Source organism: Misgurnus anguillicaudatus, unplaced genomic scaffold (assembly GCF_027580225.2).
Source record: "Misgurnus anguillicaudatus unplaced genomic scaffold, ASM2758022v2 HiC_scaffold_27, whole genome shotgun sequence".
Lineage (NCBI taxonomy): Eukaryota > Metazoa > Chordata > Actinopteri > Cypriniformes > Cobitidae > Misgurnus > Misgurnus anguillicaudatus.
In genome coordinates this window covers 1,097,626-1,213,659 of record NW_027395277.1, presented here as the reverse complement: position 1 = coordinate 1,213,659, position 116,034 = coordinate 1,097,626, and the positions used below count along the sequence as shown (strand labels likewise).

The following is a 116,034-nucleotide window of genomic DNA, read 5'->3' as shown; positions in this document are numbered from 1 at the left end:
TTTTTCCTCTCCGCCCTCCCTTCCTCTCTCTCTCTCTCCGTCTCAGGCCTGAGGGATATTTACAGCAGAACTGGCTCGGCGTACCTTATTAGGAGCGGTGCTTGTTGTCAGTGTATATGTGGATGAGACGGACAGATCCCAGGATGGGGGTTGGCATTTGTATCTCATGGGGTCATTCAGTTTTTACAGAAGGTAACAAGAGTCTGATCTCTGTTGCATGTGTAGGAATCTCCCAAGGGATCCTACAGAACGGACGTGAACTTTTCTCACCCACGTTTTCTCCAATTTCTGACAATCTAAACAAGGTGTCAGTCTACGTCACCATACAGTATAAATTAGTTTGCCAAAGTCCAGGTTTACTGTAACTTCCTCTCCGGCTGTGTGGGAATGTTGGATCCATTATTACAGCTGTTCTTCGGTTGTTGTCGTTTCGGATGATGTAGGACATCTGCTAGACAGCAGTACATGGGCATTAGGGAGCAATAATGAGTGATGAGAAAGAGATGACGTCTCAAAACATTGTGAGCTACCCACACCAATTAAAGGTGCAGTGTGTAACTTTTAGAAGAATCTCTTGACAGAAATGCAATATAATACACATAACTATTATCGGGGGTGTATAAAGACATCAAATAATGAACAATTATGTTTTTAATTACCTTAGCATAACACGTTTTTATCTACATACACTGCAGGTCCCCTTACATGGAAGCCACCATTTTGTGTCACCACGTTTCTACAGAAGCCCTTAAAGGACAAACTTTGTTTAATAAGTTGCCTCTGATGTAGACATGTTTGTCCTGTGGCATCTACCGTAGCTTCTCTATGCGTTTCAAAAGCGAGGGGTCAGCAGTGGATGAGCCGTTGGTTGCAATTTGCAACCTCACGAATAGATACCGCTAAAATTTACACACTGCACCTTTAAATTAAATTAGATTACATTTAGCTTTTATCCAAACTGACTTGCAGTGCATTTAAGAAATACATTTTTTATTAGTTTTAAACCCAAAACCTTTGCATTGCTAACGTGATGTTACAATAACAGGCCATGATGCAAAAATGCATCAGATGGGCAATATTTTGCAAAAAAAGATTTTTTTATAATATAAAAAGGTGCCTCGTTTGTGTAATAAAATTAATTTTTTTTTAAAAAACAATGCATTGTCTACAACGGCAATGAAACAGGCACTGCGCTACAAATACACATCTTTTATTAAGTGCCAACATTCATTCAATATATTAGAAAAACAACACGTGAAGAAAATAAAACTGATATCATGTTACAGTTTATGGCGTTTATGATTTCAAACGAATAATATTTGTACATTTACACAATAAACAAAAGCCATCCACACTTACGAAGACAACGGTAGCAAGGATGGATTCACACAACAGTATAAAATACGAAAATAGAAACTTCCGCATTGCTCGTCATAAGTGCGCAAAGTGGGAAAAGATGCCAAAAAAATGTGTTTTTTCCGACATGCACAGGAGTTTGCACCGACTGTCGCCTTTGTTGTATTGGTCAATAAATCTGGAGTCAATAACTCCGGTGACACCTTAATATTCAGACCACCTCCAGGTGAATTTTATGGGTAAAACCTCTCAATTGTGTGTTTGCGTGTTGTGCAGACGTAGCGTGCAAAGATGCAACAAAACAAAAAATACTGCCCAAGACATGGAATGTGTGTCGAGTGTGTGTGGTCACGCTTATGAAAATGTGCATGGTGCATGCATGCGTCCTTACACAAGTGTGTGTGTGTGTGTGTGTGTGTGTGCGTGTATGTGAAAGGAAAACAGAAAGTTGAAGCTTTGTCTCATCGTTGGTCTCCTGAAAACAAGCATGAAGTTCAAAACACGCACACACGAGTCTCGTATAGCAGAAAGGTAAAAGATCAAGTCGAGTCAAATTGTGACCCATCCGAACGGTCCACATAAAACAGTGACATTCTTTTCTGGAAGTTCTTCGTGTCTGACGTTCACCCCTCCTTTCTTGCCTTCCTCGGAAGGATGTTGGGGGAGGGTTGGGCCATTTCTCTCGCTCTTCTCCAGTCTCTATTTGGAGAGTTTGCTTATGACTCGAATCAAAGCTCCGTTCTCGTCCTTTAGCCTCTGGTTGTCCGCTTTCAAGTCCCCAAAATCCTGCACGACACACAAACACAAGAGTTACTTTTTGTACAGAAGTTGTTGCAACGTTATCATTGTTTGTTTGTTTATTTGTAAGCTCTTTTACGTTTGTGAAACACAAATTAGATTTTCGATGAATCCCACAGCTGCTGTTTTCCACGCAATGAGCCGAGAAGCTCCAAAAAGCAAAACATGCACCATGAAAGTGGACTTTTTTAACTTTTTACTTTTGCATTTCTTCAGATGGTACACAAATTGTATGGACTGATTTTTTATGGAAAACAGAACAGTCCAAAAAAATTATTTACTGTAGGAACAGTTTTAACTCTTCCCAGGTGAAAAAGTAGTACACTTTCATAGTGCTTTATTTTCGCACACTAATTTTGTGCTTAATATACTAAGAATTCATCTTTAGTACTTCTTAAGATGTTCTTAAAGGAATATCCCATTTTCTTAAAAGAAAAATCCAGATAATTTACTCACCACCATGTCAACCAAAAATGTTGATGTCTTTCTTTATTCAGTCGAGAAGAAATTATGTTTTTTGAGGAAAACATTGCAGCATTTTTCTCATTTAAATGGACTTTAATGGACACCAACACTTAATACTTAACTCAACACGTAACAGTTTTTTTCAACGGAGTTTCAAAGGACTATAAACGATCCCAAACGAGGCATAAGGGTCTTATCTAGCGAAACGATTGTCATTTTTGACAAGAAAAAAAAATGCACTTTTAAACCACAACTTTTCGTCTAGGTCCAGTCCAGCGCGACCTAACGTAAACGCGTAGTGGCGTAGGGAGGTCACGTGTTACATTTATAAAACGCACATTTGCGGACCATTGTAAACAATAAACTGACACAAATACATTAATTAGTATCATTCCACATACAACAACATAGGAACGGTCCTCCTTCAACACACTTGTAAACACTGGGGCGGAGTTTCACGTTCGTCCTCTGTGACCTCTTGACGTCATGACGTATTGCGTGAGGTCACGCTGACGCTTTCAGGACCGGAGGAATATGAGAAGTTGTAGTTTAAAAGTGCATATTTTTTATTTTTCTTGTCAAAAATGACAATTATGCCTCATTTGAGATCGTTTAGAGTCCTTTGAAACTCTGTTGAAAAAAAATGTTACGTTTTGAGTTAAGTGTTGGTGTCCATTAAAGTCCATTAAAATGAGAAAAATCCTGCAATGTTTTCTTCAAAAAACATAATTTCTTCTGGACTGAACAAAGACAGACATCAACATTTTGGATGACATGGTGGTGAGTAAATTATCTGGATTTTTCTTTTAAGAAAATGGACTATTCCTTTAAGAACATCTAAAGATAAATTTTTAGTATATTAAGTACAAAATTAGTGTGCGAAAGCACTTTAAGTACCCCATGGAAGTGTACTACTTTTTCACCTGGGTTGTCTAAGAACCGGTTATTGGTTCCCAGCCCTGACAGAAACTCAAAATTACTTGTCATTTCATTGCATTTGAACGTGAAGTGACACAAATGTCTTACGCAAAACAGGTTTTACTTGTGTCGGCTGTAATTTACAACAGTATTGCTCTTAGGGATAAAGTATTAAGCAACAGATGCATTCAAATCAATCCCCAAACTGCTGCTGAGCCAGCATTCAAAGCTGATGAAAAGAGCAAATGTCAGACGATCACGTGCATGAAGGATTTCGCTCTTACCTTGAACTCCTCTTCCAACTCGGCAGCACGCCTCTCTAACCTTTTTCTTTCCTGAGAGAGAGAGAGAGAGAGAGAGAGAGAGAGAGAGAGAGAGTGAGACAGAGAGAGAGCGAGAGACAGAGAGAGAGCGAGAGACAGAGAGAGAGAGAGAGAGCGAGAGAGAGAGAGCGAGAGAGAGAGAGAGAGCGAGAGAGAGAGAGAGAGAGAGACAGGTGTGTGGTGTGTGACTTCATAAACTTGGAATCACTTTAGCTTCTCAATGGTTTTAATACTCACCTTCTTTTCCATCTCTGTGAATCTCTCCTGCCTCTGTTAAACACACACATGCACACACAGTTAATTGTTTCACATTGCCTACTTTTAAGTATGTACACTAAAAATGCAATATAACAATACCAATCATTCTACGGTATCAATCGTACGACTGAGTTTGGTTTACTTCAGGGCTACAACAACTAATCGTTTAAAAATAGATAATAATCAATTAGGAAAACAGTTCGACATGAGTCTGTTTCATACAGCACAAGCTGCGTGATAATGAAGTCAGGTGCTGCTTCTTTTCATAGCGCTTTGTACTTTTTGGGGCTGTTTACACCTGGTATTAAAAGAGATGCACTACTTTTTTTGAAAATATGCTAATTTTCCAGCTCCCCTACAGTAAACATTTGATTTTTAAAGTTTTGGAATCCATTCAGCCGATCTCCGGGTCTGGCGCTACCACTTTTAGCATTAGCTTAGCATAATCCATTGAATCTGATTAGACCATTAGCATCGCGCTAAAAAAATAACCAAAGTGTTTCGATATTTTTCCTATTTAAAACATGACTCTTCTGTAGTTACATCGTGTACTAAGACTGACGGAAAATTAAAAGTTACGATTTCTAGAATTAAAAGTTACGATTTCTAGGCCGATATGGGTAGGAACTATACTCTTATTCTGACGTAATAATCAAGGACTTTGCTGCCATAACATGGCTGTAGGAGGTGCAATGATATTACGCAGCGCCTGAAATAGCACTTTCAATAGCAGGAGACATATGCTGCGTTCACACCAGTCGCCGTAAAGGCATCAAGCACAAGTGATTTCAATGTTAAGTCAATGAAAAAAAGCACTGACGCGCATCCGGAGGTCTCGCTGCACGAATGAGGCGTTTAGCACTGTAGGGTAGAAATGATTCCGCCTCGTTCACGCGAATGACGCGAATTGAGCATTGCCGCGGGAAACGCGCAAGTAAAAACATCTGAACTTTGGCAAGCGTTAACCAATCAGGAGCTTATGGGGTCAGATTTGTTTCGTATTTCTGAATAAATATACTATGATCCACAAATAAATATAGAGAGTTTCATAAATATTTTTTAAATCCACAAATGCACAATAAGTGAACCATAAATATATGTTAGACATTTCATAAAAAGGAAGGAAATTCACAAATAAATAAAATGCGATTTGCAAATGAAAAAATATTTATAAATATATATTTTTATTTTATTTATATGTGAATGGCTTCCTGCGCATTTGTGGATTGCTTTCTGTGCATTTGTGAATTGCTGCACTCATTTGTGGATCGCGTTCTGTGCATTTGTGGATTTGAAACATTTCTAACGTCAAGACGTGCACAAGAATCCACAAATAGGTGGACTCCGCCCACCGTCTACTCCAGCCAATCAGACAACAAGCACACTGTGCTTACCAATCGTGGCACGATTTCCCTTCAACCAATCACAGAGTCTTTTCTAGAAACATTGTGCAAAAGACCCAGACGGAGGAGGATAAACCCACGAAAGAAGAACAGACGGAGGAGGACTTTTATTTTGACAGCGAGTATCGCTCACTCAAAGCAATGGCGGAAGAGCGCTAGTTTTGTACAAGTGTCTCGCTGTGTGAGGCATGAATCGTGTTGTTGTGGAGACAATAGCACCAGATTGTTACGTGGTGTGTTCATGTGCGTCATTAGAGTGAGTACAGTTAGATTTGCATGTTTTTTTTGTTAAAATTTCCGTTATTAATAGCGCTAACATGTTATTAGCTAAACTGTGAATCTACTACGCTGTAACGTTATATAAATCACTTTCTTTTGCTGTTCATCAATGTGTTTATCCTGTAATAATGTCAGTTATATTACATACGTTGTGTAAACACTGCTAATGGTGTAAAATGTGTCATTTGAGACACGTCTGTTTATGTTATTTTGATGATGTATGAGGGGAGAAGCTGTAAAGTTAGCTAATTTGTCAATGTTATGTATGTTTATTAGCATTAGTGTTACTTTGGGAATCCTGTTGTTATCTGTTGCAGGGAAACCACATCTCCACCTGCCTATGATCTGGCTAAGCTCTCAAATATAGCCAGGCACTCATGCATCTCCATTCACATGCCATGCAACCAAGCTCATAAATACAGCTCTGGCCTATCTCTCTTAAAGGAGCATACCCTCATCCTGTGCAGAGCTTCATTAAAGGACTACTACCAATATTCACCATTACCTTCATCAACGACTGCTCTGCTATCTAAGTTGTGCCTCTCATTCAGAGTTCTGTGCGGTGTGTGCTACCTCATAAATACTGAATGCTGGCTCTCTCCTATCTAATGTATGTTCTCTTGTGTGCCTAATAAACAGCTCAAGTTGGTTCAACGCTCTCTATTGTGTTCTGACAGACACCCTGGTACATTGCTATATTCATTCATAACTAGCCCCCTACACTTCAGAGTAGTCTTCGCTACCATTATAGTTATGTAGTGACATTTGCTTACAGATAGTTTGTATCTAACGTGGTACATTTTATTATGACATGACAAAACAAATGTGTTTTACCTCGTCTCCTACTACAGAACTGATCATTTAATTACACATTATGCATTATGGTATCTTTTAAATGAACAAGAAATTCCTGTGGTGTCTACATCTTAATGTTAAGAAGGTTTAATATGTCAAAGCTGTTAGATAGTCTTACAGTGTTGTTTTTATTTTCCCTTTATGCTCTGAACAAGCTTATGCTCTTACTGTCATTAACGGTACAATTCATAGAAGTAAGATGGATTTTTACACAAGTATGCAATCAAACAACTGGTATGTTATTTGTTTTTTATTGTGTGTGTTTTTTAGGAGTGGGGGTGCATTCAGCTGATGTAGATGTTTGCCTAAAAGGGATATGTCAGACGCTACATATCATTTCATGTGATTTTTATATGTTTTACGACTTGCATCTTTACTTGACCAGGTGTTACAGATGATCAACAAAATGCCCTCTGGAAGGTCCTGAGCGGGGAATTCTCTGAAGTAAAGGATGAATTTGTGTTCATATTTCAAGTTCAAGAGGATATTGATTTTTTTTGTCATACTGTGTTAATGAACCTGAAGGTCAATGCCATGTTTCTCAATCAGCAATTGCAGTAGACAGGAGTGAATGAATGAAATGTGTAATGAACTCATTTATTTATGAATCAATAATTTGAAGGAATAAATAAATAAGCTAATCCTTTGTGTAAGCTTAGATGCAGACATTTGTTAGAGTTTGCTGAAATAAGTAGTACAGATTTATATAGAACACAATATCTTCTTAAGTAAATTAAATATTAAATGTAAACAAACAAACACATCTGTAAATGCTAAATGGGGTGTAAATTTAATTTTAAATTAAGCCAAGCCAGATTTATTTATATAGTGTTTTTTTTTACAAAGTTGCATTGCTTCAAAACAGCTTTACAAGAAAGAAGAAAAACCAGGGAAATTACTAAATTAATAGTAAATATAATGGGTTATATAGTATTATTCCAAACTATAGATTATAATCTAATAAAACAGTATTTTGTTCTTCAACTATTGATAATTTAGTCAAATAATATAAATAATCAGGAACAGACCAAACTATACAAGCCTTTCCAATTTCCACCTCACATTAAAATGGAACATTTCCTGAGAACAGGAGTTTGATATTACATAAGGGATTAGCAAAATTGAAACCAAGACGTCTTTAAGATTGTAGCCGGATTATTTCAAGAAAGGCTATATGCTATATTAACAGAATTTACAAAATGCTAAACTTAGTTACTGTGAGCCAGGAAACAAACCAACACGGCAACAGAAGGAACCAAAAAGCCCCGTGTGGAGTAAACTACTGCTAAAAACCGGTTTTAATCAATTTAATTTGACAAATATTAACCTTGACATACCTTACCACAAAGTGTATTAAGAGAATCCCTAGTAAAGAATTATTGACAACTGTCAACAGTGCCCGTTCCTCAATCGGAAGGCTGCAGCCTCCGGAGGTCGCATATGCAGGCTGCATAAGTCATCACGTCTGGTTAATTCAAGTTAACTGAGCATTACATCCGCAAATCATAAGCATTTTACAACAATTAACGACTAACTGAGAATAATAGTCAACTTTATAATAGTTAATTTTCTAAAATAAGACAGTCTTGATGATGTATGCAGCCTACAAAAGATTGCCTGATGAAATTCAACTGTGTTCCCGACCTAACAGTAAAACAAAATGTGATTGGTTGGAGGGAAATCTTGCCACGATTGGTCAGCACAGTGTGCTTGTTGTCTGATTGGCTGGAGTAGGCGGTGGGCGGAGTCCACCTATTTGTGGATTCTTGTGCACGTCTTGACGTTAGAAATGTTTCAAATCCACAAATGCACAGAACGCGATCCACAAATGAGTGCAGCAATTCACAAATGCACAGAAAGCGATCCACAAATGCGCAGGAAGCCATTCACATATAAATAAAATAAAAATATATATTTATAAATATTTTTTCATTTGCAAATCCCATTTTATTTATTTGTGAATTTCCTTCCTTTTTATGAAATGTCTAACATATATTTATGGTTCGCTTATTGTGCATTTGTGGATTTAAAAAATATTTATGAAACTCTCTATATTTATTTGTGGATCATAGTATATTTATTCAGAAATACGAAACAAATCTGACCCCATAGGAGCTTGCTCTAGTAGTGACATGATTACAGGAAGCGAATGACGCAAATTTCCGTGTGAATGTCTCGATGACTAGAATTTCACACGCGGCTTTCACACACAAATAAAGCGAGTACACTCAAAATGTTCAAGCGTCCAACTATGCAAATTTGACATCTCAAACGCATCTGGTTTGAACCCACAGTTAGGGTAGCCATACATGCCATTTTCGCCAGATGCGTCCTGGGCAGGATTTTGGGTGCGGCCTCCGGAAGTCGCATTGGTCGACCGCATACGTCATCGAGGTTCTCACATTTCAGTTAAACACATTTATAAAATTAAGATTTATTTCTGTTAAGACATACAATCATTATAGTTTTATTTTTACCTTGAAATGTAATGGTTGCTTTTTTGAAATAGAACCTGAAATATTAAACCTTGATGACGTATGCGGCCAACCAATTCGATTTCCGTAGGAGGCACCTGAAATACTGCCAGGAAGCGTCCGGCGAAAATGGCACGTATGGCCACCCTAAGGGCACTGCGTAATATCATTGCACAAGATGATATCAACGTAATATCATATCAACACAAGATGCGTTTTCGCCAAAAGGATCACAAGTGGACGACCATAAAGACAGGTGTAAAACATTTCGACCAGATTGCTTTTGTGGTGCATGTGGTCGAATGTGTTTGAACAGCCACAAGAGACTGCCTACTCTCCGTCTCTTGATCTAATGTGATGTACCGAGCACAATGTTTTATATCGTTTTTTACTTTTAGCGCGAACACACAGTGTACAGCGCTATCCTTAGGCTTTCATTGATAAAACCAAAGTGGCTGTTCTCAACGTCTTTCAATAGTTTAATTTTGCGAGCATGTGAAAGTTGCACAAGCTTATTTCATCAATTGCTCTGAAATATCAAAGAAAGCTCTAATGCTGCGTTTACACCAGCCGCGGTGGACGCGTCAAGCGCGAGTGATTTCAATGTAAAGTCAATGTGAAGTCTCGCGGCGCGGATGAGGCGTTTGGCACGGCTAGACGCAATTCCGTCTAGTTCGCGCGAATGGTGCTTTTTGTGCATTTTGCGTTTGACGCGAATTTGTGGCTGACGCCCGAGTTGAAAAATGTGAACTTTGGCGAATTTATTTTACCCCTATAGTAAGGTGACTAAATACAAACCGGTAACTCTCTCGATAAATGCACAATCAGCCATCTTGCAAACAGACAACCGCATAGCACTTGCCCCTCCCACAAGAAGCGGATTTTGCCTCTGACGCGCGTCAAATGCTTGCTTTTTCCGCGCGTCTACTTCATTCTAGACGCGCGAATGCATTCAAACTGTTCAAGCGGCAAACTAGGCGTGGTACATGCGATTTTGACGCCTCGAACGCAGTTGGTGTAAACGCAGCATAACATATACATGTACAAAACAATGTGCAGCATGTTTACTTTATCTAATTGAGTAGATATTTAGGTTACTATCCGATTAAACGATTAATCGGAGAAAATGGTCAGATTAATCGATTATGAGAATAATCGATTAAACGATTAATCTGAGAAAATTGTCAGATTAATCGATTATGAGAATATCATCGTTATTTGCAGCACTAGTTTACTTGCGTTTAAATATAAATATTAACAAATTATATGAAAATTGTTACATTAAATATTCCAATGTTGGTATCATGACAACCCTTCATCCATCCATTCGTACAGCAGTGATATGCTTTAATATGCATGCACACACCTGGGTGGCCTTTTCCAACTCCATTCGTGTCAGTGAAATGGTTCTCTGCATGTCCGATAGCTGCGTCTGCAGACGACGGTTTTCCCTGGAAACCTCCTCGAACATCTGAGACACACACAGACACGCAAATACAGGCACGTTACACACGCATGCTTCCTTGTAACACAATCAGTTTATCTGCAAATTCCTCCGCACCTTTTTGAAGTCCCTGGAATCTGATCCTCTCGTGTGAATGTAATCATTCAAGACCGAATCAGAGCTAAAGGGGGGCAACAGAGAGACGAAATGAGAACACCGCACGCCACAATCACAAACAAAACAAAAGATCTGAGGTCAAACGCGTACCTGCTGCTCACATGCCTGTCTGTCTGCGTGAGAGAGACAGAAAACAATTCACACTTCAGGAAGAAAACGTAAACACGAGCAAACATAAACAAACTCTAAAGGGTTGTGCAATGCTTAAAAACATATGCATGCTTTAAATATTAAAATAAACAACTTTAATAAAGTGCAAAGTTCCCTTCTTATGTGGGAACTTTAAACTGTGTTGACTACAACTTTTTGTATGGTGCACAAGTCACGTGGGCAATGGTGTTTTTCTTTTCAGGAGTCGACGTCTGCTCTTTGTAAAGCAAACACCAGCATGACAAGGAACTCTCAAACAAGTTTTGTTCCGGTTTGGAAAAACAAATCAAGTAAATGATGAGTTTTTATTTTTGGGGGAACCATTACCTTAAATGTACCGTAAATTTCCCTAGAGGTTGTAAAATATGACTAATTTATGATCTAAACCTTGAATAACAAAGGAAACATTTCAACGCCCATTCAGACAAAAGCAATTGCATGGAAAAACACGTCAATGAAACAAAATAGCATGCTTATTGTTCAAACCTGTGGGTCCCGCCCACCGCTACTTTCATCCTCTACACCCGGGTCATTATCATCGCCCTAAAAAACATAAAGAGGTCAAAGTTCAAACACAGAAGCTGAACACTTGTGCTTTTTTATACGTGTCCTCCATGTACTCACCTCGCCGGTTCTCGCTCTCCTCCGAGCCCTCCTGCGCTCTCTCGTCAACTCCTCGCTGTCTCCGACAGTGGTGTCCGCATCTAACACAATCCAAAAACAAAGTTAAACTATGAAAATGAAAATTTAAATGCATTAAATTAAAAATTTTAAAGACAAAAGTTCACCCTGTTTATCAGGACGTGGCGCACCTGGTGGGTGCGTGAGTCCCAACAAATCCGACTTCTGCAGGTTAGCGATACGAGAGCGCCAGCTTACCTCCTGCATGCAAATCGGTGACAAAAATTAAACCAAAAGTGATCTGCGGTTATTTCAACGGCAACAAACAAATGGCCATCAGAAAACAAACACCGATATCTAGATTACGCTTAACCTTTCTCACCCCTTCATCTGCTTTCTTTTGCTTCGCTTCTTTCTCTTCGTCGTCTTTCTTCTCTGTGCCCCTGTTTTCCGTCTTTATTGTCTTCTCTGCTTCCTGCAGGTCTGTGAGAGTTACACCCTGAAGACCAAACACAACAGTCACTCAGAGATGTCTGAACGCCACAAAATCATTCCACATAAATGTTTTGCTTGTGTTAGGGTCAAAGGTCCGGTTCAAAGGTCAGTCTTGGTTTCAGACAGACTTAATTCTATACTTACTACTATCAGTCTGTCAGTATTGCCTGTACAAGTGTTTGTGGTACAAATATCCTTACAAATGTCACACATCTAACAAAATTTATTTAGATCAATGGTTAAAACAAGGGCCTGAAATTAACACTCGCCAAATGGAAGTAAATATTGGACAGGGGAGTATATAAAAGGGTGTCAATTTTTATAAATTCTAGGCATGGCGCTAACGGGTGCTGTCGACTTTATGCAGCGCTGCACAGACCAATCGATAATTATGACATCATCAAGGTAGGAGAACGGGTCGAAAACAGTGCTTATGAATCGCTCTCGCGGTACTTCGGCATCATAATCCGGTCGTTTTGCGTTTCATGAAGTCCACCAAAAAATAAACGCAATACGCAAACATTACAAACTCACGACAGTTCTCTGCATTTTTAATGATGATAAATTAGAGAGACTGGCTTGTGTGTGAATATGACGAGGTGAAATAGCAATGGGTGTTAAAAAAAAATAAACCTAGCTAGCTAACGAACAATATAACAAAATGTATCATTGTTTATGCCAGTTGATCGTTGTCTGTTCAAGGTAGTTTATGGGCATTTGAAATTGAAAATGTTTAGGTTAATGAATAAATCCCGTAGAAGTATTATTTATTGTCAGTTTAGGTTAACTAGTGTAGCTAACTAATGTTATTACATAGTATCTTATAGTTATATTAATCACTTGATTAAAACAAAAAGTTTGACCGCTGGCTTAAAGGTGCAGTGTGTAAAATTTAGCGACATCTAGTGGTGAGGTTGTAAATTGCAACCGATGGCTCAGTCCACTGCTCTTCCCTCGCTTTTGAAACGCAAAGAGAAGCTACGGTAGCCACCACCAAAAAATGTCATTGACGGAGACAACTTAGTAAAAAAAGTTTGTCCGTTAAGGGCTTCTGTAGAAACATGGCGGCACAAAATGGCGACTTCCACGTAAGGGGACCATCTGTGTATGTAGATAAAAACGTCTCATTCTAAGGTAATAAAAACATAACGGTTCATTATAAAAAGGTCTTTATACACCCCTGATAATATAGTTTTGTATATTACTTTGCATTTCTGTCAGGAGATCTTTTTAAAATTACACACTGCACCTTTAATTGACCAAATATTAATAAAAACAATTTTCTTTAAAGCTTAAATCTGTAACTTTTTTGGTTAAAAACAAAAAAGTAGGTCTGTCAAAAGATTAATCGCGATTGTGTGTGCATAGTATATTTGCGTGTTTATTGTGTGTAATTATTATGTATGTATTAACACACACATACATTTAAAATAAAGTATACTAGTCAACAGATCAAAAAATTTCATCAAATTTGTCCTAAGACAAGAACAGGTATTGGGTATTGGTTTTAAGACAACTTTTATGAAAGGTTTTGATCCACTTCAAATGTTGACTAGTGTGAATAAATAAATAAATAAATAAATAAATAAATAAATATGTAAATGTTTCCTAAATATGTACATGCATGTGTGTGTATTTATCTATACACAATAATTACACACAGTGCACACATATATTATGGAAAAACAACCTTTTATTTTGTATGCTAATCGCGATTAATCTTTTGACAGCCCTAGAAAAGAAGACATCAGTGATAATAATTGTCTCCTTACTTTACCCGTTTTGCAAAGGTAAGTTATAACAATAATTTATAAACTGAGCTGTCAGGAGCCGGTTTCACCGGAAAATATATTTTGACATCACTTGTAGTGCTGCCTCACGATTAGTCGCGACTAATCGTTTGCAGAATAAAAGTTTTTGTTTACATAAAAAATGTGTGTGTACTGTGTATAATAATTATGTTTATATAAATACACACACATAAATGTATAATTTTAAGAAAAAAATATATTTATATAATACATATTTATATATAATATAGATTATATATAAATATAAACATGTATATACACATGCAAATGTTTCTTAATTATTTACATGCATGTGTGTATGTGTATTTATACATAATAATTATACACAGTACACCCACATATATTATGTAAACAAAAACTTTTATTCTGCAAACGATTAGTCGCGACTAATCGTGAGGCAGCACTAATCACTTGACGTCACTGCAAGTAAAGCATGGAAAACAACCAAAAGTTTTAGGTTTCAACCAGAAATAGAGTTTTATATTGCAGCTTTAAGGACCTATACTTCACAAACAAATATAATTATTATCTAGTGTGCAAAACAAATATTATCATATTAAACAGATTTGTAGATGTTATAACCAGAAAATAAATATACTGATTAAGAAAATATTTTATTTGCAGTGTAAATGTCATGCAAAGCCAAACAAACTGCGGTTGGTCTACATCACCCTGACAGAAATATTCGACTAGAATGATACGCAAAGTAGACCTACAGACGTATGTCTACGTAAGACTATAGGTTGTAAAGTCAGACAGACCTGTGTGGAGCGTCTGGACTGGCGGACATGTCTGGATCGAGCTCTTCTCTGAGCCTCAGCCTCCTCATCACGCACGGGAGTCAGATAAGATCTACATACACAAAAACTGAAAGTTAGAAAAATAAAAAAGAAAGCTGCTACCCTGCTAACATTTTTTGGTCGACTAGCTGGACCACCATCTGTTCAGTGAGGTAAATACACACATTACTGTACTCACCTGCGTCTCTGTTTGGCATCTGAATCTCCGATTGTGGATGTCGAGGTGACAGAGTTGGAGGTTGTCACAGAAACAGGTTCCTTCTTATCTGCATCTTCTTGAGCTGGTCTGTAAGAGAGAGTCCTGCATATATAAACCCCGAAAATACAAATCCCAACACAGAGAATCGGATAGACGCACACACCTCAGATAGCTTTGGCGACTGAATCCCGAGATTCCGGTGGTTAAAGAGTTCATTGAAGGGTCATCAAGCTTCCTTCCATAAGATGAGCTGCGAGATAACAGACCTGACACGTCGTTCCCAGGTTGGCTGTTCGTTCGGCGTGTGTACGAAGAGCTCCGGCTCAACCAGCTACACACAATAATGGATAAAGTTTGAAGATGTTCAAACAGGTGATATTCCCTTGGGTTTAAAATTATTTTTTTTACGTGTCTCACCTGCTGGGGTTGTCCGTATTGGTGGTGGTGGTGGTGTCCGAAATGCTGAACAATCGTCTGGACGGAGTTGGTTGCACGCGGGCCAGCCTTGGCTCCTGAACGTAGGAAGTGACATCATAAGGACACAAAATCATCACTCATCACCTCAGCATGTGCATTTTGAAGCGTGGTTACCTTATTATCAGACTCTGAACTTAGTTTAGGACTAGATGCCGAGCGTGTCATGCCCAGTTTAGATTCTGGGCCCTTGAGGGCCTCACTGGTTGAGTCGGAGGCCCCAGAAGAGCCCAGTGTTACAGAGCTGTCTGCTTTACGCAAAGACGTTCTCCAGGAAACCGGAGCCTCCGTCGATGACGTCCGAACGGGTTCACCCTAAAAACAAAGAATGTGCGAAAATAAACGAAGCTGTATTTATAAACTTTACAATTGCTGTAAAATCCAAAAGAAGCTACAAAAGGAAGTTTTCCTAAAAAAAGCTTTTTGTCTTAACCGCTTATGAAACGGCTGAAATTCCACAAGAGGGTGTGTTTTAACCGTAAGACTTTGCTCCACAAACGTGACACCCAAATTTAGCATTATAAGTCTTGAATGAGAAGTGATGGTCAAACGAATTTCCGGTAGTGAACCAATTGTTTACATCGTAATTCGGTAAGAACCATCAAGATCGTGAGGCGAACAAATCGTTATGGATTAAAAGGCTTAGATATTCCATTTCCTTAGATTTATGATCATCTAATGCTTTGTGTGCGCTTAATGGAATCCTGAGAATCTAAGCTTTCAAACAATGTGCCACATGACCGTATATTTTGAAGATTTAATGCATCAAAGTTACAATGAAGTTTATGCAGTCTCGCTTCTGAAGGGGGGGTGTGACGTGTACGTTTAAACATTTAATTTGAAAATGTTGGCCAGAATAGTTTAAATAATAGCTAAAATAATAACTTTAGTAAGCATAGCCGAATTCATTACGGCAGTACGTTTTCACAAAACTGTGTATGAGGCCTCGAGCTTTTTTTATACTCGCGCTTTGGTCCGCAACACAAGCCTCTGCTGATCGTGCGCGCGTCTTAACAAACGGACGAGGCGTTTATAGTTGACGCGCTCACTGTTGCACTATTCTTTGAATTTGTGTTTTAAATGGTATGGTTTTCATACTTTACTTTAAGAGTGTCAGATGAATAGTATATGCATTGATTAAAGAGATACGTCACAAGATTGCCTGTTCGGCCAGAATCGCCTCAAGGTCGGTCATTTTCAGATGCGGACCCGCCGGCGCAGTTACAAAAATTGCCGCGCACACCTCCACGCGAAATGGGGTCTCGCATGACCACCCACTATGCTGGAAGTCATTTTTGCTGCTCGCACCAACGCGCTCATGCGGACGAGTAAAAAACAAAGCTTAAAGAGACATCAGCATCTATACAAACTATGTCTATGTTTACACTGTCAGTCAAAATCTGATTTTTGTGCATATCAGCACTTGTGCAAGTGTGAATGGCTAAAATAAATAAATAAATATAAATATATATATATAAATATAAATATATAAATATAAATATAAATATAAATATAAATATAAATATAAATATAAATATATATATATATATATATATATATATATATATATATATATATATATATATATATATATATATATATATATATATATATATATATTAGGGCTGTCAATAGATTAAAAAAATTAATCTAGATTAATCGCATGATTTCATGAGTTAACTGCGATTAATCGCAAATTAATCGCACATTTTTATCCATTCTAAATTTACCCTAATTTAACACTTTTCAGGTTTTTAATATTCTAATCATATATACATATATAGATGCTTTATGGAAATGTATGTTAACAACAGCCTGTTTACATTTTAACAGATTCACCAGCCATTGTTTTGTATATGAATTTTCCTTTCAGAAGATTTTTCTTTCTCCATTTTTGTTTGCTGCTGCATCATTTGTGACCTGTGCTGGCAAGTTGAGTCGGAATTAGCAAATTTTAAAAAAAAGTTGTTCATATTTTGACATTCTCTATTAAAACATAGAACAATGCATGATTTGTTGAAATATAACAAAATATGACAGAACTACACTTGTTTGAAGTTGAAAGAGTCAAATTACCACAAACATTTCCACATCCATATTATATTACCACATCAATACCTTAAAATCACTGGTAAAACTAATAGATTTAGCACACACAAAGCAAAAACATCATCAATGTATGTTCAACTTTTTTTCCTTTTGTTTGATTGACATTGAGACAGACTGCTTAAAATCTAAGTGATCTAATATAATGTTACACATCAGATAGTTTTACCCAACAGTTAACCAAACATTTACTTAAAACATAACAGATTATAGAGCCTACCTGCGTGAATTCTTATCAAAACAGATATTTGTAAAACTGTAATTTTGTGTAGATGTCTATATATCCGGGTCGCGCACTCGCGCGTCTGTGTGCACGCGCTTCAGATATCAGTCAGTCAGCGTGAGGGGATCGCTTTTGAGTCTTGTCGCTCTTAATAACTCTTTAACATTAATCAGGTACCGAACTTTATCTCTCTTAATGACTTTTTAACATCAAGCAAGTCCTGCAGTCTATTTTATAAGTCATGCATAAAAGCGAAACCAAAATGAATTGAGACGCATTTTTGTATTAGATTAAGCATTAGGAGGACGGTACGTTACACCTCTCAGACGTATAAATAAAGATCATTTCAGATGTCCAACGAGCATTTAGAGCAGGGGTTCTCAAAGTTTACATTCAAAGGTCCAAATCTGAATTCTCATCATTTTCATAGGTCCGGAAAAACTTTATGTAAATCATTTGTTTATAAAACAAATCAACACAACGATTTGGGGAAAACATAAGTGTATTTTGCATTTAAAGTAAAAAAAAAATTAAAACATAAACACAAGAAATATGCCAAAAGTAACCAGGTGCAAAATACAGAGCAACTTAATTAGAGAAATGGCATAGTTTGTTCTCCATCAGATGCATAAACCGTGGCAAAAAAAGATGTGGTTGGTAGGCAGAGACACAGACCAAAATTAGGGGTGCACCTATAAATTGGCTGATGATGCTTGCTATGCTTCTCAATGAATTACAGTGAATGACGCTATATCCAAAAGCCAGGGGGCGCTCTTGTGCAGAAACTCAATATGCGCTGCAGACGAAGAACCAGAAACACGCAGCTCCAGGAAATGTCTTAAGGATATATTTATATTGCTGTTCTTCAAACCTTTTCAGGTATTTTCATGATAATAAAGAATATGTATAGAGATTATGTTTGACGAGTGTTGCTTTTTCAAATGCATGTTTTAAATGACTCAAACCAACAGTGATTTCAGATCGATAAGGATTTACTGATCAAAAGCCGTAGTACATGGTAGCTGTGCATAATATCTGGGTGTGATGGCTACAGCGTCCCACAGGACATTTTTAAATAACTCGTTTTATTTTCGGACCAGGAATACTCTTAAATCTAAAAAGAAAAAAAAACTTAACGAATGGTTTACAAGTTGAATATGCATTTGTAAAGTAGCAAATCCACACCCAATCACATAAATTAATGCACTTGTAATATGAAGTGGACGCGGGTCCGGATCAAGTTCCCGTCGGGTCCGGATCCGGACCGGAGTCCGGACTTTGAGAACCCCTGATTTAGAGCATTGGATTTGGTAGACGATTTGCTTAATGTTCTTATTTCTATGAAAACCTTTTACTCATTTAGAGAGAGTCACATTTGTCTGCGTCTCTGTTCATTCAACTATGGGCTGGACCAAGGGTCAAACAGAAATTGCGCGTTGCGTTAATCTCCGTTAATAAAATTAGTGGCGTTAAAATGAATTTGCGTTAACGCGTTATTAACGCGTTAATTTTGACAGCCCTAATATATATATATATATATATATATATATATATATATATATATATATATATATATATATATATATATATATATATATATATATATATATATATATATAAATATAAATATATATATATATATATATATATATATATATATATATAAATATATATATATAAATATATATATATATATATAAATATATATATATAAATATATATATATATATATATATATATATATATATATATATATATATATATATATATATATATATAAATATATATATATATATATATATATATATATATATAAATATATATATATATAAATATATATAAATATATATATATAAATATAAATATATATATATATATATATAAATATATATATATAATAAATAAAAAACCACAAAATCACATTTTTACAAATCTGTTTCAGTCTACATTCATATGCGTTTTGAAATGCTATTCAAATTGCTTTTTGAAAATTTTTAGGTCTAAATGCTCTGATTAGATCGTAGCATAGTTTTTTGATTACATCAAATCGTAATTAAAACACAATCAGCCATTCATAACTAATTTATTAGCTGCTGAATTTTCTATGGCTGTCGATAGCGAATTCACCTGCATAACGAAACGATTTTATGCTATCTGATTAACAACCTAACGTCATTTTAAACTCGTCATATTATCAAACGTATAAAAATCACAGTTCTCTCTTCACCTTTTTAGCCTGGTTTCCGACAGTACTGGTCACCATACCGCTCACAACGGAAGCAGAATTGTTGAGTTTGTTGTTCAGGTTGTTGATCCTTTCTCGCGTTTTTGCTTTCTCTAAAAACACAAGCAGAGACATTCAGCTGATGTCATTTCCAAATTCCAGAATACAAATGGGCGTTGCTTTTTATTTATCTGGGGTCACCTGACTCAGCGTCACTCTCTGATTCGCTCTCTTCCTCTGAACTGGAGCTGCTAGAGGCTTTGGGTGCGTGCACCGTGTGCGTCGTATCCTCTTCCTCCTCTTCGGTGGGCGGAGTTTGGAGCGTGGGCAGGGCGTGCTTCTCTCTCTCGTGAAGAGTAATTTTTTCTTTGCTGCTCATACGAGAGATTGATGTCCTGGAGGGTCGGGACCAGCCGGAAAACAGGTAACAATTGGCAAGTTAGTGAGATGGCAATAAGGAGGCACCAGGGGCAACGACAAAGCTACAACTATTTTATTTTGCGTCATTAAATACTTGGAATTACACTAACCACAGTACAATTGCTGTTGTGCAAATAAAATATTGTAATGTCGACCAATACCCAACAGCACACCTAACTTCATTTTAGTTAAAGACAAGTAAGTAACATTAAAAAAATCATATTTCTATATAAAAGAAAGATAAGTAGGTTATTTCTAATAGCACTGAATTGCAATATATAAACAATTCATAAAAGCGTTCACCTTTCATTTTCCTTTTCCAATCATTTACATTTACAAGAGTCATGCTGGGTTTCATCAAACAAGAAGTGATGCGATTATGGTTTTACCTGCGAGGTCGAGCGGGTGCCGAAGAAACAGGTGGGCTGGTCTCGATGACGGGCGTCTGGATCTTCTGTTTCTCTGAACGCATCTTTAGAAAAACAACAGCAGCTATTGTTATAATAATTATACTTTTTTTTGTCCCAGTTGTGTTATTATTGTAATGATTACTTTATATTAAACACATTTTTACTACATTACAATAATCCAAATCTAATAATAAGAATCATCGCCAGAATAACGAGAAATAAAGAGAAAAATTAAATATCCCAAAATAAATATAAGAATAAAAAATCTATTTAGCTTTTCGAATAAACCTGTGGACGATTTTTGAATCGATTCACAAATGTCAAAAATCGATTTTAAACAGTTGGTTAACAAAATAATAACGTGACGTTATCGGAACCAAATATCGGAAGTTAACTGCGGGGCCGGTGTAGCACACGGACAGTTTACACGAGTTTACATACATATGTAATTTACATATGTATGTAAATTTCATATGTAAATGAGAATGATTATATTGGGCACTTAGTTGCGTTAAAATACAGTATATGACAAATATAGCGCAAATGCGACAATAAAATCACAAATATGTTAATTAGTGTGTTGCGAATCGATTCTGAATCGAATCATGAGGGTCCAAACGATTCCCATCACTACTAAATACACAGTTGTGTAGAAAAAGGCGGTTTTTGTGTTTATGTCAGCTCTGTACATCCACAAAAAACATTGATTTTTTAACATTCTTGTGTCGAAGATAACTACTCATTTGCCGGCAGTGAAAGCGCTCTTTGAACATAACCAGAGAGACGATAAGATAGCGTACATATAAACACACACATATATACACAGACTTACAGCGTTCTGCTTCTTCTGAAGTTCCTCCAAGATATCAATGAGGTTCTCATCGGCTACGTCAAATGGAGTTTGGCCCTATAAGATACGAAGGCACAGCTCTTTGGAAAACTTGATTGTGACTGGTCAATACAGCCAACACTCGCATAGTAAAATAATAAGATAGTCATATTGTATTTCATAAATATTCAATATTAGATAATGACACTAATGTTAAAAATGTGTTCTTTAAGATGTGTTTGTGTGTCAGCACCCCCTTACCACGTTATTAAGCGCGCTCATGTCACACATGTGTTCCACGAGCAGATTACAGGCCTCTTCCTGACCCCAGTGAGCCGCCGCGTGAAGCGCGGTCCAGCCGTCGCTGTCCCGACTGTCCACGTCCACCGTACACTGCAGCAGTACCCTGATACACATTTACAATTACATTTAATCATTTAGCAGACGCTTTTATCGAAGAAGCAATCGAATAAGCAAATGGGCAAGTAATGCATAAGTGCATAAGTCTCAAGTAGTATAGCATAGTTTGCGAAACTTTCTTTTCGCAATGGTTTCTGAGTTAAGTTAATTCATGAAAACATATGCAACATTTTTTCAAAGCCCAACATAAACACCTTGGGTCGAAAAATGAGCGGATGTGGTTTGCTGGATTTTTTTCTTATCAAAGCAGAATCAACTTAAAATACTCCATCATTTATGATCATACACTTACGATTGAGACATGTTTTTTTTATTTGTGTACATTTATAATAACAAAAAACTTTTGCCAAATAAACAAAATAAACGGTGCGCTTTTAGACTCCTCTGTCTCCGTGAACATCGTTCTGAAACACGTTACAAAAATCGATTGAATTTGCTTCAATGGTAGTGTGATTTCTTGTTTTCTAGAAATAAAACTAAAATGTCAAAATAAAAATAGATTCAATAACAGGGTTGAAAATTTAGTCTAGGTTAAGCTCTCAGTTGATGTTAGCTAGTTTGGGACCAAATGTTGGTTCGTAGTTATTGATATACAAGTTAAGGTTATAAACTGTTATGCTCTGTAGTACAATGACATTTTTTGCAGAATTGGGCATGTCTGAATTTAAGAGAGACATCTACTTTGGAGTAAATTAGATGTGCTCCACAACTACATTTTTTTTTATTTGATGATGCAGTTTTGGACCAGCAGGCATATTTATTATAAACCTTTTTATTATTTTTAAACTAACTTTAATACAACCCATTCTCATGAAATGCGTATAAATAGCACACAGTTGAAAAGTTGTGCAATACATATGCCCAATTCTAATTTTGCGTGCATATGATACGCCAGTTCGCTTAGGATGTCATTTAAAATAGGTTTCTTAATGGGTTTTTTTCTATTTTTAAAGGGATAGTTCACCCAAAAAAAAAAAGTCAATAATGACTCAACCTCATGTCGTTCAAAAATCGTAAGACCTCCGTTCATCTTCATATTTAGTCCGAGAGCTTGTTGACCCTTCATTAAAAATCTATGTACGGTACTATACTGTCCATGTCCAGAAAGGTAATAAAAACATCATCAAAGTAGTCCATGTGACATCAGTGGGTCAGTTAGAATGTGTTGAAGCATCCAAAATACATTTTGGTCCAAAAATAACAACTTTATTCAGCATTGTCTTCTCTTCCTTGACGTATGACACGACTGACGTGTTATCTGGTGCGCCCCAGCTGTTTTTTTTTGTGCGCCCAGGCTTCGTTTACAGTCTGAGGAAGACGCACGCTGTAAATTTAAAAAATAAAAATAAAACGTAGCAAATAACAGATAACATGTCGGCTGCGTCACTGCAGTCACGTGACTTTAGTCTCGCGCATGCGCTTTACAACAAACGTGGAAGAGAAGACAATGCTGAATAAAGTCGTAATTTTTTTATTTTTGGACCAAAATGTATTTTCGATGCTCAATGAAGGTTTTCAATGAAGGGTCAACAAACTCTCGAACTAAATATAAAACATCTTAAACTGTGTTTTGAAGATGAACGGAGGTCTTACGAGATTGGAACGACATGAGGGTGAGTCATTAATGACATTATTTTCATTTTTAAGTGAACTATCCCTTTAAACCATGGTTGCTTGAAGTTGGACTTGGGGTTTGGGTTAGGATGTCATTTTAAGTAACAAAACTTGCTCTAACCCCAAACCCAAGCAACAATGGTAAAAAAAAGAAAGAGAAACCAATAAATCAAACGACACGAAAAGATGTGCCGTATAAGTGAACGGGAAGGACTGGCGTATCATATGCATGCAAAATTGGAACTGCGTGCTTTATATGCGCATTTCATGGGAATGGGTTGCTTTAATATCAGGATTGAATGAGAAGTCAAACAAAAACTTTCACTCACAGTTTGCAATCTTAGTCAAAAAGTTTAAACTCACTTTAACACCTCAATGTATCCTTTAGCAGCAGATACATGCAACGCTGTGGCCTGCGTGTTTGGATGCGAAATTAGAGCGCCGGTTCCTCCCACCATGGCCATGGCGTCCCGAAGCATTACTCTCTCTTCTTCTCTTCTGGCCTGCTCCACATCAATACCTGAAAATGTATTATAAACAACGATTATACAGGCCATTCACGGTCACACTGCACACAAAAACGGCAAGAGCTTTTGAAACTGCTAATTGGTTGGCATAATTTTTGTGGGAGTCTGAATGTGCGGACGTCTTTATCAGTCCACAAAGAAACAAAGTCGTATTCACAAGGTACTGGCTGCTACAATGAATGCTTTTATGAAAGCAGAAACTAGTTTCTAGTTCCTGATGGCTTTGAATCTTTAAACGCTAACAAGCCCCTTTAAAAAGTTGGTTTAAGATAATTAATTCACACACACAACTAACAATAGATGGAGGATGTTTATAAAAGCTAAGGGGTGTCTGCACTGTTTTAATAAGAACTTTGATGTGGCAAACTCAAGTTATTGTTACTCTCAAACCCAACACATCCCATAAACACACAAACACACCCATGACCGCTAGCTTTACTGAGAGGAGCATGTGTTTAGTTTTAATTGGATCACAGAGATCAGACACATGGAGTGTTTAAGACTGCGACTCTTTGTTAAGTGTTTAAATGAGAATCTCGCAAAAAATATTCAGGTCATATAACCAAAATAGACAGATAAAAGATTTCTCACCCAGTTTTTTAATCTCGGCTTTCAGCAGTCTCTCCATAGCATCCTCGGTGGCGACGTCGAGTGGAAGTTCACCCTCGCTGTTAACAGCTCCCACATTTGCCCCGTGTTCGAGCAAATACCTGCGATGCGAATGAAGACGGAAACATTTAAATCAGTAAACTTAAATACAGTCATTACTCGTAGCGCTACTAAATTTAAAGAGATAGTTCACCTCAAAATTTTGTCATCATTTTTTCAATTTCATGTTGCTACAAATCTGTATAGATTTCTTTGTTCTGATGAACACAAATGAAGATATTCTGAGAAATGTTTGTAATCGTTCATGAGCCCTATTCACTTCCATAGTATTCTTTTTTCCTACTATGGAAGTGAATGGGAGTCATGATCGGTTTGCTTACGAAATATCTTCCTATGTGTTCATTAGAACAACAACAAAAAAATGTATACAGGTTTGTAACAACATAAGAGTGAGTAAATTATGACAGGATTGTCATTTTCAGGTGAACTATCCCTTTAAATCGATTTCTACGACCTAAACAGTATATTTTCGTTAGGGGATATATCATGAAAATCTGACATTTTCCACGTTTAAGTGCTATAATTGGATCCCCAGTGCTTGTATCAACCTAGAAAATATGAAAATAATCAACCAAGTAACTTCATGTTGGTAAACCATTTTCTGCAAGCATGTGAAAAATTAGGTCATTGAAATTTGGCTCCCCTTGTGATGTCAGAAGGGGATATAACGCTCCTTAATCTGGACTATCCAACCACAGCACTGCCATTTAGTACAGAAATCAGCTTATTTGCATTTAAAGGGAAACACACAAAACAGCACATTTTTGCTCACATTTACAAAGTGGCAATTTTAACATGTTATAATAAATTATCTATATGGTATTTTGGGCTAAAACTTCAAGGATTAGTCAATTTCCTTAAAAAAATCCATATAATTTACTCACCACCATGTCATCCAAAATGTTGATATCTTTATTTGTTCAGTTGAGAAGAAATTATGTTTTTTGAGGAAAACATTCCAGGATGTTTTTCATTTTAATAGACTTTAATGGACCCCAATACTTTACAGTTTTAATGCAGTTTAAAATTGCAGTTTCAAAGGACTCTAAACGTTCCCAAACGAGGCATAAGGGTCTTATCTAGCGAAACGATTGTCATTTTTGGCAAGAAAAATAAAAAATATGGACTTTTAAACCACAACTTCTCTTCTTCCTCTGGCTGTGTGACGACGAGCCAGCGCGACCTCACGTAATGCGTAATGATGTCGAAAGGTCACGCGTTACATATATGAAACGCACATTTGCGGACCATTTTTAACAATAAACTGACACAAATACATTCATTAGTATCATTACACATACAACAACGTCGGAACGGTCCTCTTGTAAACACTGGGATGTGACCTCTTGACGTGATGACGTTTTACGTGAGGTCGAGCTGGCTCGTCACAGGACCGGAGGAAGATGAGAAGTTGTGGTTTAAAAGTAAATATTTTTTATTTTTCTTGCCAAAAATGACAATCGCTTCGCTAGATAAGACCCTTATGCCTCGTTTGAGATCGTTTAGAGTATTTTGAAACTGCATTAAAACTATTAAGTATTGGGGTCCATTAAAGTCCATTAAAATAAGAAAAATCCTGGAATGTTTTCCTCAAAAAACACAATTTCTTCTCGACTGAACAAAGAAAGACATCAACATTTTGGATGACATGGTGGTGAGTAAATTATCTGGATTTTTTAAAGAAAATGGACTAATCCTTTTTACATACATACTCTGGGGACACAAAAATAGTGCATTTTTAATTTTACTGTGTTGTTGGACGTTTTGCTGTATTAATACAAAAAACACAATATTTATAACCACTAGCTTCTTAAGTTTTCCACTGAATGCAATGCAGCTCACTAAGTTTTAGGACAGATATACTAACTTTGCGATCTGGACGAAACCGCAGGAGGCGGCGGCGTGGAGGGGCGTCCAACCCTCATTGTCTCCTCGGTTTACATCACTGCCGCTTTCCACCAGAAACTCAACCATTTCTGCATTCTCATCAATACAGGCCTGGAGAGAAAGCGAGAGAGAGACAGAAAATTACCATTACTGAAATTTTATGCTTACAATTTTCGGCAGCAAAAAGAGGAGAGGACATAAAAGGAGTATATTTAAAATTTGTTTATTCAAAATGTTTGTACAGCTTTTATATTTTATTGTTTTCTATTCGTACCAAAACCTAAATCAAGTGAAATCTTTTATGTCATAAAAATAGTAAGAGTATGCCAAGAGTACATTGTTTGAATTGAAAAACTAAGCAGTACTATTATGGCGCTTTTCCATTGCATAGTACCCCACGGTTTGGTTTAGTTTGGGTCGGGTCAGTTTACTTTTGGGAGCTTTTCCATTAGGTGCAGTACGTGGTACCCGATACTTTTTTTCGTACCACCTCGGTTGGGGTTCCAAGCGACCCGAGCTGATACCAAACGTGACGCGAAAACACTGTAGATCACTGATTGGTCTGAAAGAAACGTCACTATCAGCGTCATTGCTAGAATGTAAATTAGCTTTACCTGTGCTAGGCTAGCTTGCGCTGTCTGGAGCAAACATGTTGTCATCTGCTCTGCTATAAGTTCCAAAACTCCCTTTTAGCGATGAAAAACATCCACATGTTGAGAATCAGGGACACCTTAACAGTTTTTTCCAGACTTGCAGTTTGTGGCGGAACATTCGCGACGAGCACGTCAGCATTATGTGCTTAAATGCAACTTCAGTGAGGCTCAGCGGAGCGCCGTCAGCTGACGCCGCGGGTGTTTGAACGAAACTGTCATGAGAGACAGAGGTAGTGATAAACGCGATGTGTAAACATCTATTTGTGGTGGCCAATTTTAATTTTGTGGCGGACTAAGAAATAAATAAATGAATGGGAATGTAGAACAACGTTCTCCTCTCACTTGTATGACGTCACAGCCGTATGCAGCGCAAATTTAACGACACGCCTAAAATCCCTCCTACTGCGAAGTGATACTAAACTCAATGGAAAAGCTAACCACGCCAAAGTGAGGTGAGCTGACCCGACCCAAACTAAACTAAACCGTGGGGTACTATGCAATGGAAAAGCGCCATTATTAACCCAGTTTTAGTGTTACACACAGAGTGTAATGGATTTTCCTGTGACATCACACGTGACTGTAACAGATTGCATCATGGGAAATCCATGCTTTCATCTCCCTGGAGTTTTAGTGGGAAATAGCTGCCATTAGCCCAAGGCAAAATAATGTCAATTAGTCATCACAGGGCTGCACACATACACAGTACACCAAAATGTGCACATTGCAACATACACAAATAAAAAACCTGTTTTTGTTACTTTAAAGTTATGTATAGTCAGATTTTACAAACCTAAAGCATTATCTATTGCATATCAAATACTGCATTATAAGTTATTGCACAGTAAACATATTGTCTCTTAAAATACTTTTCATTAGTAGTTTGTAGTGCAGGTAAATAATTTATTAACATCAGCTTAGCTGTAGTCTACATGAAGACTGTGCAAATAGAAAGTGCAGCTATTCATCATTTTAAGTAGCTCGGGGTGGTTGGGGAACAGCAGTAACCCACGACGTGCCGTGCTTTGACAGGGTTATGGGGGAAAGACCCGACATCCTGCAGACCCGAACAGAACGATCATCTCTCAGAGGACTCGAGCAGCTTATAGAAAACTAAACATACACTGCTTTCATTTCTGTCTCTCTCTCTCCATGGACAGAAAGCATTTCCAACCATTGTGTGTGTGTGTGTGTGTGTGTGTTTGTGTGGGTTTGTGTAGAACAGTGGGAACCTTCATTACAGAGGTGTGAAGTTCTTGACTGGGTCACTGTGTTTGTGTGTATGATTCAGTGCGACTGGCCTTTGCTTTTGACAACAGCCGCTTGTGCTGCGTGAAGAATGTTTTCCATGCCCTCACTTGTAAGAGAGCCAGCGAGCGAGAGAGAGAAAGAGACTTTGGATGGAGGGGACGGAAAAACTTAAAGAGCAATGACTATATTTAATTCCCGTCACTGAGCAACGGGAGAACAACAGGACCGTAATCGGGATGAGCAACGGCAGAGCATTGTCGTACATGTGCACACCTCTTCAATAATATAAACAACTCCAAACACAGACTCTCATAACCTTTTGCATGAGACACACACACACAAATCACTTAATAAAATCAAATACAGGACTAAGACAATATTAAATTGTAGAGCATTGCGTTGGCTAGCGGCACAAAAGGTCAAGGGTTCGAATCCAGGGAAACACACTGATAAAAATGTATACCTTGTAATGCACTGTGTAAGTCACTTTGCATAAAAGCTAGGGCTGTTACAATGATTAAATAATCGTCTCATCGCGATTGTTCGACCTCATCGCAATGATTTCAGATCACCGCAATGATTGCACATCTCTCAAAAAACACAAGGGGGAGCTGCAGCATCTGTATAAACGAGACAGTATCAGATAGCGTTCCTTAACTGACAGTGTAACGCAATACATTGCAAAGCCATTAAATACAGTGGAAAAACCGCATTTAAAGGTGCAGTGTGTAAATTTTTAGCGCCATCTAGTGGTGAGGTTGTGAATTGCAACCAACGGCTCAGTCCACTGCTCACCTCTTGCTTTTGAAACACAGAGAAGGTACGGTAGCCTCCATTGGACAAACATGTCATCGTTGGAGACAACTTAGTAAAAAAGTTTGTCTGTTAAGAGCTTCTGTAGAAACATGGCTGCACAAAATGGGGGCTTCCATGTAAGGGGACCCTCTGTCTATCTAGATAAAACGTCTCATTCTAAGGCAATAAACACATAACGGTTCAATATAAAAAGGTCTTTATACACCCCTAATAATATAGTTTTGTATATTATTTTGCATTTCTGTCAAGAGATCCTTCTAAAAATTACACACTGCACCTTTAAAGAAATGCTGCAAAACTTTGATAAGCAGTATGAACTGCCAGGTAAAACATACGTTTCCAAAACAACGATTACAAATTTAGGGAAGCGAAGGATGCTATTCTTAAGGATCTATAAGGAATTTATTTTTTTGCAGGCACTACAGACATGTGGCCCGGTACTAATATGACCTTAGTAGGATTGGCTACTATTTAAGGCCTGTTCTGGTATAGTTAGTTTATTTTGAATGCGTTTTTATTTTCTGTTATTTTTTAGACACTTTATTGTGTTTATTTCTTATGAAGAATTTTCAGGTTTTTAAAGATATTTTCATTAAATAATAATAATGTGTGTTGTGTATTGATATTTCCTGCCAGGTAAACCTTGCAAAATATATTATTATTTATTTATAAATAATTATTATTTATTTTTTATTGCAAAATAAATATTTAATTTAAATAATTACAACAATGTGTGGGAATTTTTTTATGAACAAAAAAAGAATTAAAGGTGCAGTGTGTAAATTTTAGTACATCTAGTGGAAAGGTTGCAAATTGCAACCAACGTTTCAGTCCACCGTTCACAGAAACGCATAGAGAAGCTACGGTAGCCGCCACCGGACAACCATGTCATCGTTGGAGACAACTTAGTAAAAGGGCTTCTGTAGAAACAAAATGGCGACTTCCATGTGAGGGGACCCTCTGTGTATGTAGATAAAAATGTCTCATTCTAAGGTAATAAAAACATAACGGTTCATTATGAAAGGTCTTTATACACCCCTGATAATATAGTTATGTATTTTATATTGCAATTCTGTCAAGAGATCATTACAAAAGTTACACACTGCACCTTTAAGAGTCAAAGCAATAAAACAAGCAATTAATCATCATAACTGCCAAAGCCCTAAAACAGGCAATTAATGGTCATAATCGCCACAATTTATTCGACGATTTACCCTCAGGAAAATTTCGTAATCGTGCCAGCCCTAATAAAAGCTTCTGCCAAATGCATGAATGTAAATTAAATTAGGTATGCATATACAATTTTTAAATATAGATAAAAATATTAAAGGAGTCATAGCATGAAAATCTGAAAAGTGCTATAATTAGGTCCACAGTGCTTCTATCAACCCAGTAACTTAGTTTTGGTAAACCATTTTCTGCAAGCATGTGAAAAAATGGGTCATTGAAATTTAGCTTCCCTTGTGATGTCAGAAGGGGATAATAGCACCCCTTAATTTGCACTAACCAACCACAGCTCTGCCATTTAGTGCAGATATCAGCTCATTTGCATTTTAAAGGACACACCCCAAAACGGCACATTTTTGGTCACACTTACAAAGTGTCAATTTCAACGCATTATAATAAATTATCTTTATGGTATTTTGAGCTAAAACTTCACATATGTACTCTGCGGACACCAAAGACTTATTTGACATCTTAAAAAAGTTCTTGTGAAATGTCCTCTATTAAGCTAAAAGTTGGCGAGACAATGCTATATTGTGAATACAGTTCTGATAAAGGGGTTTCATGGCACACAAAATCATCACAAAATATAGCACAGTTCTAAGTGCTTTCCTGCTATTTTAAAATGGCAGTGTAATAAATATATGCAGATTTTATTCAGCAAATTCGTCAAGTGCCATTGCTGGTAGACGATATCGTTCACAACAACACAAAATGTTACTTTGCAAAAAAAAGTATCAATCAGTAAAGGCTGATATTGTGTTTTGTGGATTTTTGGACAGCTGTAAAGCTCTATTGACCAATCAACATCCAGCATCTGTTTGATAAATATTATAACAAATATGGGCTCGTCGTGTAACAGGTGTAATTTACGGATACTTTCAGTTGTTCTACTAAACAGTGTGAGGTGTTTTATATACATGAAAATATATGATCTAAAAACAACTAATATGCTTAGAGCAATATACAAACATTTTCACACACAAAGAAATACTCGACTCGCTCCGAAACAAGTTTCAAACTTCTATTAGTTCTTTAAGTTTCAAGAACCAGCAGTTCAGGTTGTGTTTGAGCGAATCATTTGGTTTGAGTTTTCTCCTGAGCAAGCCTGCAAAGGCATGGGAAGATCTGGTCACAATTCTCTTTCCTCGTCCATCTGCGTGCCGAAACGTCTGTTTACTTTAGGACGATTAGGTGATAAAGCATGTTTGTAACTCTATCTGTGACAGAGGGGAGCATATGTGTTGATGTTTGTCTGTCTGTATGTGTATGTGCGTCTTTAACAGGATGTGACACTGATTCTGTCCAGAGCTAAACACACACACAGACACACACACACACCACAACAGAGAGCCGCGTGTTCCCAGGCTAACTTAACTGTGACTAATAATCAGTATTCGTCAAACTATGATTTCATTCGGGTTTTATTCTCTCATATAATTCAGCTTATGTCATGAACTTGAAGCCCCACCCCTAAAGTCACTCGCCACGCAAACAGTGCATCGCCGTGCTGCACAAATCCAACCAAAACATTCAATAACAAACCCAGTTTCTTTTTCTAAAAAGAGATGCAAATGCAAAACTTTAGTTGCTGTTCAAAAATGGCAAACAATCAAGTCATCAAGTTGGAGAATGCATGACAAAAGGGACGACTTAAGACTCAAAGCTTTTGTGACATCACAATGACTACTGTCAACACCTGTGCTCACCTGTCCAATCAACAACAACACAGTATGTAACACCACTGTCCTCCCTTAAAAGTGTTATTAATAATATCACTTATATTATTAATAATAGTTGCTATGCGTCAATTTTTTTATTATTTTATCAGCTGGAGAGTCTGTAAAACTTTACTTCGCCAATCCCAGAAACATCACCCCTCCTGACTGTCCAATTTAAACAAACATTCAAGAGTACGAAGACAAGAAAACAATAACAAACAATACATCAAAAGGAACAGTGAATTCCAACCATTCTTCGAAGTAGCTCAAAGATATGAGGAAAGTCTTGCTATGCCAGTTAAACCTGGATGCTGGTCGGTTAAAATCAGAAGTAGGTAGGTAGCAACATTAAACATGACAGCTACGGGACAGGCCCAAGACACTCCCAAAACTTAATTCGATTAAAAAAACACATACACACAAGACAAGTGCCAAGACAACAACCTTTCTGCAAACAGTAGTGTACACTAATTTTAAAAGTAAGGAAAGTTGTCTAGCCTAGATGGAGACAGAAACTTCTCTGGTCCAGATCCAGAACTTTGCCAGCAAGCCAACCAAAGACTAGAGAAAAGTTCAAGCTGGTTTTTGTATGTTTATAAACGTTTTATTATTTTAAGACGGGAACAAATTTTGCTAAATTTTTTTTAGTTGTGCAAAAATCTCTATGCATGCAGTCCAAATGACCAAACTTTAAGTAACGGGACATACAGACCAGAAGTGGGCAATGCACTTAAATAATTTAAGTTTATATAACATATACAACAAGTTTAACGTCACCACCACTTACAATTTGTTACAATGTAACGCGCGCGCGCGCACTCACTGGCGCGTTTCATACATGGCACAAGTTCAGGAAGGCGCATAAAGAAGTTTTAAAACTCTGCCAGCGGGTGTGAAATTAAGTGTAAACGCATCAGAAATGGTTCGGATACCTGATGCAGTGCCGTCAATCCGTCTACATTGGCGTGGTTGATATCTGCTCCCTGTCGCAGGAGCTCCGACACCTCCTCCTTGTCCCCAGCGGAACAGGCGGCCATGAACACGGCGCCCTGGGCGAAGCGCACTCGGCCTCGTCGGCTTCCGGGAGCCGAGGAATGGCTCCTCGACTCCGACCCGGTCCGGTCCGTCTCCGATCCCTGCCACCGTTGGAGCTGATCCTGGCGCCGCTGCTTCGCAGCTTCGGACCGGGAACGGTCAGTGGCCGCCATCTTCCTCCCTCAGTCTCACCCGGGGAGTTTCAGTTTATCAGTGAAGGGATGTCCGATTCGCGAACGAATGATTCTTTTTTTTAAGATTCAGTCGAATCGATTCATAAAGCGCTCTGTTCGGGATCCTCGCTTAAAAACAACATCAATTCTAATGGTTTTTACCACAAACCACAAATGTTGTTATGAACCATTTAAGCCATTTACAATTAAAAAAACATTACAAAAGTAGTTTATGTAGCGTCCACTAGGATTTAACTTAATGGTTTTCAGATAAATCCCATCAAATGAATCCAACGCATTACCACAATAGGCAAGAAGTTTTCACTAAAACCAACATACCGGTAGGCAAATTCTGAATATAACCTTTAAATCCAGTAGAATTACGTTTAGAGACCCATTTATTCCATTATATGTTCCATTTAACTCCCATCATAACCATTCAATCTATTAAAATGTCTCGTGTTTATTTTTAGCACGGATATCAGGAGCGTTAAGTCGTCAGTAAATCATCTTGAACCGCTTGACTGCAGAGATCTGTTCGGATGAACCGATTCACAAAAATATTCGGATCTCTCGGCTCTTTTAGTCCGGGTAGAGAGAAGAGGAGAGGGGTGCGGAGAGACGCAACAGGCGGAAGAAAACGCGCCCTCTGCCGGATGCGATCACCGAGGGCACCGTGGAGCCAAACGCAAAGCTCACCAGCCAATAGCAGCGCGGCATCAGAATGACGCAGCACACTCCCACGCACTTGAACTTGACTCGTACTTACAACGCGTTTAGTGCGACTATTTTATGTCATTTTCCTGTAAATTATAAATAAAATAAAAAGATTAAACTGTAATGTTTATAGGAGAGGTAAAAACAGCATTTTTTACTGTAAAAGCAAACCAATACAAGTCAGATTTGGAAACAGCACCTCACAGCTGTGACTATTTGGGAAAGTCATGGAAAACATATACAAAATGCTTTTTTAAAATAATAGCTATATAATGGATTTAAAGTTTTTGTTATTATGCAAAAAAGTGACAATTTAGGGCCCTTGTTCAGCAAAACAAAGAAATAAATACAGGAAAAACAACATGATGTAATGTGAGGATATTTATTTTTGGGTTTTATTGGGTTAACAATTACAATTTAACATTAAAACTCTTTAAATTGATATATTTCCTATAGAAATACCAGCAAATTATGTGTCAATAAACTTTATTATGTATTTTAACCACCTTTAAAAGTTGATTACATTAGAATACTGACTTTAACACAAAGCAGAAATTATCTTGGATTTGCACGATTAGCAGATTAGGTGTTCTTCATTGTATGGCTTGTACCAGAAATCCGGTCCTAGATTATAAAGCATTTACATGGATTACCAGATTAGATCAGTCTCTTTAATCTCTGTCTGGCAACCTTTTCAAACAAATAACCGTTGGTGACATAACAAGAAAAAGTTAGATAAAACACAACTATACAAAAACAGTGAAATGTGCTGTGCACATAAACCCATATTCTTTACTGTACAGTGTAGGTGAAGCCATGATGGTTGCTTTGCAGTGGCGTGTGGTCACATGGTGTTTTTTAATCATAGCCTTGGTGCAAAAATAAAACTTCTAGTCTAGAAATACTGAGCACGTTTGGCACTCCTTTTACACATCCTTTAAAATATAAATACTGCTGACCAGAGCATCCAAAACACATACAATAACATTCTGAAAGAAAATACATTTCTTACCGATACGACACATTCAAGAACCCTCTGAAAGAAATTACATTTAAAGGAACAGTATGTAAGAAATTAATATCAATTAATCATAAAATGGCCCTGATATGTCCCTAGACATTAAGAAATCATTTTCATTTCAAATACTTATATCACTGACAACAGTGGTCTGGCCTGGATATTGTCATTTAAAAAGTGGAGTTGCAGCCCTCAACTGATGTTTATGTTGTCATTTTGTGTATTAGCCACCAGTTGTTTGATTGCAGTACCAGTTTTAGCCACAAGTTTTGTGATTGCAATACCAGTTTTGGCCACAATCCTACATACTGTTCCTTTAAAGAGATCAGATGCAAAACCCTCTAAGTGCGTCAGATATGTTTTCTTATAAATAAGCATTTTTTGACTCAGATTCTGCCACCAAACAGTGTTTCTAAATGACGTGAGCCTGAAATTAAGCGAAACTATTTGATGAATGTATAATAAGTGCATTCAAAATTCGGAGTTGTCGTTTACCGGCTTTTGCATCTGATCTCCTCATTTCTTACTAATGCGACATGCGAGACACATTCAGGAACATTCTGAGATATTTTACATTTCTTTTTTGATAGTCATAAAGGAATGTTAAGTGTTTGGCACACATTAACAGTGTTGGGGGTACATTACAAGTAACGTGCATTATGTAATAATATTACTTTTCTGGAGTAATAAGTAAAGTAACGCATTACTTTATAAATGTACACATTAATATTTGAGTTACTTTTTTAAAAAAGCAATGCAAGTTACTTTTCGGTTTAATTAATTTGATAAAAAAAACATAACGTACTGAATTAAACTGGACGTAGTCACATAGAATTACGCACTATATGCGTGCGCACCTTAGCGGAAACAGTTTTGAGTCCGAAACGGAGATGGCAGGCCAGAGCTTGATATTTTTGTGATGGAAATGTGCAATATCTGAACGAGATCAAGCAAAAGTAACTTAAAGGTAACGAAAGCATTACTTTTCATGAAAAGTAACTAAGTAACGCAATTAGTTACTTTTTTGGGAAGTAACTTAAAGGCACACCAGGCAAGTCTGAGTATTATTTCTCTACTAGCTCCCCCTAGTGGCTGGGAGTAAATGCTTTCTATATCTGAGACTTTACGAGACTGAAGGACACCGGGTCGGATACAGCGAACTTGCAAGTGAGGTATTCTTCCTACAGACGGTAGGGGCGGGCGAGAGGGTCTTCATTCGTCATGTAATGAGTCATTTAACCATATACCGACTTACGAAGATGATTTATTAACATAAAAATGCTGCCTTGTGTCCCTTTAAAGCAACACTAAAGAGTTTTTGCTCTTTGATCCCCCTATAGGTGGGAAGCGGAATTGTCCATTACCACTCTCGTAAATAATTTAGCCTACTGCAGCAAAGCTGGCTCTGATTAGATTGTAGGTCTGCCAAAAAGCAAGTTTTTGTAGTTTTCACTCGAACTACAGAACCGCGACCCGACTGTTGGAAACTTTTTTAGTGCGGTTTTGGCCGATAGAGGGCTGCAAAGCGAATGTGAAAGTGCCGTTCACCCTGTTTCGAGTGGATGAACGACTGAAACTTTTTTGGAAACGTTATTTTAAGGTAAAAATATTTTGTGTTGCTTTAATATTGTAATGTATTACTTTTAAAAGTAACTTTCCCCAACACTGCACGTTAATCACAATCAACACAATCCCAAAAAAAAAAAACATTTTGCGTATCCTTACTCTTTTTTTGTGTGATTGTTTTCATAGTGGTTACATCAAGGGCACTTACGACAGATGTAAAACGGGACAGCGTTCTTGATGGTTTTAAAGCAGAAACATAAATATAAAGTCATGAGTCAGAAATTCCTCTTGGAATTAAACAAAGCGAATAGATCTCAGAGCATTTGATGAAATGTCATTCGGATGATGCAAACCATCAGGCCCTGAAATCAAAGTTCAAAGTTCAGCACATTCAGATGTCACTCCATTGTGGGATATAATATCGCTATTGTTAAGGAAGCAAGCTGGTGTTAGGAGGTTCGAGTGGACGCATGTTAAGACCCTCATCTGTGTCTTGGAGCCTCATTGAGCTGGTGGATAAAGAGCCTCTGATGTCCAGATTGACACAGAAGAAACCTGGCAGGAGTTGACGCTGGTACTGATCCAATCGCAGCATGGCGTCCAGCACGGTCGAGCTGCCACCACGGATCCAACCCGGGAGCAGGTGTGCCGCGCTGAAGCTGGCCGGGAGGGACTGGGAATGTTTCAATTGCAGCTGATATAAAAAGCTGTACGGGACAGAGAACACAACGGATGTTTTTTTACAACCTTTCTGATTGTCAAAGTTTGTTTGTGAAATCAAAAGAATGGTTTGTGTGTGTGTGTGTTATTGTTGAACAGAAACAACCACTCAAGTTCAGTGGAAAGAGTGCCATGTCTTAGTGTGTGAAAGGTTTTTGCGTGTGCGTTTGTATGCCCACATGCATGTTGTCTCACCGTGCAGACACCTGCTGCGACATGCTCTTTCCTGCATGTGTAAACAAACTCTGCAGCAGTTTCGCTGTTTGCTCTTTCATCCAGCCCACATCCTCTTGAATATCTGGCAACCACTCTAACAGTCTGAGAGAGAAAATACATACAAAATATATTGTACTTTACTGTCCAGTAAAACTACAATTTTATATTTTTGCATTTTGCCAGATGATCTTTCACACTGCAAAAAATGACTTTCTTACTTAGTATTTATGTCTTGTTTTCAGTACAAATATCTATAAATTCTTACATTAAGATTTATTTTCTTGATGAGCGAAATTACCTAAGAAAATAAGTCTAGTTTTAAGACAAAAACACATAAAATTTAAGTGAATTTGTGCAAAATAATCTGCCAATGGGGTAACATTTTTAAACCAATATTCAAGAAAAAATTTCAGGAAAAAATGCTTATCCCATTGACAGATTTTTGTGTTGTTTTAAGCACAAATCCACTAAAGTTGTATGGGTTTTTTTTCTCTAAAAAAATACTTATTTTACTTTTGATCATTAAGAAAATACATATTTTTGTACTTGTACTGAAAACAAGACAAAAATACTACGTAAGAAAGTCATTTTTGCAGTGCAAAGCAACTTCAAGTGTATAACAAAGTATACATCTTATTAGTATGTGTGTTCCCTGAGGATCAAACCCATAACCTTTGCGTTGTAATGCAATGATCAACAAATTGAGCTAATTTTGAAACTTTGTCATGCTCAGTGTTGGGGAAAGTTACGTTTAATAAAGTTAACCTGATAAGGAACACTGTGCCGTACACGGCACACCCCCTCCCTTGCACGTGAGGCTGCATTACGTCATTGTAACTTTGAAGCATTAAATCTTTAAAATATACGGTCATGCGGCACATCGTTGTAAAGCTTAGACTTTCGGGATTCCATTAAGCGCACACACAAAGCATAATATGATTTTTAGCAGTCATAAAACTGTAATCTAGTTGTTAGTTACCTGAACCGGGCGGCGCCGATTTAGGATATTTACTTGCCTTCAAAATCTTCCCTTTATCCGCTTCGGTGAAATTGTCCAAAACAAATTGTTCATAAATCCCCAAAAGTCCAAGGAAATGGAATATCCAAGCCTTTTAATCCAAAATGATTTGTTCATCTCACAAGCTTGACGTTTCTGACCGAATTACGATATAAATACTGTATACAATTAGTTCACTAACAGACATTCCTTCGAATCTCACTTTTCATTCACGATTTATAATGAATATATTCGGATGTCACGTTTATTGTGCAACGTCTGAGGAACAAATACGCCCCTTGTGGAATTTCAGCCGTTCCATAAGAGGCTACGTTACTCCCCAAAAAGGTAACTAATTGCGTTACTTAGTTACTTTTCATGGAAAGTAATGCTTATGTTACTTTTAAGTTACTTTTGCGTTACTTTTTCTTACTTGGCTGAGGCTTGATCTCTTTCAGGCTTTGCCTACCCGTTCTCACCAAGATGCGTACAAATGACACGCAGTGTGATTATCTTGCAATAGATACGCCAAATTCCGATTTTGCGTGCATATGATACGCCAGTCCTTCCCATTCACTTATATGGCGAATCGTTTCGTGACGTTTTATTTATTGTTTTCTCATTTGTTTTCTGTTTTTTAAACCATTTTCGCTTGGGTTTAGGGTTAGATTTCACATTTGTTTAAGCAGGTTATTTAATATACAGGTTTCTTTATGTTTTATCTATATTTAAGCCATGGTCGCTTGGGTTAGAGTTGGGGTTTGGGTTAGGATGTCATTTTTATATAATAAAAAGTTGTTCTAACCCTAAACCCAAGCGAAAATGGTAAAAAACAGAAAACAAATGAGAAAACAATAAATAAAACGTCACGAAACGATTCGCCATATAAGTGAATGGGAAGGACTGGCGTATCATACGCACGCAAAATCGGAATTTGGCGTATCTATTGCAAGATAATCACACTGCGTGTCATTTGTACGCTTTTTGGTGAGAATCGGTTGGCTTTGCAGATGTTTATGACTGAGAAGTTCTGTATTCAGAAATTGCATATTTCCGTCGCAAAAAATGTCAAGTTCTTTCCTGCCATCTCCGCCTCTGACTTAAACTGTTCCTGCTCAGCCGCGAGTTAATATGTAAGGAATAATTGACGACGGGCCGTTGAATTATTAGAAAATAATTCACACCCAGCATCGTTGGTGTGATTTCTTATAATTCAAAGAACCATAGTCAATTATTCCTCTTATACCACGGTTACCACAAGCATCGCTCTGGTGCCTATTTTAAGACATTTCACAGGTTAGGTGTGTGGTTTACAGATAAATAATCAACACCCATGCAACATTTCTAAGCCAATCACAATAAAGCAGTCAACAGGCCTTAATTCAGTACATTATTTTTTTATCAAATTAAATAAACTGAAAAGTAACTCGCACTACTTTTTTAAAAAAGTAACTCAAACAGTAATGTGTACATTTATAAAGTAATGAATTACTTTACTCGTTACTTCAGAAAAGTAATATTATTACGTAATGCAAGTTACTTGTAATGCGTTACCCCCGACACTCATGCTTATTGATTATGTGATCAACATAATATTTGGTGAAGGACACAATATGTGAAATCCAGGTTAAAGTCTCATAATCTAATGATGAGATTTGGTGCATTAAAGTTTGATTTCAATCTTTGACAAAATCGTACTCAGTCAAAATTAAAGATATCAAGGTTATATTCTTACAGAATTGTGTAGGAAGAGTTTAAACTGTTAAGCGTCGCCGTCCCAAATACGGGACACCTAAGTTTGCATTAATATTGTTGATGTCAATTTTAATCTATCACTACAAGCTATATATCGTTGGAAAGGTCTAAGCCTCCAGAATAGACATTTCAACAGTGTTTTATAAAATAAATTATATAGAGAGAGTAATTGATTCATTTATGTGCCTCAAAACATTTATTTTCTGCTAAATGTCACTGTCCCACCAGCAGGACGCCTACATTTACTTAAATGTTTGCATATGAATTCTTATCTAATCATGACAAACTGTATATTGTTTGAAAGCTTCAAGAGAGTAGATTTAACTGAATAGGGTGGGGTGACGCTTAAAAGGTTAAGCTGGGTTTTCACAGGCAGGGTCACATCCAAATACATGCAGAGATCAAATGTAAACTTTTGCACACCTAGTGAATTGCTTAATAAACAACAGCTTTATTTTTTATTCAATTATAAATGAAATTGTATTTTGCCCTCATTCATTAAAATATTTTAGCTGTTTTATTTTTTATATGACAAAGGAATAATTGTTTTTTAGTTATGTTACACTGTCAGAAAAAACGATGAGCTGTCACTGGGTCAAAAGTAGGGCTGGGTATTGTCAAGTGCATCACGATACAATATGTATCACAATACATATACGATACAATACGTTGCATGTGGCACTACATTTTCTTTCTTTTTTTTATCAAAAATGAAAAAAAAAATAGATCTAAATTTTTTCTTTTCTTTTTTTAAGCCAAAATGCTTCCTTGCGTCGTTAGGGTCGTAAGCAGCAGGTGTTTTTACATTTTCTGCCATTTTCTCACTCCTGCTAACTGTCCGTATATGCCACTGGACAGCGACAACTACAGCAGCAGCAGCAGCGGATGAGGTTGTTTGACACACACAGAGGGATTTGATGGGTTTTTAAAAATTTCGATAGTAGAGACTTAAAAAATATTTTTGCACAGCCCTAGTCAAAAGTTCCTAATTATGTACATTTAGGAACAAATTTGTACCTTTTACACAAATATCCGTTTATATGTGTGTATATACATATATATCTCCCAAGGGTTTTTCCCTCCTAGGACTTTTTTTTATTTCCTCGGCTAAACAGCCCGGGGGTTTTTTCTCCTAGGGGGTTTTTTACCCCGGGGAGGCAGCCTTCTTGGGCTTAACTTAGCTTCCTCTTCTAGACGTTACATTAGTAATACGCTCGCTTATAATGTCGAGTCATAGCCGCAGCAAATTTGACTGCTTATGCTATCGTGTATTATGTTATGCTATCTGTCGTTTTACTGTGCTTTTACTGCTTCTATTAATGTAAAGCTGCTTTAAAACAATTAAGTATTGTGAAAAGCGCTATATAAATAAAATTGAATTGAAATTGAATTTGAGGTACTAATATGCACTTTTTTGTACAAATGTGTACTTTTTGTGACAGCTTTTGTAAACATGCAGAAATGCTTAAACTAAACACTTCATGAAATACTAGTTAGCGTCAGTCAGTACTGAATTACCTGATGCTCAAAGAAACGGCTGATTCTAGAGGAAGTGTGTAGGGTAACAAGATGGCCGACACCATCCTGACTGGCAGCAGGTTGCTTAGTGACTGCGACAGGCTCCACCTATCCTTACACGCCTCGACCAATGCTTTAGAGAGACCACATACATTTCAGTCACAGCACCATTTGGTTTATTTTAAAGCATAAATACTTTATATTAAAATATGAAAAAAGGCTGCTCTTATGCAAGTACTTAAATAACATGGTATTACGATGGTGCATGTCCAAAACATACCCATCATTTCATGATACTTTCTGTGCTTGTGCATAGATTGTTATTTATACAAAAGAATTATGGTAGTGCTTAAATACTGTAGTATAAATTGCTAAATGTTATACTGTATAAATAAACTACAGTATAAGCATGCTATAACAATATTTTATAATGAAAAGTCACCTTTGTGTACTTGAGGAGGCAGATGTTCAAAGATGTGTTCCTCAATGCTTGCGTGAATGCTGGCCTCTCTTCCTCTGTCATCTCTTCTCTGTGACTCTTCATCATCATCATCATGGTCAAAGTCTTCCTCAGGTCCCCCAACAGCAACGGCAAGCATACGGTGTGGGCTGCGATACTGTAACAAACCTAAATATGCACACAAATAATATAGTCTGTACGAAATAGCAACAATCAAACACAAATGAATTATAAAGCTTGTGTAAGGAAACATTAATTTTAGATGATATTTTGTTAGGTATTGAGAAATAGCACAGTTAGCGATATTTGTTCAAATATAGTATCTATCTTAAACATTATACAAAAACAGATGGTTGTGCTCCCTTATTATTTACACAATGGGGTCACCATAAATGTAGGATTTTGGATGTCATTGCCAGTACCGGCCACTAAGGGTCTCTCTAACACAACCAGTCATCCACCTCACTTCAACAGTGACTAAATGAATCTTCAGCCACACAGGTGTGAGGCAGCGAGCGGATGAGAAATGCTATTCCATAAACATTTCATGATAACAGTGACACTTGGTCATATTCAGGAGTAAATGAAGCGTTCTGATTGGGTGAAATATGCTGATGTAGGAAATAACTGCAGTCTGAAAGCATGCATAAATAAGTTTGACTCACCATTAGTCTTCAGGAAGTGTAAAGCATCTCTGTATCCCTGCTTACACATATTCTTCATGATCTGAGAAAGAGGAAAACGCTGACATGAGCCAGAAGAAATGGAAATGTAATCCGCTTGACAACCGATGAATTTTAAGCCATTTTAACAGACAAAAGTGTTCGTAGAACACCAATGTGTGTGTGGGGGGGGTATATGTGGAAGTGTGTGTATGTTTGTTTGTGTGTGTGCATGTATATGTGCTTATGAATGAGAGTTTATATATATTTGTGTGTTTGTATATGAGTCTGTATATGTTTGTGTGTTTGTATATGAGTTTGTATATTTTTGTTTATGAGTCTTTATATGTTTGTGTGTTTGTTTCTATGTGTGTGTTTGTATATGTTTGTTTGTGTGTTTGTATGAGAGTTTGTGTATGTGTGTTTGTGTGTTTGTATATGAGTCTGTATATGTTTGTGTGTTTGTTTATGAGTCTTTATATGTTTGTGTGTTTGTTTCTATGTGTCTGTTTGTATATGTTTGTATATGAGTTTGTATATGAGGTGTATATGTGTGCAAGTTTGTATATGAGTTTGTATATGTTTGTCTGTTTGTATATGAGTCTGTATATGTTTGTCTGTTTGTATATGAGTCTGTATATGTTTGTGTGTTTGTATATGAGTCTGTATATGTTTGTGTGTTTGTATATGAGTCTGTATATGTTTGTGTGTTTGTATATGAGTCTGTATATGTTTGTGTGTTTGTCGGTGTGTTTGTATATGAGTCTTTATACAGTATTTTTGTGTTTTTGTCGGTGCGTGTTTGTATATGAGGTGTATATGTGTGCGAGTTTGTATATGAGTTTGTATATGTTTGTGTGTTTGTATGTGTCTGTTTGTATATAAGTTTGTATATGTTTGTGTGTTTGTATGTGTCTGTTTGTATATGAGTCTGTATATGTTTGTGTGTTTGTATGTGTCTGTTTGTATATGAGTCTGTATATGTTTGTGTGTTTGTCGGTGTGTGTTTGTATATGAGTCTGTGTATGTTTGTGTGTTTGAATATGAGTCTGTATATGTTTGTGTGTTTGTATACGAGTCTGTATATGCTTGTGTGTTTGTATATGAGTCTGTATATGATTGTGTGTTTGTATATGAGTCTGTATATGTTTGTGTGTTTGTATATGAGTCTGTATATGTTTGTGTGTTTGTATATGAGTCTGTATATGTTTGTGTGTTTGTATATGAGTCTGTATATGTTTGTGTGTTTGTATACGAGTCTGTATATGTTTGTGTGTTTGTATATGAGTCTGTATATGTTTGTGTGTTTGTATATGAGTCTGTATATGTTTGTCTGTTTGTATATGAGTCTGTATATGTTTGTGTGTTTGTATATGAGTCTGTATATGTTTGTATATGAGTCTGTATATGTTTGTCTGTTTGTATATGAGTCTGTATATGTTTGTGTGTTTGTATATGAGTCTGTATATGTTTGTGTGTTTGTATACGAGTCTGTATATGTTTGTGTGTTTGTATATGAGTCTGTATATGTTTGTGTGTTTGTATATGAGTCTGTATATGTTTGTCTGTTTGTATATGAGTCTGTATATGTTTGTGTGTTTGTATATGAGTCTGTATATGTTTGTATATGAGTCTGTATATGTTTGTGTGTTTGTATATGAGTCTGTATATGTTTGTGTGTTTGTATATGAGTCTGTATATGTTTGTATATGAGTCTGTATATGTTTGTGTGTTTGTATACGAGTCTGTATATGCTTGTGTGTTTGTATATGAGTCTGTATATGATTGTGTGTTTGTATATGAGTCTGTATATGTTTGTGTGTTTGTATATGAGTCTGTATATGTTTGTGTGTTTGTATATGAGTCTGTATATGTTTGTGTGTTTGTATATGAGTCTGTATATGTTTGTGTGTTTGTATACGAGTCTGTATATGTTTGTGTGTTTGTATATGAGTCTGTATATGTTTGTGTGTTTGTATATGAGTCTGTATATGTTTGTCTGTTTGTATATGAGTCTGTATATGTTTGTGTGTTTGTATATGAGTCTGTATATGTTTGTATATGAGTCTGTATATGTTTGTCTGTTTGTATATGAGTCTGTATATGTTTGTGTGTTTGTATATGAGTCTGTATATGTTTGTGTGTTTGTATACGAGTCTGTATATGTTTGTGTGTTTGTATATGAGTCTGTATATGTTTGTGTGTTTGTATATGAGTCTGTATATGTTTGTCTGTTTGTATATGAGTCTGTATATGTTTGTGTGTTTGTATATGAGTCTGTATATGTTTGTATATGAGTCTGTATATGTTTGTGTGTTTGTATATGAGTCTGTATATGTTTGTGTGTTTGTATATGAGTCTGTATATGTTTGTATATGAGTCTGTATATGTTTGTGTGTTTGTTTATGAGTCTTTATATGTTTGTGTGTTTGTTTCTATGTGTCTGTTTGTATATGTTTGTATGTTTGTATATGAGTTTGTATATGAGGTGTATATGTGTGCAAGTTTGTATATGAGTTTGTATATGAGTTTGTATATGTTTGTGTGTTTGTATGTGTGTGTTTGTAAATGAGTTTGTGTATGTTTGTATGTGTGTGTTTGTATATGAGTCTGTATATGTTTGTGTGTTTGTATATGAGTCTGTATATGTTTGTGTGTTTGTAAATGAGTCTTTATATGTTTGTGTGTTTGTCGGTGTATGTTTGTATATGAGGTGTATATGTGTGCGAGTTTGTATATGAGTTTGTATATGTTTGTGTGTTTGTATATGAGTTTGTGTATGTGTGTTTGTATATGAGTCTTGTTGAAATATAATTTGAAGTCATTGTTTTTGTTTTATTAATTATTATCATATGTATCTGTTCCCCTAAATATGAAAGAAACAGCAAGGTAATGGAAGCTATTAGCTGGAATGCATGCCTTTATTTTCATAGGGCATTTTGACCATTTGTTATCTACTCAAGGGGGGATGATCTGGGATGCGTTTACACAGACCCCATCCTGCCGTAATGGTTATCTGATCAAAGGGGGATGATCAGGAATGCGTTTACAGCTGTCCTTTCTTGCCTGACTGTAACCTCTCTTTCATGTTTATATTGTAATCTAAAGGCATTGTTTCCATCTGAAGGGACTGCCCCCTTCGAATGGCTTTAAATGTAATGCATGTATACCCAAAGTCAGACTTGGTTACTGCAGCACCCCGAGCTCTATGCTCTGATTCCAAGAACGCTTTCTGCAATAAAGACTACTGCTCGAGGAAATCCAAGTCTCCTGGTCTTCGCTAAAAAAGTTTCCAACAGTCTGTATATATTTGTGTGTTTGTATATGAGTCTGTATATGTTTGTCTGTTTGTATATGAGTCTGTATATGTTTGTCTGTTTGTATATGAGTCTGTATATGTTTGTGTGTTTGTATATGAGTCTGTATATGTTTGTGTGTTTGTATATGAGTCTGTATATGTTTGTCTGTTTGTATATGAGTCTGTATATGTTTGTGTGTTTGTATATGAGTCTGTATATGTTTGTATATGAGTCTGTATATGTTTGTGTGTTTGTATATGAGTCTGTATATGTTTGTGTGTTTGTATATGAGTCTGTATATGTTTGTATATGAGTCTGTATATGTTTGTGTGTTTGTTTATGAGTCTTTATATGTTTGTGTGTTTGTTTCTATGTGTCTGTTTGTATATGTTTGTATGTTTGTATATGAGTTTGTATATGAGGTGTATATGTGTGCAAGTTTGTATATGAGTTTGTATATGAGTTTGTATATGTTTGTGTGTTTGTATGTGTGTGTTTGTAAATGAGTTTGTGTATGTTTGTATGTGTGTGTTTGTATATGAGTCTGTATATGTTTGTGTGTTTGTATATGAGTCTGTATATGTTTGTGTGTTTGTAAATGAGTCTTTATATGTTTGTGTGTTTGTCGGTGTATGTTTGTATATGAGGTGTATATGTGTGCGAGTTTGTATATGAGTTTGTATATGTTTGTGTGTTTGTATATGAGTTTGTGTATGTGTGTTTGTATATGAGTCTTGTTGAAATATAATTTGAAGTCATTGTTTTTGTTTTATTAATTATTATCATATGTATCTGTTCCCCTAAATATGAAAGAAACAGCAAGGTAATGGAAGCTATTAGCTGGAATGCATGCCTTTATTTTCATAGGGCATTTTGACCATTTGTTATCTACTCAAGGGGGGATGATCTGGGATGCGTTTACACAGACCCCATCCTGCCGTAATGGTTATCTGATCAAAGGGGGATGATCAGGAATGCGTTTACAGCTGTCCTTTCTTGCCTGACTGTAACCTCTCTTTCATGTTTATATTGTAATCTAAAGGCATTGTTTCCATCTGAAGGGACTGCCCCCTTCGAATGGCTTTAAATGTAATGCATGTATACCCAAAGTCAGACTTGGTTACTGCAGCACCCCGAGCTCTATGCTCTGATTCCAAGAACGCTTTCTGCAATAAAGACTACTGCTCGAGGAAATCCAAGTCTCCTGGTCTTCGCTAAAAAAGTTTCCAACAGTCTGTATATATTTGTGTGTTTGTATATGAGTCTGTATATGTTTGTCTGTTTGTATATGAGTCTGTATATGTTTGTCTGTTTGTATATGAGTCTGTATATGTTTGTGTGTTTGTATATGAGTCTGTATATGTTTGTGTGTTTGTATATGAGTCTGTATATGTTTGTCTGTTTGTATATGAGTCTGTATATGTTTGTCTGTTTGTATATGAGTCTGTATATGTTTGTGTGTTTGTATATGAGTCTGTATATGTTTGTGTGTTTGTATATGAGTCTGTATATGTTTGTCTGTTTGTATATGAGTCTGTATATGTTTGTCTGTTTGTATATGAGTCTGTATATGTTTGTGTGTTTGTATATGAGTCTGTATATGTTTGTGTGTTTGTATATGAGTCTGTATATGTTTGTGTGTTTGTATATGAGTCTGTATATGTTTGTCTGTTTGTATATGAGTCTGTATATGTTTGTGTGTTTGTATATGAGTCTGTATATGTTTGTGTGTTTGTATATGAGTCTGTATATGTTTGTCTGTTTGTATATGAGTCTGTATATGTTTGTCTGTTTGTATATGAGTCTGTATATGTTTGTGTGTTTGTATATGAGTCTGTATATGTTTGTGTGTTTGTATATGAGTCTGTATATGTTTGTGTGTTTGTATATGAGTCTGTATATGTTTGTCTGTTTGTATATGAGTCTGTATATGTTTGTCTGTTTGTATATGAGTCTGTATATGTTTGTGTGTTTGTATATGAGTCTGTATATGTTTGTCTGTTTGTATATGAGTCTGTATACAGTATGTTTGTGTTTTTGTTGGTGTGTGTTTGTATATGAGGTGTATATGTGTGCGAGTTTGTATATGAGTTTGTATATGTTTGTGTGTTTGTCGGTGTGTGTTTGTATATGAGTCTGTATATGTTTGTATATGAGTCTGTATATGTTTGTGTGTTTGTATATGAGTCTGTATATGTCGGTGTGTTTGTATATGAGTCTGTATATGTTTGTGTGTTTGAATATGAGTCTGTATATGTTTGTCTGTTTGTATACGAGTCTGTATATGTTTGTGTGTTTGTATATGAGTCTGTATATGTTTGTGTGTTTGTATATGAGTCTGTATATGTTTGTGTGTTTGTATACGAGTCTGTATATGTTTGTGTGTTTGTATATGAGTCTGTATATGTTTGTGTGTTTGTATATGAGTCTGTATATGTTTGTGTGTTTGTATATGAGTCTGTATATGTTTGTGTGTTTGTATATGAGTCTGTATATGTTTGTGTGTTTGTCGGTGTGTTTGTATATGAGTCTTTATACAGTATTTTTGTGTTTTTGTCGGTGCGTGTTTGTATATGAGGTGTATATGTGTGCGAGTTTGTATATGAGTTTGTATATGTTTGTGTGTTTGTATGTGTCTGTTTGTATATAAGTTTGTATATGTTTGTGTGTTTGTATGTGTCTGTTTGTATATGAGTCTGTATATGTTTGTGTGTTTGTATGTGTCTGTTTGTATATGAGTCTGTATATGTTTGTGTGTTTGTCGGTGTGTGTTTGTATATGAGTCTGTATATGTTTGTGTGTTTGTCTGTGTGTGTTTGTATATGAGTTTGTATATGTTTGTGTGTTTGTATGTGTCTGTTTGTATATGAGTCTGTATATGTTTGTGTGTTTGTATGTGTCTGTTTGTATATGAGTTTGTATATGTTTGTGTGTTTGTATGTGTCTGTTTGTATATGAGTCTGTATATGTTTGTGTGTTTGTATGTGTCTGTTTGTATATGAGTCTGTATATGTTTGTGTGTTTGTCGGTGTGTGTTTGTATATGAGTCTGTATATGTTTGTGTGTTTGAATATGAGTCTGTATATGTTTGTGTGTTTGTATACGAGTCTGTATATGTTTGTGTGTTTGTATATGAGTCTGTATATGCTTGTGTGTTTGTATATGAGTCTGTATATGTTTGTGTGTTTGTATATGAGTCTGTATATGTTTGTGTGTTTGTATATGAGTCTGTATATGTTTGTGTGTTTGTATACGAGTCTGTATATGTTTGTGTGTTTGTATATGAGTCTGTATATGTTTGTGTGTTTGTATATGAGTCTGTATATGTTTGTGTGTTTGTATATGAGTCTGTATATGTTTGTGTGTTTGTATATGAGTCTGTATATGTTTGTGTGTTTGTATATGAGTCTGTATATGTTTGTGTGTTTGTATATGAGTCTGTATATGTTTGTGTGTTTGTATATGAGTCTGTATATATTTGTGTGTTTGTCGGTGTGTGTTTGTATATGAGGTGTATACGTGTGTGAGTTTGTATACGAGTTTGTATATGTTTGTGTGTTTGTATATGAGTTTGTGTATGTTTGTTTGTATATGTTTGTGTGTTTGTCAGTTTGTGTTTGTATATGAGTTTGTGTGTGTGTGAGTTTGTATATGTTTGTGTGTTTGTATGCATGTATGTATGTGTATTCGTTTGTTTATGTTTTTGTGTTTGTGAGTTTGTATATGCTTGTATGTGTGAGTGAGGGTGTGAGAGTTTGTGAGTGTGTGTGTGTGTGTGTGTGTGTGTGTGTGTGTGTGTGTGTGTGTGTGTGTGTGTGTGTGTGTGTGTGTGTGTGTGTGTGTGTGTGTGTTGAGAGAGAGCATTTGTTAAGAGTTTGTATGTGTTTGTTTGTGTTTATGTTTATGAGTTTGTTCATGTGTGTGTGTGTGTGTGTGTGTGTGTGTGTGTGTGTGTGTGTGTGTGTGTGTGTGTGTGTGTGTGTGTATTAGTTTATATATGCTTATGGGTGTGAGAGTTTTCGTGTGTGTGTGTGTTTGTACCAGAGGATCAGGTGGGAAGAGCGCTCTGGTGACTCTGTAGAGGTTTGCTAACGTGAACTGAATGGATGTGTTGGTGAATCTGAGCTCATGCAGGTTTGTAGAGCTGATGTCTCGTGGGCAGATGTCACTTTCCCCTGAGAATGGAGACACTGTGATGGTGTTTTTCAGTTCATACTGCGGTAAATTATCACTGATGCCACCGTCCACATACCGCTGAAAGATAGAGAGAGAAAATCTCAGTGTCAAATTATAAACATATCATTCAATGAAAATTCAGGTCACATGTGATGTTTTACTGCATATTAACAGTAGAGTACACAGAATAGCAGTACGTTTCCGGACCCATATGGGATTCATGTTTGGTACACAAACACTGCCAGGACAAATACACAATCATACAATAAACCCTGCCTACACACACACAGAGAGTCATTCACTAACTCGGGCACAGAGGGAGCTACACAATCGCACACTTGGACGACCTGATGTGCCACGTGCCAGTTGTGTTAACACTAAAAACCTCCTCATGGGTCTACTGATCAGAGATCAGCTCTTTAGATCTCCCGATGCCAAATAAAAACAGAGCTGAGGTTTAAACAAACACACAGGAAACCTCTCAAATACTTTCATTTTGTGAGTTTCACAGATTATTTTGGTGTGGGAGTCAAAGTAGTGCAAAACCTTTTGCCTAAAGTAAAGAAAGGCTCTTATCATCGTGATGTAGATGTAAAATAAATTCTGAGTAATGATATAGATACAGTATCTTTTGGATACTCACCACACCCTGCAGTGTTGGCGGGATCAGGCCACAGTACACAGGAATGTAAGCGCTGCATATACACGCCTGTACTCACAATCACACAAAAACACACAAAGATTTAGAGAGGAAATTAAAATCTCATACATAAACTCGCTGTACGGTATGCATGGGTTGGGTTTAGACGTAAAATTAGGGGTAGGGTACATTAAATATCATTATTTATATTAGTACACACCTGCACCAGTTCTTCATTACTGTTAAAGTGTGACACCAGCACATTTTCTCCATCAGTGACCCGTGTAAGGGAGATGCCCAAGCGTCCGTTGGCTCTGCTGTAGCCATCATGCGGCAGCGCTCTGTGCATCATGGGCCGCAAGATCTTCACCAGGTTGAAGGAGGGGTGCAAGGGCCCCAGAAAGCGCTTTTGGGCTTCTTTAGCCACGTCAATGAAGTTGGCCCCTACCTCTCCTGTCACAGGACCAGAAATATTTAAACACTGACAATAAGCAACAGGTGAATGTTATGTGATGGTAGAGTAATCTTTGACACGGACACTTAATACAGTTGTACTACAGTATTGGTATGATATCTTAAAGCAATACCATGGTTCTTCAATGAAAACCATAGTATTTAATGATTAACATAATTGTAGTATAATGTTTAGTTTAAGGTACTGCTGTCGTACATCCTGTCCACAAACATGGACACATGGAATTTAAATGGAAGGTACAGTACGTAAGAAAATATCATGGTACCGTTACAATGCTAAGCTGGTTGGCTGGTTTTAGCTGGTCTCCTAGCCTGGTCTTAGCTGGTTGAGCTGATAGCAGGCTGGTTTTAGAGGGATTTTGGACACTTTTTAGGCTGGGAAACCAGCTGACCCAAGTTTGTCCAGCTTGGCTAAGCTGGTTGGCTGGTCTTAGCTGGTTTAAGATGGAAGTAGCTGGTTTAAGATGGTCTTCCCGGCCTGGCAAACCACGTTAAGCTGGTCTTTCAAGCTGGTGGGTGAGCTGGTTTTAACTGGTGGGTCAGCTGGTCTCCCAGCCTGACCAGCTTAAAAAGCGAGAAAACTCTTCTAAAACCACCCAACCATCTTAGGCTGGTTTTAGCTGGTCTTTTTAACTTTTTAACATTTTTAACTAGATAAAATTATGCTTAATACTTTAAAATATGCTACGAAATGACTGCAGTGTTTTTTAGCATCTTATTTATATAATACTCTTAAATACCAAAAACAATACAATTATAATACCATTATAGTCCAAAACATGGCATTAGCCTACTGAAAAATCCAGCGAAGACCAGAATAAGCTGGTTTAAGCTAGTCTCAAAGCTTTGTTTTAGCTGGTTTTCCTGGTGTAGCAAGCTGGTCTAGCTGTGTTTTGGTCACTTTTTAGGCTGATCTAGCTGGACTTAGCTGGTCAGGCTGGAAAACCAGCTGACCCACCAGCTTAAACCTGCTTGACCAGGCTGGAAGTTTGTCCAGCTTGGCTAAGCTGGTTGGCTTGTCTTAGCTGGTTTAAGATGCAAGTAGCTGGTTTAAGCTGGTCTTATTATAGCATGTTATTTTTTACGTAATACTCTTAAATACCAAATACAATACAATTATAGTACCATCATAGCCCAAAACATGGCATTACCCTACTAAAAAATCCAGCTAAAACCAGCATAAGATGGGGAGTAGGTTTTAGCTAGTCTCAAAGCTTGGTTTTAGCTGGTTTTGCTGGTGTAGTAAGCTGGTCTAGCTGTGTTTTGGTCACTTTTTAAGCTGATCTAGCTGGACTAAGCTATGTTAGATCCACCAGCTAAAACCCGCTTGACCAGGCTGGAAGTTTGTCCAGCTTGGCTATGTTGGTTGGCTGGTCTTCACTGGTTTAAGATGGAAGTAGCTTGTTTAAAATGGTCTTTCCAGCATAGCAAAGCTGGTTAAGCTGGTCTTCTAGCCTGGTCAAGCTGGTGGGTGAGCTGGTCTCCTAGCCTGACCAGATAAGATCAGCTAAAAAAGTGGTTAAAAACGTCTAAAACCAGCCTGCTACACCAGCTTAAACCAGGCTGGGAGACCAGCTAAAACCACCCAACCATCTTAGGCTGGTTTTATCTGGTCTCTTCAGTAGGCATATGTTTAACAAGATAAAATTATGCTTGGTACTTTGAAATATACTATGGTACTAAATTGCAGTGTTATTTTTATAATACTCTGAAATACCTACCTACTATAGTACCATTTAAGTCCAAAACATGGTATTACCATGGTACAAAGTTACTTATATAACTAAAACATTGCAATTTAATGTATTTTAATTTAATTTAACATAAACAAGATTTATAAAAGTGATTTTACCCATACAGGCCCCGCTGACCAGCGCCGAGGCCGTGATCGCGCCCGCGGACGCGCCGTAAATGTGAAGCGCGTTCTCCACCAGAAACGGCGCTTGTTCCTGCAGGCAGCTGGCGACTCCAATGTGATAAATACCCAAAAACCCACAGCCGGCGAAAGAGATACTCCACGGGGAGTCGAGGGGAAACATACTGAAGGAGACTTTAGAGCAATCTATGTATGTTTAAATCCGTCTGGAGTTACAATGATCACCGGTTACCGCCGCATATCGATGATTCATTAACGTTACACTTACTAACTTTAAACAACTAAAACGAACGGCTCCGATGTTATAAATGTCCTAAACGCGACCTGATGATTTGATTCATCTGCTGGCTTGTAAAATAAGTTCGAGTAGAGTGACCAACGAGTTTTTTTTGGTGACTTTGGCACCGGTTGTTATGAAAGTACGAAGGGAGGGGCATGTTGACAGGTGGGTGACACCGTGTGGGTGTTAGCCAATCAGACGGCCCGAACGTGAACCCCGCCCCTCCCTCTTTAGCTGTCATTTGAAAATTTCCACGAACGCGTGCTGTTGTTTTGTTATCAGTTCTGTTGTTACGTTTAATTTATATGTTTTTTTGCACTATGACGCAGTTCTGTAAAGCATTTTACTTTGTTATTGTCTATCTATCTGTCTATTTTAGCAGTTATAGGGGTTTAAGTCACTTAGTGAATTATATCCCACACTAAAACAGTTTTTTTCATTAAAGTTGGGTAAGAGCAGGAGTTTTTATTGGACCAATCTTTCCATAATATATGTTATGTTGAAATTTTACAATTAAAGTTTCTCTTGTCTTAAAATATGTATGTGTCTTTTTTATTGAAGTTAAAATTTCAATAAAATGTTTGCTTAAATATTGTTAATAAACAGCAGGCTTATCTGGAGTGAAAACTGTAACCTATAGCCCCATGCAGTCCCTATACAATGTGTTTTTTTTTAGCCTGATGGTGTTTTCCACCTTTATACAGTGTTTTACACTGCCAGGGTCACTCCCAAATTACATTGTTGTAAAAATATGTCCACCAAGGGACTGTTTTTCTAAATTAATAAAAGTTGTGTCATCCATAGAAATCTCCCTGTATGTATTTACTGGAACATGGGCAGTGTTCCCACAGAAAATGTGTTTTTTGTTTTGGGATGTCAGAAAGTTCAGATTTCACAGGACTGACACAGCTGATACTCTAATAAAAAATGTGTTTTTATCCAGTTCAAGAGCTTTTTTATCCGGTTCACAATTCCACAAAGTAAAATTCTGGGCATCCCTTCCAAAATATATCTCACACAATAACAATTTGTCCTGATAATAATAAAAAAATAATAATAGCTAATAATGCATAACTATCAATATGTATCAAATAATTACATGTACATGCTTTTTGGTATAAATGAATTTTATGTTCAATATTATTGTAAAACAGTATGAGTATATTATTTTTGTGTATTAAAGTTGTCAATGCATATAATCGTTTGTTGCTGCTATTGTATAGAACATAGATGATACATATTACTCATTAACTTTTTAATTTAGCAGGGTACTTTGAGTTTAGTGTATATGCACATGTAATTGAGATTATATGAAATTAAGTAAAAAAATCTAAATTAATCAATCAAACAAATTCTTTGTGTAACAACAGAATAACATATTTGTCTTTTACCATATTTGCATTACTTCATTGATTCTTTAAATGGCTTTTTCACAAATTGTTTATTAAAATAACAAATACTCCATGTACAATTTAAAGTCACAAAAACTGCATGTTTTTAAGAACTGAAAAGCATAATGTGTTAAAATAGTTTTAGATTAATAAATTATAACACCTATTCGTGTAAATTAATTTTGTATTACAGATTACCTTACAGATCAGTTGAGATTCGGGTTTGTTGCTTTGCCATGCGGATATGCAGATATTTTTAGAGCTTGATGAATGAACTTTCCTGTTTTTAGGTTGTTCTGTTCCTTAAAACATTAGTTTTCGGGTTTGTTGCTTTGCCATGCGGATATGCAGATATTTTTAGAGCTTGATGAATGAACTTTCCTGTTTTTAGGTTGTTCTGTTCCTTAAAACATTAGTTGTGAAATGACAACAGCAAAACCGTATCCTTTGGCCTACATTTGGACTGCCAGTGCTTATAATAAACAGTATCTCAAGGAAAATATTTTTGTGAGGGCAATCATTGGCCATTTCCTCTAAAATCAATGTTTAACAAAATGAAAGAATCAGTGTTTTGATATTTATTTTATTCTTTACATTATGCTTCACATTTCACTTACAGTAAACTATGCACTGTTATTCTTATAAAACACATAACTTAATAAAAATAGGATTTTATTTATAACAATTATTACCAGACACACCCAGTTCATCATTTTCCATCAAAATAAAATTCTTCTGATGCTCAGATGCTTGTGTCATGATCTAGTTTTGTCTTTTCTCCTCATGAAAAGGAAACTTGTGGATTTTCCTCGTGGTTAAAATTTAGCCCTGATCTCATGGGGCAAATCCAATTGCACACTTCAGCAGGTGGTAGAATGGATCATGTTCAGACATGCTTATAAACAAACACATTGACAGCAGAGAAATGATGCTTCACTTGATTCTTTCATCCACAATCTCACATCAACATTAAAGCTATAATGCTAAAGTCTAGCAGAAACAGTCCATATGGCAAAAAAAAAAAAAAAAAAATATATATATATATATATACGTTTGTATAAATAGATAAAGTATAAGAATAAAATGTATATATATACATTTACATTATATATATATATATATATATATATATATATATATATATATATATATATATATATATATTACTGAAAAATATTGTTTTGTAAATATATTTCAGCACATATATTTTTTAAAATTATTTTACAACATATAAGCACATAACAAAATGCAAAGATTTCTTTTTAGTACACACATAGAAAATTTTCAAAAATGGCTGCAGTATCTAAGTTCTGTACTCCTTTGCCACTAAAAGAGTTTAAATTAGTACCTCAAAGGTGCATATTGGTACCGGAGAGTGCTATTAGTGCCTCAAAGGTACATATTGGTACTAAATGTGTGCATATCTGTCCCTAGATGGAACTGAAGGGAACTGCCCCAGTGACAGCTTGGGACCATTTTCCTGCTAGTGTGTAATGCATTTATTGTACTGTATCACGTTTGAGAGAACTAATTGAATTGGTCACTGTCTCTTTAAGAGATTCCGTCCCGCCTTTTGCCCAAGTTCCGCGGCGCGTCAAACATGTGCATGCAACACGGAAGTAAATAAACTCATGAGTTTTCATCTCACGTAAACACATCGTACAGGTTTAGTTTAATCAAAGTTAGTTTTAGAGTATGCGTATTGTTTACAGTTATATGTTAGATATGTTACCGTCGTCAAGAACCGCGCGTGTGAGTTGCGTAAGTCTTAAACGAGTTTGGTTGTTATTAAATACATTTGTATACAAATATTGAATGAATGACGTTTAGTGTTCTTAAATACTAACATGCTTATATCATATTTACGTCAGTAACTTAATGCTAGAATATATATACTACAGTGATTGTTACTACTGTATAATAAATTGTTATATACACAATGTAATCTGCAGTTACAAAACAAATCAAAACGACAGTGACAAAATGACTCTGAATTTGTTCTTTCACAGTTTAAAGAAAACCCCATATTAATTTACCATGGTTTTACAGTAGTAATGATGTGGTACTTTGGCATAAACTATAGTTACCATAATAGCTGGGTAGAAGTATGGATGATACATTGCAAGTATTTGGGTCAATGACCTGACGGAAGTTACTTTGTGTCTGTATGGATAAATTAAATGTAAAAGGGTATAATTACTTGCATACATTCTCTGTTTTGAAGACCAAGTCTAAAATTTCTGGTTTTATTTCATTTTGAAAGAATTTTTGGGGGATACCTGCAAAAATGTCAATGTGGTTTAACCAGTCTGTGTCAATTGGTGTAACTAGTATTTTTTAAATGAAGATATAAATATATTAATAAAAAATGTGGAATAAAATATAATCATCTAGTTTAGTGTAATATGATTTTTTTCCACATACATTTGACATCATTTGTCAAAGATTGTTTAGAAAACAGAATATGTCCGGACAAATATTACCAAAACACATTAAAATTTACGTTTAAAATTATATCTAATAAAATGTTATTTAATTCAGTTTTTTTATGATTACGGTTACATGCCATCAAGGTGGGTAAAATATTTAATATTTCTCATTTTTTGTGCAATTGACAGTTACACCATTTGACATTTTCAGGTCCATTCAGTCTTAACTTTCATAAAAATTGTGCAAATGTAATTTTTTTATTGCATAAAATTAACGTAAATACAATATTTGCATTGAAATAAACGATGCGTGCTTTTAAAACAAGTTTTTTTAAAAGATTTTTGAATTTCTCATCTTGCCAAACCATTTTTGCCACTTACCCATTTACATCATTAGTCAATATAATACAGAGCAACCCCAAAATAGACAAAATAAATGGCTGATATTTTTATTTATCACTAATGCTAGTTATTTTACTCATCGTTCAGTTCATTTTACCTCACTGATCCTGAGCATTTTTCAATTAACACCTTTCTGTCTCTCAGATTGATGTTTTGTAACTCCCGTAAAGGAGCGTGTCTGGACATGGATGCCGGGTCTAGAGATATGATCCCACCACAGAGATGGAGAGATGAGGATGGAGGCGTCAGCTTCATCTCTCCTGTCAGTTTCTCATTGTTTGGGATTTGTGGGAGGAGCTGAAGGAGAGAATAGATGGAGAAACCGAATGAAAATGAGGAGAGGAGATGGACCATCACAGCTGATGGAGGAGTAGAAGAGAAAGGACATTTGGAGAGAAGTGTGGAGGGTTTTGTAAATGAAAGAGAGATGGCAGCGTGGTCACATACTGAAGGTTTGTTTTTTTGTATAGCACAATGTATTGTAATAGTTACCACTATTGCATTTTTTAAAGGTGAGTTGGTAATCTATGTATCCGTCTAGATGAAAAACCGGCGATGATGGTAGCAGAAGAGGAGAAGGTTCATTCAAAGACCTCATCGGATTTCAACATGGAGCAAATCTCATGTGCAAGACCAACCAAAGATGAGCCAAAGGTGAACTTTTCTGAAATTCCCTTGTCAAGATTAACAATTGGCGCAGGAAATGGCGGAGTTCACTCTTTCTCTTCGGGCCTGGTGGATACCTGGGCTCCATCCATCTCAGACTCGCTCCTCGGTTCTTCCTCCTCTTCCTCTTCTCTGCCCTCTCTCTCTCCTCCTCTTCCTCCGTCCGTTGAGCTGGATAGTGTGTTAGTGGAGGACAGGCTGGTGCTGGATGTGTATCGAGGCGGAGCAGAAGTTCTGCCGGTGTTGTGGGGGTGCGTTCAGGAGCGTATGAGAGACCTGCAGTACCTCAGACTGGGCTCAGAAGAAGAGGGGGCGCTAGAGAGAGCGCTGGATGTGCTACATCGACTTACACAACTGCGCTCACTGACTATCAGAGGTACACAAATGGATAGTTATATATGTACACACACACACACACTCTGCCTAGGTGTGTTACACAGGTAGCTTATTTTGGACAAAAATAATTGTTTGCATTTACTGTCTTATCTGTCTAAACCATTTAATGTGTTTATATTTTCTTCTTTCTCTTATTTTCGGTCTCCAACACAAGGACACCTTTTCCATGACGCCCGTGGTGACCCTCTCCCTGGTCTCCTCACATCTCTCCCTCCCTCTTTCTCCTCTCTCTCTTTACTCGTTCATCTGGATCTCTCCTTCAACCGCCTCTCATCTCTTCCTCTTTGCATCCTCTCTCTCCCTCACCTCCTGGAGCTCCTGCTGTGCCGCAATGAGTTGACGGCTCTACCCGAGGGTCTGGGGACGCTGGTGTCCCTACAGAGAGTGAACCTGCTGGGGAACAGGCTGGTGGATCTGCCCCGGTCAGTGGGGCTCCTCTGCAGGCTTGAGGAACTGGACGTGTCCTTCAACCTGCTGGAGGCTCTTCCAGATGAACTGGGACAGCTGGAGAGCTTACAGAAACTGGAGGTGTCCAATAACAGACTTAGGGTGCTACCAGAGAGTTTGGGTAAGGAACACACCAGCATTAGACAGATCCATTAAGTCTACAAACTCGCATGTTGAGTTGTGGAGTGTATGATATTTAGATGCATCTGCTACCCTCATCCTGCATCCGTAATATCCCACTTCAATACTATATGGGTGATTCTCACGAAAACTTGGTTTTAAAAATGTCAAGCATGAAAATGTAAAAATTGCTTAAATTTACTTTTTTTCCCACCAGACATTGAAAAACAAAGTCTGGAGTAAATGGGAACATTAATTTAAAAACTTTTACTTATCATTTAACACTTTTTGTAACATAATAAAAAAAATAGTCCTAAAAAATCTCATTACCGCAACAGTCAGAAAACATCAACACTGACATGTTTTCAAAATGACATGACAAACCTGAAAGAACATAATTTGTAGATTCTTCACATGCATTTAAAATCAAAGTATTATGCTTCTATTAATTAAATTAACATTTAATAAGCATCTGTTGCGGTAATGATAATCAAAATGTCGTGTAAGTATTCTGACAAGACAATATTTCAAATTAACTGTAAAAAAATTATCTTACCTGGTAGCCATCTTGAAGTAACTGGTCCATGTGCTTGGTCACTCAAAATCAAACTTTATTAAAATTTGTATGTGTGCTTAAACTGCTCTCAAAAAGTGTTGCGGAGGATGAGAACATCATGAGAATTTTTCTTCATTATTATTATACATGAATATTCAGTAAATATTTTTTTCTGTCATCTAAAGTAGTCTAGCAAAACATCCATTTATTTTTTTTCTTAATATTTTTGTGTTAATTTGATTAAATTACAACATAACGCATGTTCAAACACAGCCGGACACATTGCGGTAATGAGAATTTCAGCAGAAAATGAGATAAAATTTCCAATTATAAATTCTTATGTTGAAATCACACATTGTGCAAGGTAGAACACAGTATTGTGTTAATTCTGATGCTTTTTAATGTTACTATATTACACATTTTAAAGCTAAAATCATTAGTGCCGTGGTGTTTCAATGGTTTCGTGAGAATCACCCATATAACAGATGAATAGTATGTCCAAGACCTCAGTGTGCAAAAAACAGTAGACAAGAAGATACGTTAGTGTGCATTGGATAAACACTTTCTATTTCATAGGGCATGTAAGACGCAAAATTTAAAAAGTGAATAAATAAAAAATAACACAACACTGAATCTTCTGTATGCAAATGATGATTCATACCAAAATGTTTTTTTGCATAGTTGTGTTTGACACATGAAAACATCTTGGGTTATGTATGTAACTGTTGTTCCCTGAGAAGGGAACGAGGCGCTGCGTCTCCCTTGCCATACTTCCTGCGTCCCTGTAACGCCGTCTTTGGCAATATTTCAGATAGTGATATACTTTCTGGCTCCCGCGTCACCCTGTCTTTGTCATGAAGCCTCACCATTGGTTGAATTTGATATACACATTCAGACGCTTGGAGGCGTCCCCAAAGTGTCACCGCAGTAATGCAGCGCAAGTTCCCTTGAAAGGGAACTGTAAGAATGTATCTTTAAAGGTAACACGATGTAATCTTGCTCTCACTTGAAATGTGTCCCCACATTTAGTCCTTGAATTTGAGGGTATTGGACCTGGAAAGTCCTTGAAAGGTCCTTGAATTTAAAGTTAACTAAGGTATGGAAACCCTGCATTTTAAAGGAGACATATCATGAAAATCAGACTTTTTTCATGTTTAAGTGCTATAATTGGGTCCCCAGCCCTTGTATCAACCTAGAAAATGTGAACAAGATCTATCCAGTAACTTAGTTTTGGTAAACCATTCTCTGCAAGCATGTGAAAAAATAGGTCATTGAAATTCGGCTCCCCTTGTGATGTCAGAAAGGATAATACCGCACCTTAATCTGCACTGTCCAACCACGACACTGCCATTTAGTGCAAAGATCAGCTTACTTGCATTTAAAAGGACACCACATTTTTACTCACACCAACAAAGTGGCAATTTTAGCATGCTATAATAAATTATCTATATGATATTTTGAGCTAAATGGTCACATACGTACTCTGGGGACACCAAGGATTTATTTGACATCTTTAAAAAGTTGTGAAATGTCCCCTTTAACAATTGTAAATGACCATCGTGCATGAAATTCTGCTGCTTGAATGGCTTCATGAACTCTTTCTGTTTTGCTTTTTCTCAGGATCTCTCTGTTCTCTCAGGCATTTAGTAATTGAGAGTAATGAGCTGAGAAGCATTCCGGAAAGTTTGCAGTCTCTCCCATTGCTTGTGAATCTGGATGTGAGGAACAACCCACTGGGTCGACCCCCGACCCCACCACCACTCGCCCCTGTGACTCCCAGTAAGGGTGACATGAGTAATATGTAATAGTTTGCTAGAATTACAATGACCATTTGCTTATGAAACAAATCTGATTTGTTTGGTGTACGTTATGCATTTCTGTATCTTCATTAATTATACATTCCTGAGATTTAATTCTACTGTTTGTGTTTTAGTTTTAGAAGATTGTGAGATTCCCGAACTGCACCTTCGATTTGATGAACACAGGTGAACACAGTCCACATTTATTTAACACTTAAACATTAAACACGCGCTCATGGCTATGTTCTAGGGATGTGCATGTATGTCACTTTTTTCATTTCGATATGAGGGAACTTGTGACGGCGCTGTACATTTTGCACCTGACTGACTGCATTTTTGTCTTGCTGAAGTGAATCCAAAAATTACTGCATCCTTTTAAAACCATACAGTGCCTCAGTGATGTGAGTTGTGTTCGGCTTCACAGCGCTGCGCGAGTGCACATAGGAAGCTTTTGAATCATGCGTGGTACTGATGTTATACGTGTCGACGTCAACACGCACCCAGTCTTTACTACCACAGGCGCTTGTAACGCTAACCAGATATCCAAATGCCGCCATAACCACAAAAAAAATAAATAAATCCACACGGTTATCATTTTCGTGATCGATCGTCGATGCCACGTTGGAGTACTCGAGCAATCGATTACTTGTGCCCATCTCCTAATGGCACACTACAATACAACTCAAAATAGTATGTAGTACACTTCGCCAAGTATTATGATTTTCTATTTATGTGAAATACTGGATGATTTACAATAATTTGCCGTATCCAACCAAAACAAACTGCACCAAATACTGTATCCTACAATGCAATGGGCTCGACATTACCATATCTTTACAGTATAATGAATGAACACGAAGCCACGATTTTTTACCCCAGTCTCTTTTTTGAGTCATATTTGATCATACTACCAAAATGAAAATGCTTTGTTAAATAAAAAAAGTAAAAAATTCAATACAACCCTATTTATTTTTGTACTTTGACAACAGCTGGACATTAATGTGGCCATAATATTGTCTAAAACAGGGCCATTTAACATGCTTAACTTTAACTAATCCTGTAGACTATTATTATTTATGACATTTATTATATATCATACTGAGTAGTGCATAGCTTCACATGCTGTTTTGATTTTAGCATTAAGTATACAATACTACATACTACGTATTTCTAATTTTACCCCTATCAGTTTCTCAGTTTCACCTGCTGGTTGTCACGTGTTTCTTCCTGGAGGGGCGGAGCTCTTATTTCCGCGAAGATGTGTAAGCTCCATCACACAGCTTAAGTGGGGAGAGAGGAGACCGGACAGGAAGTGGGTGTGGCTAGAGGAACATGATGTCCTTTTAAGTCGTCTGCTAGAGCTCCGCCCACACGGAGCCACGTTTCAGAAGGTGGGACACATTTAATGCTTTCGGTTTGTATAATAATAAATAACGTAATAAAATTCACTGTCACTTCTTTTAGCCGGTAGAAGTGTGTATACCTTATCGTAAAACACGGAAAGGTGACGTCACAGTTCGTAAGTTTGATGGCCGGTCTTGGATGACGTTATCCACCCAAACCAGGAGAGGCAGTGAGAGACACAGTTGCAGGCCGGGTGGTCGTCCAGCAAGGGTAAGCACATCATCATCTCCGTCACGTCTGATGTTAGCATATGTACGCATACGTAATTCAGGATTCCAACGGTTCCTTGAAATCCTTGAAAGTTTGTGAATCTAGGGAAAAAATTTAAGACCCTGGGAAGTTTTTGAAAATAGGGAACGAGACGCTGCGTCTCTCTTGCCATACTTCCTGCGTCCCTGTAACGCCGTCTTTGGCAATATTTCAGATAACGATATACTTCCTGGCTCCCACGTCGCCCTGTCTTTGTCGTTAAGCCTCACCATTGATTGAATTTGATATACACATTCAGACGCACTTACCTCTGAAGGCGTCCCCAAAGTGTCACCGCAGTGACGCAGCGCGTAACAATGTATCTTTAAAGGTAACACAATGTAACCTTGCTCTCATTTGAAATGTGTCCCCAATTTGAGGGTATTGGACCTGGAAAGTCTTTGAAAGGTCCTTGAATTTGAAGTTAACTAAGGTGTGGGAACCCTGGTAATAAAATTTTTGTGTGTGTGTGTTTAGTTAGCTTGCTGCAGTGTGCCGCAGTTCTCGTGGTTCGTCGTCATCTCTCGTCCTTTCCTGGACAGTTGCTCAGTGTCTCCAGTGGGGGCGCTGTTGGTATCACAATTCGACCCAGGAATTAAACTTACATTTCCTCCAGAGTGCACAACAGAGACGCGTACCGTCACACTACAGGTCTGTACCAAAAACAACGCCACACCCAATCATTACAAATACTAACACCGCATCTGTGTTTATAGTAATGCATTGCTGTTTCTCTTAGGTCCTGCAGGTGGCGCTGTCTGAAGTGCATGATCTGACTGGAGACCCTCAGGCGAGTGCCAGCCCTCTGCTCTGCCTGACCCAAACTCCCAGCATGCACTTTCTTCAGCCAATCACAGTACAGATACCGCTTCCACCAGGAGTCACTGGTACGGCATCATATTTTTCGTGTTTTTTTATCTCTATTGTACACTCGATTTCTCTCATTACACAGTCCTTTCAGAAAAACGCTGAGTTTTTTGTGATTGTTGCGGGCAAAAATCGTTGGTCTTGCGGCACGTTTTCTTAAAAAATGCGATGAAATACGCAAGATATTTATGCAATTTTATGTGATGAAATTGCGTGAACTTGCCAAAACTGCGTGAACTTGCAAAAACTGTTTGCAGCTTTTCATTGATGTTCACGTTGCGTAATTACATCACTTCCTAACATTCCCATGTGTGAAGTAAATTCAACATTTTTCAACTTTCTGCTAAGATATATATGACTTTTTGCTACGAAAATGCTGGGATTATGAAATCACGCAAGCCCGCAAATTTTGCGAGCAGAAATCTGCAATTTATGCTGCGAAGTTGCGGCGTATTTAAAGAATTCGGCCCCTCAAATGGGTGATTCTCATGAAATCCAGATTTAGATGATGTCCAGCATCAGATTTTTTTTAAAAAGCCCTTGAAGCCAATTTTTTTTTGCACATATAAGATTAAGGTCTGAACTTACTATAACTATTATTTTTAGAGGATTTAAAAATATTTACTATAGAATTATTTAAATTTTTTAGATTATCATTATCAAAAATGATCATTAGCGTAACATGATATTACATTAAATATATGCATTTACAAACTCATGTTTCGGTAATGAGAACTAAAAAGTTGTCTAGGTACTATGACAAACTAAATTTTAACTTTTATTTGGAGAGAAAAAATAAGAAGTGCTTACCTGGTAGCCATCTTGAGTGTCACAGTCAATTATGTCCCTTCCAACTAATTAAATTTTTTTATTGTTCTTTGAGGGCTTAAACAATGATTGAAAATTGTTGCCGAAGATGAGAAAATTGTTCTTGGACACATTTATATTCCTTATTATTGTCTCTACATTTACCAATGATCACCAAATACCACATGTTTCTTTACTGTAAATGTTTATAGTATAACATGCACTGAAGCTTTTTATTTTTTTTTATTTTTTAATTATAAATTTTCATGTCAAAAAAACCCAAATTCAGTCATGGACACGTTGCGGTAATGAGAATTTCCCCCTCAAATGCGGAAAAAACAATAAAATTGGTTTGTATGATGTCATTTGAAATCATGTGCAGAATAGTATATGAAGAGATGTTTGTATGCTTCTTATTTTGATAGCATTTACTATTTTTATCAAAATGTTTTATGACACCTCTAATTTTGTGAGAATCACCCGCATACATATGCAGACTTTGGCTCATTATGCATTGAATCATGCGATCACATAATCACGTTTTTCTGGAGGGACTGATTCCACTGATGCACACATGAAAATCTGATGAAATATTAATTAAGACCATTAGTTAACTGGAAATGCAAGTTGAACGCAATGCATTGTGGGATACAGTGTCGTACGCAGTTTGCCAGCAGCATTTATGTTTGTATGTTCAGGACACATGGTGGACATGTCCCGTCTGCACCTGATGCACGGCGACCCCGCAGCTCACACCTGGACTGACATCACCTCACAGGTGTCCCTCCACGTCACGCACATCTACGCCATCTTCTCCATTACACACTTTTCATGGTAAGAGTCTACACGCATACCCAAACTCAAACCTGTACAATCTGTCACATGTATGCGTGTGTGTTTAGGTATTGGTTGTGGTACACCACCCACAGATGTGTTAGTGGGGTCGTAAGGAAGATGTATCATCGGTTAAAACAGTTCCGGGTTCGATTCCTGGTGCAACAGAGGAAAACCGACCCAGCTCAGGTTCTGCTGCAGTGCTTACCTGCTGATAAGGTAAAGTGTGTGATGTCTAACCACCAGCATCACCAAACATAAACTTTAAAGCAGTGTTATGACATTTTGTGTTTGTACAGGCTGAAAGCAGGTTGCTGTCTCTCTCTGAGCAGTATGAAGGTCCTCAGCCATCTGAGTTGTGTATCCTGCTGGAGGGTGAGCAGTTTTTCGCCGGATTTGAGAGGGGCATAGACGTCAACGCAGGTGGGCACACACATTAAGGTCATCCTGTTGTTAAATACTGTCGTATTTACGACGTTTGAATTAATGTTTTCAGATCGTCCTGACTGTAGAGATGGAAGGCTCTCGTTTACATTTTACTCTCATCTGAAGAACATTAAAGAGGTTCATGTGTCCCCGACCGCATCACAGCAAGGCACCGTGAGAGGGCAGGTGAGATAGTTGGATAGTTTTAAGCAGTCCAATGTTAATGTGACTCGCATATGGGTGATTCTCGCGAAATTAGACTTATGAGGTGTCATGACATTTTGATAAAAAAAGTAAATGCAAAATAAGAAGCATACAGTTACAAACATCTCTTCACATACTATTTTGCACATGATTTCAAATGACATCATACAAACCAATTTTGTTGTTTTTTTCACATTTAAGGGGAAAATTTTCATTACCGCAACGTGTCTAGACTGGATTTGGGTTCTTTGACATGGAAATATTTATAATTAAAAAATCTAACAAATAAAAATCTTCAGTGCATGTTATACTTTCAACATTTACAGTAAAGAAACATGTGGTATTTGGTGATCATTGGTAAATGTAGAGACAATAATAAGGAATATAAATGTGTCCAAGACCAATTTTCTCATCCTCCACAACAATTTTTAATCATTGTTTAAGCCCTCAAGGAACTAACATTGAAAAAAATTGTTGTAAGGGACATAATTGACTGTGACACTCAAGATAATTTTTCAATCCAGATAAAAGTTAAAATTTTGTTTGTCATAGTACCTAGACAACTTTTTAGCTCTCATTACCGAAACATGACTTTGTAAATGCATATATTTAATGTAATATCATGTTGCGGTAATGATAATTTTTAATAATAATGATAATCTAAAAAGTTTAAGTAATTCTATAGAAAATATTTTTTAAATCCTCTAAAAATAATGGTTATAGTAAGTAGGTCAGACCTTAATCTTATATGTGCAAAAAAATTGTCTTCAAGGGCTTTTTAAAAAAAAAAATCTGATGCTGTTTTTAAATCTGGATTTTGTGAGAATCACCCATATGGTTAAGTCTAAATGTGAAAACTGTATCGTGGTCTCTAACCCTAACACCATGTATTAGTCCAGTCCTTTAAAAAGGTCCCTTACTTTTGTCTATTTCAGCTATGAAACAGATTTGCATTGGTCATTTATGATGTTAATATCAGATGCACACTGGTTTAAAGGTGTAACTTTATCTCTCCTATAAAGCGTTGTGTGTTTCTACAGGTCTCATTTTACAGGGGTGAAGTACCCAGTGACCTTCCAGAGGAAATTGCTCGTAAGAGAAAAGGGCATGACAACCAATGGATGGCCACACTTCCTCTTCGACTTCCTGTAAGACATCCTGGAACCCATTACAGCCGTGTTTGAAACCCTAGAAGCTGTTAGCTAAACAGTTGGCATCATATTATATTAGGAATCATTTCTCGTATGCTTTACGGATAATAAAATCCCAGAATGCACTGCGATGAGATGTACAGATATACGATACATTTTTTATTCAATATTTTATTCAGAAGTATTAAAGGAGTGCTCCACTTTCATAAAAAAATCCAGATAATTTACTCACCACCATGTCATTCAACATGTTCTTCTTTCTTCAGTGGGAAAGAAATTAAGTTTTTGAGGAAAACATTCCTGGATTTTTCTCCATATAGTGGACTTTAGTGGACAGTGTATAGTTTCAATGCACCTTAAAAGGTCTCCAAATGATCCCAACCGAGACATAAGGGTCTTATTTAGCAAAACGATCACCATATTCACCAAAAAAAGTATTTTTAAACCACAACTTCTCGTCTTGCACCAACCATGTGATGTGCCAGCGGGACCTAACGTATTACGTAATCATATCAAAACGCACACTTGTGAACCATTTACACTTGTAAACACTGGAGCGGTAGTTTCTCATACGTCATGCGTGACCTTTCGACGTGATTACGTAATATGCAAGGTCATGCTAGCGCATAACAAGGCTAGTGCAAGACAAGAAGTTGTGGTTTAAAAGTAAGTTTTTGGCGTTTTATGTTGCTTTCACTTAGGATGCGGTGTGGGCTGCGCTGCGCTATGAAACCCATTCATTTCAATGGCTTGTGCCGCGCGAGGGCGGTTTGTTGTTGCGTCGAGGAAAGCGCAGCTTGCACTCACGCCATGGTTCAAGTAAGTTCAAAATAGTTTAAAGGTGACATAGAATGATTGAACGGGGTATTTATCCTTGTTCTGTGATGTGACATGTAGACAAAAAAATTTTGTTTGGGTCTGTAATGCCTTAGAAGCTTCCTAAAAACCTCTCTCAGATAGCTCTATTAGGGTGGGTGATTTTAAACAAGTGGTTTTGCACCTATTTGGCTCCCCCTACTGGCTTAACTTGCAATCTCATTACTCAAAAAATGTAGCCAATTATTTTAAAGTGGAGGGCCAGTGAGATGCCTGTGATGTCATAGGCATCAGTTCTTCAGATTAGGCCGTTTTTGGCTGGCATTTCTAAAAGAGGAATTTCTATGAGACTGAGATGTTTAGCATGTTTAGCACTTTTTGTATGTTCGTGAATGCGGGTAGACTACCATTATTCAACAAAGACAAGGTAAAAATGGTTTTTCATTCTCTGTTCCCTTTAACTTTTGCTGTGCGAACTGTGACAATTACCCGTGCGGCCAATAGAAACAGGGGATGTAAGCAATCGCAAAAATCAAAATAAATTTAGTTTATATATATATAATTTATAAAATTATACTCGGAATTCCTGGAGCTTTATAGTGCAAGTTTACGCTCATACAAAGACATCGGAAGGAAAGCCGTGTCATGGAAACACGTAGCAATTCAAGTTGGCATGCCAGGTGTGTTTTAAGTAAAGTAGCCAGCTTAAAAGCAACACCAAAGAGTTTTTTTTACCTTAAAATAACGTTTCCAAAAAAGTCAAAACAGGGTGAACGGCACTTTCACATTCGCTCTGCAGCCCTCTATCGGCCAAAACCGCACTAAAGAAGTTTCCAACGGTCGGGCCGCGGTCCTGTAGTTCGAGTGAAAACTACAAAAAATTGCTTTATGGCAAGTTACAATCCAATCAGAGCCAGCTTTGCTGCAGTAAGCTAAATTATTTACGACAGTGGTAATGGACAATTCCGCTTCCAACCTGTAGGGGGAGCAAAGAGCAAAAATGCTTTAGTGTTGCTTTAAAGCGTAACTAAACCCTAAACCAACTTTTTTAGTTAATGATCTGTAAGAATGATGCTTTATTAGTGCTGTTCATTGATTTTAGTAAGTTTTTTGACATTTGGATATAAAGTGTTTCAATACTACAATATATGGTGTAAAAACGTCTGAGTGCTGCCCTCTTCAGGTTGAACGGTGGCTACTGCAGTTGAATTTTCCTTTTGAATGTTGGGTCCAAAAAATGACTCGTGACGTAAGCAGGTTCAAGATCACCACGCCCTTGTTACGATCTCACCACACAGTTCGTCCCCTCTATCTCCTTGGGATCTGCCCACTTTTCTTGCATTTTTCAAATATTGCCAGTGGGTGGAGTCAGGCTTTGACCAGGGGTTTAGTTACGCTTTAAACTTACGTGAATTGGAGACGGGCAACATCAGTCTTTGTATTCCTCATCCACTATTGTCGTAATTTTATTGAAAACTTTGGTCTGGCCAGCAGAGCGCAAATCGCTTGGCTGTGCTGAACCCAGCGGCAAGGGCAGCGCACACTGCGTCCTATGTGAAAGCCGCATTATGCCTCGTTTGGGATCGTTTAGAGCCCTTTGAAGTTGCATTGAAAATACAAACAGTTGAAAAAAATTTGAGAAAAATCCTGGAAGGTTTTCCTCAAAAAACTTTATTTCTTCTTGATTGAACAAAGTAAGACATAAACATCTTAGATGACTTAGGGGTGAATAAATTATCAGGATTGTTTTTATGAAATTGGAGGATTCCTTTAATAAAAATGGGAATCATTTTACCAGATTTTGGTGTATGCTTAATTTTTAATAGAAAGCAAGGGAGTGTATTAGGTTAAAAAAATGTGAAATACAGACTTATGACAGACATCTGAGAGCTGTTTTGTATCGTATGTACACACACACAGGGTTCAGACTCTGAAGGGAACATGTACGGCGACCTGAATCTGGGTGACCCGGAGAGCGGCTATCTGACACAAACCAACCTGCTGTCCATCTCCTTACGCATCAATCAAGAGTGGCAGAACATCGGCATAAATCTGGGCATCAACTACGACCAGCTGCAGAGGATCCGAAATGACCACAGGTGAGCAGATCAGAACCACCAACATCCACCAGCAGATGGTGCTGTTTAATGAACGTGAACACTTGCATGCATGCAGGTTTTGTTTCACAAAAAGCTGTAGTGCTGTGAGGATGAGCAAGCAACAGTGTTGTGATCCTGTTTATATTTATAAGCGTTTATAATAATATTATGTACATAGTCATTAAAGGATAATTCCGGTATTTAAAGATACAATTTGTAAAATGCGCCGAAAGAGGGCGCCAGATCAAACAAAAACAATGATGTTGTTTACTGACGCTCTGGAGCAGCGTGGAATTATGGGATTTGTAGTCTTTAACTTTAGCCATATCAGACGAGAACGAGAAATCACGTTGATGGATAAGGTAATCAAGTCTTATAAATGTTGCGTTTGATGACATTGTTTATTTCATTATGTAAGTTTATATGTGATGTTCAAAACGAAATTGTTAGTCATATTGATATTACAGTATTAGTCCAAATTCGATGGTAAACACAGCTCAGAATTAAGTTTTCAACTTACAATCTACAATGATTTTTCACATAATGTATTGACAGTACAAATCTTATTGTGAAGTGTCTTAAAATGACCATTTATATTGCTGTACAATACCTTTGATGTGCATATCCTGCCTCGCTGCCTCATGAGGAAATGACTTCGGACTCGGAGGCCTGAAGGCCGCTCAGAGAAAGGCTTTCCGACGCACTTCAAAAGCAGCGTGTTTGAAATATAAACAGAGAGCGCCTTTGTGATAACTAATCACATATTTGAAAACTACAATACTAATTTCTCTCTAGAAATGAAATTAAAATGCTTAAAAAGTGAAAATATACGTTTATTTTCACTAAATTTGTGCTCCAGTCGCTTCCTTGGCCGCCATTTTATTTTTTCGAGCTCGACCAGTGTTCTCATGAGGGTTACGTCAGTAAAGGCGGTGACAAAGGGTCACATGGATATTAACGTCATTGACAGGAGACTGCACTGCCCCGTGTCAATGTTTTGAATGGAAATTTTCTCACAATTTACAAGTAGTTGAAAACATTACAGATATTGATAGTAATCAGCTGGACAAAATATATAACACTGGCCTAGTGGTTTTTGGAGATTTTACTACAAATATCTTACAAATTGCACCTTTAACACTTTGAGTCTCATTTCTGGTTTGTTTTGGATGAACTACAGTGATGGACACTGAAATTTTGACAATGGGTCGAGTCTTGACTTTTCGACTCATTTAGAAGCGTCTCTTGACTGCTTCAGAATGGAAGTCAATGGCCATGCACAAACATGTCATTAAAACAACACTTAACGTTCATTTTCAAAACTGTACTACTCACCGAGTGGTTCGTGGTGTTCGTTGATGATTAAAAACAAATATATTGGTGCAATGTATGATTTCAATCCGTGTTATTTGCTATAGTGGAACTATTTTTTCAGATACCTCACAACCGCGTATATACTTCCGCTCTATATTTGAGTCTGAAGCATGAATGAACGTAGTCCAACAAACTGTAATAAAACGGTAGCATACTTTCAAAATCAAGTTTATTTATAACACTTACACCATCCAATATGTTTTTTTCATCGGCAGAACAATAAAGAAGATATTTTGCAGAAACCCCGGTGCTCCGTCATGCAAGTCAACAGATCCGCACACTTTAAGAGCTAAAGCATATATATCCAATACAACAGTAATCCCCCATAACTCCGTGTGACATATTGACATCTTGTGAAGCAAATCAATCAGTTTTTGCAAGAAACTGAACGTTATTTACAACACTATTAGCGTGAATGCCAAAGCAGGAAGCGCGCTTTACGTTCAAGGCGATCTCTTCCACACTGGTGCCGTTTGGTGGCTGTTGGCTATGGATGTTGGTCTGTCTGCGCCACCTATAGAGCGGGAGCGTGAAGCGCACTTCCTGCTTGGCAAAAGCTCTGCATTAACGCTGTAAAATATTTATATATATATTCGAATCTCAAAACTGAAAATCGAATGTCAACCCACGGAACAAATATTCGAATATTCTGTCCAGCCCTACAAATATGGGAAAAATTTCTTCTGAGAGAAACCGAGCGAAAAAACTACAACCACATGTAAAAACAAACAGACCCTTTTCTGTTTCCCGGCGGCGGAGTGATATATCAGCGACGAAACAGTCTTCCAAGAGAAGTCAATGGAATTTTACAAAATGCCAAATAAAACACGACAGAAACTGTATTTCGCTACACAACTTGTTTTTAATCATCAACGAACACCACGAACCACTCGGTGAGTAGCACAGTTTTGAAAATGAACGTTAAGTGTTGTTTTAATGACATGTTTGTGCATGGCCATTGACTTCCATTCTGAAGCAGTCAAGAGACGCTTCTAAACGAGTCAAAAACTCAAGACACGACCACTGATCTATATAAATGACTGGATTGCGCATGACGTCACACTTGTGAAGCCACCGCGCCGCCATGTTGGTATACCCAAACGTTCTATTAAATCAATGGACGTTGTCAGATTTTAATGATAAAACATCACTTTACTCGTCTTCGTTTTTATATGTGATGTTACCCTGTACATTATTACAACACAAACGTCCAAAGCATGTAAATAGTTATTTACTGAAAGTTGTACATTTTGCGTTTTAAACAGTTATTATACATTCATCTTCATTACAGTATCAGATCAGCAGACAGACCGCAGCATATTTAGTATTAATGACAATAAACGTGCTCATTCTGAATTCTAAATAAATAATCATGCTTTGTACCGTATGTGCATGCAATAATTTGCTAGTTTTGTAATTATGTTATCTAAACTTACAAGTTACCTAAACTTATTTAGAGAAATAACGCTGACCGTCACCGTGTAGCTGAATGTCAAAAAAAACTTTATTTATACCCGTGTCATTAACAAATGCAACAGACACACTCACCTTAACGGTTTTTTGTAAATCCATTATCCTGCCCGATTAAAACATAAACATTGCAAATAACACCAGAATTAACAAATACTTAACGTACACATGTCCTAAAAATTAACCTTGTGTAACTGATACGCTGTAAATGGGGTAAATTTTGATCATGATTTTGAATGGAAGTCAATGACGCTCTCTGCCGGTTGGGTATACCAAGATGGCGGCTCGAACTCTGCGCTGGCTTCACCTCACGCAGTTACGTCAAGCGTTCTATGCGCAATCCAGTCATTTATATAGATCAGTGGACACGACCCATTGTCAAAATTTCTGTGTCCATCACTGTAGTTCATCCAAAACAAACCAGAAATGAGACTCAAAGTGTTAAATACCGGAATTATCCTTTAATGGAACCCAACATCATTAAGTTCCAGTATATTTATTAAACCACTTTTGGTGTGTACTGGTGTGTAATTACTCTGGCCAGGGTGTTATGGGGTGTACACCAAATGCGAAGCATGTACTCACACCGCGTTCCTCACTTAATATTACTCGCTAGATTAAATGTTGGGTCAGGCAAATATTTTACTGAAGACACTTTTTAGGTGAATAATAGTAGGGCTGGGCAAAAAAATAGATTTTTCGATTAATCGTTTTTTTAAAACATGGTCGATTCAGAATCGATTCTCAAAGAGCAGAATCAATTTTTTTCCCATATTTTTTTCTGCAAAATTGAACGTAAGATTAACATTAATCAAATTACTAGTCTTCTTCACTAGATGTCACCCTCTTTTTTGCCTTGCGCGATGTTACCAAGGAGCGAGAGGTGAGCCTGTCATTCTTTCATCTAGTCCTTAAAATGGCGGTTTTGGGTGCTTCATCGACGTTGATGCCACCTTCACATAAAAAGTAAGAGGTATGGAGGCATTTTAGATTTCGTTAGCAAGACGACGACGATAGTGTTGTGGCTTTTAATTTCTTTTTATTAATTACCCACTTGTAAACTTATGTTCATTGTTCTTTTTTATGAATATAGTATTTCTATTAAATCTATATTCATTGAGTTGAATTGAGAATTGAATATAAAAACCGACCCGAGATCTGGAATCGAAAATTGAATCGAGAATCGAGAATTGAATCGATTTGATAGCTTGTGAATCGAAATTGAATCGATCTGGAACATCTGAATCGATACCCAGCTCTAGTGAATAGCGCGTGTTTGTGGCCAATTCACGGCTGATTTTTTATGGAAACTACTTGCGTTTGGTTTATACGCCCCATTACAGAGAGATGATACAGCAGCCCTGTTTCCATTACAGATTTCCTCAAAACTTTTGCTATATTTTCTAGGGATGCACCGATGTGGAAATTTTGGCCGATACCCATAACCGATAACTCTTTATATTTGGGGACCGATAACTGATATATAGGCCGATAAATATTCATATTATTTTCACAATGAAAAACTCCCAGACCGCGGACATCTTGTCTTTGCGCTAGACTAGCATACTCTTCTTAAGCCCGCAACATGTGTCATCAGAAAGCACCAATCAAAACTCCACATGGCCAGCAATGAGCAAGTGAAGTGGTTCAACAAACCAAAGTATTCCATAATTTATCGGCTTTCATTTATCGGCCTAATTTTGCTATCAGACCGATAACCGATAATATTAAAAATAAGCAATTATCGACCGATAACGATATGTCGGCCGACATATCGTGCATCCCTAATATTTTCTACATTTTCTAAACTTTTGCGAAATGAGTCTGTTTTTTTAACAGATATTTTGCGACTAAAACATATTTTTCTTGCACAATAACTCGTTTCAAAAAATGATGGTGACGGATGTTAGTAAGTTTACGTATATTGGAGACGTAGGTGTTATCCAAACATTTGTGGCAGGCAAAGCCCCTTATACTTGGGAGAGGCCACGTATGAGGATTTTCTGGGAGGAACTGCGGATTCAGAAGTTTTGGAGGAACAGAAGAACCTTTCTTGAGTTGTGCAATGTAGTAGTGCCTCTTTTAGCACCTGCTCCATCTTGCCCAAGGGAGACAAGCAAACACATAGCTGTTTATAAACTGGTACAGGGTAGTTGGTGAGACATTTGGGGATTGCAAAACCCCTGTCCACACATTTTAAAGAATGATCTCAGTTTTGCGAAATATTCCTTAGATAAACAACATCATGCGAGCATAAAACTTTTTGCGATATATGGGAGTTTTTGCGACATTTACGTGTTTCCATTCATTGTATTTTTAATTTTGCACAATTTGCCAGGTAATGGAAACGCAGCTAGTTATGTTAACAGAGACAGAATGTAACGTGATTCACGAGAATGTTGTGTGTTTGTTTTGATCTCATTCCCATCACTAAAACCATCTGTGACGCTGCAGGACGTACATGCATTTGGCACATGCATTTATACACACACACACACACACACACACACACACACACACACACACACACACACACACACACACAAAACCTTTGTCCTTTCCAACAATCTGTTCATCCTTTTGTCTTTACATTCCAACAAATCTCTAAGATAGCTTTTTAAGCAACTAATTATCTTAATTTAGTTAAATGTGCATCATTGAAAATCTAGCAGAAATAGTTCAATATATAGCATGACATAAATAAATACATCAGGAAATATTGCATTTAATAAAATAGGGCTTACAAAAGATTCATCGCGATTAATCGCATACAAAATAAAAGTTTGTTTTGCATAATATATTTGTGTGTATTTTGTGTAATTATATAAATACACACATACATGTTTACATTTATGAAAAATGTGTATTTGTGTATATATTGTTTACGTTTATATATAATATAAAATACATACAAAATAAAAAATTTGAATATATATATACACACACGCATTTTACCGAATTTTACCATTTTATTTTACAGATTTTCCATGGGTTTTTTAATACAGTTAAAAATGGTAAAATTACAGAAATATACTGCAAATTTACATATCTACTGTAAAATCACATTACAAACACGTCAATGTGCATACATGTAAATGTTTCTTAAATACATACATGCACGTGTGTGTGTTTATTTATATATACAAAATAATTACACCCAATGCACACACATATATTATGCAAAAACAAACTTTTATTTTGTATGCGATTAATCGTGATCAACCTTTTGACAGCCCTATAATAAAATATTTGTGAGTATTATTATAGCACAAAACGACTGAATTTATTTCTAATGTTTATAGTTAATAGTAAATAATCAACTTAATTTATAAATTTATTTTTCAGTTTTACATTCATAATTATATGCCTTATTTATTTTTGTCCACATTTAATACTAATTTTTTAATAACATTTAATACATTTAATTAATTTTCTATTTGCTTTTCTCCATTTTATCCCTCCATACTGAAATGGCAAAAAAATTATCCATATTGCGCAAATGGAGTTAACAAATTAAAAAAGCAAAACAAATGTTGATAGCAACAATATTGAAGATTCTTAGGATCTGACTTTCTTAAAAGCAAGGTGTGTGTTTTTTGTCTGAGGTTAAATTTTGACTTTACTCCCTGTCAGGGACAACTTTGGTGCCCAGGTGTTGGCGATGCTGTTTCATTGGGCGAGAGGGCAACAGGGGGCGGGGCCTGGAGCAGTCCAGCGGCTGATGAAGGCACTTGCGGACAGCGGTAGGCAGGACTTAGCTGACGAAGTGGACGATATAGTGACTCTGGGGAAAAGAAAGTATGAAGAATCACTGAGGAGAGTCGGACTGGAGACTGCAGTTACAGACACTCAGTCCAGCTGACGCACACACACGCACTTAAACTCAATCTATAAGACCATTAGGATGATACTGCACTTCTGCTGAGATCAGCTGCCATGACTTATAACATAAACTCTCACCAGCATCAGTGGAAATGAACACAGTGACAAGTACACGTGAAGTGCCAGATCTCATAGGACATAGTTACTGTGAGTTAGAGCAGCTGTCTGTGTGAATGTTGTCTTTTTATTAGATGCCTGTCTCATTTTCATACCTCTTGAGCATCTGTTGTGTCCAGCAGATGTGTTTTGTTCGTATTAAGAAAATTGTATATGTGCCAAATGAGCCATGAATATGTTAAGTGTCTTTTTTGTGTTTTAAACATGAGACAATCAAAATGAATCAGTCTGTTATACTGATTATTATCTGTGAGAATCTTACTGAAAGTTTCACCCCAAAATTTAAAGAAAAATGTTAAGTATAAAATATTATATATATTACATACAAAATTACATAGAAAATAATTACATATACATGTATACATGCAAAATTTAATTTTATTTAATTTAATTTATTATTGATTTTGGAGTTAATTTTTTTCGGCAGATTCGTAATGTTCACCCCTGTACAACACTGTGAATCAGCAAAGTTGAATCAAAATCATTAAATTATTAAATCAGTGATGCTAAATCATCTTTATGCATAATTCATCCAAAAATAAAAAGTGCTAAATTAAAATATAGTGTCATTACTGTTGAAACTCATTGGTTCTTGCATGTCTTGTGACAAATCATGCATGAAACACAAAATAAGATCAAAATATTAATTTGGATTATTTTTATTGATTGCAACACTTTTGTATAATTAACTATTGTATATTTTAATTATTTTAATATTTTTCCATTTGCTTTTCTCCATTTTATCCCTCCACACTGAAATGGCAAAACAACAAAAATTTGTATCCATATTGCGCACTAATCTGTGTACAATAAAAATAGCCAAGAATAAGCATATTTATAGTAACCATTGTTTTTTAACTATTTGTGTATTTTAAATTACCCAAAATTACATAGAAAATAATTACATATTAATTTTACTGTGTTTATTTATACATGCAAAATGTAATTTTATTTTATTTATTATCTTTGATTTTGGAGTGAAATGTTTTCGGCAGATATCGTAATGTTCACCCCTGTACAACACTGTGAAAATCATTTAATTATTAAATCAGTGATGCTAAATCATTTTTATGCATAATTCATCCAAAAATAAAAAGTGCCAAATTCAAATATAGTGTCATTGTTGTTGAAACTCATTAGTTCTTGCATGTCTTGTGACAAAACATGCATAGTCATGAGACACTAAATAAAATCAAAATATTAATTTAGATTATTTTTATTGATTGCAACACTTTTGTATACTTACTTAACTATTATATAATTTAATTATTTTAATATTTTTCCAGTTGCTTTCCTCCATTTTATCCCTCCACACTGAAATGGCAAAACAAAAAATTGTATCCATATTGCGCAAACGACTGATCTGTGTACAATAAAAATAGCCAAGAATAAGCATATTTATAGTAACCTTTATTTTTTAACAATTGGTGTATTGTTGAATTACCCAAAATTACATAGAAAATAGTGCTGGGAAAAGATTAATTGCAATTAATCGTATACAAAATTAAAGTGATTTTTGGCATAATATATGAGTGTGTTCTGTGTGTAATTATTATGTACATATAAATACACACACACATTCATGAATGTATTTAAGAAACATTTACATGTGTATATATATTTATTTATATTTTTATATATTCTATATCATATATATATATATAAAAAAATGATATATAAATAAAAATCTGACATGAATATATGTATGTTTGTGGTTAAATACACAATAATTACACACCGTACACACACATATATTATGCAAAAAAGCACTTTTATTTTGTATGCGATTAATCGCGATTAATCTTTCCCCAGCCCTAAAAATAATTAGATATTAATTTTACTGTTTATTTATACATGCAAAATTTAATTTATTATCTTTGATTTTAGAATGAAATGTTCTCAGCAAATATTGTAATATTCACCCCAGTAAACACTATAAATCAGCAAAGTCAAATCAAAATCATTAAATCAGTGATGCTAAATCATCTTTATGCATAATTTATCCAAAAATAAAAATGTAAGTGTTAAATTTACCAATGGTTAAACTCATTGGTTCTTGCATGTCTTGTGACAAAACATGCATAAAAACTAGTCACGATACACTAAATAAGATGAAAATGTTAATTGCGTTACTTTAATGTTGGATGTATGTGCTTTCTTAACCTTCACCATTGTGAGTTCCATGTACACAGAAATCTGATATATTTAACACCCACATGTAAATATAGGGAAAATATCAAAAATGTATACATTAAAATGAATAAAATGTATACATTCCTCAAAATATCTTCCTTTGTATTCATCAGAACAAAGAAATGTATACAGGTTTGTAACACATGAGAGGGAGTAAATGATGACAGAATTGTTATTTTTGGGTGAACTAACCCTTTAAGCACAGCAAACTCCAACATCTTACAGTTTTGCATAAAATTTACCTTTATATAATTAGCTCAAGGGCGCCGTGACGTCACCGCGATGACATCAGCATGCGCTCACCTTCGTTTTGACAGCAGAATTAAATCCGAGCGCGCAGTTACGAAAATGCGCCAGCAGGCGGCGACACAAACGCTCTCCTACCCGCTCCTCCCGTACGTGTCGCTCCCTCCCTCCCTCTCCTCCGCAGACACACGAACGGGAGTAACACCGGCAGTTTGAACTATTGTCACGCTGTCACCGGAGGAGCAACGTCACATGAAGCCGAAATAAACCTCTGTAACGGGAAAAAAAATCTGCGGAGTCCGGTATGTAGTTCACATTATGATTTATCACGCGCACCATCATCTGTAGAGACTATGCATATTCGTAGCGTCGCGTAAACGCTCCAAATAGAAAAATTATATTCGAATTTAACAGTTTCTGTATAAAACATGCGTTACGTGAGGAAAATGAGCAAACATAATTGCACTGTATTGAATGTAATGCAGTGGATCGTTTCCCGTTATGTGGAAAGACATGATTTACCATCGCGGCGTGACGCAAGAAGGCGTCTGAACGCAAAGGGTCACCAGGATTGTACGCGAAAGACGCGTACGCCACAAAACTTGAACGTAAAGGTTAAAATCAAACGCTTTGTGGATGCTTGCAATATTTATGGTTGCTTTGTGGGTTTTGCATCGCATTGTGCGCGTGTAAAACTGGCAGCTTCATATATGATTAAAAAAGAGAGTGTTTGACGCGGCGCGTCGCTTGCAGCGTTTATTATAGCAAGTTTGGGTCGCTAGCGTACAGTGTGTTCCTCGCTCAAACATCTGTTTTTCATTATAAAGCGGCGCGCGCTTCGTTCACCGATTTGCGTATTTTTGGTGTGTTTGCATTTGACCCCCGCGGGATTAACAGAACCTCGTACGCGTATCTGCCGTGAGGGGAGGCTTTACACCCACTGTAGGCTACTGTATAAGTAGGTACGGATCTAGATGCGAGGATGCAGAGGACAACATCAGGTCGCAGGGGCGTGCGCGTTCTCGTTGCGTCGTGCGCGCCCTCATAGAGATTCTCATAGAGAATAGGATTCACTTCACACTGCAGATGAATTATGTCACGAGAGAGCATCAGGGACCTGGTGTGTAACTCTTGTACAGATTTCCTCACTGCTGATGTGGTTATCTGTATGTTTTGGCAGATTTTCTTCACGTGATTCAATTATTAATCTACTATAGCCTTGGATTACAGAACACCGTCTCTTACAAACAAATAATGGCCTATTATTAAAATATTTTGTGTGAATATCTACCTTGTCAGTACTGTGTTTTTGTTACTGTACATCATTCGATACATAGATAGACACCTCAAAGTATATTTTTACACATCCATGACATTTAAATACCCTATATCACGCAAATACGTGACTATTTCACGTATGGACCAACGTGAAAATGTCACGTTTTGCCGGGTTTGAGCGTGAGCATGTCACGTTTTCTGTTTGTGTCACTTTCACGTTTTTTGTCCTATTTTCAAACCATTTTCGCTTCGGTTTAGGGTTAGATTTGGTGCTTGTGTTATATGTCACTTTAAGTATTTGTCACTTTAAGTATTGGTTTATAAAAAAAAAAGATACAAGACTTATTCTTTTATATTTTCTAAACTTTAACCAATTGTCGCCTGACGTTGGGGTTAGAGTTTGTTTAGGTAAGGATGTCATTTTATGTAAATCTAACCCTAAACCGAAGCGACAATGGTAAGAAATTAGGACAAAAAAGTTGAGTAACCAAACCGTGAAAGTGACACAAACAGAAAACGTGACATGCTCACGTTCAAACCCGGCAAAACGTGACATTTTCACGTTGGTCCATACGTGAAATAGTCACGTATTTGCGTGATATTGGGTTGATACACCATGTTGCCATGTAATACTTTTTGCTGAAATTAGTTATATCAATAGCTGTAGATTAGGGAACGACCATTATGGATTTTTTAGTGCCGATGCCCATACCGATTTTTGTTTCATCAGCCTTAGTTGATGACCGATAATGGCTGCCGATTTTCTTGAGCCGATATTTGGAGCCGATACTGCTTTTGCTCACTCAATTTACATCATAAAAATGACACGATGATGCCAAATGTTACAAGACTCAATGTAAAAAAGTAACATTTATTAAACAAACAAAAAAAACCCCATATATTTAACAAATATTAAAAACAGGTTAGGGTGCTGAACTCTACAATGACGAGGAACTATCAGCAGAGGATATTGATTTCTAGCACTTTACTACTATAAATATATATAGAGATGAGAAATAAAAACCCGCTTTGTCCAGGTATGATCAGCTGTTAGGCCGAGCTTTCGATGTTGTCATGGAAAGGTTGGTTGTTTTTAGTCGCATGACCTGCAATCGCTTACAGCTTTCAGCACTCTGTCTGTAAATAATGCCGGGAAAAAACGGTGAACACAGCAGCCACATATCGGCCGATACACATAAAACTCGCAAAAATCTGCCCGATATCGGTCGGCCGATATATCGTAGATATTGACTAATCAGTAATAATGCATTATACCACGGGTCTGTTGAATGCTGCATTCTGATTCGCTGAGAAATGTTCTATGGGTGTTGATTATTTTTCTGTAAACCGCACACCTAATTTTTCAAATGTCTTAAAAATAGGCACCAGAGCAATGTTTGTGGTAACCGTGGTATAAGCGGAATAATTGACTCCGGTCCTTTGAATTATTTGAAAATAATGCACACCTCCGCTTCGCGTCGTGCCGCATTACCACCTTGGTGTGCATTATTTTCTTATAATTCAATGGCCCGTCGTCAATTATTCCTTACTTAACTAACATGAACTAGCAATGAACAATGCTGTAAGCTATATTTTTACAGCTTTTGTATCTTTTATTTTAGGTAATACCAATACAATTATTTATTCTACAGTGGTTTGTTGGTTGTATTAATAGATGAAACATTTGTGTGTTAGTACATTTTAGAAATTACCATATAGTATGATTGATGTGGTAGCACTATACATTAAGTCTGTATTTGTTAACATTAGTAAAGGCATGAGTTAACATAAATTAACAGCGAACAATACATTTTCAGCATTTATTTATCGTTGTTAATGTTAGTTTGTGTCATATATAATTGTTCATGTCAGATCACTGTGCACACTGCAAAAAATGACTTTTCTTTCGTAGTATTTTGGTCTTGTTTTCAGTAGAAATATCTAAAAATTCTTAAATCAAGATGTATTTTGCTTGATGAGCAAAATGACCTAAGAAAATAAGTCTAGTTTTTGGACAAAAATTATATAGTGAATTTTTCTTGAATTAAGAAAAAAGTGAAAGATTTTTTTTCTTACCGCATTGGCAAATAATTTTGCTCGTTTTAAGCACAAATTCACTTAAATTGTATATTTTTTTGTCTAAAAACTAGACTTATTTTCTTAGGTAATTTTGCTTATCAAGAAAATACATATTGATTTAAGAATTTAATATATTTATACTGAAAACAAGACAAAAATACTAGTAACAAAAGTCATTTTTTGCAGTGCATTAACTTATGTTATATCACGGGCCTGTTGAATGCTTTATTCTGATTGGTTGAGAGATCGGTTATGCATTATTTTTTGATAAACGCACACCTGACCTGTCAAATGTCGTAAAATAACCACCAGAGCAATGTTTAGGGTAACAGTGGTATAAGCAGAATAATTGACTCTGGTCCTTTGAATTATGTAAGGAATAATTGACGACGGGCCGTTGAATTATAAGAAAATAATGCACACCCAAGGTGGGTGATGCGGGTGTGCATTATCTTAAAATAATTCAAAGGACCTGAATCAATTATTCCGCTTATACAACCCAGTATCACAAAATTATGTACCTATAGTCACATAATTTCGTGAGTGTTTTCCGTGACACTGACACGTTTTTCCGCCTTTTTGCGTGAACATGTCACGTATTTCTGTTTACGTGTCACTGTCACGTATTTGTCACTTAACTGTTTTGTCCTATTTTCTTACCATTATCGCTTCGGTTTAGGGTTAGATTTACATAAAATGACATCCTTACCCAAACCCAACTCTAAAGGGGATCGCACATCGGCCGCGCAGCTCAGCGCCGCGCCGTTCTAAAAAAATGTAACACATTGTTTTCTATGAGCGTACGCACACCGGCGCCGGCAGGTGGCGCCTGTTCGCGCCGCCCAGCTGTGATTTAGGAAGTTGTTCAAATCCCTGCCGCGCCACAGAGCGCCACTCACATAGTTTAACACTAAATAACATCATATGTGTCCCACATCATTAATGATTAACATTGGCTGCTAACGTATATTTTACATTTTGAAGTAGACGCTATCTGACGAAGCTCGCGCATTTAATGTGCACTTCCGGTTTACAATACCTCCGAGTTCTCCTAGGCGCGACGTGACGCGGCGCTGAGCTGCGTGGCCGGTGTGCGAACCCTTTCACCCAAATGCCAGGCGACAATGGTTTAAAAATCATAAAATATAAATCATGAAGAAAAGGTTGAAACCTAACACAAACACCAAATCTAACCCTAAACTGAAGCATCAACGGTTTGAAAATAGGCCAAAAGAGTTGAGTAACAAATACGTGACAGTGGCAAAAAAGGCGTAAAAACATGTCAGTGTCACAAAAAACACTTACAAAATTACGTGACTATAGGTACATAATTTCGTGATACAGGGTTGACTTATACCACGGTTACCACAAACATTGCTCTGGTGCCTATTTTTAAGACATTTGACAAGTTAGGTGTGCGTTTTACAGAAAAATAATCAACACCCATCGAGCATTTCTCAGCCAATCAGAATACAGCATTTAACAGACCCGTGCTATAATTGAAAATAATGCACACTGGGCTTAACGTCGTGCCGCATGGGTGTGCATTATTTTCAAATAATTCACCAGCCCGTTGTCAATTATTCTTAACAGTTTTACAAATAAATAAGTAAATGTTGAACTTCACATAAAGATGAATAAATGCTATAGAAATATTGTTCATTGATAGTTCATGTTAGCTCGTGCTTTAACAAATAACCTTATTGTAAAATGTTACTGACAAATCTTTTAAAATATGCTTTTCTTGTCTCTGGTCTTCAGACTCAGTTTAATAATTCCTAACAGGACAAAGGTGAAAGATAATGCCTTAAAGATAACAGTCATCTTAGGTCAGTTAAATTAGGCCAATCTTATACTTAAAATAATAGTTAAATTTAATCTTTTACTAATACAGATATTAATCACAGGATGTTGCTTGACTGGTTTAAGCTGGTATGGTAAGGATTTTGACCACTTTTTGCTGATCAAGCTTGTCGGGCTTGACCAGCTTTGGCTGCAAGACATTTCAACAAGGATGTTGTATGAATTTTTTAAATAATTAATTTCACTATAGTCCTGGTAGAGTACACCGGCTAACTAATTAACCAGAACACAACAAGAGCTTGTTAAGCTGATCTTGCTGATATTTATCTTACTCGTCTGGTTTAACACGTAGTAAATGTCTCTCTGCTGTACTGTAAATCTCTCAGTCATTACTGTAAACCCATTGACTGCTGAAGACTTTCTGTCTGTCCGTCTGTCTTTATGGTATCGGCCTTGGACTTTGTGAAATCCTTATTGATCAATTACTAATCTGAGCCGATTCTCTCAATGACACAGCTGTGCCGCATATACTCATTCATTTTCACGCATGTAAAGTTTAAAGTGTTGAAGCCAGATTAAAATTAGGATTAAATCTAAACTACAGATAAATTATTTTGTGTTTGAAGCACGATACTACATCACACACCGAAACAACATTACAGAGAAATAAGAGACATAAGAAATACTTCATATGTTAAGGACCACTAAAACTGTTGACGATTTAAGACCACCACCAGATGAAACCTGGTAGACCAACAACAGCTTGACTACCATGTAACAAAACCACCTTAAGATGTCAGAAACAGCTATTGGCTTTTCCCCACGCTTTGGTCCAAAATCCAATAAAAAATACTCTGTCTCTCTCTCTCTCTTACCTTTGACCAAACCCCACCCTTCACTCTCTGACCCTGAAAACAGATCTTTGTACAGTACCAACACCACATGTGTTTAACATATGAAGATTACTTCATCTCTGTGTCGCTCTAGATCGATCAAACCATTTATGGACTAAACACTATACTGTTCAAGTGTTATCTGGTAACCCAACACAGAATTTAAAGGGTCCCTATAATACAAAATCCACCTTTACAAGTTTGGACATAAATGTGTATTGGCAGTGTGTGAACACAACCACCCTACAATGAAAAAAATCCACCCACTCCTTTTAAATCCCCCTTTAGCCAAAGCAGTCTAAATAAATGCCGTTTTGATTCTTTTAGCAATGTGATGTCACACTGATAAAGCCCCGCCCACAGACAGTTCTGTTGTTACCAGTTTCTGCCCTTAGCGAGTTACGCGGTCCGCTGTTTTCACAAAATCAAATCTATTTGAACTAAAAGTGCTTACTTTCTCTTTTGGTAAGGGAGTGCAGTAAATCATTTGCATTTAAAGGTACACATACGAAAAACAGCATGTGTTTGCTCGCACCCAAATAGGGGTGTTTTGGACATGCTATAATAAATGATCTTTGGGGTATTTTGAGCTGAAACTTCACAGACAGATTCTGGGCACACCTGAGACTTAGATTACATCTTGTAAAAATGGGCATATATGTGACCTTTAATTTATTAATCATGTAAATATAATGTAAATGTGTTCTTTAAATCAATCAGTGACTTTTATTTATATTACCATGATCTAAACTGAGACCTGACATGATTTTGTTTTCAACTTTCAATCTTTTTTTTTTGACAAAACATTTCTAAATGTTATTTTTAAAAGTTAAAGGAACAGTATGTAGGATTGTGGCTAAAACTGGTACTGCAATCACACAATTGGTGGCCAATACACAACATGACAACATAAACATCAGTTGAGGGCTGCAACTTCACTTTATAAATGACAATATCCTGGCTGGACCACTGTTGTCAGTGATATAAGTATTTGAAATGAAAATGATTTCTTAATGTCTAGTGACATATCAGGGCCATTTTATGATTATTGATATCAATTTCTTACATACTGATCCTTTAAAGAAGTTCATCATATACAGTCAGGCGAAGCAGAATTTTTTAGAATTTAGACAAACGTGTGCAGACTCTCTCCATCTCTCTCTTTCAATTTAATTTTCAATTTAACATTTCAATTTTAATCTATCATGAAAAAACTACATCGTTGGAAGGGTCTAAGAATGTGGATTCATATAAAAAAAATTGCAGTAGTAATAATGCAGCAACAGTAATTTATTAATTTGTGACAAGAGTATGCAGCAAACCTTGACACCTAGTGGACGTTGTTGGTAAAAACACTAAAAGTGTAACACAAAACTTATTTTTTGTAATAATTTTATGTATAAAATATATACATTATTTTTATTTATTACAATAAATGTATACTGTTATAACATTAACATTTTCACCTCCAGACACTTCCGTTAACACTTTAGTATCTTCTTTAAAACAAGACGGAGATTAGGCTTTTAGACTGAAAAAAAGGCAGATTTATATTCATTTCAAGGTGTACAGCACCTTCCCCCCCCCACTCAAAAGGGACGAACCAGTTAAGGTACTTTATTGGCATTATTGCTTACAATATAGTCAAAGAATTATACCTAAAACAGGACGCATACAATAACACAATGACAACAACTAACGCTAAGATATAGATAAGGTCTCTCTGTCTCTCTCTCTCTCTCTCTCTTTCTCTGTTTTAACCAGCTGTGTCTGTTCTCAGGTTGACTTCACCTACTTTCTCTCCTCCTCCCTCTTCATCTTTTCCTCCTCTGAGCGCTGTCTTCCTCACACCAGCTGTCGCTCATTAGTTCGCTCTTCCCTCTCCTTCATTCTCTTTCAGTTGTTAACCTTAACATTTAAATATGTGCAATTTTTATTGGCCTCTCTTACTATGGTAATCAGGTTGCCGAATATGCTACCATGTTTTTCGATACCATGACATTTTCATGATTTACATTAAACTAATATGGCATTACCATCTGAAACCATTATTGTACCGTGGTGGTACTGCTGTGTGTTTGTATGATTGATATCTTACTATTCAGTGGGTCAGTAGTTGTGTGCATGTAGATATTAATGTTTTACATACATTAGTCATTACTGAGCACATTTTCTTAGATCTCGGACAGCGCTGCAGTGTGTTTTTAATATTTTCTGTAACTGATGCTGAAATATTTGGCACCCATTAATAGGAGTTTTTAATCTCGGGTCTGTTTCCATGGCAACAATCTCAGTGGTCTCTGTTGTATAGAGATATATTCTGAAAGATGAAATGCTTTGGAAGGAGTTGATACTGTATGTATAGTACGCACACAGATATGCATCAACAATTTTAATTACACTGAACTCATTTTTATTATTTTTGCATATAAAGAATAACTTGATAAATGTAGCTTCACCATCTTAACTAGTAACGTACACTAATTCATTATGGTGGTTTAGTGAATAGTTTGTCATGTTGTAGTGGTCCATAAAACTTCAAAGGTTTCAGTGAGGGTCAGAGGTCGGCAGCTGTTCATTATCTGATTCAAAGTGAAATGCAAAAGTCACACACATAGACCTGGTGCATGCTGGTTCAAGGTTGCTTCAGTAAAACTGCTCATTCATTCATTAATTCTCGTCAATGGGTTTCCTGCCTTTAAACTTTAAAGCGACTCATTTGTTTTTCTCTTTCCAGGTGTGACGATAATTTAGTACCTGCTGGCTGGAGAACATTTCATATCTGGTAGGATACCGTATCTGTTTTTTATTTATTTTAGTTCCCCGTAGTCAATAATTTATTACTTAATACTCATCTTTGATCATCATATTAGCATATGTAAAAGTTTTTCCTGTGAAAATAATTTCTTCATGCTTTAAAACAACTTGAATGTAACACTGCACACTTGCCTCATCTAGTATACGCAGGTCTATGAATATGCAAATTAGTCTCCGCCTCTACCCGATTGCACAGTTCAGGGCATATATATATATGAATATACAAATTAGTCCCCGCCTCTACTTAATCACACAGTTCTGAGAATAGATTTGAATATGTAAATTAGTCCCCACCTCCACTCTTTCGCAGAACCTTGGACCATAGATATATCTGTAAATAGATGCTACATTTTCTGACAGTTTCTGACACATAAGGGCTAAGTTCGGTTTCACACAATATATACGTGAACTGCGCTTTTGCGGCCTTAATTTTTCTAGAGCTGATGTTAATGGGTTAAAGTATTTATTGCAGTTCCAGTCGTTTCAGTAGCAAGTCTATGAAAATACTATGAAAATACTCAGCAATGGTGTTGAATGATAAATTAGCCCATGAATTGTCTCAAAGCATATTAAAAACACCACATAAACTTCAGGGTCTCACGGGTCATGGAATTTCTGGAATATCATGGAATTTTAAAAGGCTTTTCCAGAGATTGAAAGTCATATATATATATATATTTTTTTTTTTTTTTTTTTTTTTTTTTGATAAAGTCATGTCGCTTTAAATTTTAGTTTTAATCTGCTTGATAAGTTGTGACATAAGGAATGTTGTTTCCGAGTTCAAGCCTTCAATGATTATAAGTTAAACTGCAATTTAAACAGCCATTTATTGGCAGTGTTGGGGGGTAACGCAGTACAAGTAACGTATATTACGTAATAATATTACTTTTCTGAAGTAACGAGTAATGTAACGCATTACTTTATAAATGTACACAGTAATATTTAAGTTACTTTTAAAAAAAAGTAATGCGAGTTACTTTTAAGTTTAATTAATTCAGAAAAAAATAATGTACTGAATTAAACTCAATGTAGTCACGTTTGAGGCACTGATCTATATAAATGACTTGATTGCGCATAGAACGCTTAACGTAACCGCGTGAGGTGAAGCCAGCGCAGAGTTCGAGCGGCCATCTTGGTATACCCAACCAGCAGAGGGCATCATTGACTTCCATTCAAAATCATGATCTAAATTTACCCCCTTTACAGCGTATCAGTCACACAAGATTAATTTTACGATATGTGAACGTAAATAAATTTTTAATTCTGGTGTTATTTGCAGTGTTTATGTTTTAATCGGGCAGGATAATGGATTTATAAAAAAACGTTAAGGTGAGTGTGTCTGCTGCATTCTGTTAATGACACGGGTATAAATAAAGTTTTTTTTACATTCAGCTACACGGTCACGTTATTTCTTTGAACAAGTTTAGGTAACTTGTAAGTTTAGATAACATAATTACGAAACCAGCAAATTATTGCATGCACATACGATACAAAGCATGATTATTTATTTAGATTTCAGAATGAGCACGTTTATTATCATTAATACTAAATATGCTGCGGTCTGTCTGCTGATCTGATACTGTAATGAAGATGAATGTATAACTGATTAAAAACTAAAATGTACAACTTTCAGTAAATAACTATGTACATGCTTCGGATGTTTGTGTTGTAATAATGTACAGGGTAACTTCAGAATCAGATATAAAAACGAAGACTAGTAAAGTGATGTTTTATCATTAAAATCTGATAACGTCCATTGATTTAATAGAACGTTTGGGTATACCAACATGGTGGCGTGGTGGCTTCACAAGTGTGACATCATGCGGAATCCAGTCATTTATATAAATCAGTTTTTTGAGGAGCAGTTTGTGTCAAAAAACAGAGATGACATGCCAGAGTTTGACATTTTTGTGATGGAAATATGCAATTTCTGAATACAGAACTTCTCAGTTATAAAACTGAGAGATCAAGCCTCAGCCAAGTAAGAAAAAGTAACGCAAAAGTAACTTAATTATCTTCCATGAAAAGTAACTAAGTAACGCATTTAGTTACTTTTTTGGGGAGTAACTTAATATTGTAATGCATTACTTTTAAAAGTAACTTTCCCCAACACTTGACCATTTAATCAGACCTATGTCATGGAAATTCAGCTTTTTAGTCAGGGAAAAGTCTGGGAATTTGACATTCGGCTTAGAATGGGAACCCTAAAACTTGCTTCTAGAGAGTTTGACAGTCAGACAGACAGATGTCTTGTCACGATACACATCGAGATTCATTTAGAAAAGCTCAGACTGCTGTGTGGTGGTCGATCACAAGATCAACCACAAGTACCACACAAACCAAATGTTCCTCTATAAATTGAAACTGAAAGAGGAATGTTTATGAGGATCTCTCACAGGAAGATTTTATTGCTCAGAAGTTGCTCTTTTATAACTCACAAGACTTTAAGGAATTCTAGTTGTCTTTAATTTAAGATTCATGGTCAGATGTTTCTGTTTACAGTACAAATAGACACAAATACGACAATTGTTGACATGTAGTAAGAGTAATGTGGATATTTAATAGCTAATGATCATGTGACCCTAGACCAGAGTCATAAGGGTCACCCCTCGTGGGTCTTTGTTTTGTATCCCTGTATCCCCCAAATAAATCTTGTTGTGTACACCTAAGCCTGCATATGGGTCCCGTCTCTCTCTCCTTTGGAGATCATGACAACAATATTTGACCGAGATACAACTATTTGAAAATTTTGAATTTGATGGTGCAATTAAATAACAGATCCTCTGCTTTCAAACCAACAACAACAAAAAAGGTTTCATCATGTTTTCTCTTTTTATCACATCTCAAATATTGGTAGGTTTCTTCAAAAGTACCTAATTTTGAGGAAAAAGCTGAGATAATTCAATGTTTGTGAAGGACTTTTGATAGAGATCAGATTCAGAGCGATTATCAAAACATACACGGAGTTTGAACTGTTTGGCCTGAGGGGTTGCTTACGGGTTTTATAAGTTGGGTAAAACGCCACCTGGTGGATAATAGTGGAAATATGGATTGCCATAAAAATCGTCATTGGCAGGGAAGTGTTTTCTCTTAATTGTCGAGTTAACTCGTCAACGGCGGGGAAAGAGTTAAAGTCGTCCTGGTGAAGTCTTTAACAACACATATTACTAATGATAAATATATTTTTTTATATATTTATGGTAGGAAATTTACAAAATATCTTTATGTAACATGATGTTTACTTAATATCCTATGATTTAAAAAAAGTGCGTAATTTTGACCCATACAATGTGATTTATGACTTTTGTGGTCCAGGGTCACATATTTTAATTAATTCATATCTTTTAATTGCAGATAAAATCTGTGTTATAAAACTTCAGCTGAAATCTCCATTTAATCTCACAGATGTCTTGGAGGATTAGTTGAGATCTAATTTTTGAAACCTGCCACAAAAAGTCATTGAGTAAATAAACATAGCTTAAAGTGCAGTAGATCTCTGTCTTGGAGAAAGGGTTGAGATATTAAAGGGAGCGTCGTAATGATTTTCTGTCCTATGGGTTGGTGGGTTTACAGTTTTCATTTATGGCTGTAGCTTGACCTCATCCGTGTCTTACAGAGATCTTTGTGTAAGACTCTTAATGGTTGTAATTTAATGTTAACTGATAGCAGCTACATTTTGCCAGACAAAACAGGCCTGATATTCACATAGTTCGAGAAGCAGATTGTAATGGAAAATCAGCAGGATAGAAGAGAATAACGAAAATATTAAAGGTTCATGCTGGTTTAGTTCAGCTGGTTGAACAGCATAACCATGTCTCTGTAGCTATTGCTGGTTGACTGAGGATGTTTCTGGTTATGAAAGTTAAGAGACTTAATGGGTCATCATATAGTCTTAAAGTCCCCCTGTGGTGATTTTTTTTATTATTGTTTATATGTCTACTGTATGTGGTGTTTTTAATATGCTTTAAGACAAACCATGTGCAAATTCGTCATTTAACAGCACTTAAAAGTATTTTCTCCATAAAATTGCAGTTGAAATCGATTCAGTTGAATGCAATTTGAAATCGCCTCGGTTTCCTACGTCAAAAGATACAACCAATCACATCCACATATGTTAACATCAACAAAATATGTACTGCAAACACGCAACTCGCATATGCATTGTTAAGCTACATGTAGCATCTATGTACATATATATCTATGCTCCGAGCTTGTGTGTTTGTAAAGGTGGGGATTCATTTGCATATTCATGCTTCGCGTATACTAAATGAGGTAAGGGTGTAGAGTTACATTTAAGCTATTTTAAAGCATTAATAAAAAACTTTTATTTGCTGTTTTGATGCTAAAAATTGAGTTTTAAGGCAGTGGTTTGGGGCCGCGAGATGGTGCCAGGGGGGCCGCAGTTTTATGACATTTTATGAAATACATGAATTTATCATGAATTCTGTGTAATGTAATTAAACCTAAAAAAAATAAGGCTACTAACCAAAAGCACATCCACATATGTTAACATCAAAAAAATATGTACTGCAAACACACAATTCGCATATGCATTGTTAAGCTACATGTAGCATCTATGTACATATATATCTATGCTCCGAGCTTGTGTGTTTGTAAAGGTGGGGATTAATTTGCATATTCATGCTCCGCGTATACTAAATGAGGAGGGTGTAGAGTTACATTTAAGCTATTTTAAAGCATTAATAAAAAACTTTTTATTTGCTGTTTTGATGCTAAAAGTTGAGTTTTAAGGCAGTGGTTTGGGGCCGCGAGATGGTGCCAGGGGGGCCGCAGTTTTATGACATTTTATGAAATACATGAATTTATCATGAATTCTGTGTAATGTAATTAAACCTAAAAAAATAAGGCTACTAACCAAAAGCACAACTTTTTTGTAGAATTTAATGTTTTTTTTTTTATTATTAAAATGTTTTAGAACAGTTTTTTGTCACAAATTTTCTTTGTGGGGCCGCGAAGGAATGCACCGTACACAAGGGGGGCCGGACGCTGAAAAAGTTTGGGAACCCCTGTTTTAAGGGATAACATTATCGACTACAAGAGGATTTTTAAATATACTGCTGTGCAGGCCAAAACAATTTAATGAACTAAAGTTTGAGATAAGCAGGTCATCCGGTAAAAGTACTGAGATTAAGTTCATGACTCCAAATGTACAGGCGGTTGTAGAGTCTGTTCCTCAAGGTTACAAGGTATCTTTTTGTTATCTTGAAAATACTAGAAAAAGCAGAAGCATGTTACAAAAACCATCATAACTTAAATATATGTGTTGTTACGTCAGCAGGGAGTAATTCAAATAAGAGCATTTATGATTTATTCATATTCTACAAACTTTTTAAAATCAAAAATATGTGAATTGTCAAGCTCAGGTGCTTAATATCACTTTCACAGGAGTCTCTTTCAGTTTACTGTGTTTTGTTGACATGGCATAAATGGTCACTTATATTATACTTATAGCATTGTTTAATAAACAGGAGTCCAAAGAAAGAGCAAAATTATCTTTCAAAGTGTTACAAACATTTACTGTGCACTTCATTATTTAATTTTTTTTATTTATTTGTAATAAATAACATTAACCTCCTCGAAATGACATCTCTTCAGGAAGGGCGTGAGACTTGTTTTTGCCCAGGAAAAGATCACAGTGATTAGCAATTAGCAACATGGCCCAACTTCCAACGATTGAATAAGTTGTCGATGGATGAAACAAGTCCCACCCTAAATTTTTCCCGTTTCAAGTGCCGCTTCACACGGAAATACGACTCACAATACAGGAAAGAAGACAATCGATACTTCTGTTTCTTGGTTTGTGTAAAATCATTTTAGAGAATTGTTTCTATAAATGTTTCGCTGAAACACGTGACAAAATTGTGAACTATGTAATACTGAATTGTGGAGTTACACCGTTAAACAGTTCCACATTTCTAAGTGCAGGATTATTTGGGCGGGGCTAAAACGGTGGCTCGATGATGCACTGGAGCCACCGAGCATGGCCCCGCCCCTTAGACAATTGCAAGCATCTATTTAGGTTTTAGGGATTTTAGAGACCGGCTGCTTTCCCACAAGAGGCCGTGGTTTTAGCGCAGACAGCAGACACGCTCCACTTTTTTTATCATTAAAATTTGGCGGTTAATTACACACTTTTTCTGTGGTGTCACAAACTGAAAACACATTTAATAAACGGGGAAAGTTCACCCAAAAATGAAAATTCTGTCATCATTTACTCACTCTCATGTTGTTTTAAACCTGTGTGAATTATTTGTTTTCTGACGAACACAAAAGAAGATATTTTGATAAATGATGGTAAGCACACAGTTGATTGTAACCATTGACTTCCATAGTAGGAAAAATAAATATGATGGAATTCAATGGCTACCAATAGCTGTGTGCGTACCGTCATTTTGTCAAAATATCTTCTTCATCATTTGTCACAATACTTCCATAATATTTGTTTGCCTACTATGGAAGTCAATGGTTATCATCATTTATTAAAATATCTTCTTTTTTGTTAATCAGAAAAAAGAAATTCATAAATGTTTAAAACAACACGAGGATGAGAAAATGATGACAGAATTTTCATTTTTGGGTGAACTATCCCTTTAAGGTTGAGATCTTTTAAAACTTTATTGGAGTTCAAATCTATTTCATTTTTTGGTCCAAATTAATAAAATATTTGTTCAAACGAAAAATAACTTTTCTAATGAAAGAAATTAATATGTTGGTACAAAAGTATTTTTGTCTCCAAAAAGTTATTACAAATATTCCTTCAAAAGGAAACGTTTTTAATCATAAGAAACATTTCAGTCAAGTGTTTCTAAACTTTTGAACATGACTGTAAATGTGGAAACACAGCAGAGATTTGTAGTCAGCAGAAATCACAGGAACAGGAAACATGTCAGTGGAGGGCTGATGAGAGATGGGCGGGGCTAAAGCCAGAGAGAGAGAGCTGATTGGCTGAATGGAGGGGAGGAGAAAGAGAGAGACTGTTACTGTCTTCAGGTCATTTCAAATTCCACATGCGAAAAACACATACAGACAATCTGTCTCTTATTATACCCCAAAAAACATTCAGCCCCCCCCCCTCTCTCTCTCGGTGTGTTTACAATAAAATTCAATTACTGTAGATTTGGGGGCAGTTTTCTCTTTATTGAATGTCATGTTTCACACAGAAATGCAGATAGTAAAATGTATTGCGGTTAAATACAATTGACTTCAGTTCTGCAGAAGGACCTTGAGTAGAATTTCTAGAGACAAATATGAAGATCTCGCACCTTCTGATCCCGAACACGTCCAACTCTCTCATTCTCTTTCTATGTATGTTTGTGTAGCAGAGGCGGGTAAAGATCCCAAATCCAAGTCTGGGAGAAATCAACACACAAGCACACACTGAAGAACTTCAGGGGTCCAGATAAATGGCTGACAAACAGATCAGGTTCATTTGTTAAAATCACATTTGAATTGCTTGTTGATGCAAATATTAACTGTGCTAACGTAACACTATAGACTGTTATTGTCTCTTTAATGTCTCATCACCTCTCATTCTTCGCTTCAGTTTGCCTGCCAAGCTAATAAACGGAGGCGTGGCGGGACTGATCGGCGTTACCTGCGTGTTTCCCATCGATCTGGCCAAGACTCGACTTCAGAACCAGCAGAATGGATCACGACTATATACCAGCATGTGAGTGTAAACACAGATCTGTTTAAATTAGGGATGCCACCGAAAATTCCTGTGCTGATACTGGGAAAAATTCATGCGTTGATACGATACAAAATGTCTGTGGCGGTTAGGGGTGGGACAAGTAACCACAATTCAAACTAATAAAATGGTTGTGAATTGCAAAGGCAGTATTTTATAATTTTGATACAACGCAAAAATTTTGTGCCGATACGGATACAAAATTCCTGTTCATATACAAATAAAAAATTTCTTTGTCAATACCGATTTCTTTGCTGGTACTGATACAAAATTGTGCCGATACCAATACAAAAATTCCTTTGCATATACCGATACAAAATTCCAGTACATATTGTCAAAACAGATTCTTTGCTGGTGCCCATACAGAAGTGCTCTTTGCTGGTACTGTTACATAATTGTGCCAATACGGATACAAAATTCCTGTCCATATACCGATACATCTTTTTTTTTTTCGATACGATTTCTTTGCTGGTACTGATACAAAATTGTGTTGATACGACACTAGATATTTGTGCCGATACTGATACCAAATTCCTGTCCATATACTGCAACAAAAATACTTTGTCAATACCGATTTCTTTGCTGGTACTGTTACAAATTTGTGCCGATACCAATACAAAGTTCCTGTGCATGTACCGATACATCATTTCTTTGTCTATACAGATTCTTTGCTGGTACCGATACAAAATTGTACCGATACAAAAATTCCTTTGCATATACCGTTACAAAATTCCAGTCCTATACCGGTAAAATATTTCTTCGTCGGTACAGATTCTTTGCTGGTACCGATACAAAAGTGCGCTGATACAATGCAAATTCTTTGTGCCGGTACGTATACAAAATTCCTGTTCATATACCGATACAAAATTTCTTTGTCAATACTGATTTCTTTGCTGGTACTGATAAAAATTGTGCTGATACGACACTAGATATTTGTGCGATACCGATACCAAATTCCTGTCCATATACTGCAACAAAAATTATTTGTCAATAGCGATTTCTTTGCTGGTACTGTTACAAAATTGTGCCGATAGCGATACAAAGTTCCTGTGCATATACCGTTAAATAATTTCTTTGTCGATACAGAGTCTTTGCTGGTACCGATACAAAACTGTGCTGATACCAATACAAAAAAATCCCTTTGCATATACCGATACAAAATTCCAGTTTATATACCTATAAAATATTTCTTTGTCGAAACGGATTCTTTGCTGGTACTGATACAACACAAAATGTTTGTGTTGATAAGGATACAAAATTCCTGTTTATATCACAATACAAAATTTCTTTGTTAATACCAATTTCTTTGCTGGTACTGATACAAAATTGTGCTGATACGAAACTAGATATTTGTGCCGATACGGATACCAAATTCCTGTCCATATACTGCAACAAAAATTCTTTGTCAATACCGTTTTTTTGCTGGTACTGTTACAAAATTGTGCCGATACAAAAATTCCTTTGCATTTACCGATACAAAATTCCAGTTCATCTACTGATACAAAATTTCTTTGTCGATACAGATTCTTTGCTGTTACAGATACAAAAGTGCGCTGATACAACACAACATTTTTGTGTCGATACGGATACAAAATTCCTGTTTATATAACAATACAAAATTTCTTTGTCAATACCAATTTCTTTGCTGGTACTAATACAAAATTGTGCTGATACGAAACTAGATATTTGTGCCGATACAGATACCAAATTCCTGTCCATATAATGCAACAAAAATTCTTTGTCAATACCGATTTTTTTTTGCTGGTACTGTTACAAAATTGTGCCGATATGGATACAAAGTTCCTGTGCATTTACCGACACATCATTTCTTTGTCGATACAGATTCTTTGCTGGTACCGATACAAAATTGTACCGATACCGCCACAAAAATGCCTTTATATATACCAATACAAAATTGTGTCGATACGGATACAAAAATTCCTTTGCGTATACCGATACAAAATTCCAGTTCATATACCGATAAAATATTTCTTTGTCGATACAGATTCTTTGCTGGTACCGATACAAAAGTGCGGTGATACAACACAAAATGTTTGTGTCGATACGGATACAAAATTCCTGTTTATATAACAATACAAAATTTCTTTGTCAATACCAATTTCTTTGCTGGCACCATTACAAAATTGTGCCGATACAAAAATTCCTGTGCATATACTGATACAAAATGTATTTGTCGATACAGATTGTTTGCTGGTACCGATACAAAAGTGTGCTGATACAACGCAAAATTTTTGTGCCGATACGGATACAAAATTCCTGTTCATGTAACGATACAAAATTGTCAATACCGATTTCTTTGCTGGTACTGATACAAAATTGTGCTGATACGACACAAAATGTTTGTGCAGATACCGATACAAAAGTCAATTTGTGCCCATTTTTATTGCCAGGATTTATTCTCCCCTGATCGACGGCTGTTTTTGAACAATTGACTGACGTGCGATAGTATTTGCTGGCAATGATTATCGGCCGATATATCGGTGCATCCCAAATGTTTAAATCATATTGCAGATTAAGTTTATGTGTTATATATATATATATATATATATATATATATATATATATATATATATATATATATATATATATATATATTTATATATATGTTTGTGTGTCACAGGTCAGACTGCCTTATTAAGACCATTCGGTCGGAGGGATATTTTGGAATGTACAGAGGTAAGTGTATAGTTTTTAGAGAGGAAATTATTAGTAAATGACGCGAGCATGCCTCATGTACCACAACTCATCAGGTCTATGTTAGAGCACACATTAAACAACAGGCCATTATGTTTTTTAAAAAGAAAATCTAAAGCTGCTTGCAAATTTGCATGAATACATCATAAGTTTCATAAGTTTGATCATTTATATGTTGTTTCTTTCTCAGGTGCTGCGGTGAATTTAACTCTCGTCACTCCGGAAAAAGCCATCAAGTTGGCGGCGAATGATTTCTTTAGATTTCACCTCTCTAAGGACGGGTGAGTGACATGCAAACAGTCATATTACGAGCATGAATCAGTATAAACATGATAAGTCATTTATTTAGGCGATGCTGATGCATCATCTTGTTGCTTTCATTCCCGTTCACAGACACACACGCTTCATATTTCCCACTTCTGTGTGAAATATGTCGGGTTACAGTAACATTCTGGTTAAAGGTGTAACCATTAAAATATACAGTACCATGGTGTTATGGTAATAATATTGAAAGTACCTTAATTTAAGTAACATGGGATGAATATGGTATCAAGGTATCATTTCGACAGTACTACTAACATGGTATCTTAAGGATTGTACCACAAAAATATGCTTTTTTAAATGTTATACAGTAGTATTACAGCTTCACACCGCAAGTGTACCACGGTATAGCCACATACCTACACTGTCAATCATCTCATTCAATTCAGCTCATGGTACTGTATTACATTGCGTAACACTTCAGTCATTAATATTAAATAGGAGCTCGTGCACAAAGACAATACCCACAATTCCCTGCTCAGATGTCTCCAAGATTCCCCGACCACCTGCGTCTCCATGACGACCGAACCCAGTGAATTATTGACCACGGCTGCCCAGTCATAGTGTGAATTATTAACCGCCCTCAGTGTTTGTGTTTGTGATCATGAGAAATCGAGCTGTCGTTCTCTCTTTAGACAGAAACTCACTCTGCTGCGAGAGATGCTGGCCGGTTGTGGCGCGGGTACGTGTCAGGTCAGTATATACGTCAAACTTTGTATGTATTTCCTTTGAAGGCCACAAGTGTACTTTACCCAAATACACAAGTGTAGGTGACGCACAATGACCTGCGTACTTTGACACATTTCAAAACACGACGACGCATGAAATCACTGTGATCGTGTATTTAGCGTGCACAGTACACAGTAGACTATATATGTGCGCACACACACACACACACACACACTATCTGAAATAGATCTGATATTTGAGCATCCATTATTAGATTTTATTTATTGTCATCACTATTATTTCCTTCACTTGTGCACACGCACACACGTAGACTTGAATACACACACAGACAGATAATTGTCTTTAATGGCCTGGGAGACAACACAGAAATGCATTAACCGTACAAACACACACACAGCCATTAAACATTCACATTATACACACCTGAATACATCTGCCATAAACACATTCAACTGCAGGAGGATTAGAAATGTTTTTAAAGATCAACTCGGTTGTGACATTAAAAATACAGTAACTAAATAATTTTGTGTTTATTTCTATTAACAGCTATTTTATTTCAGTGCCAAAAATAAAATAAAATAAAGCATTGTTTTCTTTGGATCATTAATTTGAGCAAAGCAATACAGTTTATTAACCAGCTTTATGAACTGAAATATTTCAAATACACGATTTTCAAGAAAAAAATTCTTAGTATTTTGATCTTGTTTTCAGTAAAAATATCTAAAAATTCTTACATTTAGATGCTTTACTTGATGAGCAAAACAACACAAGAAAATAAGACCTTTTAGACCAAAAATATCAAATTTAAGTGATTTTGAACATAAAACAAGCAAAAAATCTTGAGCATTTTTCTTAAACATTAAATTCAAGAAAAATTCAAGAAAAATTAGCTTACCCCATTTTCAGATTTTTTTTGCTTGTTTTAAGCACTAATTTAGTTAAAATTTATATTTGTCTAAAAACTAGACGTATTTTCCTAGGTCATTTTGCTCATCAAGAAAAAGCATCTTAATTTAAGAATTTTTAGATTTTTTTATTGAAAACAAGACAACAATACTAAGAATTTTTTTTCTTGAAAATCAGACTTTCTTACTTAGTATTTTTGTCTTGTTTCCAGTAAAAATATCTAAAAATCCTTAAATTAAGATGTATTTTCTTGATGAGCAAAATGACAAAAAATATAAACTATAAGTAAATTAGTGCTTAAAACAAGCAAAAAAATCTGCCAATGGAATAAGAATTTTTTTCTCAAAATAAGTAAAATAAACACTTAATTCAAGAAAATTTTTCTTATTCCATTGGCAGATTTTTTTTGCTTGTTTTAAGCACAAATTCGCTTAAATTGTATATTTTCTTGTCTAAAAACTAGACTTATTTTCTTAGGTCATTTTGCTCATCAATACATCTTAATTTAAGAATTTTTAGATTTTTTTATTGAAAACAAGACAACAATACTAAGAATTTTTTTTCTTGAAAATCAGACTTTCTTACTTAGTATTTTTGTCTTGTTTCCAGTAAAAATATCTAAAAATCCTTAAATTAAGATGTATTTTCTTGATGAGCAAAATGACAAAAAATATAAACTATAAGTAAATTAGTGCTTAAAACAAGCAAAAAAATCTGCCAATGGAATAAGAATTTTTTTCTCAAAATAAGTAAAATAAACACTTAATTCAAGAAAATTTTTCTTATTCCATTGGCAGATTTTTTTTGCTTGTTTTAAGCACAAATTCGCTTAAATTGTATATTTTCTTGTCTAAAAACTAGACTTATTTTCTTAGGTCATTTTGCTCATCAATACATCTTAATTTAAGAATTTTTTTATATTTTTACAAAAATACTAGGTAAGAGTCATTTTTAAGTCATTTTTTGCAGTGTACACTACAGCTAGTTGAAGGATAAAACCAGCATGTAAGGATCTAAAGAGTTTTTTTAAAACCAGTTTAACCAGTTAAAACCACAACTCAGTCAGACTGAAGTCTAGCAGCAGCTGTAAGGGTCAAAACTTTGATGTAAGAGTTAATCACGTGCGTGGCCCTTTAAATCTGCTTGTATGTTTCCTAAATCTCCCCGTTTCCTTATTTTGCATTGTAGGTCATTGTTACAACGCCAATGGAGATGCTGAAGATTCAGCTGCAAGATGCTGGAAGGATTGGTAAGAATCTAGACCAGGAGTACACTGTAAAAAATAATATGCTGGATTTTCTTAAAAAAAATTCACTTTGCATAAATTGCTTAAAATTGCATGTTATATTTACTTAAAAAACGGATGCAAAAATTATGCACTATATTTTTAAGTAAATACGGCCTTTAATTTTTTTCTGTGAAATAATAACAATAACTTAAATACTATACTGACATAAAAACGTAAAATTGATAAAAATAAATAAAAGTTAAATATACAAATGTGCTATTAAATTATTGAAATATTTACTTAAAACCTCAGGGGGTACTTCAAGTAAATAATTTATGTAAAGGTCTGAGAAAAAAGTTTGAAAACCCCTGATCTAGACATTTCTGAAGAGGAAGGAAATGATAAGCGTGTCATTGTTAAACACCGCCCCCTTGTGGCCACACTGATGCTTTAACTGTAATTCAGTTCAATTTATTTCTATAGCACATTTTAAAAAGGACTGCACAGATTTAAAAAACAGATAAATACACAATAAAAACATAAGACAGAGAAGCACAAAAGTCTATTTTATCTTTTAAGAAAAGTCGAAACAATAATAGTCAATCTAATCAAAGGCAGCTCAGAAAAAATGTGTTTTGACTGAGACACGATTTGAACTCAGACAAGGAGGAAGCCGATCTAATATAAAGTGGGAGCCTATTCCATAAGGGGGCCTCGATTCCCTTCTTGTTTTTATCAATAATAATCTCTATTATTATATTAAGATTATCACACGGCTAAATACCAAATTAAATATTCATTTTATTTTTTAAGATGTCAAATAAATCTTTGGTGTCCCCAGAGTATATATGTGAAGTTCTAACTCAAAATACCATACAGATAATTAATTATATGTTAAAATTTCCACTTTGTAGGATAGTGCAGATTATCCCCTTATGACATCACAAGGGGAGCCAAATTTCAATGTATTGAATTTCAACATATTTTTTCACATGCTCGCAGAGAATGGTGAACCAAAACTAAGTTACTGGGTTGATCTTTTCACATTTTTTTGGTAGATAGAAGCACTGGGACCCAATTATAGCACCTAAACATGTCAGATTTTCATGATATGTCCCCTTTAAATAATTTTTATGGGAAAAAAGTCACAGAATGACTTCACAGAAAATTATTATTTTAAAACACGAGTCGACAAGTGATTATGTAATTTTCACAGCATCTATGTTGTTTTTTAATGTGATTGAGTGTAGCAGCTCAGAGGAAGCTCATGCCTCAGGCTGTGACCCCTGCTGGTGGTCCCGTTGAGTTGAAGTCCCAAACTGCTATGCAAATCACCCGAGATTTACTGAAGGAAAAAGGCATCGCCGGTCTCTACAAAGGCCTGGGAGCCACACTGCTCAGGTATGGAAACACAGTTGAAGTGATTTTGCCTGGAACCAAACCACATAAATCCTACTAACCATCTTAAATCAAAGGGAAACAACAGGTTGATAAGAATTGTACACAAGCCTTTAAACCAAAACATTGACCCTAATCCTGCAATCTGGTTGGATATTAGAAATGTTAGGACCAACAATGGTGGAATCAATAACTTAAACTTTGACTGATTAAAAGCTTGCCTCTCTTTTTTCAGGGACGTCCCGTTTTCCATGATTTATTTTCCTTTATTTGCCAATCTGAATAATTTGGGGAAAAAAGAAGCTGATGGCCCCGCCCCTTTCTATGTATCTTTCATATCCGGCTGCATCGCAGGCAGCACGGCTGCGGTCGCTGTCAACCCTGTAGATGGTAAACCTTTCTTCTGTTCATTGTATCTGTGCATTTGCTTTTTATTAACACACCGTTCCAAAATCTTAATAGGCCATTTTTTTACTATTTTTTAGGGTTATTTTTTAAATATTTTGGCTCTTCCTAGCTTCATAATGGCATTGTATAGAGGCAAATATTAAAGGGACACTCCACTTTTTTTGAAAATATGCTCATTTTCCAGCTTCATTATTAAACATTTGATTTTGTCCGTTTTGGGATTCATTCAGCTGATCTCCGGGTCTGGCGGTACCACTTTTAGCATAGCTTAGCACAATCCATTGAATCTGATTAGACCATTAACATCGCGCTAAAAAAATAACCAGAGTTTCGATATTTTTCCTATTTAAAACTTCTGTAGTTACATCGTTGTACTAAGACTGACGGAAAAATAAAAGTTGTGATTTTCTAGGCAGATATGGTTAGGAACTATACTCTCATTCTGGCGTAATAATCAAGAACTTTGCTGCCGTAACATGGCTGCAGCAGGCGTAGTGATATTAAGCACTGCCCGAAAATAGTCCCCTGCTATTGAAAGATACTATAAGGACTATTTTAGGTTGCTGCAACCATGTAACAGCAGCAAAGTCCTTGATCTTTAAAAAAAAAGTGGAGTGTCCCTTTAACAATCCCAGAATGCACTGTGTTTCATTCCACCATGCATTGCATTTAATTATGCATTTTATTTAAACATATATCTGTATGTTTGTTTCAGTGATAAAGACCAGGTTACAATCACTAACGCGAGGTAGTCATGAGGACACTTACAGCGGGGTGACGGACTGTATCAGGTGATAAGCGATGACCTCATGACTTTCACCCTAGCTTGTATAAGATATGATAATGTATTTGTGGTTGTATTCATTTTTTTCCATCTGATCACAGGAAGATATTACGCAACGAAGGTCCCACTGCTTTCCTGAAGGGGGCGTACTGTCGCGCTCTCGTCATAGCTCCTCTGTTTGGCATCGCGCAGGTGGTTTACTTCTTGGGTGTGGGAGAATTCGTACTGAGTTATCTGCCCAAACGAAACAACTAACCAATCATCTCCAGACCCATCATGCATCGCAGCAGTCAGATCTTTCCCTGTCCTTTTCCCTGCCCATGTGTGTGACCGCAGGATCAAAACGTAACGTGGACCACTTTAACCGGTTTTAATTGTTTTATTGTTGTATTTTTATCTGAATGTGGTGAGATTGTGTTCGCCAAGCTGCCTGTTTCGTCTCCGCCGGTCTCGTGCTGAGACAAAGTGACTTTGATCGTAGATATATAAAATAATTTTACGATCTTTTAATCAAATGAAAAGTCGAGCCATCGTCCAATCACTGGGGCTTTATGTCACAACGTTTAACATTTAAATGATTGACGATCATGATGAAATATCAACCTGCCGTGAAAGCGTTTTTAATTTGGTGTAACCGGAGGGCATGTCATGTTCTCTGGGAAGTTGATTAGTTTGCCCGTGTATTAGCTTGTTGTGTTTGTTATCCAACACTGCATGCCATTCCTCTGGGCTAGGAACAACCTTGAGGTGATGTATGAAAGTTTCAGATATCCTGTGACTAAGGTCAGAACTATGTTCATCTGTATTTCTGGGTGAATTTCAATCGGAAGTCATCATCCCTATGCCCTATTTCCTTCGAAGATCAAAGCTCTTGATGTTTAAACTGTGCAGGGAGTTGCGCAATTGTGACTGGCCGTTAAAAATTAATTTGGTGAATAGAGCAATGAAAACAACGTCATTTTCTCTTTATATGGAGGGACCGTTTATGAGGCGCCCCCTTGTCGAAGTGCCCGTCAAGGGTGCAAAAATGCAGTTTGGAATTAGCCTTCTGTCTCTATGCAGTCTGGGTCAACTGTTTCTGTGGTTTCACACCAGCCGCGTTGAGGCGTCAAATTCGCGTCTAACGCGTCTAGTTTGATGCTTGAACATTTTGAGTTTACTCGCTTCATTTGCGCGTGAAAGCTGCGCGTGAAATTCTAGTCATCGAGACATTCACGTGGAAATTTGCGTATTGGGAGGGCCTTCCTTAGGCTTCTGTGACTCTGCTCGCTTCCTGTAACTGAGAGCAAGCTCCTGATTGGTTAAGGCGGCACGTTTTTTCCACCAAAGTTCAAATTTTTCAACTTGCGCGTTTCCCGTGGTAATGCTCAATTCGCACGAACTAGGCGCACGAATGAGGCGGAATCGCGTCTACCACGCAAATCGCGTCTACCGCACCAAGCCCGTCAAGGGCGCACAAATGCAGTTTGGAATTAGCCTTCTGTCTCTATGCAGTCTGGGTCAACTGTTTCTGTGGTTTCACACCAGCCGTGTTGAGGCGTCAAATTTGCGTCTAACGCGTCTAGTTTGATGCTTGAACATTTTGCGTTTACTCGCTTCATTTGCGCGTGAAAGCCGCGCATGAAATTCTAGTCATCGAGACATTCATGTGGAAATTTGCGTATTGGGAGGGCTTTCCTTAGGCTTCTGCGACTCTGCTCACTTCCTGTAATCACGTCACTACTAGAGCAAGCTCCTGATTGGTTAAGGCGGCACGTTTTTCCGCCACAATTCAAATTTTTCAACTTGCGCGTTTCCCGCGGTAATGCTCAATTCGCGCGAACTAGGCGCACGAATGAGACGGAATCGCGTCTACCACGCAAATCGCGTCTACCGCACCAAACGCGTCTAACGCGCAGTGCTAAACGCCTCATTCGCGCCGCGAGACCTGCAGACGCGCGTCAATTTGTCTTTACATTGACTTAACATTGAAATCTCTTGCGCTTGACGCCTCTACCGTGGCTGGTCTGAACGCAGCATTTGTTCGCCTTCGTATGAAAGGCTAATTGGATTAGTTTCATGAAAGCGCAGAGCAAAATGGTGACAGTAAATGTGAAATGTGAATTCGATTTAAAAGGAACTCTCAAACGAAACCTAAGCGAAAAACACTTACAATGCGGAGCGAAGGAATGGAGTTTCGTTCACTGTTTTTTGTTTAGAAAGGAAGCAAACATTTATTTATTTTATTATTAGTCTCAATTACTTTACAAAAGCGCATTAAACGCGATTTCCGACTTTTACAATTGCGAACTACAATGAATCACATTTGTAGGTGATCGGAAATTCGGAAATTGGATTTGAGGTCATTATTGTGCACTTAAAACGTTATGTGACGTATTTAGCAATGTTTGCTATTCGGCAAATCGCTAAGAATCACCTAATTAATATTCATAAGCAAAATATTATTTTAATGTGAAAACTATTGTAATGTTTAATGCAGATATGGGATGGCTCTTAGCCCGTTATTATAAAGAATAGCTACATTATCTCAAAACAAGATTCGCAAAAGCCAAAGTAAAGTGTATTGATTGTAAGGAGTTGGACATGAATATTAATGCATTGGCTGTTTTAATTTCTTACCAAGTTGTTTTTAAGCTCCTGTGATGGTGGTCGAATTAAGTAATCATTCCAAATTTGCGAAAAGCTGAAAAGCACACGCTAATAAAGTGATGTCCCAGAAGCGAAGTTATATTTATTGCTAATCCTTATTATATAGATGTATACACATGGATATAGTATATCTCACTATATATTTGTATAGATAGTTTTATTAGTGTTTAATCGTGTGTGTGATCGTTGTTGATTACTGTAATGTACATATTCAGATTATATGTGATTATTTTGTCTTTTTTCGTTTTGTATGTGATGGCTTATTTGCACACCCCACATCGTTTGCCGGCCCATTCCTTTTACGGTTTACATTTTTACATTTTGGTCGCTGAAAGAATGCACTACCAAATGAATCGAACAAAAGCCTCGTAGTGCCCGTTTACTTTCGTCTTTTATTGTGGCATCATCGCACATGCGTTTGGTTCGATCCTCACATGTTTAAACAGGCCTATTGTGGGAACCCTCTGTTTCCTCTTACATTATGTGCTGTCACAACAGCCCACAGCGGTTACAGTGAGATAAGGTTGCCTATGTGTGTTGTAAAGAGAGCTATTGGCTCAGACTCACAAATTTGTCTCGCATTGTGAGTCAGTTTTATACTGCCGAATGCTTCCTGACCAAATTCCCAACTTATAATACCTCTATACCATGAGCTTAACCTTTTTTTTCTACATTTCCTGACATTAGTAAAGTGTAATATTGGCCATGTTATGTATGGTATGCACTACAAAACATAGAGAGATGTTGATCGCATTTATGTGCGTGACCTCTCTGAATTAGATAATAGTAGTTATAATTGTTTAGTACTGAATTTGCATAATAAACCAGATATGGAGTGACACCTATGGTAATTGGCCATTGAGTTCACACCAGTCAGTAGCTATGTTTCCATCCAAAGTTACGTATTAAACTTATGCGCAAAATTGGAATATTGTATAAAACATTTTGCGAATTTGTTATCCAGTGAACAAAATCGTCACTTTTTACGTAGCATGCACTTAATATCATTAACTCTTTTCCCGCCATTGAGTTATCTCGTCAATTAAAAGAAAGTGCTTCCCTGCCAATGACGAGTTTTTACGGCAATCTGTGTTTCCGCTATTATCCACTAGATGGCGCTCTTACCCAACTTATAAAACATTTAATCATCCACTGATCCAAAAACAGTAAAAAACTCTGTGTATGTTTTGAGGATCGCTCTGAATCTGATCTCTAATAAAAGTCCTTTACAAAAATGCAATTATAATTTGGTATTTTTTAAGAAACCTACCCATATTTGGGAGGTGATAAAAAAGAACACATGCAGATAGCATGAACCTTATTGCAACTTCTTTTAAAAACGCTGGCGGGAAAAGAATTAAGAAAAACATGCAAAGCCTTCTGGAAGATAATTTTACCAAACTACTTAGACGACAGACTTTGTATTTTTATTTCAAAACGTCCCAAACAGCATTTCAGATTCAATAAGATTGGTTCACTGGTTAGTCCACTTTAGTACGGTCAAACGATTAATCGCAATTAATCAATGAATTGCATACAAAATAGAAGTTTGTGTTATTATAATATGTGTGTGTGTACCATACATATATACATTTAAGAAAAATTTTATTTATATATAAAATATTTTTATATATATATAAAATAGTGCTGAGCAAAGATTAATCGCGATTAATCGCATACAAAATAAACTTAATTTTTTGCATAATATATGAGTGTGTGCTGTGTGTAATTATTATGTATAAATAAATACACACACATACATTTATTTATTTAAGAAACATGTGTATATGTATATTTATTTATATTTTTATATATTCTATATTCTCTCTCTCTCTATATATATATATATATAAACAAAAAATAGATATATAAATAAAAATGTTCTGAAATGTATATATGTATGTGTTTAAATATACATAATTATTACACACAGCACAGACACATATATTATGCAAAAATGCACTTTTATTTTGTATGCGATTAATCGCGATTAATCTTTGCCCAGCACTAATATAAAAATATAAATAAATATATATATATACACATGTAAATGTTTCTTAAATACATACACTATTATGTGTGTATTTATTTATAGATAATTCTTACACACAGTACACAGACATATATTATGCAAACACAAACTTTTATTTTGTATGTGATTAATTGCGATTAATCGTTTGACAGCCCTAATCTAGTTATCCTAATCCATCCATCATAACTTTTTTGACACGAATCTAGCGATTTATTCAATAAAAGCACTTGATTCTTATCAGAATGCTCATTTTTCAAATTAATTTGCATCTTTTTTTATGTGATATCTAAAAAAAATGGAGGTGGATGGAAACATAGCTAGCGTATCTTACAAGATTATCTTACAGGAGAAAGCCATTTAAGTCCGAACAATCAGGGTTTTCGGTATTTGCAAACACCCCCCCCCCCAAGGTTAAGACCGGTGCTGCGTCTTTGATTTTCTAATGTGGCTATCGTCTGGCAGTTTAATATGAGAATAACTCTAATGATCATTAACTGGAAGTTCAGAAGATTACATGGTGCTGTTTTACAAGTGAACATCTCTAGTGAAGATTCATCATTACTAAAATGCTCTTATTTATTTATGAAGGTCATACGTCGGACTTGACAAGGTCGTACTTGACATAAACCGTCTGACTGCTTACCTCACATATCGATGTTTAAATGACATTTATATGAAACGTGACGTTAGATCGGAGCTTCATGCCAAATTCGAAAGATCCAATGACTTTCCGACCCTAATGGCCTATTTTGCCTTGTTTTTGTTTCATCTGTTGGTGTTTTATCCTGAACATTCCCAATGCTGAAATGTCTTGAGATAATGTTTTCATTACTGTGATGATTATTGTCTGTAATTTTTTGTGTTATGTGATGATTTAGTTTTTTTTTCAATCATGTTTTATCAGCTGTGAAGTGATGTGTTTTGTGATGGCTCATGTATTGTGTGCGTGCGGGGGGTCAATCAACTGTATGGATTTGTGTGTTTGATGGTATTGTGCGCTTTGTTTTTTTGTTGTTTATGTAACACAAGTTAAACTTACTCTCTCTCTTTCTTTTTCTACCATCTGTCCTTTCTTTTTCTACTTGAAGAGAGCAGGTGGTGCAAAACACCAAAAATAGACAAATACAACAAGCACAAAAGATATCTGGCACAAATGCAATATTAACACGCACCCACAAAAAACCCTTTGATATCGTACGATATACTAGCCTATATACTAAAAAACAGATATTATAAACAACGTATCAACAATTTTTTTTTGACAAAGCAGAGAATGTATCTTTGAATCATTATAACCAATGTTGATTGATAAGATTTAGTATCAAATTAGATGTTAGATATTTGTGATTTCACTCTTTATATAATAAGGGGCATATATGTATATTTAGAAAGACCAGCGCATATTTATGCAATAATTAGAAATAGTTGACAAATAAATGGATGAATTTAAACACTTTGAAAACACGATCAGGTCACATTTTATCCTAAATGAACAGAAAATACATTTTGGGGCCAATGATTAAATTGTAAAATTAAATTAAATTCTCACCACAATTGGTAAATGATTCATATATATGTATATATATATTAAAGGCCTATTATGCAAATTAAACTAATTTCTTTTCATAGTAGGATAAAATCTGATTGACTTGTTTGTTAGATCCACCTAAATTCTTCACATGCTTTTGTTTACTGACCCATAAAGTTATTAACACAATGCTTTTGCGTTCCGAAAAGTGCAATAACACAACTTTAACTACACAATACACAAATATGTGCACAATGCAGCCCTACTGGAAGTGAATCTGTATATCAAGGCAGCGTGAATGTGTATATGTGTGTGTTGATATACAAACATCACATGTGTGAGACTGAAATATAGCAACGGTTTTGGTCATTGTGGCAATGACACAGTGATAAAGTTGCATTTCTTGTCACAGATTGTTGTTCAATAAAATAACTTTGTTCAAAACGGTCTGATCTGCCTGTAATGATTCTGTTTAATTATTTTTGCAAAAAAAAAAATTGTACACGTGTCATATTTTATTGATTAAAAATAATCCATGCATGCAAATGATATGATGAAATACTCAAAGGCAAAATCTAACAATTTTCTACTGAATATTTGCTTTATTCACATAACAAAAGTCCTTCTCAAGGTCATTATAATCTGTGCAGTAATGAGAATCAGACACTAGATGTCACTGTGGGGTTGATATCAATAATTCACTGCCTGTAATGAAAAATAAATGATTTTATCCAGTGTGAGCATTGCTACTCCTTATATTACCCATTCTTACATTATAAAAACAACAAGAGTCAGCCAAAACAAGTCTACATTTACATTTTTATTTTTTAGTTAAATATAGGTGGCTGAAAAGACATCTTAAAACTCTTTTTTCTGTGAAAACCACACTGGAAATATAATCTCAGTCAGTCTGTGTGTATTAAAATTCAATGTAAGGTCAGGGTTAGGTTTCAAATCGACTGCGGTAAAATATGATCCATTCATCTTCAGTGTTTACTACGGTGACCTCATTCGCTGCATTCACAGCCTGCAGGTTACGTTTACATTTATTTCTGTGTGACCTCAAAATACACAAAGCTTGTCGAATGCACTGTAGATAGATACACAAAACCTAAGGATATACAGTTTAGGTGCTACAGCTGAATGTATGAAATATTACACAAACTGCAGGCTGTGAATAAGATCTCTTAAAGAAATAGATTAACAATTAATGAAAATTCCCATGTCAATTTTTTTTTTTGAGGGTGAGAAACAATAACAATATTGTCATATAAAGGTGAACTTTCACTTTAAAACAACAGAAACATACATCATCATTAACTAAGGTTGATCTTTGACAGCTGCAGGTCAAGAACGCACACGTCATGACCTGTTCATGATAATAATTAGTTTAAAGCGCAGCTGCACGCATGTGAGCATATATTAAACATATATTCAGGGTAAACATCCACCCTAAACTATTATTAGCTCATCCATTCAGCCAGAGAGAGAGAGAGAGAGAGAGAGAGAGAGAGAGAGAGAGAGAGAGAGAGAGAGAGAGAGAGAGAGAGAGAGAGAGAGTGGTAATGTGTATATAGGTCACTAAATCAATGGGAATCAAGTTTTCTTAGAGCAGAAGACAGAGATATTTATAGAGAGACAATGAGACAGATGTGATGGACTGCCTTTAAAGATCAGTCCTAGAAACCAAACACATAAACACCATTATTACATTTACTTGTATGTATGCATAAAACATTTATATTTTCTTAGTATTTGGTACACTGTCAGAAAAAATGTCAAAAAATGGTCTCGAGCTGTCACCGGGGCAGCACTCTTTAAAATGGTCCTACTCCTAATATGTACGATTTATATGTATACATTTGGCATGAGGAACTAATGTGTGACCCTGGACCACAAAACCAGTCATAAGTGGCACAGGCGTATTTTGCAGCAATAGCCAACTATACACTGTATGGGTCATAATTATTGATTTTTTTATGCCAAAAATCATACGGAGATTTTCTCAATATTTAGATTTTTTTACACCCTCAGATTCCAGATTTTCAATAAATTTATGGATTATAATGATGTAATTGATGATTGTAATCTCAATTTCAAAAAAATGCCTCTCATGACGGGGTTTGTGGTCCAGGGTCACATTAAGTAGGACCTCTTAGGTGCAAAAATTTAATTTAAGAAAGGGTACCGCCCCACACTGTGAAAAAATGCAGTTAGTTAAAACAACTTGGTTTTGTAAGTCAATTCAACATAATATTTTAAGTATTGACCTGTGAATAGTTGACATAACTTATAAAAACTAGTTGAAGTTGTTTAACTTAGATTTGTATGCTACTTTAACTTTAAAAAATAATGTTGATTTGACAAAGATTATGCATTTTTATTTTACAGTGCAGTGACAGCTAAGGACATTTTTTTCAAAAAAATGTTGACAGTGTATACGCCCTTTAATCATGGATGATAAGTTGGGGTAAAATCTGATGACATCTTGGAGTAAATGTCACGATGTTCATTATGTTTAGAGTAAATCATAATGCACTCGAACAAAGAATTGTTTTACTTTTTTAACAATCCCAACCCTAAAAATTAAATGCTCTGGGGTGTTTCCCAGACAGGGTTTAAATTAAACCTTAATACTTTAATTTGTACATTAAAGTAGTTTTTACAAACAAACCTAACAAAAAAAGAAACAATACTGGTGTGCATCTTGAAACAAATCATTAAATGGCATTAAAGAGCACCTATTGTCCGATTTAGGATTTTACATTTTCTCTGGTGTGTAAGTGTATGCACCGATATGGAAATTTTGGCCGATACCGATAACCGATAACTCTTTATATTTGGGGGCCGATAACCGATATATATATATATATAGGCCGATAAATATTCATATTATTTTCACAATGAAAAACTCCCAGACCGTGGACATCTTGTCTTTGTGCTAGACTAGCATACTCTTCTTAAGCCCGCAACACGTGTCATCTTCGTGCTATGTCACAGAAAGCACCAATCAAAACTTCACATGGCCAGCAATGAGCAAGTGAAGTGGTTCAACAAACCAAAATAATCCATCATTTATCGGCTTTCATTTATCTGCTTAATTTTGCTATCAGACCGATAACCGATAATATTAAAAATAAGCAGTTATCGGCCGATAACGATATATCGTGCATCCCTAATATTTGTACATGTTAAAGCAACACTATGTAGTTTCCATGGAAAAATGACTTACAGCTCCCCCATGTGGTTGAAAAGCGCAACAGTGCCTGGTATCAGACACTCTTCTGCAGGCAGGGGGAGGGGCGGGGCTGTGTGCTTTACCCTCCACCGCCACTTTCAGAGTGTGCTTGTAGCAGCTAGGAGGCTGCTCAGGTTGCAGCAACAGTACAATTTGTCCAGTTAAAAGTTGTTCTATCACTGAAATAATTGAATAAATGAGACATTATTTAAAGGTAAAAAAACTACATATGCTGCGTCCGAAACCGCCTACTACATACTATATAGTACGCGAAAAGCAGTAGGTGAGGCAAGTAGTATGTCCGAATACATAGTATTCGAAAAACAGTATGCGAAAAGTACCCGGATGACCTACTTCTTCCGGTTAGATTTTGCAGTGTGCATACGATGGACGCTTCACTATCCCATGATGCCCCGGACGATGAGTTATCCAACGAAGAAGAAGAGGCACGCTGCTGTTTTCGCGCTGAAATGACATGACGTGATGACGACGTATGTTACGTGATGTAGCAACATGGCGGATGTAGTACGTCCGAATCTCATTCATACTACCAGGATTCATACTATACAGTACCTACTGTTTTAATGCCAAGTAAGTAGGTACTTCATCTAATTCAGTACCTACTATACAGTATGCGGTTTCGGACGCAGCCATAGTGTTGCTTTAACGATATGCAAAAGGTACAAACCCCAAAGTAAATGATGACGCAAGTTATCGTATCCAACGTAAATCTCTTTTCTCCGACTACAACAAACACACGGATTGTAGGCAACAGTTTACATCCTGGGATTAGTGACATAAGACCGACATTATCATAATTCCTCCCGCTTCAGCATGTAAGTTAACTCCTGTTAGCATTGCATTGTGAGCGAATCTTTCAAACATGGTAAGGAGCGTCACAATTCCGGCCGATGTCAGAGGTATTCAGACCAATCACAACGTACAGATTAGATGGCCAATCAGGGACATAGAGCTTTAAGGAACAGAGTGAAATCTGGAGCTACAAAAATGTATGGTATGAGGAAAATAATGTTTTTTTAACCATAAACCACGGAAACACATTGTATTATACCAAATAAACATAATAACTTAATAATTGTTTTTTACCAATGAAATAGGTGCTCTTTAATATGTGTTAAGATATGTCAGTGCAAGGTTTCCCTAAATGAAGGCAGCTCAAACATGCATTTTAATCTGGGACTAGGGTAAACCATGTCCGAAAAACCATCACATGGTGCATAGACATACAGAACAATTCAGCAATGAAATGAGCGCTAAAGATCACTTTAGCGAGCACCCACACTAAACACCCACCCTAACACTGTAGGTGTCTTTTACACA

The 116,034-nt window shown here is 36.4% G+C and overlaps 4 protein-coding genes and 1 long non-coding RNA gene across 11 annotated transcripts; 3 read left to right on the top strand and 2 right to left on the bottom strand.

Moving 5' to 3' along the window:
- Positions 1-1,194: 1,194 nt before the first annotated feature.
- LOC129434290 (protein phosphatase 1 regulatory subunit 12A) lies at positions 1,195-33,924 on the bottom strand. 3 transcript variants are annotated; one of them, XM_073864595.1, is made up of 24 exons: positions 33,224-33,924; positions 26,610-26,740; positions 24,665-24,783; positions 23,910-24,066; positions 21,774-21,918; positions 21,516-21,590; positions 20,663-20,745; positions 20,055-20,248; positions 19,857-19,966; positions 15,418-15,615; positions 15,244-15,338; positions 14,990-15,157; positions 14,806-14,913; positions 14,589-14,679; positions 11,904-12,020; positions 11,713-11,782; positions 11,525-11,604; positions 11,387-11,443; positions 10,841-10,893; positions 10,691-10,754; positions 10,496-10,600; positions 4,098-4,130; positions 3,822-3,872; positions 1,195-2,142 (listed from the first exon to the last, which is right to left on the bottom strand). In XM_073864595.1, exons 1-24 carry the CDS (start codon positions 33,497-33,499, stop codon positions 2,056-2,058), a joined length of 2,667 nt encoding a protein of 888 aa, XP_073720696.1. In that variant the 5' UTR covers positions 33,500-33,924; the 3' UTR covers positions 1,195-2,055. The 3 variants fall into 3 exon arrangements, with proteins under 3 accessions (XP_073720696.1, XP_073720695.1, XP_073720697.1); XM_073864594.1 differs by having other exon boundaries at positions 11,689-11,782; positions 33,224-33,913; XM_073864596.1 differs by having other exon boundaries at positions 10,841-10,863; positions 11,689-11,782; positions 33,224-33,908.
- LOC129417528 (uncharacterized) lies at positions 5,329-7,268 on the top strand. 2 transcript variants are annotated; one of them, XR_012368270.1, is made up of 3 exons: positions 5,619-5,777; positions 6,118-6,485; positions 7,041-7,268. It is a non-coding gene; the product is annotated as an uncharacterized lncRNA (long non-coding RNA). The 2 variants fall into 2 exon arrangements; XR_012368269.1 differs by lacking the exon at positions 7,041-7,268 and having other exon boundaries at positions 5,329-5,777; positions 6,118-6,449.
- Positions 33,925-34,584: 660 nt separating the features above from the next.
- LOC141362484 (patatin-like phospholipase domain-containing protein 2) lies at positions 34,585-53,956 on the bottom strand. 2 transcript variants are annotated; one of them, XM_073864597.1, is made up of 9 exons: positions 53,570-53,956; positions 51,464-51,696; positions 51,247-51,312; positions 50,469-50,681; positions 43,132-43,192; positions 42,449-42,634; positions 42,007-42,139; positions 37,716-37,838; positions 34,585-37,507 (listed from the first exon to the last, which is right to left on the bottom strand). In XM_073864597.1, the coding sequence occupies exons 1-9, from the start codon at positions 53,754-53,756 to the stop codon at positions 37,231-37,233; spliced, it is 1,479 nt and encodes a 492-aa protein (XP_073720698.1). In that variant the 5' UTR covers positions 53,757-53,956; the 3' UTR covers positions 34,585-37,230. The 2 variants fall into 2 exon arrangements, with proteins under 2 accessions (XP_073720698.1, XP_073720699.1); XM_073864598.1 differs by having other exon boundaries at positions 53,576-53,715.
- Positions 53,957-56,867: 2,911 nt separating this feature from the next.
- Positions 56,868-78,110, top strand: LOC141362455 (p53-induced death domain-containing protein 1-like). 2 transcript variants are annotated; one of them, XM_073864547.1, is made up of 17 exons: positions 56,868-57,025; positions 58,266-58,547; positions 58,637-59,137; positions 59,312-59,725; positions 61,901-62,059; positions 62,214-62,265; positions 63,269-63,470; positions 63,544-63,693; positions 64,210-64,383; positions 64,472-64,619; positions 66,105-66,240; positions 66,309-66,459; positions 66,540-66,663; positions 66,737-66,852; positions 67,911-68,018; positions 70,758-70,936; positions 77,414-78,110. In XM_073864547.1, the coding sequence occupies exons 2-17, from the start codon at positions 58,409-58,411 to the stop codon at positions 77,640-77,642; spliced, it is 2,982 nt and encodes a 993-aa protein (XP_073720648.1). In that variant the 5' UTR covers positions 56,868-57,025; positions 58,266-58,408; the 3' UTR covers positions 77,643-78,110. The 2 variants fall into 2 exon arrangements, with proteins under 2 accessions (XP_073720648.1, XP_073720649.1); XM_073864548.1 differs by having other exon boundaries at positions 56,870-57,025; positions 58,240-58,547.
- Positions 78,111-80,379: 2,269 nt separating this feature from the next.
- On the top strand, positions 80,380-108,848 carry LOC141362445 (mitochondrial glutamate carrier 1-like). 2 transcript variants are annotated; one of them, XM_073864532.1, is made up of 12 exons: positions 80,380-80,520; positions 89,009-89,056; positions 96,432-96,532; positions 96,653-96,778; positions 99,438-99,493; positions 99,702-99,792; positions 100,468-100,525; positions 102,617-102,677; positions 103,907-104,057; positions 104,290-104,444; positions 105,178-105,253; positions 105,348-108,848. In XM_073864532.1, exons 3-12 carry the CDS (start codon positions 96,513-96,515, stop codon positions 105,499-105,501), a joined length of 948 nt encoding a protein of 315 aa, XP_073720633.1. In that variant the 5' UTR covers positions 80,380-80,520; positions 89,009-89,056; positions 96,432-96,512; the 3' UTR covers positions 105,502-108,848. The 2 variants fall into 2 exon arrangements, with proteins under 2 accessions (XP_073720633.1, XP_073720634.1); XM_073864533.1 differs by having other exon boundaries at positions 96,429-96,532.
- Positions 108,849-116,034: the final 7,186 nt, after the last annotated feature.

Excerpts from the sequence above, each read along its gene's own strand:
- LOC129434290 (XM_073864594.1), bottom strand. The coding sequence starts at position 33,499 with ATGGCGGCCACTGACCGTTCCCGGTCCGAAGCTGCGAAGCAGCGGCGC. Across the intron at positions 19,967-20,054 it reads AGAGAGTGACGCTGAGTCAG|AGAAAGCAAAAACGCGAGAA; the intron begins GTGACCCCAGAT and ends TTGTGTTTTTAG. Across the intron at positions 12,021-14,588 it reads AGTCCAGACGCTCCACACAG|GGTGTAACTCTCACAGACCT; the intron begins GTCTGTCTGACT and ends TTTGGTCTTCAG.
- LOC141362484 (XM_073864597.1), bottom strand. The coding sequence starts at position 53,756 with ATGTTTCCCCTCGACTCCCCGTGGAGTATCTCTTTCGCCGGCTGTGGG. Across the intron at positions 51,697-53,569 it reads GGTCAGCGGGGCCTGTATGG|GAGAGGTAGGGGCCAACTTC; the intron begins GTAAAATCACTT and ends GTCCTGTGACAG. Across the intron at positions 43,193-50,468 it reads TCTTCCCACCTGATCCTCTG|ATCATGAAGAATATGTGTAA; the intron begins GTACAAACACAC and ends CCTCTTTCTCAG.
- LOC141362455 (XM_073864547.1), top strand. The coding sequence starts at position 58,409 with ATGGAGAAACCGAATGAAAATGAGGAGAGGAGATGGACCATCACAGCT. Across the intron at positions 63,471-63,543 it reads ACGGAGCCACGTTTCAGAAG|CCGGTAGAAGTGTGTATACC; the intron begins GTGGGACACATT and ends CACTTCTTTTAG. Across the intron at positions 68,019-70,757 it reads CACTTCCTCTTCGACTTCCT|GGTTCAGACTCTGAAGGGAA; the intron begins GTAAGACATCCT and ends ACACACACACAG.
- LOC141362445 (XM_073864532.1), top strand. The coding sequence starts at position 96,513 with ATGGCTGACAAACAGATCAG. Across the intron at positions 99,793-100,467 it reads TTTCACCTCTCTAAGGACGG|ACAGAAACTCACTCTGCTGC; the intron begins GTGAGTGACATG and ends TTCTCTCTTTAG. Across the intron at positions 104,445-105,177 it reads CGCTGTCAACCCTGTAGATG|TGATAAAGACCAGGTTACAA; the intron begins GTAAACCTTTCT and ends TGTTTGTTTCAG.